Source organism: Carcharhinus amblyrhynchos, chromosome 15 (assembly GCF_965287045.1).
Source record: "Carcharhinus amblyrhynchos chromosome 15, sCarAmb.v2.hapA, whole genome shotgun sequence".
NCBI classification, from domain to species: domain Eukaryota; kingdom Metazoa; phylum Chordata; class Chondrichthyes; order Carcharhiniformes; family Carcharhinidae; genus Carcharhinus; species Carcharhinus amblyrhynchos.
In genome coordinates this window covers 21,666,997-21,811,175 of record NC_137338.1, presented here as the reverse complement: position 1 = coordinate 21,811,175, position 144,179 = coordinate 21,666,997, and the positions used below count along the sequence as shown (strand labels likewise).

General features: G+C 41.5%; 2 protein-coding genes across 4 annotated transcripts; both read right to left on the bottom strand.

The window, feature by feature from the left end:
* Positions 1 to 1,402: 1,402 nt before the first annotated feature.
* Positions 1,403 to 47,753, bottom strand: LOC145353143 (vesicle transport protein SFT2B-like). The gene is made up of 8 exons (XM_080203577.1): positions 47,646 to 47,753; positions 19,824 to 19,910; positions 16,408 to 16,493; positions 14,209 to 14,290; positions 7,753 to 7,788; positions 7,600 to 7,658; positions 6,175 to 6,204; positions 1,403 to 4,500 (listed from the first exon to the last, which is right to left on the bottom strand). Exons 1-8 carry the CDS (start codon positions 47,709 to 47,711, stop codon positions 4,461 to 4,463), a joined length of 486 nt encoding a protein of 161 aa, XP_080059703.1. The 5' UTR covers positions 47,712 to 47,753; the 3' UTR covers positions 1,403 to 4,460.
* Positions 47,754 to 53,713: 5,960 nt separating this feature from the next.
* Positions 53,714 to 127,045, bottom strand: LOC145353142 (transmembrane protein 45B-like). 3 transcript variants are annotated; one of them, XM_080203573.1, is made up of 6 exons: positions 126,496 to 127,045; positions 81,097 to 81,299; positions 77,346 to 77,558; positions 66,515 to 66,699; positions 57,586 to 57,731; positions 53,714 to 55,283 (listed from the first exon to the last, which is right to left on the bottom strand). In XM_080203573.1, the coding sequence occupies exons 2-6, from the start codon at positions 81,284 to 81,286 to the stop codon at positions 55,190 to 55,192; spliced, it is 828 nt and encodes a 275-aa protein (XP_080059699.1). In that variant the 5' UTR covers positions 81,287 to 81,299; positions 126,496 to 127,045; the 3' UTR covers positions 53,714 to 55,189. The 3 variants fall into 3 exon arrangements, with proteins under 3 accessions (XP_080059699.1, XP_080059701.1, XP_080059700.1); XM_080203575.1 differs by lacking the exon at positions 126,496 to 127,045 and adding an exon at positions 99,187 to 99,250; XM_080203574.1 differs by lacking the exon at positions 126,496 to 127,045 and adding an exon at positions 90,159 to 90,271.
* Between the last annotated feature and the right edge of the window lie 17,134 nt (positions 127,046 to 144,179).

The following is a 144,179-nucleotide window of genomic DNA, read 5'->3' as shown; positions in this document are numbered from 1 at the left end:
GTTGAAGGAGTCTGAGTTGTTGTGGTGCATCTGTAGTTGGTATACACTACAGTTAGTGTACCTATAGTGGGACGTCAATCAAGCTGATTATCTTGTCCTGGATGGTGAACATTTTGAGCAACGTTGGAATTGCATTCATCCAGGAACATGGAAAGTAGTCTATCACACTCAATTTACGCTTTAAAGATCATTGACTTTACGGAATTAGGTGGTGTTGCTTACGACAGAACTCCCAGCCTCTAACCTCGTATTCTCTGGCTGGTCCAGTTAGTTTCTCAGCAAACAAGGCCCTGGGGATCTTGTTGCAGGGGAATTTTGTTATGATAACACCGCTGAATGTGTCAAGGGAGACCATTAGATTTTCTTTGTTGGAGACGGTCATTGCTGTGCACAGGAGTGACACAATGTCACAAGCCCAAGCCTGAATGTTGTCTCGATCTTGCTACATGTAAGCACAGACTGCATCATTATCTGAGTAAAGTGAGTGGTAGTGAACACTGATCAATGAACATCCCCCTTTCTGACCTTCTAATGGAAGGAAAGTTAAGATGATTAGATTTAGGACACCACCCTCAGGAATTCCTGCAGTGCTATCCTGGGGCTGAAATGATTGCTATTCGCAGAAGAGTACCAGCCTTTGCATGTTGACGTGCTTCCTGATTTCATTTCTAAAAGGCTTAGATTATGGTGCAAATCATCAACTGCCCATTCAACAGAAGTAGTTTCTCCCAGTCAACCATTAAATACATTGAAAACTTCAATCAACTCTTCTCAACCTCCAAATTCCAGGGAATACTGCCCTAGTCTCTGTAATTTCTCCTGTAATATAATTCTTGGAGTTCAGATACCACATTGATTATTGGGCTGCAATCTCTCCAAGGCCAATATATCATTACTAAGTTGTGGTGCCCAGAATCTTCAAGTACTTGAGGCGCAATCCAACCAGTACTTTATATAGCTGAAACATGACTTCTTTCCAACATAATTGAATTCTCAAGATATACAATTGCATTCAAGTCATTTTTCATCCATTCATGACTTTTGATTTATGTACCTGAGCAAGTTTCCAATGTTTCCAGCTTTTCATCATTCGATAACAAAAAGGTTTGATGTTATTCAAAAATTCAATTTAAAAGCATTGTGTAAAGCCAAGCCCCTTGTAATATTCTAACAACAATCTAGGCTTCTTGGGTTTATGGAGAAAATGAAAACAATTCCTTGTACCAAAACTACTGGAATTGAGCTGACTAAAATTGATTTTCTATTCAGCAAAGTAAAATATATTCTGGTGCAATGAGATGAAGCCAAAAAAATTGTAATGATGCATAGTGTGCACTTATATAAACAGAACAATAACACCAGTGTACACAGGTTGTGCAAGTTTTTGAAAACAGAAAACTGGTACAATTCAAATTTTATTTTATTTACTATACACAAACTACTCACACACCAATATCCAGAAAAACTAAAATTGATTCCAAAATACAGGTTGTAATTATAGAATTAACACTTCTATAAATGTAACTTTGCCATTTACACAAAATATACTAGAACTTTCAACGCATTAATGCTAAACTGTTGCACACAAGTCCAAATCCCAGCTTGAAACCAGCTGGCACTTCATGCTAGTGCCAGTGTGTACTCAATGGAAATGGTGAGACAACTTTTCAAAAATCTGCAAACAGTATCCTTCTCTAACATCTCCATCATTTCATCAACATTGAAAATGAAAACAATTTAGAATATTAGTCTGCAATTTTTGTTGAAAACATACAAGTTAAAGGTTGAATTTAGCAATTAGAGTTCCCCAAAATCATTCTAAATTACCCAAAAGAGATTTGAAAAATAAAAATGATGCAAGGAGAAGAGACAGTATTTCATTCATAACCAGTGCAAATACTATTTTTTAAAATACAGGCAATAACTACAACAAACAATTAACAAAATAGGCAAAGTTAACAGCATCTTCATGTCAAAAGCATAAAGTATTTCACAAAGCTCAAAGGATATGCGAACTAAATTATGAAAAAATATTTACAAGCTCAAGAAAATGCTCACAATGGGTTCGCAAACATGCAACTTTTGTTTTGAAATATATCTACATTTATGTACCAATCATTGACACAGAACAAGGCAAGAATTCCAAATAGAACATGATAAAGCTGTACATTCCTTCTCCACATGCATTAGAAACATTTATTAAAGACAGTATGCCGACTTCCATGATTGGATGAGTGTCACAGGTTAGATTGATTCTTAAATTTGTTTCCCAGTCTGTACTGAGTGCAGTTGAAGCAGTGATGAGTACAACAATTGCTTTCAATGTCCTTGAAAATTACATCTAAAAGATGTACTGTCAATTTTTTAAACTTATGACCGAACTATCAAATACAATGTAATTTAGTGTTCAAATGCTCTCAAGGTGATTAAGTGACTGGTAAAGTTTCAATAGTCAGATATAGAGAATTTCAGAAATATTAAATCATTAAAGTAAATCAATTTAACAGTAGTTAAGACAATGCAATCAAGATTTAAGTTTGGTCCCAAAGTAGCTAAACAAATAAGCACATTGTAACAATCCCAAAATGCACATGTGCTCTAAGGCACTCATTTCTCAAATAAAGGCAGCATAGAGTACTTATTACAAAATTGACATACAAGAAAATCGATTACAGACAAATGCAGTAGAAAATTGAAAATATTTTACTATCCACACTACCAAATATACAATAGATCATACAAAAAGAGAGAGAAAGTTAAAATAAAGACAAATATGAAAGTGCACGCAATCTAACTCTGAAGCAACCTGGGCCATTTGTTATATTAAAGATGCTGATCTAAGTTGTTATAGATGTAGCAAACTGCTTACAAACTAAAAGTGTTACCTAGTCATCCTTGTTCTCAAAAAAAAGCCTCAAACTTTGATTATTTCCATAAACAATAGACATCACAACTCCATTGTCACTGGGATAATCTAGTAATTAGATTCCTATCAAATTTTATTAAAATTCGAAATGGAAAACTTATGTAAATTCTCTGGGAATCTTTTTTGCATTTACTTCAAACAGGAGCCTATAAAGTCATAACTTCATAACCAGAATGAAAAATCTTTAAATCAAAACCATGCACAAAGTTCTGCACAATGTTGTTGGAGATCACAATACTATTGACATTTGGCGGGAATAACTAAGCATCTAACGTACTCAAACATTAACAAGCAAGCACTGTTATTGATATTTTACTTGAGATGTAAATTGTATCAAATGATCACTGGATTTTTGGTAAATATATTCTTATGGGAAAGGGGAAGTGGTGGTAGGAAGGTGTTGCAGTAGTCAAGGAAGCAGTTTAGCAAAGTTACAGGTTTTAGAAGTAATTAGCATTTAAATAAAAGTACTTACCAAAATAGTAATATAATGTTGAATACATCTGTATTAAATTTTCCTCCAATGAGATTGTACAATAATGCACTACACAATTTTGTCAGCTTCAGTTATGCATTATAGATGGACATCATATTGATACAAAATGCATATTCATATCCTTCATACAAAACTGCCAATAGGTCATAAAAATACATTAAGTTATTTAGTAGATCTCATGATCTTCTAGAAAGCAATAAGCTGAAAATAGTCCAACTGTTGTGGACTGCAACCAAAAACCAGGTATTTATCTGCTTGAATTCCCCAAAATGAAGGCACTATTATTGGTATTTTACTTGGTCTATAAATTGTTTTTCATGATCATTGGATATTTGTTCCAGAAATTAAACAAGACACTTTTAGTTGTTACCAGGCTCAGTAGTAACACCTTAAGACAGTCATTATTTCCTAGGCATTTTCAAAAAAAAACACAAGTTTCATTAGAAAAACTATTTGCGTTAACTGCCTAGTTAAAGCAATGAGGTTACAACTTCAAAAATCACTCTTTGGCAAGTATCTAGGAAATAACATTTTAGCATAATTATCAACATTAAAGAATCTGCAGTGTTTTCAATTTTTCCATTTGAGATTTCACTAATTAGGACAACACCCCCAGGTGCATTTGTGAAAGTACAAGTTGTAGCAGCATTTCTGAAAGACTTAGAATCCATGGTTGACACATTTGAAATCACTTGTGTACTTCTTTTTTAAAATGACTGAGCAGTATATAAATAGTCATATAGTGATTAAAGAATGAATTAGTATTTGTCAAATTTTTAGTTTGAAAATATTATGCCACTCTTTAGGATAATAGGCAATTGAGAACTTTGAAACTAAATGCACTGATATTTGTAAATTTTCCAATTGTGAATATGAAGTCATGCTTTAAGGAAGAGATAGAATTAGTGGCAGCAGGCATAACAAAGGCACGCATTAAGACACTTAGAGAAACTTGTGATTTTGTGTAAACAGGTACAAAAAAACATTATAGCGGATGTTCCACTCATCACAATGCTCCACCTTCAGGGTACATAGTTCTTATGCCAAACATGTTGTAAAGCACTTTATCACTGCATCTCTGTAAAATAAAGAAATTCAAATATCACTTCATGCATTTCATCATTCAGGAAAAAAAGAGTCATTTTTGAACATAGAGATGGTTAAAATGCTTCCCAAACTATTTAAGCATGATTTACGTCATGTCCAGTTTTAAATTGTTACACGATACAACTTACACCAGGACTAAAGAACCTATCTCAGTAGATTTTCCTTTTTTTAAAAAAATCTAAAGTAGTTTGGTCAATACTTGGGAATATTATACATTTTTATAGGAAATACTAATAAGTTTACCAAAACTGTTCCATACAACCAAAAGGATCTTCTTTGACAATCGATATGGCCTAAAGTATTAGAGTGGGGTGATGAGATAGTTAAGAGGCTATGAAGAGCAGAGAAGGTACATGCACAATTAGCATGAAAGTGCATCAGCAGGTGATAACTACAGTCTGTCCTGTGATTGAGGGAGAATGGATGGATGAGTAGAAGCCTGACAAGAAGGCAGCAGCAACAAAAGATACCAGTTTGTTTGTGGACATTGATGTAAATATAGGTATTAAACATTGTACTAACATATCCATTTGACAAATAGCACCCTGGTACGTGCAGAACTTTTATACAAATGGTACTGCAGCCTTTGTTATAGTACAGTGTTTTTCACTCAGGAAAAGGTGGCAACCAAATTGCTCTCTGCAAGATACCAAGAACCGCAATTAATTGGAAGACCATCAAGTCTCAGTTCAAACATGGCATCTTTGACCATGTAGCATTCCTTCAGTACTACACTGATGTTTCAACTTGAAATTTGTGGTCTAGCCTTGGCCTGGGGTAGAACCCACAATTTTTAGATTCAGAGACAACAGTTGTACCACCTGAGCAAAGTTGACAAAATCTATTTCATATACATAATTTATTAGACAGGTCACATACAAGAGTTATTGCTCACACTCACTTCCACTAAAGCAAAAGAGTATCCTGAATTAAGGGGAGTTCAGCTTTCCTATTCAAAGTGTGGCATAGTTTCTCTTAAATACAACAGTGTATTTTCAGGAATGAGCTTTACAATATTTCTAAATATAATTGCAATTTATCAGGTGGACCTTTTCAACATATTTTCAAAGATTAAATTGGTGTCAATACTGTAGATGCTGGAAATCTGAAATAAAAACAGAAAATGCAAGAAATACGCAACAGGTCAGGCAACCTCCGTGAAAAGAAATACAGAGTTAACGTTCAGGTCACTGATCTTTCATCAGCAGCAATTTGGAAAGATTTACAATCCATATCTGACCAGCTAATTATATGCGCACTTTTCTTCAAGAATTCAGCAGTGCCTGAAAAGCCATATCACAGTCAAAGTAAGAATATTCAGAATTGGCTCTGGTGATGGTCATTGACTAGAGACTTTAAACGGATGACACTTGGTTGGACGCTTTTTGTCTTAGAGATAAAGTACAGAGATCCCAAACATCATCTGAATTGGAAAGGGAACAGGCTATTTTGTATACAAATTTTTAAATTCAGTTCTTACAAGGCTTGTTTATTTATCATCTTTGAATTTTCAGTTCTTTTGAAGGGGACACGCAAAACATCACCATGGGTTTTCTCTTTAAAAATGATAGACTTGAACATTTCTTGCATTTTCTATTTCTTTTCAGACGCACAATAATTAGTTTATTTTTATTGTAAAACTCACCTTGCAAATGGAATGTATGAAATACTATACCTGTTATAAAAAAGGGAAACAAAGTCACAAAAGTCCAGATAGTGCACTGAATTATTTATTCTTCGTGATTTCTTCGAAATAATCCTACTTTAGCTAAAAGTTAAAGGCAATCTCAGCCATGTATTTCTCCATGTCCTTTAACACACCTTAAGAACTGCCAAGCTGCTAGATTATATTCTTTTTCCCATCAAGATTGCAACTAGCTTATCTTTTATCCTCCTCCACTCAAGCCTGAATATTTTACTATTTGTGCTGCTCAGTAGGAAAAACTACTTACAATAATTCTAATCAATTCAGAGTGGAGTACGTGATTACTGTATTACTAATAACTTGTAAACAAATAAAACACTAAAAACATGTTTAGTTCCAGACTTTGAAAAACAACTAATCATTCTAGTCAAAAATTCTACATATCAAATGATACAACTGGATGCCTGGGACAGGCAACTCACTCAACAGAAGTAACTCTTCAGCAAAAGAGCAACTAGCAAATGCAGCCATGGATTAACATTATGATTAATATTAGACACAGTAACAAAAAGAATGCAAGTTAATAAATAGTTGACTCATGGTTCAAGCTGACATTTTAACCAGAGAAAACAAAGAACATCTTGTATTTTTATCAATGAGCTAGTGACAGAATATTGTGTAATCCTTTGACATTCATTTCATAAATTTTGTACAGCAAGTGACAAGAGGAAACAGCAAACAAAATATTTTGTTTGATATCAGAATGCATACATTACAAAACCCAAGAGTAAAACTTGCAAGTTTTCATTCTTTAAAGATACCCTACAATAAATATTTTGTTAAAATACTTCTGACAGAATCCTGGAAGTTTAAAAATGATGCCTTTACATTCAACCTGAAAAATCAGGTTGAGCTGAGTGTGTCCTAAAGGTTGTTGACCTAGTTCACTAACAACGCACCGACTGAAGCTGCAAATATGGGAACCTGTCTCTCCCAAATTGTTTGGTATAACTTTTTAAGTTTACAAGTTTTACACATAAATGATTATCCTACTTCTCCCAAACTGAAGATTAACGCAATGGTGACAATGCCATATTCTCTTTCAATCCAGCCCTCTGGCTAAGGATCTAAGTAAAAAGATTTTCAGACAGTGTCAAACCCACTTTTACTCAAAGGTCAGAGCATAGAGATATTCATTAGCTGCGCTGCTGCCTTCTATTTTTTACTCGGTAATGTAATGCATGCCATTTTGATCCAGTTTTCTTTACATTTTGCAATTAAGTTGAAAAATCATGCAGTCATTTAGTTTACAGTCAATGACTTAAGCAAAGCACCAAACAAGCATATTAGTTATACCATGCATGCAAATGGACAAAAAAACCCACATGAAATGAATTTAAATTCAGCATAAACATGTTTGCTTACCAGGCCATAGCAAAGAATTGCAGCACACAAAATATCAAAGCAAGTGCTGCCTTCTTCCACTGTAATAGAAAATAAAGACAGATGAGCTCATGACCTGAACCATCAGCCCCCCAAGCATTTTTAAAATATTTTTAGGAGATAAACAAAACATACCCAAAACGCAGAGCATAGAGTGCATACAAGGCAAACCTGCAAGAAAAGATTTCACTTGAAATAACAACTCAGAATACAAGAATTCAGTATTTCTGTACATATTTGCTAATTTGGTCTTCACAGGAGAACAATTGTTTGTTAATCATTGTTCAAATCAAAATTTGCAGTTGCAGAATAAAAGGCAGTTTGGATAACATTTTCTCTAAAAGGTAGTACTTTCACAACCCTGGAAATTTCAATTCCTGTTGGAATTGCAGTTCTGAATGTTAAGCCTGAACAATCTGTGCTTTCATCTTTGGCTCCTAATGATTTCTTTTACCAAAAAATGGACAGAAAAATGTAGTTGGTAGGAAATTTAGTGGCAAAATAATAGATTGATATCTTTTTAGGTCATAAACCAACACATACGAGGAGTGAGAAGTTTGAAAATAGAGCAGAAAGTTTACATAGTTATCAGCCATACTCTTCTAGAGATTTTTGTGAACAGCTTTAAAGTACACAGGGTAAAGTTGAGGGATTACAAACCAGCAAGATAACCTTCAATCAAGTTCATAACCGTAAGTATATTTCAGAGGGGAAGACCCATAACAAAAGGTCACCAGTGGAGATCTGTCACTTTGTAATGGTATTCATGCCTTTACGTTGTAATGGTGTTTGTGCCAAATAGATCTATTCTGATTTGCACATTGTAACTCTGTACTTGCAATGTTTAAAGATATATAATGGGCAGGATTCGCCACTCATTCACACCGCCAGGACATTCTGGTTCCACTGTAGTAAATGGAGATTTGGCTGAGCGCCAAATTGTCCAGCCTCATTTGCAGCAACACCAGGGTGTGATCGGCCAGTGAATTCCAGCCAACATATCTACAGCAACCACATGTATAGTTTTCAGACTCAAAACAGGCTTGAAAACATGAGTGATCTTGCCTGCATTGGATGCAAAATAGCTCAGCTTCAGTTACCTATATGAAGCTATAGAAGCAATTGCATAGCAGGCCCATTTTAAGGTTTTGATTAATGATAGAACGTTTCATATCTACAGCAGTCTAGATTTGAGAAGTTCTATTGTTACACATGTCTAAAAATGTGTTACTACAAAGGGGTAATATAGTTCTGTAATGAATCTACATAACGGCCAGAATTTTCCTATTGGCAGTGATGAAACAGCCTTCACTTTCCCCTCACTGTCAAGCATCCATGAGACTTGGGAGGGATCAATAATGCAGCGTTATCACCATCAGGCATCTGTTTCAGCATGGCATCATCTCGAGGGGATTCACTACATCTGTGACTAGGGAAAAATCAGCAAGGGCCTTTGGCCAATCAGACCAAAGAATCTTCACTGAGACTTGTGAAATCTCAGCCACAAGATAATAAAGCAGGAAACATAAATGAGATTTAATGACCATAGAGGAAGTGGAATAAAGATTGGGAAATATAGATGAAATTAAGGGAGGGATGAGAAACAACAAAAATAACCATTTAAATAAAAAAACTACAACATTTTTTTGTTGAGAGAAGGTTGCTCCACACCTCTAAGAATAATTTTTTTCAGAGCCAGTTTGTTCAGAAATGACTACTTTTGATGCCATTAAAACTCACTCTTAAATGCACCAGTCTGAACATTCCTAGTTATCTTTAATACAAATCCAGTAGGCAAGCACTCCAAATTCATACTATTACACTGATTTCAGTGCCAAGTCTATTAGCGAGGACCACAACAGCATATTCTATGGAGGAGCAAGGTATGTTTGACCAAAATTTCTCCATTAAAAACAAATATGCAGACATCAGATATTGCTTTCAGATTTACTATAATGGCAGTCACAGATAGTCTGTTATTACATCAAACTTGAGCTTGAGCTTCTAGACCAGCACGCAAAAAATGTTCCAAACATTTACACAAAGTAATTGTGGATTCCATTAAAACTTTCCCTATATCATCTTTTGGTATGCATGGATGAAAGTTTCTGTATGGCTATGGCATGCCGTAACTTAAAGGGGGTAAACTTATGCACAATCTACATGGGGATATTTGGAATGCTACCTGATATATGGTTGATCTATGATGACGTATTCCAACTAAGTCATAACTCTATACGTTTGTACTCTTACTGATTAAATTACTTAAGTAATTATTCAAATTAAATGTGCAAATTTAAAATGTTTCATCCTTGATTAAAATTTGAATGCAATTGCACTATGGATTCAGAGATAGCAATTGTACAGATTGGTTATTTTCACGGGGTCCGAGGATAATTTTCCTCCCTTTCGCTGAAAGGGAAGTACCCTTGGAGATACTTGGCTCTAGTCAACCTAGATTGTTTCATCTGCATTCAATTATTCAGAATAAACTGATTTTTGCTCGGATTTCTTCACAGGCCATATGGTATTACGCAAATGAACAGCAGAGAAATAAAAAGCAATCACTTCAGATTCAATTCAGTTGTTGAGTATTAACTAAAAACAAAGGTAAAACGAAGGTCATTTAGATTGAAGTATGATAGGTTACACAAACATAACTGCGTCCTCTTTATCCTCTAATATTAGTAATTGTAAAATAGTCATTTTTCAAACATCCACTGGTCCATTTCCCACCAAGCTACCATTCTAAAAAAATACAAATGTATCATCCAATTAAAATGCATACAGTTTTAAAGCGATGTACTTGGTTGTTTGGTATATTCCATTGTTACTTGTTCTGGGAATGTGTATCCTTTTCTTTAAAAGCGATGTATGCAACTGTAATAAATATTTTCAAAGCTTTCTTTGAAGATGTAGGAAAATTTAAAATAGCACAGTGCAGTTCAAAAAAATAATTTTTTCAGAAAATAAACATGACAATGAAAATGAATTGTTCTTGATCAGACCAGCACTGGGGAAGCGACGGCCTTGTGGTGTTATAACTAGACAATTAATCCAGAAACTCAGCTAATGTTCTGGTGGCTTGGGTTTGAATCCCACCACAGTAGATGTTGGAATTTGAATTCAAGAAGTATAAACCCAGAATTAAGAATCTATTGATGACAATGGTTTCATGGTCAAAGGTCGGTGGTGTTGTGGATAGTCTGGAAGGATGTCAAAAGTTGCAGCAGAACATAAATAGGATGCAGGACTGGGCAGAGAAGTGGCAGATGGACTTCAACGCGGATAAATGTGTAGTCGTCCATTTTGGCAGAACCAATGGGATGAACGAGTACACTATCAAGGGCAGGAGTCTTAGTAGTGTTGAAGAGCAGAAGGATTTTGGGGTTCAGGTCCACAGGACTCTTAAATCGGCCTCGCAGGTGGAGGATGTGGTCAAGAAGGCGTATGGTGTACTGGCCTTCATTAATCGAGGGATTGAGTTTAGGAATCGGGAGGTAATGCTGCAACTTTATAGGACTCTTGACAGGCCTCACTTGGAGTACTGTGCACAGTTCTGGTCGCCTCACTATAGGAAGGACGTAGAAGCTATTGAGAGGGTACAGAGGAGATTTACAAGGATGTTGCCTGGACTGGGAGGCATGCCTTATGAAGTTAGGTTGAGGGAGCTGGGACTCTTTTCCCTGGAGAGACGTAGGTTGAGAGGCGACCTGATACAAGTTTATAAAATGTTGAGAGGAATAGATAGGGTGGATTCTCAGAGGCTATTTCCCCGGGTTGAGATGGTCACTACGAGAGGACACAGATTTAAGGTGCGGGGAGGCAAGTACAGAAGTGATGTTAGGGGTAAGTTTTTCACTCAGAGGGTGGTGAGTGAATGGAATCGGCTGCCGTCAGTGGTGGTGGAGGCGAACTCGCTGAGGTCTTTTAAAAGACTTCTGGATGAGTATATGGGATTTAATGGGATTGGGGGTTATAGATAGGTCTATGGATTGGTAGGTGTTGATGTGATCGGCGCAACTCGTGGGCCGAAGGGCCTGTTTGTGCTGTAGTGTTCTATGTTCTATGTTGTTCTAATTATTGGAAAACCCCATTTGGTTCATTAATGTTCTTTAGGGAACAAAATCTGCCATCATGACCTGATCTGGCCTACACGTGACTCTAGATCCATAGAATTGTGGTCGACTCTCAGCTGCCGTCCAAGGGCAATTAGGGATGAGCAATAAATGAGCGACACCCATGTCCCACAAATTAATAAAAAAAGCAGTACAATTAGTATGTGCCAAAGAAATTAGCACTGTCAAAGACTAAAGGATTTCATAGGATAATATCTCAAATGCATGTTCTGAATTTGACATTAAACGGCATACAACCCTAAGTCATGCAAACAAGGACCCCTTGATCAGTCTCATTTCAGGAAGCATTTTATCAGTTGAAACAGGTTTTCAACCAGAAGCAAAAAAAACTCATGCTAACATTTCAGGTCAAGATGAACTTTCATCAAAATTAATGAAATGCAACATTCTGCTTTTGTAAAAAGAATCATACAAGTTGTTGTGTAACGGACAGTGGAAATATGATTTTACCAACTCATTCATTCAATATTTGCACAGCATCTTTAATGTAATAAAGTACTTCAAAGGAGTATTATAAAACAAAGTATGGTACCCGGCCAAATCAAAGAGCTAGTAGATCAGATGAATGTTTGGTCAAAGAGGTGAGTGTTAAGGAGCATCTTAAAGAAGGATAGCAATGAGGTTTAGGGAAGGATCTAGATAGGCTGGGCAAATGGGCCAGGAAATGGCAAATGGAATTTAATGTTGGCAAGTGCGAGGTGGTCCACTTTGGTAGGAAGGATTATTACTTACGTGGAGAAAAACTGCAGCAGGCGACGGTGCAGAGGGACCTCGGGGTCCTTGTGCATGAGTCGCAAAAACCCAGCTTGCAGGTGCAGCAGGCGGTCAGGAAGGCGAATGGGATGCTGGCCTTCATAGCGAGGGGGATTGAATATAAAAGTAGGGAGGTCTTGCTGCGGCTGTATAGGGCATTGGTGAGGCCGCAGCTGGAGTACTGTGTGCAGTTTTGGGCGCCGTACTTACGCAAGGATATTTTAGCCTTGGAGGGAGTGCAGAGGAGGTTTACTAGGCTGATGCCGGAGTTGAGGGGGTTAAGCTATGAGGAGAGGCTGAATAGATTAGGCTTGTACTCGTTAGAGTTTAGAAGAATGAGGGGAGATCTCATTGAGACGTATAAGATGATGAATGGGATGGATAGGATAGAGGTGGAGAGACTCTTCCCGCTCAGAAAGGATAGTAGGACTAGGGGGCACAGCCTCAAGATAAAGGGGGGGCGGTTTAGAACGGAGTTGAGGAGGAACTTCTTCACTCAAAGGGTGGTGAATCTCTGGAATTCTCTGCCCGTTGAAGTGGCGGAGGCTACCTCGCTAAATATTTTTAAGACGCGGGTTGATGGGTTTTTGATAAGAGAGGGGATTAAGGGTTATGGGGAGAGGGCAGGAATGTGGAACTGAGCCACGACAGATCAGCCATGATCTTATTGAATGGCGGGGCAGGCTCGAAGGGCTAGATGGCCTACTCCTGCTCCTATTTCTTATGTTCTTAATTAAAGAGCTTAGAACTAGGCAGCTGAGGACATGTCTACTGTTGGAGTGATTAAAATTAGGGATGTCAAGAATATGGAATTGGAGGAGCATAAATACTTTGGACGCATGTGGAGCTGAAAAAGATTACAGAGATTCAGGGCAGAAGGGGAGCCAAGCAATTTAGGGATTTGAAATCAGCTATGAGAATTTTAAAATTAAGTTATGGTTAAACGGTGTAAGTGAATGAAATCCACACAAATTAGGACATGGGCACTTTTGGATGATCCAAGGTTTATGGAGGATAGAATGTGGGAGATTGGCCAGGAATGTGTTAGAATAGTCAACTATCAGGTAACAAAGGCATGGACAATGTATCAACACCAGAAGAGCTGAGGCAGGGACGGACATAGAAGATATTACATAGTTGGAAAGAGGCTGTCATAGTGATGGTAAGAATATGGGACTGTAAGTTCATCTCTGGGTCAAGTATGACAATGAGGTTGTAAGCAGCTGGATCAACCTCAGACATTTGCCAGGGAGAAGGATGGAACTGGTGGTATGAGAGTGGAGTTTGTGAGGTGATCCGAAGACAACCACTTCAGTCTTCCCAATAGTTAGTTGGAGGAAATTTCTGCACATCTGGTGCTTGATGCCAGACAAGTAGTCTGACAATTTAGACAGTGCAGGGATCAAGAGAGGTGGTGGTGAGGTAAAAGTGAGTGTCATCAGCATATACATGGAAGCTTATGCTGCATTCCTATGACTAGGATGAAGAGCATTCTTCAGAGAAGTAGGCTCATTTCATTTTTTGATTCAAGCTCCTTTTTAAGCCAAGATAAATAAAACCACAAATAAGTCACATTCGGAGTAAATCAAAACTAGATTAGCTACATCATTACACACGTGGGCATTGCAGTTTTGGGTACGAAAGAGAAGTCACAATACCTCAAATTCTGTTTTCATTATTTCTTTGTGAAAGTACTTACAAGCATCACAATGGTAGCAGCCAGTCGAGTTGGTTCAAACATTTTTTTAATTTGTTTCACAGGTCCCATCAGGAACAGCGTACTGTGATGAAAAGCAAAATGGCATCATGCATCAAAAGACTAAGTTTAAAGTGAAACTAGGCAATTTCTGAGGGAAGAGCTCCGCAGGGCAACTTCAAGTTGGAATAAATCCCTGTGCTAAAGTAGAATATGAATTTGAAGCGTATATCCTGTTACCCTGTAAATCTTAAAACCATGTTCCTATTATATTATCAGTTTGAACATCATAATTTGGTTTCCATAACATTAGTATGTCTAACAACGGAGGTTGAGGGGTGACCTGATAGAAGTTACAAGATTATGAGGGGCATGGACAGAGTGGATAGTCAGAAGCTTTCTCCGGGTGGAAGAGTCAATTACTAGGGGACACAGATTTAAGGTGCAAGGGGCAAGGCAGTTTTTTTTTTTACACACAGAGGGTGGTGGGTGCCTGGAACTCATTAACAGGGCACGTAGTGCAAGCAAATACGAGAGTGAATTTTAACCAGCATCTGGACAAATACATGAATAGGATGGGAATAAAGGGATATGGTCCCTGGAAGGGTAGGGAGTTTTAGTTAAGTCAGGTAGCATAGTTGTGCAGGCGTGGATGGCTAAAGGGCCTGTTCCTGTACTGTAATTTTTATTGTCTTTATCTAACATCTAAATATAAATACAATATATTCAAAATGAAGCCTTGTGAAAGCTATTATTAATTGGCAACACTTGTTTGCGAGAAATGAACATCCTCTGCAATATTTTAAGTTAGAATCACAACGCAGACGAGCTTACAAATGCTTTTACTTTGTACAGGAAGCTACTCAGGCAAGTGCTTCCAATTCATTTGTATTTCATGTTTATTAAATAGTTTCAAAAAGTAAAATATCCCTTTGGGTCAGGTTAATAAAGCACCAAGTAACTGCAGGCAATTCAGAATGGTTATTACTTAGTTAGCTTATTTTAGCAGTTGCAGGGCAGCACAATTTTACAATTGTATCACCATCCCTGGGTGAGGCAGGAGCAAATCAATGGCAGTTCCCACTTCTAACCTTCACCTCCATGCCAGAAGTGCGTGCAAAGATGGAAAAGATCAAAATCCAGCTCAGCTGTGACACTCTTTGCAACTGAAGGGCTCGGCAGGAATTTCTGCTTTACAAAAGGTCTGGTGGGTCTGAAGGGCTTGTGGTGATCACCAGTCCCATGAGTTGAAAGCTTTTAAATTCCCGTTGGTGCTTCTATTTTGCATATGAGGCAATGCAAATCTGGTTCAATCACGAGGACCAAGAATTATTTGGTAGAGTCAGCTTCAATGGACCCATTTTAAATCCAGCCTAGAGTAAGAGGACGTAAAAATAGTCTGAACAAATCTAAATCAAATGAATTTGAATACTCGATTTCAGTTATTTCACCCAGAGGCCATAGTATGGCCAATATGGGGATTGAAAAAATAAATAACATTGATTGCACTGGAAAGCTCCCAAGCAACTAGGGTTAAGACACATGGTTGGGACATAGTAAAAGGGAGTTGGATTCTGTGTCTGACGAAACAACACTGCATGTTGTAGTACTCATTTGAGTGTGAGTAAAACAAAAAACTGGCATCACTTATTTTAAATATTCAATTTCCAGCAGCAAAAATACCCAAAAGCAGAAACAAATAAGGGGGGTAATTCTCTGGCCTCCCAGCTGCATGTTTCTTGGCCATGGGAGTTGGCGCACTATTAACTGGAGGCAGGGTCTTCTGGGCCCACCACTGTCAATGGGATTTCCCACTGATGTCACTCCATGCTGCCATGAAATCCATAGGCTGGAGAATCCCACCAACCTGAATGGCTGGAGAACTCCCCCCCCCCCCCCCCCACCCACCCCCCAAAGATTTCTTCCCAATGCTACAATGCACTAGGAATTTTTAAATTTGCTCGTCATAAATATCACAATCAAAAGGTGGAGAATGAAGTTAATGTACAGTGTTTAAAAGTTGACGCTAATGTACTTAAAACTTAGATCTTGGCTTATTTTAAGTCATTACAATCTTTACAGGTTAAGTTTGTTTGGAACCAGAAGCCTCAAGCACCCATTTTACAAACTTAAACGGTTTAAAGGCTGTAAGTCTGCTTTCGCTGCAACTGAATATGGATTTGTTATTTCATACTTACTCACCTACCAAGGGATGATATGTTTCCAATGCTATAAAAGACAGCAAAAAGTATTAGCCCTCTTCTTGGAATCCAGAGAAAACAGACACCCTGAGAAAGAATTACATTTATAAACATAACATTCATGAACTACTGCAACTATGTACACAATTTTACATGTAAATTTACAACATGACAAAGCAATTTTAGTTACTTTTTTCTAAATTTGAGGTGCAGAGTGGGATGGGGATTGCGTACAAGTCTCTATTGGTTTTGATGTCAAAGCTATCATTTCCAAGTGTTTGTATCATTTTACTGTTGCAAAAAAATTAGCTACATTCCTTACCCAACAACACTGTGGAATCACCTTCACCACACAGGCTGCAGCAATCCAATATGATATCATAGCACATCTTCGCAGTTGCAACAAGTGATGAGAAATAAATGCTGACCTTACCACACCCACCGTGAAATGCAATAAATCTAATCGTAGTTTATGGCCAAATCTCCACAATGTTCTTTGAAGCTGATGATAGTTTTCTTTTCCTCCAGAGAACTGGATGACAATGTCTATTTCTCATCAACCAGTCAGCAAACTAAATTGGTCATTTTATGTATAAAACCATATTCTGGTTTGTAGGGAGAAGACGTTTGCTTACTGGAATGATCTTTCATTCTGAGCATGAGAGAAATAGATAAGCCAAGTCTACAAACCGTAGGTCAACTTAGAGGTCAACAAAAGATGGGAGGTAGAATCTATGTACTGCTGAGAGTCATGACAAGAGTTTCTGTTTTGTAAAATTTGAACTAAAAAAATTTAATTCCAAGATCGTCAGCTATGTGGCTGGATGGCATAACCACAAGTCTGCAGTCAATTATAACATTAGAGTTAGAGTCAAGTGTCACTGGCATACATTGAAAGCTTTTGCTGAAGGATGAAATGAAAAAAATGACATCAAGGCCAAAAACATGGGAAAAAACAGATTTTATTGCAGGAGAAACCACTGGAGATGTACCTACAATGAAGAACAGCATAAAGTGCACAATGTCGCAGAGGAGACAGATACAAAGGAAAAGAACAGAACAGTGACCACTAATGGCTGCAAAAAGGACAAACAGTAACTGCTAGAACTCAGGATTTCAGACAAGATTTGCAGCTTTCCACCCCTTCAAATTAAGCTACTTATTTGTAGTTTCTGATAACTACTTTTAATTATAAAAAGAACTGCATGGTTGTATGAATGTTTAACGCATCCAAAATTATAACTGGAACAGTTTATTCTAAGAGATGCCATAGATGCCAATGCTGAAGATTTTGTTTTCATAAAGATTTTCATTTGGTGCAAGAGCAGATTTGATTCAGTAGTGTCCTCTGAAGAATCCAAAAGACATGGGAAATATTTTTGGTTCTACACCTTCAAATCCAACGTGCACATCGTTTCAAAAAAAATTGCAAAATTAACTTAATAAGCAGATCAAATCATTATATGTTTCAGACTTGAATGACATAACTGAATTGATGCTGACTTAAACCTTGCAAACCTTTCACAATTACAGTTTGTGATTTTTGGATGCATTCAAGAGCAAGCAGAAGCACCTTTAAAAGAATGGGTCAATAATTGAGTTGGAGATACTGCAAATGTGATAAAAATTCAGGACTATCTAGTAATGATTATAAACAAGATTTATTTTGTCATTTTCCAAATCTTTGCAACTCTCTTTCATTCGCTTTATCTTATACTGGACAGGGGAGAGATTATCCTTAATTTTAATCAAATTAATAACTTAGCTTCCAAATCTAGCTTTCCCTACAGAATTTACACTTTTCCAAAGGACTCTTAGCTATCACTTGCTCCGTCCCCAAGAACCAATGTTTCTGCTGCTATGTCAAAATGGTTCTCAGTTTAGGATAGAAGAGGTCTGTTGTCAGCCACACTTGGCATCCCTTGTTCTCCTAGCCTTCACCTCAGATTCAACCAGTTTCAAATTTTCCCACTCAACGTTTTTCTTCCACTCTGTCCCTCCTCTTCCAGAACTGAACAATAACATATGCTCAAAAAGACAACGTTATGTACTGGATATTTCATTACACTTCACATGATTTCACCCAGAGAATAAAAACATCTCAGTTCTGCAAATTTCAAGTTAGCGTACAATCTAAATTATAATATAGTTTGACTGAACAACCCAATGACATTTCTATGTTTTCAGCTGACACTGTGACCTAATTGATTGGCATCACATCTGCAAACATCCACTCCCTCTACCACCAACACTCAGTAGCAGCAGTGTGTAATACCTGCAAGATGCACTGCAGCAAAAGATCCTTAGACAGCGACTCCCTGGGTCACTGTCTGTGTGGAGTCTGCATGTTCTCCTCGAGTCTGCTTGGGTTTTCTCAGTGCTCTGGTTTCCTTCCACAGTCCAAAGATGTGCTGATTAGGTTGACTGGCCATGCTAAGTTGCCCCGTAATGTCAGGGAGACTAGGAGGGTAAATATGTGGGGTTACAGGGATAGGGTCTGGGTGGGATTGCTATAGGTGCAGGCTTGATGGACCAAATGGCTTCCTTCTGCACTGTAGATTCTATGATTCCAGACCCATGGCCACTTCCATCTAGGAGGTCAAGGGCAGCAGATCCATGAGAACACTACTACCTGCAAGCCCCACTCCAAGCCACTCACCATCCTGACTTGGAAATATATCGCCATTCCTTCGCGGTCACTGGGTCAAAATTCTGGAATTACCTCCTTAACGGCATTGCAGGTCAACCCACAACACATGGACTGCAGCGATTCAAGACAGCTCACCATCACCTTCTCAAGGACAACAAGGATGGGCAATAAATGGTGGCCAGCCAGCGATGCCCATGTCCCATGAAGGAATAAAATAAAAGTTGAATTCCTCAACCAGTTACTTAAAAAAATTCAGACTGGTTACTCTTTTAAAAATTGGCATTAAGTTTTTCCATATACCATGTTTCGCATGGAGAAACAGTGAGTCTTATCAGCAACAAAAGTACAGAACTAAGCAGAAACCAGAATAAAAAAAGATCAGTGCACAAGACAGCCACAAATCATCTGCAAGTTTACATTTCTGCCATTAAGCAGCATCCAGGATACGACTGGGATAAACTTGAACACAGGCCGGTTTCTTTAGTGACCTAGACTCTCATAGGACACTCTCTCCACTTCCCTCAAAAGAAAACATCAAGTTGATTTATTTCAAAGGACATACAATACTCAGTACATTTGTTCCCATTTGCTGCAAATATAATTATGGATAATCAGTATTGAGAAATTAGAATGAAAATAATTTCTTGCAAAACAAATTTCACGACTCATCATACACCTGGCAATACTTTTAGGATAGAGAGGTCAGTGAAATTTTGTGCGTACTATTTACCTTTTCCAAACTACACAGTATTTTCAAATCTGCTTACCAATATGGAGCAAATAATTCCTGCAACAAAGCAAGCAAGAAAGCCTTTCACTCTGGTTCCCCATCCAAGGGAGGTTCCCTCAATTACCTGCAAGAGAAAAAGAACAGCTTGTGAAAATTGAGTAAGGAAGATTTTACAACAATTTCTGACCATCCTGGATATTGCTGTATCTATTACAAACATTCTAGGAAAAAAGAAAGCTAATAATCATTTGATAATCCAGAAATTGAGTGTTGCTAAGAGAGACACGTTGAAGCTTTTCGTCTTGCACTCATCAGGACATACGGTAGCACAGTGGTTAGCACTTCTGCCTCTCAGCACCACGGACCTGGGTTCAATTCCGGCCTTGGTTGACTGTGTGGAGTTTACACGTTCTCCCTGTGTCTGTGAGTTTCCTCCAGATGTTCTATGTTCTAGATGCTCTGGTTTCCTCCCATGCTGCATGAGTTATGTTGATTGGCTATGCTAAATTGCCCCTTAGTGGCAGGGTCATACCGAGGGGGATTGAATATAAAAGTAGGGAGGTCTAGCTGCGGCTGTATAGGGCACTGGTGAGGCTGCAGCTGGAGTACTGTGTGCAGTTTTGGTCGCCGCACTTACGCAAGGATATTTTGGCCTTGGAGGGAGCGCAGAGGAGGTTTACTAGGCTGATACCGGAGTTGAGGGGGTTGAGCTATGAGAGGCTGAATAAACTAGGCTTGTACTCGTTAGAGTTTAGAAGAATGAGGGGAGATCTCATTGAGACATATAAGATGATGAATGGGATGGATAGGATAGAGGTGGAGAGACTCTTCCCGCTCAGAAAGGATAGTAGGACTAGGGGGCACAGCCTCAAGATAAAGGGGGGGACGGTTTAGAACGGAGTTGAGGAGGAACTTCTTCACTCAAAGGGTGGTGAATCTCTGGAATTCTCTGCCCGTTGAAGTGGTGGATGCTGCCTCGCTCAATATTTTTAAGACACGGGTTGATGGGTTTTTGATAAGCAAGGGGATTAAGGGTTATGGGGAGAGGGCGGGAAAGTGGAACTGAGCCACGACAGATCAGCCATGATCTTACTGAATGGCGGGGCAGGCTTGAAGGGCTAGATGGCCTACTCCTGCTCCTATTTCTTATGTTCTTATGTAAATACGTGGGGTCACAGGGATAGGGCCTGGATGGGATTGTTGATGGTGCAGGATCGATGGCCGATTGACCTCCTTCTGTACTGCAGGGATCTATGCGTACTGTAGTGTATGAGAAGGTGGTGCTGACTGATAGGCAAGTGGACTTTGATCAGCAGAGGCATTGCCAAGAAGAATGCCCCCATTGATGGTGACTGCCAGTTAACTGCCAAGCATTGCTAACCCTTAGGAATGAGTCAATGAATAGCTTTCACATATTTTGTTAAGCTGAAATAGGTGCAATTTGTGTATATATTCTTTGTCTACAAAGAACAAGTCCCAGTGTATTAATACACCCAGCTTCCAGTACACACGAATGCAAATTCAACTATCTTAAATTTGTTGTTGGCATAATTATTAGCATACTAAGGATTACTTTGTGAATGTTGTCCAATCACAACATCACATCTAATGCTAGACACCCGTTTTTTGTTTTGCAAGCAAGGACTGTGTGTATGGTCTATACCTTACACATTGTGAACTGCAGCAGGGCCATGCTATTTGATAATGATCTGCGTCTTTGGAAACTACAGCCTATATACTTAGTGTTACAGTGGCACTGAAATTCATATACCACATTGGCGTGAACATCTTTTAGCTGGACAGCAGCACCTTGTTAGTGGCAAATACCACTCATTTGCTACTGCAAATTTGAGACACCATGTCCATCTGGACACATTTTAACCTGAAATTGATGGTCTCAGGCCCATCCATGAGTTTGTAAGATACACTGCACAAAACAACCTATTTTGGCTAACAAAATGAGTGATAGCCATTCACTGCCCTGATCATAGTCAAGCTGCCTGGTTTAAGTTTCAACCAATGCTTGGCAGTTAACTTTCAGTCACCATCAAAAGCTGCACTCTTCATGGCAATGCCTCTATCAGAGTACACTTGCCAACCAGTGCTCTCTTCCACCTACATTGGTATCCTTGCAAAGTATCCAAGTGAGTGCAAGCAAAATTTCAACACATCTTTTTTCAGCAATAAAAAGAAAGCTACATTATAAAGCAGTACAACTTGAGGTTAAATGGGCTACACAATAGCTTTAATCTGATACGTCAAACACTTAATATAATCCCATCTGTCTAATTGAATATTTTTTAAAAATATATAACTTTCTCCAGATATGGGCATCACTGGAAAACTGGCATTTCTCATTCACAGTTACCCTGAGGGTGGCAGAGGTGGGTCCTCTCTTTGAAGCTTTAGTTTTACAAGTAAATGTACAAGCCTCTCGAGTAGCTAAGCAAGGAGTCTCACAACACCAGGTTAAAGTCCAACAGGTTTATTTGATAGTAAATGCCACAGCTTTCAGAATGCTGTTCCTTCATCAGATCGCGATCTTCTTGGAGATCCTCTCCACTCGCGACCTGATGAAGAAACAGTGTTCTGAAAGCTTGTGGCATTTACTATCAAATAAACCTGTTGGACTTTAACCTGGTGTTGAGCGATTTCTTACTGTATGTACCCTAGTCCAACGCCGGCATCACCACATCATAGCTAAGTAAGCCAGAGTCCATCATGGAATAGGATTCTTCTAGGATTAATGGCCGAGGTTGACACTGTGCCAACATTCTAACAATAAAACTGCACAGGTGCATGAAGGAAAAAGCAATGTTGAGAAAGGGAATAAATGGGTCAATGTGATTTGACTATTTGCTCACATCAGTGGCAAGTCTCGATACAGATTAAATAGATCTTTTGGCTGGATCAATGTAAAAGTAGAATTTGTATTTCCTTAATTTCCACACAACACTTGTTTGGAAAAGTATAGCTAAAGGTTCTTCTACCTCCTCCAAGACATCCCTCAGCATTCTATCATGTATACCATTTGGGCTTCTTGAGGCTATTACCTTCTAGCCCCTGTCCTTTCATAGCTAAATCATACTAACTGTTAACTGTTATTTTAAAAGATGTGCCAAAAGTATTGTTTTTTTCTGCTGTCACTGATATCATCTCCTGGCTTCAGTATAACGATAGCACTATTTGTATCAGTCAAAATCTCTACTAGCTGCCATCACTTTCAGGGGTTGGGAAATTGTTGCAAGTCACTCATCGCCTGGCTGTCCAAAGTCAGGGGTTTGTTTGAAAACTTTTCACTTGCCTGGATGAATACAGCTCCAACAACCCTCAAGAAACTTGGCAATATCCAAGACAAAACAGCTGTTTGACCATCACCCTATTGCCACCTTATGGATTCACTCACTACAGCACCAGCCCATACCATTTCTAAGATACTCAACAAGGCTCCTCTCTCAGCATCATTCAAACCTTCAACCTAGAAGGACATGGGTAGCAGGCACAAGGGAACATCATCTCATGCAAGTTCTCCATCAAGTCTCGCACCGTACTGACTTGGAACAATATCACTGTTCCTTCACTATCGTTTGGTTTTATCCTGGAACTCCCTCCCAACATCACGACGAATGTACCTACATGACATGGACTGCCATGGTTCAAGTTGGCAACTCATCTCCACCAGCGCGAGGGCAATTAGTGATAGGCAATAAATGCTGGCCTAGCTACAACACGCAGATCCAAGAAATGAGTAAAACATTGGTCAAAGCCGCCTCTACTAGTTTAGTGACAAGTTTTATTGCTTTTACATATTTTCAGCAATGAACTATAACCAGTGCTTGCTGAGATCACTAACCCTTCACAACCGCTTGAAAAGACACATAAGTGACCAAGACATGTTGACACTAAGACTCAGTCTGATACTACAACTCTAACTTGTCATCCTCCTGCACAACCTGTGTTCCAACCTTGCTCCACTCATTTTTTTTTAAATCTTCTGCCTCCATTGCTTGGTCCCTTATTTGCCACATTTATCATAATGCTTTGGAACATTATGTTGAAAAGACTAGATAGCCGTTTCAATTTCAAAGCAGCATCCCTGCACTTCTCAAAACTCACTGTTCAGAATTAAATGCTAAGATACTGTTATTTCTTTCAACCATGAAGATACTACGAAGGTAGCAAGTTGCAAAAGCAGTTATGGAACGAAAGGTACGGAACCAGAAAAGGTGGGGGAAGATACTAAATGGGTTTTTTGCGTCCGTATTTACTGAGAAAACGGGCATGGAGTCTACGGAAATTAAGCAAACAGGTAGGGAGGTCATGGAACCTTTACAGATTAAAGAGAAGATGGTGCTGGCTGTCTTGAGGCAAATCAGAGTGGATAAATCCCCAGGACCAGACAGGGTATTCCCATGGACCTGGAGGGAGGCTAGTGTTGAACTTGCAGAGGCCCTGGCAGACATATTTAAAATATCAATATTCACAGGGGAGGTGCTGGATGATTGGAGGGTGGGTCACGTTGTTCCATTGTTTAAAAAAGGTTCCAAAAGAAACCCGGGAAATTACAGGCCAGTAAGTTTGACGTTGGTGGTTGGCAAGTTATTGGAAGGTGTGATAAGGGATAGGATCTACAAATATTTGGATAGACAGGGACTTGTTAGGGAGAGTCAACATGGCTTTGTGCATGGTAGGTCATGTTTGACCAATCTATTAGAGTTTTTCAGGCAAGTTACCAGAAAAGTGGATGAAGGGAAGGCAGTGGATGTTGTCTACCTGGATTTCAGCAAGGCCTTTGACAAGGTCCCTCCTGTGAGGTTAGTTAGGAAGCTTCAGTTGCTAGGTATAGATGGGGAGGTTGTAAATTGGATTAGACACTGGCTCAATGGAAGAAACCAGAGAATAGTTGTGGAGGATTGCTTCTGAGTGGAGTGGCGTGGCGTGTGACTAGTGGAGTGCTGCAGGGATCAGTGTTGGGTCCATTGTTGTTTGTCATCTATATCAGTGATCTGGATGATAATGTGGTAAATTGGATCAGCAAATTTGCTGATGATACGAAGACTGGAGGTGTAGTGGACAGTGAGGAAGGTTTTCAAAGCTTGCAGAGGGACTTGGACCAACTAGAAAAATGGCAAATGGAATTTAACGCAGACAAATGTGAGGTACTGCACTTTGGTAGGACAAACCAAAGTACAGCGTACAGGCTAAATGGTAGGATTCTGAAGAGGAGTGCAGTTGAACAGAGGGATCTGGGAATACAGGTACAGAATTCCCTCGAAGTGACATCACACATAGATAGGGTCGTAAAGAGTGCTTTTAGTACATTGGCCTTTATAAATGAGAGTATCAAGTATAAAAGTTGGAGTGTTATGGTAAGGTATACAAGGCATTGGTGAGACCGAATTTCGAGTATTGTGTACAGTTTTGGTCACCTAGTTACAGGAACAATGTAAATAAGGTTGAAAGAGTGCGGAGAAGGGTCACAAGGATGTTGCCGGGACTTGAGAAGCTGAGTTACAGAGAGAGATTGAATAGGTTAGGACTTTATTCCCTGGAGCGTAGAAGAACGAGGGGAGATTTGATAGAAGTATACAAGATTTTGATGGGTATAGATAGAGTAAATGCAAGCAGGCTTTTTCCACTGAGGCTAGGGGAGAAAAAAACCAGAGGGTTAGGGTTAAGGGTGAAAGCAGAAAAGTTTAAAGGGAATATTGGGGGAATATTCACGCAGAGAGTGGTGGGAGTGTGGAATGAGCTGCTGCATAAAGTGGTAAATGCGGGGTCACTTTTAACATTTAAGAAAAACTTGGACAGGTTCATGGATGAGAGTGGTGTGGAGGGATATGGTCCAAATGCAGGTCAGTGGGACTAGGCAAAGAATGGTTTGGCACAGGCAAAAAGGGCCAAAAGGCCTGTTTGAGCTGTAATTTTCTATGGTTCTATGGTTATTATGAAAGAATATATAGAAATCACTGAATCTATTGATTTAGGCGACCAGAGGCACTTAGTCTATCCTCACAAACACCGTTCACTGGTTTTCTTGCACAGCAGAACTAATTTCACTGAATCAATGATTAACCAGAGTATTCAATTACACTGTTTCCTGTTCCACAGCATGTACGTCAAAAGCATTAAATCAATTATCCACTATTATAAGTGTTATCAGTAGATATTTCCTTAATGGTGTGAAAGACCACCTGAAAATGAGCATCTGTTATTATTCTTTTCAGGACTGTCAAATTTCTGTAAAAGCACTTACCAATGCAATATCCTATTTAATGGCAGTGCTGAAATATTGTCCTCAAACTTACTCAGGCTAAGATAACTTTACAGCCCAGGAACTCAAAAACCAGCCAATTCACCAACACGAAAGCAATATAAATTGCAATATAAGAACATAAGAAATAGGAGCAGGAGTAGGCCAACTAGCCCTTCGAGCCTGCCTCGCCATTCAATAAGATCATGGCTGATCTGTCGTGGCTCAGTTCCACTTTCCCGCCCTCTCCCCATAACCCTTAATCCCCTCTCTTATCAAAAACCCATCAACCCGCGTCTTAAAAATATTTAGCGAGGTAGCCTCCGCCACTTCAACGGGCAGAGAATTCCAGAGATTCACCACCCTTTGAGTGAAGAAGTTCCTCCTCAACTCCGTTCTAAACCGCCCCCCCTTTATCTTGAGGCTGTGCCCCCTAGTCCTACTGTCCTTTCTGAGCGGGAAGAGTCTCTCCACCTCTATCCTATCCATCCCATTCATCATCTTATACGTCTCAATGAGATCTCCCCTCATTCTTCTAAACTCTAACGAGTACAAGCCTAATCTATTCAGCCTCTCCTCATAGCTTAACCCCCTCAACTCCGGCATCAGCCTAGTAAACCTCCTCTGCACTCCCTCCAAGGCTAAAATATCCTTGCGTAAGCACGGCGCCCAAAACTGCACACAGTACTCCAGCTGCGGCCTCACCAATGCCCTATACAGCCGCAGCAAGACCTCCCTACTTTTATATTCAATCCCCCTCGCGATGAAAGCCAGCATCCCATTCGCCTTCCTGACCATCTGCTGCACCTGCAAGCTGGGTTTTTGCGACTCATGCACAGGGACCCCGAGGTCCCTCTGCACCATCACCTGCTGCAGTTTTTCTCCACGTAAGTAATAATCCTTCCTACCATTATTCCTACCAAAGAGGACCACCTCGCACTTGCCAACATTAAATTCCATTTGCCATTTCCTGGCCCATTCGCCCAGCCTATCTAGATCCTTCTGTAGACTCTCCCCACCCTCCGCACAATTTGCCTTTCCACCAATTTTGGTGTCATCAGCAAATTTCGACACCCTACACTCGGTTCCCTCCTCCAGATCATCTATATAAATGGTAACTAGCTGAGGCCCCAACACCGACCCCTGGGGCACTCCACTAGTCACCATCCGCCAATCCGAATAGCACCCATTGACCCCCACTCTCTGCCTCCTATTTGACAACCAGTCCTCTATCCACGCTAACACCCTACCCCCAACTCCATGCCCCCGACCTTCTGTAATAACCTCTTGTGAGGTACCTTGTCAAACGCCTTCTGAAAATCCAGAAAGACCACATCCACCGGCTCTCCTCTATCCACCGCCCTAGACACATCCTCATAGAACTCCAGTAAATTTGTCAGACACGATTTCCCTTTAAGGAAACCGTGCTGCATCTGCTCTATCAAGCAGTTCCCCTCAAGATGCCTTGCTATTTCCTCCTTGATGACCGATTATAACACTTTACCTACAACAGACGTTAAACTAACAGGCCTATAATTCCCCGCCTTTTGCCTGGCACCCTTCTTAAACAACGGCGTAACATTAGCCGTTTTCCAATCTTCCGGCACTTCCCCGGAATCCAGCGACGTCTGGAAAATAACCACCAAGGCATCCACTATCACGTCCGCCATTTCTTTCAGGACCCTCGGATGCATTCCATCCGGTCCTGGGGACTTGTCCACAATCAGCCCCTCCAGTCTGTCGAGCACCACCTCTCTAGTAACAGTAATGTCATCGAGACCCTCCAGTCCTACCACCTTTCCATCTCTAACATCCGGCAAATTATTCACGTCCTCCTCCGTGAAGACCGAAACAAAAAAGTTATTCAAGACCTCCGCCATATCCCCATCCCCTACCACTAAGTCCCCCTTCTCATCCTCTAAGGGACCAACGTTCACCCTAGCCAGCCTCTTCCTTCTGGATACGGGGAAAGGATGGGGTTGTTGTCAGGCCACAATGGCTTTCTTCTGACTTAAGTGATCCTATTCTATGATAAATCTTCAGTTGGGCATTTGAATCTTGCAGCCTATTTAAATCTTTTTCACTGACAAGGCTCCACATAGCAAAAATGTAGTTTTGCCAATTTGTTTTTAAAGGTGGCATAAACATAAAATTTCATTTCGTCCATGGAGTACCAGCAACTCTATCCCATACATTCAACTACCTGAAACCTCTTTGCCATTTTTCTGTGCAGGATCAGAAGGAGCTGGGTACAAACATGCACATGTCATTGAAGGAGGCACGATAGGTGGACAAAATAGTTAATAACACATCCTACAGAAATTTTCATATATAGATTCTCAGCCTACTTCTACATCTACAGTCCCAGATACACTAAGACAAGATTTACCAGTGGTAGTGCACAGATCACAATACAACCACAAAGCTCCTGACACACCTTTGTATAGTTAAGGCATTACTTTTGTTGGATTTCTGGCCTGATGGGGGATTGAAGTTTAAAGGGGAGAAGTTTTACAGAGTGTCATTCTAATTACAGAGTGTTCTTATAAGCCTTTCTCCAATATAATTGCTTTACTGGCACCTGTTGAGTGTTCTGACCATGTGCAGGTTTTGGAAGTCTTTTTGTTATTTCTATGCAGCTAACATCAGATTCAGGCACACTTCTCACAGATGCACTGGGCTAGGTGAATGTCCTTCAACATGATGGTGACCCACTTGGCGTGAATGGCGCACAGGTTGGTGTCCTCGAAGAGCCGCACCAGGTAAGTTTCACTGGACTCCTGCAGGGCCATGACAGCTGAGTTCTGGAAGCGTAGGTCAGTTTTGAAATCCTCAGCAATCTCCCGCACCAGGCGCTGGAAAAGCAGTTTGCGAATCAACAGCCCAGTGGATTTCTGGTAGTGGTGGATCTTCAGCAGGACTACTGTGCCAGGGCAGTAGCGGTGAGGGTTCTTCACGCCTCCAGTCATCGGGGCGCTCGTGAGATGCGCTAGTAGCCAGCTGCTTGTGGGCGGCTTTGTCCCTGGTGGACTTGCAGGCTGTTTGTTTTGTCCTGGTCATTTCCCTTCACTCTGTCTTGCCACAATCTTTTCAGTCTGCAAGATAATGCTCTACAAGCAAGACCTGTTTTACTAGTTGCTCCTGTTTCTACAGTTATTACGGTACTGCTGAGTTACTGTTTTCGTTAATTTTATATAAAGAAATTCCTTCTTTTAAATAATACATTTAACTACCTTTATTATGGTCTCAAATTCCCACACTTGTGAAACTTCAGTGATGAAGATAGATTGGAAAAGACATTTGGTAATGGTAGATGGGGAGAAACTGTTCCTGTGCGTAAGATTGAGAACAAGAGGGCACAGCTTTAATGTAATTTGCAAAAGAAGCAATATAATGAGAGAAAAAACTATTTCACATAGTGAGCAGTTTGGATCTGGAATGTACAGCCTGGAAGTGTGATGAAGGCACAAAGTCACAAAGCTTATTTGGAAAGCTGGTCTTTACATGCTGGGCCAAATGGCCTCCTTCTGCCCCATAACAATTTTGTGATCCCAAAAAATAAATGATTAATACTCCACAGTCATACATTTACTTCCACTATTTAAACTTGGGTGTTCCACTGTTCCTGGAATCATAATACTCTACAATATGATTAACCATTTGCCTGCACATAGCCTAATAACCTTGACATTTTCAACCAACTCTCTTCAACTTTACAGTTTTGACTGCTTCTGCTGAGGATCTCCTGTGCTCACATGACAGCTTAAACATTTTGACAAGTGGAGGACTATATAATTGAATTGAAAAATGTTGTTAGCTAAACAGAATTATTTTCCAAACAATGCTGTGCAATGTGAAAAGTTTTGAAATGGTTAATAAAAAAATGCTCAAGTTAGGCACATTTTGAGTAAAATATTTTCCATACAGAATCAAAAAGAGAAAACTATACTGCCTTATGCAAAATGTTTCACTGTATCTGTAGTTTACAATTTGTCCTTTCATACATTGTTTAAATTATCCCTATATATCATTTTTATAAAAAGTTTTCCATTTTCAATATTACATATACTGACCCATTTTATAAGAGCGATTCAATTTGGTATTATTTTGTTCAATCTAATTTCAGCTAGAACCATAGAATGTTAATGCACATAAAGAAACTATCTGCCATTTGCACCTGTACCAGCTTGTGAACCATTTCCAGATTTTAAATCTGGATCCCCATTCTTTCATGATAGCACATTTTTTAATATCCACGTGACAACAAGTCTCAGCCAACCGTACAAGAGAACCTTTCTCCTCTTGTTTAAATATAGGGTTATGGCTCTCCATTGTTTAAAGCATTTCCTTAAAGTTACACTGATGATTCGACAAAATCACGTTGATACTTTTTCTAGCCAGCTTACAACTTATTCCAAATTCTTTTCACAAACCGGCATGAATTTTGCTCAATTCTTCTCTCACTTTACATTCCCGAATTCAAATTCTTCCTTTAAGTTTCTGAGTATCAACGTTAGTTACAGCCAAGTCATTTTGCTTCAAAGCACTGTCTTTGTTTTCGCAACAGTCACGGATACTGCTGCTTTGATCCGCTTTGACATCTGCTGCTTAAGATCTGCATGCAGGCTTAATTCAGACAGTGTAATAATTTCCAATAACCTGCAATTCTCGTCAGCCTGAGGTTCCAGTCAGTCTGAGCTTTTGACACAATTTTGATCAGAACTGTAATTTTAACAGCACAGATTCATGGATTTGTGTATGTTATTGGATGTATTTTCAACTTCTACCTTTTCACTAGATTTATCTGAAACCACTGGAGATGCAGAACTTTGTCTTCAGCGAGGAAATCAACGCCATTAATGAACAACTTTCACAATTCGCACAATTACAGCACCCGAAATTAACTTTATGCAATGGAACAGTTAAATAACCTCTATTAGCATTCTTAATCAATACATTCCTAAATAGCTTACTGACACTATCCGTGGTTCAATTAAATCTACATCTCTTAGAATATTTACTTGTTTGCCTGTTTCACTGGATAAAGATTTGGAGACCTCACGCTTGAATATAAAATCCTTATAACGCTTAATGTTTTGATTTTTACCAATAGTAAATTCATTTGAAGTTACTGGTTTGTCACGAGCGATTAATGCAATACTTTCTGCAGTCACACTTCACACGCTCTTTGGGTTTTAAATTCCAGTAATCTACCTTCATACATGATCCCCTGGAATCATGCCCATCTCTCATACCCTACTCTGAGGAGCTTCAATCTTTGCATTTCCACTATCCTCATAGTGGAGGATGAGGATCCTCCCCTATGCAAATAGTGTTCTGTTCATTATCACTTCTCAACTCTCCAACTCTGTGCAGGTTAGCAAGCAACAGTTTACTGGCACCTATCTGCTGAGGGATAGTTCATAACAAGCAGCCATAACAGAAGCTTCTCTTATTTGAGAAACATTATGGTCTTCTAGTTGGGGCCTTGTTCCAAAAAGGCTAAATTCTTCAAATGACAACACTTCTAAGGTTTTCAAAATATTGATCTTGCATCATACATCAAACATCATTTATATTTCTCAAGCATTGTTCACAAATATCTGATTCAATTCTTCTTCACATTTCTAAATTTTCACCTATAAATATCTGGAACTAAATTTGTACCCATTAAGCACATCATCCTTCACAAAATCATATTTAGACTGTACATCTGCAGCAACAAATAAATTTCTAACACTCTCCTTACCAAAAACACTCTAATAAAATTGACCAAATTTATTCAGGCCATAATAGCTTTTGTCAATTTATCAAAATGATACAAAATACATTAAAACTCCTTCCTCACTGACTTTAGGCACAGTGAATATTTCCTGCCTAATCGAACTCATCGTCAAGGTTCTCCGTTACTCCTTGTTTGCGGAATTGAAGACTTTCTCTGCCCTCTTCAAATTTTCTGGTTTCTCTCTCGCTGTACAATTCAAGGCTATTCTTTCCTCATGCACGTTGAAATTCTAATTCAACTCTTCCCCCTCATTCGACTTCCAAGTTTTCACCTTTCTCAAAATCAAATTTCTACTTTTCTCAAACTCTTTCCGATTCGTATTGCTTTATTTGCAGTTGAATCCTCTTTAAATGAGCCAGCATTTTATCTGGTTAATTTTCTCTTTCTCAAGGTTCAGACATTGAGTCAATGGTTCAACAATTTCTCCCTCTGGGCTGCTCACTTTTAAATCTATTTCCAAATTCTCTGCTATCACCTTCAAATTATTTTGCTACCTGTGGCATGGCACTTAAAAGCAGGTGGCAGCTTTTGAGCAGAGCTTCCATAATTGACATTTCAATGAATACAGCAAAGTCAGTGAAATTTTGTTCATTTGAACCCTGGAAAATCCTAATGCAATTATCCCAATTTGTCATGACCCTGTAGAAATGGATAACTTTAAGATATTAACTTTCCAGTGACTGATGAGAAGAGTCACATGACAAAATTTCAAGTTTTAAGACTTTTTCTGTAATAACCAAACTGAAAGCAACATTTTCAACACACTGACGAACAGTCATCCAGACTTGAAATGTTAGTTCTGTTCTCCCTCCACAGATGATGTCAGACTTCAGAATTGATTTATCACATGTATTGGTATACAGTGCACAAGAAACAATACTTTTCACTATCTTAGGGTACACAGGGGAGAGGGAAAGGAGAGGGTGCAGAATGTAGCGTTACAGTCATAGCTAGGGTGTAGAGAAAGATCAGCTTAATGTTAGGTAGCTCCATTCAAAAGTCGACGGTAGCAGATTACACGCTGTTCTTAAGTTGGTTGGTACATGATCTCAGGCTTTTCTATCTTTTTCCTGATGGAAGAGAGTCTGTCTGGCTTACGTGGAGTCTTGATTACACTGGCTGCTTTTCTGAGGCAGCAGCAAGTGTAGACGGAGTTAACGAATGGGAATTTGGTTTGCATGATGGACTGGGCTACGTTCACAAACCTTTGTAGTTTCTTGCAGTCTTGGTCACAGTAAGGGCATTCCAAGCTGTGATGTATCCAAAAAGGATGTTTTCTGTGGTGCATCTGTAAAAATTAGAGAGCCATAGCAGATGCAAATCTCCTTAGTCCTTTGAGACAGTAGTGGCATTGGCGTGCTTTCGTAACTATAGCATCGATGTGGAGGACCCAGACAGGTTGTTGGTAATCTGGACTCCTAGAGAGAGATTGGCCTCCTGAGATTTTCCAGCATTTTCTGTTTTTTTTTGTCTACAGACTATTCAGTTCAGAATATGTGCCCTAAACTATAGAAAGTATCTCCCATTTAACTTTTAAAATGGCTGAAAGCCTCCCTCTACTGTTGTATTATGTTCTGTCCCTTAAGTAGACATTTCATTTTCTCAGAACCAGTCCAAAGCATATCTCAGCTCCAATTTGCTTCCCTTTTCTGGATGGGCACTCTTCCCTGAAGCCAAAGCTGGGCAAATCTTCCATTAAATACTCATGAACCTGGGTCTCTTCAATCCACATGTGAATTCCACCTGTGTTCTGTGGTGAACAATACTGACTTGACGTGTCTCTCGCTCTGATTCTTCCCAACGTCCAGATTCACGCTATTTGAATAACGTGGGCATTGGATCCAGTCAGAAATTCTAATTAGCTATCCTTTAGACCACAAACACCATTTAGTCTCGAAATTAGATGGCTTAAAGTGCTAGTGTGCGCAAAACCTAACATCCTGAACATCACACTGTGCGACTTGAAGGACAGTCTACCCCAGTCTGCAGAGGTGCTTTCGCCATTGTCAACAGGTGTAAATATCTAGCACCTTCTTTCCAGTAAAACCAGCTGTGCCTCACTGTCTCCAGAGCAAAGCAGCTACCCATGCTTGTTGTCAAGCAGTATTTGGAAAAGGTCACATGAACCCCTTCGCTACTCCATTTTACTGCGAATTAAGTCAGCAATCCCAAAATATAAACACTTCATACCTGGAACACAATTAACCTTGTAATAGTCTATCATACATTTGAGCATGCCCAATTTTAAAAAAAACATTCGCTGGTGCCAATTTCTCTAGTTTCCTTTCAGCATCAATGCCTCTCTTCCACACCATACATCACATTTTCTGCAACATTTGATTTATTACTGTCACATGTATTAGTATACAGTGAAATATATTGTTTCTTGCACACTATACAGACAGAACATACCATACAGAGGGAAGGAGAAAGTGCAGAATGCAGTCATAGCTAGGGTGTAGAGAAAGATCAACTTGAAGGTAAGTCCATTCATAAGTCTGATGGCAGCAGGGAAGAAGCTGTTCTTGAGTCAGTTAGTACGCGCTCTGAGACTTGTGTATCTTTTTCCCTATGGAAGAATGTGGAAGAGAGAATGCCTGGGGTGTGTGGGGTCCTTAATTATACTGGCTGCTACCTATGAATGGGAGTTTGACATAAGTGTCTTTGTTATCTAGGTATTCCAGGGGTGGCACGGTAGCACAGTGGTTAGCACTGCTGCTTCACAGCTCCAGGGATCTGGGTTCGATTCCTGGCTTGGGACGCTGCCCATGTGGAGTTTGCAGATTCTCCTTGTGTCTGTGTGGGTTTCCTCTGGGTGCTCCAGTTTCCTCCCACAGTCCAAAGACGTGCGGGTTAGGTTGATTGGCCATGCTAAAATTGCCCTTAGTGTCTGAGATGCGTAGGTTAGAGGGATTAGTGGGTAAATATGTAGGGATGTGGGGGTAGGGCCTGGGTGGGATTGTGGTCAGTGCAGACTCGATGGGCCGAATGGCCTTTTCCTGTACTGTAGGGATGCTATGATTCTATGAGTGTAGGGTCAGAAAGATGGCAGCTGCAGTGCACCTGCTGAGGCAACAGGTGAACTCGAGTGGATCCAGGCACGTCTGGGAGGCAGGAATTGATTTGTACCATGACTAACCTTCGGAAGCACTTCATAATGATGGATGTCAGAGTCACCGGACAATAGTCATTAAGGCATGCTGCCTGACTTTTCTTTGGTACAGGGATGATGTCTCTCTGGCCTTGACATGCTTTTAAAGTGTGGTGAATATTTGAATGTATCATGGTGATCTTTGATGACATTTCGACAGACAGATTAGGGACAGTTCTGAATTACAAAGAAAATGCATCCATTGTAATGATCAACACTCTACATTTGAGTGCTGTCAAAAGAATATGGAGATGGCTCAGTATTCATCTGGGAACAGCATTCAGGAGGGTTCAAAACATCAGCAGTTTGAAATTCCCTAGGGTATTCCAACACAAGTGTTATGTAGCTAAAGATTTTCACGTGGCAGACACCCTTGGAATTGGCAATAGCTCAAACAGTCAAATTACTGACAGTAAAGGCTAAAAGCAAAATACTGCGGTTGCTGGAACCTGAAACAAAAACAAAAAAATGCTGGAGAATCTCAGCAGGTCTGACAGCATCTGTGGAGAGAGAATAGAGTGAACATTTTGAGTCTGGATGACCACTCGTCAGAGCTAAAATCAGAAAAGACGTACGAGGGTGGGGCGGGCTGGACAAGGAATGTAAATGATGATGAAGAAAGCTGAGAGGTGCTAAAAGTGTCCATTAAGTGATAAGAATGTATGAATGGCAGAACAGAGGTATAGATGGTTAAGGCAATTGTCCTGAAGGGGTGGTGGGGGTAAGGGTATAGTGTGGCGAGGAGGAGAGTGGGAATGCAGAAGTGGGAAAATAGAAATGAGAAAGAAGAATGATAAAAATCGATGAATGAGATGCAAAGAAGAAACAGAATTAAATAAAAGGAAATGGGATGAAGGTGAAGGGAAGAGTTCGTGCTCTGAAGTTGTTGAACTCAATGTTCAGTCCAGAAGGCTGTAAAGTGCCCAATCGGAAGATGAGGTGCTGTTCCTCTAGTTTGCATTGGGGTCCACTAGAACATTGCAAAAGGCCAAGGATAGGCATGTAGACAGGAGAGCAGGGTGGTGTGTTGAAATGGCAAGCATCAGGAAGCCTGGGTTCTGCTTGCAGATGGACCAAAGGTGTTGAGCAAAGTGGTCATGCAGTCTGCGTTTGATCTCTCCAATGTACAGCAGACTGCATTGGCAGCAGCGAATGCAATAGGCCAGACTGAAGCCGTGCATGCAAAGCGATGCTTCATTTGAAAGGGATGTTTGGGATCTGGGATTGTGAGCAGAGAGGAAGGAAGGAGCAGTGTTGCACCTCCTATGATTGTATGGGAAGGTGCTGTGGGTAGGGGGTGACATGTTGGGTATGATGGTTGAGTGGACCAGGGTGTCCCTGAGACAACGGTCCTTGCGGAATGTTGACAGGAGGAATGAGGGCAAGATGTGTTGAGTAGTGGCATCATGCTGTAATTGGCAGAAGGATGATCCTTTGAACATGGAGGCTGGTGAGGTGAAAAGTGAGGACCAGGAGGACCTTATCCTGGTTCTGGGAGGGAGGGAGGGGAGGTGGTGAAAGCTGTGGCCTGGCAGACGAGTTGGACACGGAGAAGAGCCCTCTCAAGCATAGTGGGTGGAAAACCAAGATTGAGGAAGGAAGAAAGCTTTTGGAAAGTGGCTTCATCAGAACATATGTGGCGGAGGTGAAGGAACTAAGAGATGGAGTGGGATGGAGCCCTTACAGGGTGTTGGGTGTGAAAAGCTGTACTCAAGGCTTTGTGGGAGTCAGCGGCTTGTAATGGATACTGGTGGACAGCTTATCAACAGAAATGGGGAAGAGAGGTCATGTTAAGGTGATAGAGGGGTGGAAATTGGAAGCAAAATTGATACATTTTTCCAGGTCCAGACGACAGCATGAAGAGCACCAAAATAGTTGTCAATGTACCAATAAAGGAGTTGTGGGAGAGGGCCGTAGTAGTACTGGAACTGGGCATGCTCCACATAACCCATAAAGTGACAGGCATAACTGGGACCATGCAGATGCCCATAGTCACACGTTCAATTTGGAGGAACTGAAATGAGTTGAAGGAAAAATTGTTGAGTGACAGAACCAGTTCAGCCAGATGGTGGTGGATGGGGATTGTTTAGACCGCAGTTCGAGGAAGAAACAAAGAGCTTTGAAGCCTTCCTGATGAGGAATGGAGGCATAGAGGGATTGGGCATCCATGGTGAGGATGAGGTGGTTTGGGCTGGGGAACTGGAAATTGTTGATATGGCATAGGGGATCGGAGGATTTGCAGATATAGGTGGGAAGGGACTGGACAAGAGGAGAGAGAATGGAGTCAAGATAGGAGGAAATGAGTTCAGTGAGGCAGGAACAGGCTGACACGATGAGCCTACCAGGGCAATTTTGTTTGTGAATTTTGGGAAGGAGATAGAAGTTGCTAATGGTGATAACTCTAAGCCAGTTGGAGATCTTTTATAATAATTCAATAAACTAGTTTTTAAAAGTTTTAAACTTTATTTATTAGTCACAAGTAAGGTTTATATTAACACTGCAATGAAGTTACTGTGGAATTCCCCTAGTCACCACACTCTGGTGCCTGTTCAGGTCAATGCACCTAACCAGCATGAATTTCATGGAGTGGGAGGAAACTAGTATATATATTACGAGGCAAGGTTGAGCTTGTTTGGGCTGGAGTTTAGAAGGATGAAAGGTAACCTTATTGAAACATAAAAGGGAGCTTGACAGAATAAACACTGAAAGGATATTTCCCCTCATGGGGGAATCTAGAGCTTGGTGGCACCGTTTTAAAAATAAGAATTGCCCACTTAAGGCGGAGATGATGAGGATTTTTCTTTGAGACTTGTTAGTCTTTGGAATTATCTCCTTTTATATATTCAAGGCTGTGTTAAACAGATTTTTCATCCACAGGGAATTAGAGGGTTGTGAAGAGAGGCAGGAAAGTGGAGTTAAGGCCACAATCAGCTATGGATTTACTGAATGGCAGAACAGGTTTGATGGGCTAAATGACCTACTCCTATTCCTTATCATCTTATTGTATGGAAGATTGGTGAGGTGCACCATCTAAAATTCCAAAAAAAACTGATGTCAAAGTGATTCCTTCACAAATGCCAAAATTTTTGCTCCAGCAAGGCTGCAGGCTAAGGTCAGACAAAGGCATTCAGGATCTCTAAACATTATTTTTGTCACAGGTGGCCTAACAGTTGCAAGGTCTTAAGCTGAGAAAATCAATAAATTGGATCCTGTGGGTCTACACTTTTAGATCACATGCTGCAGATGGACAAAGGCAGCTTTGGAAGAACAATGAGATTCCTTAAATGTACTTTGGAATACCAAAAACCAAAATCCTTCAGAGAAACGAAATCTCAACAGGGAAGATGGCAGAAGACAGCAGAGGTGCAAAAATCAGAACAAGCTAGGCCGAGATCAAGGCTCTGATGAAAGAACAAACAAATATTAACTCAAAATAAAGGCAAAAAGTGCTGGAAATGCTCAGCAGGTCAGGTGACACCTATAGATAAAACAGTTAATATTTCAGGTCAATAACCTTCCATCAGAACTGGCAAAAGTTAAAGTGAAGCACATGGAGAGACAGGGGAAGAACAGGTGGGGAGGGGAGCTGGGGGTGGTGGTGAACAATGGTATGTAGAGGAGAACAAAATGAAAGGTCTGTGATAAGGTGTAAGACAGAAGAGATCCAATGACATGGGAATGATTTTGCAAAGCAAAAAAAGATGGTCGTGAGAAGCATAAAGAAACAGAGGTGGGTCTAAAGAACATAAGAACATAAGAAATAGGAGCAGAAGTAGGCCATCTGGCCCTTCGAGCCTGCCCCGCCATTCAATAAGATCATGGCTGATCTGTCGTGGCTCAGTTCCACTTTCCCGCCCTCTCCCCATAACCCTTAATCCCTTCTCTTATCAAAAACCCATCAACCCGCTTCTTAAAAATATTTAGCGAGGCAGCCTCCACCACTTCAACGGGCAGAGAATTCCAGAGATTCACCACCCTTTGAGTGAAGAAGTTCCTCCTCAACTCCGTTCTGAACCGCCCCCCCTTTATCTTGAGGCTGTGCCCCCTAGTCCTACTGTCTTTTTTGAGCGGGAAGAGTCTTTCCACCTCTATCCTATCCATCCCATTCATCATCTTATACGTCTCAATGAGATCTCCCCTCATTCTTCTAAACTCTAACGAGTACAAGCCTAGTTTATTCAGCCTCTCCTCATAGCTCAACCCCCTCAACTCCGGTATCAGCCTAGTAAACCTCCTCTGCACTCCCTCCAAGGCCAAAATATCCTTGCGCAGGTGCGGCGCCCAAAACTGCACACAGTACTCCAGCTGCGGCCTCACCAATGCCCTATACAGCTGCAGCAAGACCTCCCTACTTTTATATTCAATCCCCCTCGCTATGAAGGCCAGCATCCCATTCGCCTTCCTGACCACCTGCTGCACCTGCACGCTGGGTTTTTGCGACTCATGCACAAGGACCCCGAGGTCCCTCTGCACCGTCGCCTGCTGCAGTTTTTCGCCACGTAAGTAATAGTCCTTCCTACCATTCTTCCTACCAAAGTGGACCACCTCACACTTGCCAACATTAAATTCCATTTGCCATTTCCTGGCCCATTCGCCCAGCCTATCTAGATCCTTCTGCAGACTCTCCACACCCTCCGCACAATTTGCCTTTCCCCCAATCTTGGTGTCATCAGCAAATTTCGACACCCTACACTCGGTTCCCTCCTCCAGATCATCTATATAAATGGTAAATAGCTGAGGCCCCAGCACCGACCCCTGGGGCACCCCACTAGTCACCAACCGCCAATATAGAGGGAGTTTGCAGGGAAACGGCAGAATCATTAGAAGTTGCCATTCAAAGAAATGGGGGAAGAGAGGAGTTGTTATGGGTGATAAGGAAATGGATCAGCATATTGTGAAAGGAATGGTCCCACTAGAATGTTGAAAGGGGAGGCAAGGGGAAGATGCATTTGGTGGCGACATAACACATAAGGTGGCAGAAATAGCAGAGGATGATCTGCTTAATGAGGAGGCTGGTGAAGTGGAGGCTGTGGGCATGGAAAACCCTAGCTTGGTTCCGGGACAGAGAGAAGGGATGAAAGCAAAAATGCATGAAATGGAATTGACATGCTTGAGTGTCTTGTCAACCATTGTGGAGAGATCGCAGGGAAACAGTGCACCAAAGAGGAAGAGAGTTTGACTGCAATTCTAAAATCGTATAAAACAAGACAAAATTAAGGCCGGACAAAGCCAAGTAGATATTTGACAGACACCTTCAGTTTGGGTAAGAAGTTTAAAGGTTAACTTTTTTTTTCAAGCATTAACCCTTAATGCTAAATATTCTTATTATGTAAAGCTTTCACATTCATGAACACAACATTCAAAACAAAACTACCACAGAGGCTAAGTAGGAGGCAGCACAGTGGCTAGCACTGCTGTCTCAGCGCCACGGACCCAGGTTCAATTCCTGGCTTAGGTCACCGTCTGTGTGGAGTCTGCGTGGGTTTCCTCTGAGTGCGCCGGTTTCCTCCCACAGTCTGAAAGATGTGGTTAGGTGTGTTGACCCGAACAGGCATCTGTGTGGGGCAACTAGGGGAATTTCACAGTAACTTCATTGCAGTGTTAATGTAAGCATTACTCATGACACTAATAAATAAATCTTTCAAAGAAGAACTATAATCAAAATAAAAGCAGACACGGGGAGGATGCTAGAATCTGAAACAAGAACAGAAAATGCTAGAAAATCTCAGAAGGTCTGACAGCATCTGTAAAGAGAGAATAGAGCAAATGTTTCAAGTCTGGATGATTCTTTATCAAAACTGTAACACTGGCCTAGATTTTAAAAACGATCCAGAGCAAACTGAGTGAACCACAAAGAAAACAGACTGACCAGTATAAAATTAGATCTTTTTCGAAATCAAGAAAGTAGCAGTGAAGACACTTACAACACAACCCTGATCTACAAATGTACCAGTGTAAACTCACATATTTCATCAGTTCCAGAATTATTTTTTGGTAAAAGTGCAGAAATTACATACATATCGGTAGCTGCTACATGTAGGCTATATTTCACAATGTACAGTTCAGTATGAATCACAAGCTCATCCATTTTTGCATAAAACTTTTGAAAAGCTCAAGAAAACCTCAAAAGAAATCTGAACAATACATAATGTTATGAAGGTAACTCAGATACAAAGGTAAAAGTATGACCAACAAAAAAAGATTCCCGTGATAGCTGCTCCATTATATGATTGGTCTGCAAATTGGCCCCACTTTAACTGTAAAGAGGTTTTGGAAACCAGACATAATATTGGAATAACCACACATGGACAGGAATTGCAATTACGACAAAGCTGTATGTGTCTACTTGTTAGTCATGCCAAAGATCTTGCTAACTTCATGAGGCCTTCTCCCAATGCATTTCAACTCAGGTTTACTACTGGTTGGCAGTTTCAATAAGCAGGTTGAGTCAATTAACTCAACTATGAACCTTTAGCCCTATATGTACATGTAGCACGGATCTGAAAACTAGCTCTACGGTACAGTACATGAGGCAGCACATAAGAACATAAGAAATAGGAGCAGGAGTAGGCCAACTAGCCCTTCGAGCCTGCCCCGCCATTCAATAAGATCATGGCTGATCTGTTGTGGCTCAGTTCCACATTCCCGCCCTCTCCCCATAACCCTTAATCCCCTCTCTTATCAAAAACCCATCAACCCGCGTCTTAAAAATATTTAGCGAGGTAGCCTCCGCCACTTCAACGGGCAGAGAATTCCAGAGATTCACCACCCTTTGAGTGAAGAAGTTCCTCCTCAACTCCGTTCTAAACTGCCCCCCCTTTATCTTGAGGCTGTGCCCCCTAGTTCTACTGTCCTTTCTGAGCAGGAAGAGTCTCTCCACCTCTATCCTATCCATCCCATTCATCATCTTATACGTCTCAATGAGATCTCCCCTCATTCTTCTAAACTCTAACGAGTACAAGCCTAATTTATTCAGCCTCTCCTCATAGCTCAACCCCCTCAACTCCGGCATCAGCCTAGTAAACCTCCTCTGCACTCCCTCCAAGGCCAAAATATCCTTGCGTAAGTACGGCGCCCAAAACTGCACACAGTACTCCAGCTGCAGCCTCACCAATGCCCTATACAGCCGCAGCAAGACCTCTCGCTATGAAGGCCAGCATCCCATTCGCCTTCCTGACCACCTGCTGCACCTGCAAGCTGGGTTTTTGCGACTCATGCACAAGGACCCCGAGGTCCCTCTGCACCGTCGCCTGCTGCAGTTTTTCTCCACGTAAGTAATAATCCTTAGTACCATTATTCCTACCAAAGTGGGCCACCTCGCACTTGCCAACATTAAATTCCATTTGCCATTTCCTGGCCCATTCGCCCAGCCTATCTAGATCCTTCTGTAGACTCTCCCCACCCTCCGCACAATTTGCCTTTCCACCAATTTTGGTGTCATCAGCAAATTTTGACACCCTGCACTCGGTTCCCTCCTCCAGATCATCTATATAAATGGTAAATAGCTGAGGCCCCAGCACTGACCCCTGGGGCACTCCACTAGTCACCATCCGCCAATCCGAATAGCACGCATTGACCCCCACTCTCTGCCTATTTGACAACCAGTCCTCTATCCACGCTAACACCCTACCCCCAACTCCATGCCCCCTGACCTTCTGCAATAACCTCTTGTGAGGTACCTTGTCAAACGCCTTCTGAAAATCAAGAAACACCACATCCACCGGCTCTCCTCTATCTGCCGCCCTAGACACATCCTCATAGGATTCCCATCGATCTCTTGACTTCTCCAAAAGATATGAAGCTGCCAAACACGTGTTCAGGGTAAACACATACATAACATAATACATAGCAGCTGTTAAGATACAGCACAAAGCAATGTACACCACAAAACAGAATTACAAAAAACAAAGAACAACACAGCACAGAAAACAGGCCCTTCGGCCCAACGAGCCCACGCCACCATTTTAACATTATGAGTGCCCTCCTCTACACCTACTGGGGAAGACTGAGGGAAAACTAATTTAGGGACAATTTGTGACACCAATCAGCCTAAGAACAAGTTTTTGGGATGTGGGAGGAAACCGGAGTACCCGGAGAAAACCCACGCAATCACAGGGAGAATGTGCAAACTCCCACAGACACCAACCCAAATCCACGTATCTGCACAGCAAACAGTGATAGGTACTGAGCTGTCATGTTGCCCGTCAGATGGTCAGAATTACTTCGTAGGAATTTAGATTAGCTTTCTGGAGCATATTTCTGGCAAACTCTTCCAGCAAAAGGGATTATCAGGCTAATGATACTTTTGAAATCAATCTCATTTGTATTTGAATCAAAATGAAACATCTGAAGGAAGTTGTTCCTTTGGCTTACCGCTAGCTCAATGTTCTCAACAGTTTCATTTTGAATTCACCCCCATTACTGCTACGTCACCCAAGGAGACATAAATCACATCCCACTGTCCCAATTATTGTCCATCTAGATGCTGACTCAATCCCCTCACCAGCCAGGGGCTTGAGGCTAAACCAAATTTTGCAAACTTATTGTTTTTTCAAACTAAGTTGACCTTCCAATCCCATATGCTTTCAGCAAAACAACCTACTTTCATTTGTGTCACATGTTGCCCATTTTGAGGCAGCACGGTGGCACAGTGGTTAGCACTGCTGCCTCTGTGCCAGGGATCCAGGTTCAATTCCAGCCTCAGTCACTGTCTATGCGGAGTTTGCACATCCTCCCCGTGTCTGCCTGGGTTTCTTCCTAGTGTGCTGGTTTCCTTCCACATTCCAAGAATGTGCAGGTTAGGTGGATTGGCCATACTAAACAATGCCCTTTAGTGTCAGAGGGATGTGAAGGGTAATTACATGAGGTTAAGGCCTGGATGGGATTGTCATTGATGCAGGCTTGATGGGCCGAATGGCCTCCTTCTGCACTGCAGGGATTCTATGTTCACTCTTAACTCAGCCCATCTGCAGCTGAAACATTCGTTTTCAACAAACTTCAATACTGTTCCATACCAACCCTTCATCTTCCACCCTCAAAATTCACCTCATCCAAAACTCAGCTGCCAATAACTTAAATCCTGTCCACCCATCATCAGTGTTCACTGACCTATACTGCCTCCTGATTCAGCAGTGTCTCAAACTTAAAATTCTCATCAAATCCCTCAATGGCACATAGGAGCAGGAGTAGGCCAATTGGCCCCTCAAACTTGCTTCACCATTTGATAAGGTCATGGGTAATCTAATTTTAACTTCCTGTCTATTCCTGATAACATAACAACCCTTTGTGGACAAGAATGTATCGACTTCTGCCTTTAAAATATTCAAAGTTTCTGTCCCAACCACCTTTCAAGAAAGAATTTCAAAATCTCACAACCCTCAAAGAAATTTATTTTCCTCTTCTCTTCTTAAATGGGTGTTTTAAAACAGTGGTAGATACAAACCTAGCTTGTCCAACCTTTCCTCCAACACAGTTAATCTTTCCTTAAAAAAGGAGACCAGTACTTTACACAGTATTCCAGGTGTGGTTTCACCAATGCTCTGTGTAAGTGAAGCATAACTTGCCTACTCTTGTATTCAATTCCTCTCACAATAAAGGATAACATTTTATTAGTTTTGCTAATTACTTGCTACACCTGCAAACTGTGATTGATGCACTTGGACACCCCAATCCATCATCAGGTCAGAGCTCTGTAATGTCTCACCATTTAGGTAATAAGCTTTTTATTCTTCCTGCCAAAATGGACAAACTCACATTTTCTGACATTATGCACGATTTTCCAAATCTTTGCTCATTCAAATAACTTACCTAAATCCTTTTATAGCCTCCTTATGACCTCTTCACAATTTGTTTTTCCATTTATCCTTGAGTCATCAGCAAACTTAGCAACCACGCTGTTGATCCCATCATCCAAATCATTTATCTAAATTGTAAGGAGTTGAGACCCCAGCACAGATCCCTGCAGCACTTATAAAATCCTGTCATCCAGTAAAAGACCCATTCGTGCCTACTAGCCAATCTTCTATCCACGCAAATATATTATACACACACACCCATCAAGAGCTTTTTTCTGCAATAAGCTTTGATGAGGCAATTTATCAAATGCGTTCTGAAATATCGCACTTCTACCGGGTTCCCTTTACCCACAGCATTTGCTACTATTGTTAAATTGGTTCAACATGATTTCTCTTTCACTAAATCATGTTGAATCTGCCTAATTGCCTTGAATTTTTCTAAGTGCTCTTCTAGACCTTCCTCTACTAATGTCTCTATGACAGGTATTAGCTTAACTGGCCTGTAGTTTCCAGCTTTCTATCTCCCTCCTTTTATAATGAAGTTACGTTTGCTATTTTCCAACCTAATGGAACCTTCCCTGAATTTTCTGGATTTTCGAAAATTAAAACCAATACAACTATCTCACTAGCCACTTCTTCTAAGATGCTAGGATAAAATCCATCAGGGTACTCACTGACCCGTGGTTCCAACAATTCATTAATACCAATTAGGGCAGCACAGTAGTAAGCACTGCTGCCTCACAGCGCCAGGGACCTGGATTCAATTCCCGGCTTGGGTCACTGTCTATATGGAGCTTGCATGTTCTCCCTGTGTCTGCATGGGTTTCTTCTGGTTTCCTCCCACAGTCCAAAGATGTGCAAGTTAGTTGAATTGGCCATGCTAAATTCTCCCCAAGTGTACCCGAACAGGTGCCAGAGTATGATGACTAGGGGACTTTCACAGTAACTTCATTACAATGTGAATGTAAGCCTACTTGAGGCTAATACATAAACTTTAAACTTTTCCTCAGTGATTGCAATTTCTGGAGTTCGATCCTCCCAATTCCTGATTTACAGCCATTTTTGGATTGTTGCTTTATCTTCTATCGTGAAGACCTGCAACATACCTGTTCAATTCATCTGCCATCTCATTTCCCACTATTAACTCCACAGACCCACTTTCTATTGGACCAATTATCACTTTGTTAATTCTTTTAAATAGCTATAGAAACTCTTACTATCATTGCCTTTATATTTCTAACCAGCTTTTCTTGCACTCTAATTTTTCCTTCCTTATTTTTGTTATTCTTTGCTGTTCATATTCTGTCCAATCTTCTGACCTGTCACCCAACTTTGCACAATTACATTTTTTTTAAGTTTGATGCTATCTTCTGCTATTTGATACTATTCCATGTATTCTGAATGTTTGTCAGTGCATCTCTCATGACTCATCCCTTAAGCTAAAGTTCCAGTTCACTTTCTCTACTTTCATGCTCTCATAATTGCCCTCAAGTTTAAAACACTAGTCTTAGATCCACATTTCTCTTCCTGAAACGGAATGTAAAATTCAATCATATTATGATCACTGCAACCAAGGGGCACCTTCACCAAGAGGTTGCTAATTAATCTTCTCACTGCACAATACCAGGTGCGGTATAGCTCCCTGTTGGCTCCAGAACATGCTGATCGAATAAATTGTCCTGAAAACGCTCTATGAATTTGTCATCTACACTACCATTGCTCATTGATCATTCCAGTCAACATCTAGATTCAAATCCTTCACATTCGCCATATCTTTCTGCCAAGCTTCCATTACTACTTCTTCAATACCCTGCACTATCGTGTGTACTATTATGTAATTGTTAGGCAGCCTGTATGCCACTCGCACAAGTGACTTCAGCCTTTGTCATTCCTCATCTCTACTCAAACTCCTTCTATAACCTGGTTCCCAGCACATTAGCAAGGAATGACCCAACATCTTTAAATAACTAAACCACTCCTCCACTTTTCCCTAACTTCCTATCTTTCCTAAAAGCCATATAACTTCAATATTCAGGTTCCAATGCAATCCTATAGCCATGTTTCTGTAATGTCCTTTAGATTGTACTTATTCTGTATTTGCATTATCACTTCATATGTTTCGTTTCAAAGGCTACAGGCATTCAGATACAGAGTTTCAAGTTTTGTCTTTTTGATATTCTTGTAACCTCTAGCCTTATCAGTTGACTTACTCAACTTGCACTTTCTGTCCCTTCTGTAAGTCTGTTTATAGTTCTTCATATTAATATCTTTCTTGCACACTTTGACTCTGCTCTTTGTTATACCCAAACAACATTTTCCAAACCTCTAATCCTAACTAGCAGTACATTTCCAATTTCCATCACATTAGTTGCCTGCGCTCTAGAATTCCAACAGTAAACACCTTAGTCTGTCTGCCTCCTTTAAAAGCTTGTCCTAGTCACCTGTCCTCATGTCCCAATGTGGCTCAGCGTCACATTTTGGCTGATAATGCCCCTGTGAAATACGATGGGATGTTTCAATAAAGCTGCCGTACAAATGGAAGTTGTTGCACAATTACACTCAACTTTTCGCCCGACCCTTGGTTGTTCCTTTATTCTTGGTTCATAAACACTGAGCCTGATATTTCACTGTTACACTGAAACGTCCTTGTTACAGCTCAGAGGCAGCCAATAGGGCAGTGTGTGTAGCGCCCAAATTCCAGCACCAACTCTCCACAATTGCCCTCCTTGTCTTTGCCCAAAGGGCTTTGAGCAACTTTGTCTCAGTGACTCTCCCCAGGTATCCTCCCTCCTTCCCGGGCCTACAGCTGCTGCCTGTCTGAAACCCCGGGGTATCACTCACTGCGGAGGGAGGGAGGATATCCCCCCCGGCCTTACCTCACTCAGGGGGCTCTCATTTTCGGCGGAGTCGTTGCCGTTCAACACTTTCTTCAGCTTGTCCATTACTCTCCCCCTCTGCCTGCCACCTCTCCCTCGACAACCCGGCCACACCGCGCAGGCGCAACACTACAGCCGCATGCGCACAACGCTTCATGTACACCGCCCTCTGGAGGACAGCCGAAATGTTGACACCGACTCACCTGTCCCCCTGTATCCTCACCTGTCCTGCTCTCTCCTGTCCCCCTGTATCCTCACCTGTCCTGCTCTCTCCTGTCCCCCTGTATCCTCACCTGTCCTGCTCTCTCCTGTCCCCCTGTATCCTCACCTGTCCTGCTCTCTCCTGTCCCCCTGTATCCTCACCTGTCCTGCTCTCTCCTGTCCCCCTGTATCCTCACCTGTCCTGCTCTCTCCTGTCCCCCTGTATCCTCACCTGTCCTGCTCTCTCCATTCCCCCTATATCCTCACTGTCCTACTTTCTCCAGCGCCCTGTATCCTCACCTGTATTGCCCTCTCCAGTCCTCCTGTATCGTCACCTGTCCTGGTCTCTCCATTCCTATACTGCACCCTCACCTGTCCTGTTCTCTCCATTTCTATACTGTACCTTCACCTCTCCATTCTCTCCATTCCTATACTGAACCCTTGTGTATCCTGGTCTCCATTCCTATCCTGCACCCTCACCTGTCCTGCTCTCTCCATTCCACTTGTACTACACCCTCACCTGTCCTACTCCCTCCAATCCCCCTGTACTGCACCCTCACCTGTCCTGCTCCCTCCAATCCTCCTGTACTGCACCCTCAGCTGTGCTGCTGTCTCCATTCCTATACTGCACTCTTATCTGACTTGGTCCCTCCATTCCTATACTGCACCTTCAACTATCTTGGTCTTTCCATTCCTATTCTGCACCCTCACATATCCTGATCTCTTCATACCATCTGTACTGCACCCGCATCTGTGTTGGTCTTTTCATTCCTATACTGCACCTTCACCTGTCCTGGTCTCTCCACTCCACCTGTACTGCACCCTCACCTGTCTTGGTCTCTCCATTCCATCTGTTCTGCACCCTCACATGTCCTGCTCTCTCCATTCCATATGAACTGCACCCTCAACTGTTTTGCATTCTATACTCCCCCTTTACAGGAACCTCACCTCTCCTAGTCTCTCCATTCCAATATTTTACCCTCACCTGCCCTGTTCTTTCCACTGCACCTGTGCACTCTCACCTGTTCTGGTTTCCTCATTCCACTTGTAGTGTACATTCACCTGTACTGCTCTCTACACTCCACCTGTACTGCACCCTCACCCATGGATCCCATAACCATGATATGAGTTTCGTTTACAATGTTGGGTGGCTAATATCTGTCCTGTATTGGAAGCTGAGACACCACCAGATGTTATTCACAGAAGGGTCCACAATTGCTGTTATGGAGTTGGCCAGCATTCCTCGCTGGCAAGGATGGGCTTCAAACTCCCAGTGATGTCCTGTGCCACACTGGAATCAGACTCCGCCATGTTCCTTGTCAGTGACAAAAGGCTGTATGGTATGCACCAAGCATCTCAATGTGCATGTTCATCAGTTTTCTCCAGTTAGCACCTCATCAAGTCCCCTGAATACAGGCATGACCACATCCTTCAGCGACCTGGTACACAAACAATTAGTTCAGCTTCTACACGGCATGGTAGCACAATGGTGAGCACTGCTGCTTCACAGCACCAGGGACCCAGGTTCAATTCCTGGCTTGGGTCACTATCTGCGTAGACTCTGCATGTTCTCCCCCGTGTCTATTTGGGTTCCTCCGGGTGCTGCGGGTTCCTCCCACATTCTGAAAGATGGGCTGGTTAGGTGCATTGGCACCAGACTGTGGTGACTAGGAGAATTTCACAGTAATTTCATTGTAGTGTTAATGTATGCTTACTTGTGAGTAATAAACTTTACTTGCAGCCAGTTGCACTAATCAGATGCAGCTCTCTTCCAATAAGTGCAGCTCTCCTTCAAGAGGCGCAAATAAGCCGAAAGATAAACTTGCTACACACTTTGCTGGGCCCTACATTGAGTAATCAGGCAGCCAGCACCCGTGGCTTGCATTCGAATCAACACTGCCATCATGCAAATGAGATCACCAACTACAACATATGAAAATGGGAGGAAACCAATTTTTACCCTCAGACTTTTAATGCATCGGTCAGACCACACTTACTGCATTTACTGCTACTTTCAAATTTGGTCATCATGTTTCAAGAAAATGTGCCCATGTTGGAGATAACACTGAGAAGAACACAAAGCTCCCAAACGTAAATAGTGAGAGTTTAGTGGAAATAACAAAGAACTTGTTTCCTACGACAGAGTTAGGGAGACAAAATCAAGAGGGAAAAGTGATCCAGATCATTTGAATCTGGAAAAAAAAATCAAGGTAAGTTGAACCCAGAATATTTTCATGATAAATTAGATCAACAGGACCAGAGGACACACAGTGAAATTGATGAGAAATGAATTTAAACTAGCTATGTTGGAAAGAAGCCATGAACTGTTTGGGATTATTTGCAAAACAAAGCAGCATAATTGAGGAATTTCAAATAAAATTTAAAGGTTATTTATTAGTGTCACAAGTAGGCTTACATGAATTTACTGTGAAAATCCCCTAGTCACCACACTCCTGCACCTGTTCAGGTACACTGAGGGAGAATTTAGCATGGCCAATGCACCTAACCAACAAGTCTTTCAGACTTTTGGATGCTGGGAAGGGTACTACAGATCTAAGTGTTGAAGCGCTGAATTTTTTTCTCATCTCTGATTGTCCTCCCCCCACCCCTCACCCCCCACATAATGGGCAGGATTTTAGAGCCTCGCTCGTCCCAAAACTGTAAAGTGCCACCCGTGGTCATCAGATGTTTCTATAGTCCGCCCCTCACCCGCTCCGATTCCCAGGGCCAGCAGGACAGTAAAATTCTGGCCACTGAGTCTCTCAGTCACTCTTAATTGAACACAATGTATGGAACAAAGTGCATTTAAGAACAGTGATTTTAATAATCTTTTTCACAAGATAGAAACGTCTCATTCACAGACATAAGTATATTACAGTAACTTTGGAAATTAGCAGTAATTCAAGCATTCTTCAAAACTGAACAAAAATCTTTTGACAATTCCTCATTGCTTAAAGTTGAAAAAGTAAATCTTTTTTTTGTAAGCCTTCCCAAAAGTATGACTGCGGTCTGATAACACATTGATATATTCATATAGCTACCTAAGAACAGTACGATTTGCCAATTTTCAACATGAATACTTCTTCCTGACAACAAATATTAAATATATCAAAAGCCTGTGAAATTTAGTATAACTCAACGTCGTAGAATTAAATAGAAAACACATTGACTCATTACCAATATTTAACATTTATTTTAAAAGCAAAGCTTTTTGGAAATTTTCTTTTGGTCCCTCCTGAACAATATTGCATTATAAACAGGCTGACTGACAAACTGAATCACACATCGCACTAGACAACATTTAAATTAAGTTAAGAACTGAATCGCCTCTAAAGGTTGTACTTGTTTTACAAAGTAAGAAACTAAATAATATATTTTTTCTCAGTCATAGAAAATAAATACTAATTTTGAGGTACATAATGCTCATTTAACTATAATATATAATCTATTATAAAAGAGGGAAAGCCAAATGTATCCAAATTCTATTTGTCTATAAAATGTAAATTCTACAAAAAAATTGCAATGGTTAATTTGTTTTTATGTTTTCAAGCTTTTTGTGTTCTATCCTTTATATGCTACGCATCAAATACGGTTCTTAAAATATCTATCAATTATTTTGTAAATTATTTATGAATATGATTTTCTGCAAACGTTTAACATTTGAAAATTGAATACATAAACATGTTAGGGTTGAAAGTATTCCGGAGGATGCATAGAAATGTTAAGATGGACTTGAGAGCAAACTGTATCTGAGGAAAAAAAATCTCTTTTGAATTTTTTGAACTGTGCAACTAGTCACACATTAAATGCCAAGAAAGTGACCATCAGTTGTGTTCTGCCTGTGTTTCAGTCATTAAACCCCTAAGTAATCAGGGTATTCTGGCTGAACTAACAATAATATTGGTCAATTCAAATTACATTTCACACAATCTTTTAATCACAAAGACTTTGAAATATTATGGTCAATCTAAGGTTGAGGACAGAACTCTAATATAATTTCTTGCATCAAATGATTATGTACCACTTCTCAGATTTTCATCATTGCCTTCTGTTCTTCCGTAGAGGGTCTACTTAAGATTATGGTGTTTGCACTGTAAGTTTTTGTCCTATTCTGGGGACCCTGAAACTGATCAACTGATCATCATCAATGATGATGATGGTAGCGTGGTGGAGAGATAGTGGTGAGAGGGAGGGCATGTTTGCAGGGGCAGGGATTGCTCCGATGTATACTTTTCTAACTTCATGGCCAACATTCAATGGAGACTGAGCACGTTCCTTGACAGTCGAGCTGTTTTCCACTTTCCAGATAGGTGATAATAGTTGTAGCTGTTAATTCAATTCCTTTCAGAATTTAGATCTAAACTCTCACTTGACTACCGGCTCCTTATCTTTCTTTCTTCCCATTTCCTCTTCTAGGTCTCTTGTTCTATTGCCTGCCAGCTAGCTATGAATTGATTGTACATAAGTGGTTCCACTCACTGGCTGCTGGGGATTTCTGCCAAGCTGTTGGTGGCTTATTGTGATTTTAGGCATCGGTGGAATGAGTGGCTCCGGTAACTCATTACTAGTTTTGAATGGATTGCTTCTGGTTTTAGCAATTGAGGATAGGGAACTCCTGGTGCTGGCTGTTAGCTGATTTTCAGTGATGGTGGTAGCTAGTTATAAGCATTTGGGTTTTCTAGCATTCCTAACCTGTAAAGCTTAGCTACAAGTTGGATATGATCACTGATGCATCAAAGGAACATTACAAGTGGACAGTAACATGTAATGCAACTTCTCAATTTTTCTGGGACATGATTTATTTGCTTTGATTGTGTAACTTTTTTTTACACCACAAAGTCATGTACATACCCTAAAGTGCAGACTTGTGTGTAAAAGACCCCTGATAAATGGCAGGTCTTGCTTAAGGAGAATAGATGGACTTGAATGTTAGGCCAGACAGCATTTCAGAATTAACACTTGGAGTTTGGAGTGCAATGCCTTAATGGCAAGGAGGAGAGGGGACAGAGGACGAGAGGGGACAAAAAACATTAGCTATTATTTAATGACAGATGCATTAAAATGAAGCACAAATCATCATTTGCATCATAACTGATAAAGGAGTTTGCAGCACATTTCCTAGTCCTTCCAAAAAACTGAACTAAAATAATTTCAAACAAATATACTTTAAAAGTACAGCAAAATGTTAGTATCATTAAGGTACACCATTGAATTGAAAAGCACCTATTGTACTACTATGTTTTGGTAATGACTTACATTTCCAATCTTTAAGGGATTTCATTTCACACAATGACCTCTGTGACTTAATTGAATCCTCAATGAGACAGTAGCAAAAAAATGTATTATTTACAATAAAATGTCCTATTTCTCCTATCACACTGTCATTGTGGAAACTGCATATTGCTACCAGAAGCATTTTACAAAATACTCTTACTTCTGACATTAATCGCTACTTTCCAGTCAGTTATGGATCTCATGAGTTTTATTTTCTAACAAGACTTAGAATAATTTTCTCATTCCAAAATAGGTGTCAAAGAAATTTAAGATCGGTCTTGCTGTATGGAATCTTTTCTCTTTGAAAGTTATTGAATAGTAGACACAATGATGTTTAACCTTTGGAACATGTAATAGGAGAAATGAAATAATCCAAAAAAAAAGTGTTAACATGAAATAGTGCATGATCCAGTAATTAAGTTCCTATTAAATAGTCCCAGCTGGGAATTCTCCCAGAATTCCTCAATCTGTCAGCGTAACTTCCACCCAAATCCCTTCTGCATGATGCATCTGGGCACTCCACGGAACTTACGACGGCTGAACAAGAGAACCCCTGGGAAATTCTGGACACCCATATTTCGCAAGTGGAAATGAAAAATTGTTAGTTTTATGCTTGTTTGTTTTTTTTTGTTTGCTAATTGTAACAAAAGTATAATCTCATATATGAAAATATATTTGTGATTGTGTGCAGTCTTTCCCCATGACGTTTTTCAGAATAAAGCTCTGTAACAAACTTTGCAATGATGCTATTGCAGTCACTTTAAGCATGTGTTGGGGTGAAGCTTTGTATTTTACAACAGTGTGAAATGGACTCGTGGCGACTCCACGGTCCATTTCACATTTCACTTGATTTATTTTTCCACTGGATGTAATAATACAGAATCAATGCTAGTTCACTGGTTCTGCATTAATGGTTAACCCCAATCTCATCCCTGTGATCTTTGTTTAAAAATTCCTATTAAGTTATAACTTATTAAATTTGATGTGCAATAATCAGAAAGATAATATTAATGAGACATATCCTATAAGGAACAATCCCATCTCAAGGTACTATGATACTTAGTCTTCCTCACAGGTTAGTACCAGTGGATAACAGTGGAATGAGCCTAGCTAATATAGAGCATACTGCAGGTACTCAGAAAGGATAGACTTTCAAGTTCCTTCACAATGTCAAACATCTTCATACATATTTGTCTCCAAGAGGCATATTTTCAAAACTGTAAAGTTTACTTCATCTGGGGCACATATAAGAAAAACATTAAAATTATTATAAATGAGAATTGTCATCCCATAGATACACAAACTGAATTTTATATCACCTCAAATTATTGGTATGGATTTAAGGATTAGAACCTGAATTGAAATAACATTTGAGCTGCTATCTGTAAATGTTCTCTGCATATTTTAATTTGCACTATGTGTCGGTAGAGGTTTTAGAATCACCATTCTAACTGTTTATAACTGTTGGTCTCTAACCCCTAAATCTTTCTTTGACTTATTGTTCAGGGATTATTGTTGACCTGCCAGCCCATTTTTACACAGCATTCAATTTTTTTTTTCAATGGATGTACAATGTGATGCAGGTTTACTGTGAGTTCTTTCTGCAATTGTGATCTTTAGTTAAAAATTTAAACATGTAACTTACACCTTTTAAGTTCTCTCGAAGCACTGTCATCGGGAAAATCATAATTTTGTTTTCACTCATTGCTCATTGTAAGTCATGAGCTGTAAAACATAGGAAAAAAAATTTAGACTGCCAGTAGAAAAGGATGTATTTCCCCTTTCACCAGTTTTTGGAGGTTTTGGAGAGCAGTATTAAATATTGATTAACATAAAGTTGCAAATATCACCCTTTCCCCAGTTGACTTCTCAGGAATTAAAGACAGCAGTGCAGAAATGTATACAAGGTAAATTAGACCATTTCCACGCATAGGCACATGGCAGTTCATTTGTAGGCACAGGTTTACATGAAAAGGGGTCAACGTCAAAACTATTAAAGATTCTGAAATTACTCTTGCAATAAAGAATAAATAAAGGCACAAAGGTGGCAAACTACAATATTAATCGGGCTACATTTCTTCCTCAATCTCTTGATCTTTTTCAGATGATTTCAGCAGTCCCATCTCCAGAGGCTCAATATGCTTTAACTTTGTATGAATCACCCTACAAACACAGAAAATATGTTGGCAAAATTAATAATGGTGTGAATGATATTGCAATCATTACAAATGATCTTTTAAAGATGTAAGGCGTAAATCACATTGCAAATCAGCCTTTGGGCTGCAAATGTGTTGCTTGAATAAAATATCACTATTAAAAAATATGGCTCAAATTTGAAGTTTAAAAAAATACATTATCTGATTATTCATTATAGTATAGAGCTTTTATTAATCCAGATTTGTTAGTTGTCCCAAACAGTGCTTTTACTGTTTGCAGGACGCACCACTACTCGCAATTTTTCTTCTATGTCACATATCGTTCTGACTTGGAAATGTATCACCCTTTCTTCACTGCCACTGGGTTAAAAAAAACTTTAGATTCGCTCCCTTTTTGATTTGATTTGATTTATTATTGTCACATATATTCATATAGAGTGAACAGTAATGTTTCTTGTGCACTATACAGACACAGCATACTGTTCATAGAGAAGGAAATGAGAGAGTGCAGAATGTAGTGTTACAGTCATAGCTAGGGTGTAGAGAAAGATCAGGTTAGGTCCATTCAAAAGTCTGACGACAGCAGGAAAGAAGCTGTTCTTGAGTCGGTTGTTATGTGACCTCAGACTTGCGTATCTTTTTCCCGACAGAAGAAGGTGGAAGAGAGAATGTCCGGGATACATGTGGTCCTACTGCATCTAAACCAGATGGACTGCAGCAGTTCAAGAAAGATGACTCACTACTGCCTCCTCAAGGCTAATCAGGGATGGCCAACAAATATTGGCCTTGCCAACAATGCTCATAGCCTATGAAAGAATTTTTTAAAAAGACTGAGCTTTTAATTGATTTATCCTCCCCTCATGGAAAACCCTGTCTTGTCTGAAAACAGTGAAATAATTTTATGTTAAGATTCTAGCATCCATCTACTGAAGTCTGCTGGGAAAAAAACCCTCCAACTCTCAATCTTAACAACTTAAGTGACTGAATTATAGTGTTTACCACAAGAATAATACTGTTTATGTGAACATACACATTTTGACTCTAGGGGGCAGAATCGTTACAGTACTTTGAACTATAATTGGCATATATTGGCATTTCAAATTTAACCAATTTTCATTTCACCTAATTCATGTTTTTGTTGGCAGCTTTAGTCTTGTTTTTAGTCTGTGTGTAACTTTGTTGCACTGAGTAAAAGTTGTCAAATGTTGCACTTCAATAATTGTTTTTAAAACGTGTTGAGGTAGTGAATCATAGAATCCTACAGTGCAGAAAGAGGCCCTTTGGCCCATTGAGTCACACCAAACATGATCCCACCCAGGCCCTACCTCCACATATTATACCCACTAATTTACACATCCCTGGACACTAAGGGGCAATTTCTTAGCATAGCCAATCAACCTAACCTATACATCTTTGGACTGTGGGAGGAAACCAGAATACCCAGAGGAAACACACACAGATACAAGGAGAATGTACAAACTCCACACAGACAGTGACCCAAGCCAGGAATCGAACCCAGGACCCTAGAGCTGTGAAGCAGCAATGCTAACCACTGTGCTACCATGCCACCCCTTTGTACAGGAAGTGATTTTGGGAGCTGCTCAGTTGTCTTGAACATCGGGTGCTGTTATTATCATAGAATTCTGCCCAGGGAAGTTTTAATGTAAGGAGGGTGAACTAAAACTGACAGAATGGGTGGGATTTTACAGACTCGGTCAGGCGAGATCATAAAATCCTGCCCGAAACCAATGGAGATTTCTTTTTTGGGAATTTCGCCCATCTCAGTGGTAGAGTTTTGGCCAATGTTTGCAGTTTTCAAATAATGCTTAATTTGGTAAAAAAAAGCTTCATGGAATCTCCACTTTTCCACAGGAGTTAATTAAAATTAATTTTGAAATACAATTTTATGACTTTAGGACTTAAATTTAGTTTTTAAAATATCACTGAAATCAATAAAACTCTCCAGGACAATTATATTTTCTGCTTAAGCTTGGTGAAGAAATATTGTTATGGTTTTCAAAGTGTTGCAAAAGTTGAATAACAGTACAGATCATTTTTGTCCTTCTTCAGTGAAACATTAGTCTTTAACTGAAATAAGTTAATTTGGGGATTTAATTTTATCTGACAGTGTACTGATTAATAATTTCTGAAAAAGTTTCTTTGTACAATTGTTATAGTGTTTAAATGAATGAGTGTGTTAGAATAGTGCAACTGAGACATTTTATGTAATGCATCAAGCAGCATGTTCCATAGGAATTTAAGTCTCTTAGTGTTCAAATATCTGAGTGGAGAAAAAAATATTTACTCACCAACTGACAACTGCATAGCTAACAGCCACAATGAGGAGTGAGAAAGCATAATGCCAGCAGTAGCACATGGTAATAAACATCATATTGTCATGGCTGGTTTGATCCCATTCTGGACTTCCATTCGGAGGATACAGAATAAATCCAATCTGTAAACAGAAATGAAACAATGAAGGAGATGAGAAATATTTGTGGTCATTTTTAAATTCTACTAATGTGGCTCTAAATTAAGTTTATTTCTAATGAAACAATTGTGATGTTTAAAGTTAAAAATTAAGGTCTAGCAATAATGGTTGTCACACAAAGTCCAAAAGTTCATTGTGTCAAGAAAGCCATATGGCTTTATTGGAGCAATACTTCTCAGTAACAACAACTGATCAATAATGTATAAACTTTGAATTAAAAGCACCTCGACAGTCATGTTTTCCAGCACCTGGAATATTGAGAAGGCTAATACAACACAAAGATTGTATTCTTGGAGCTAGAAAAGGCTTATGCCTTGGGTGGAAGTCTGGAGATGTGCTAGAAGAAGATCAAAAATTCAACTGATGGATCTTCAGTTTGAGCAGAAGCAAGAGGATCACAGTGAAGGTACAAAGATTGTTTCAAGTAGCTGGAGTCATCAGTGGCGGAAGATGGAAGTACGGAAATGGAAATTAAACTACAGATTGGCTCTGATTGGAGTAATTGTAAGAAGTGCAGCAGAGTGTTATGTGATTGAAAAGTGCCATTGAAACTGAAAGAAAGATTCTACACAGGAAGGAGTTCTGAGACTGGTCTTGCCATTTAGTGCAGAAACATGGGTAACATCAGGAAGATAGGAATAATGACTGGATAATAAGAAAATGTGGATGCTCAGATTGATGTGTGGAATAACAAGGGCAAAATCAGGAACCAGCAACAAAAAAGGGTCAATGAGGTTGAGGTTGTGGGAGCAATAAAGAAAAAGTAGAGGTTAATGCAGTATGATCATCTATTGTGGAGAGAGGGGAAATGTGCTTAAGTGAGTGATGGAGGTGGGTCTGCGAGGAAGAAGAGGGAGAAGGCCTAAGAACAGATGGAAAGCCATGCTATGAGATACATAAAAGCAGTGGGATTGGATGACAGGAAGAGATGGAGAAGATCAATCAGCATTGTGGCAATCCCAAGTAAAATGGGAGAAGCCAGAAGAAGATTCATTTTTACCTGGACATTGTTTCAGGATATTTTTGGGCTGATTTTATATTGTAGGGAGGACTTTTCAGTCCTACTGGGTGCGATGAAGGCAGGATGGTTTGGACTGGCGGCAGGAACAGAAATTCCTACCAGAGTCCCAAAACACATTTTACTCTGGGGGAAATTTCCCGCTGCAATTGCCCAGACCTTCCTAACAATGACACCATCTGAGATCATTACCTGCAGCTATCAGCCTTTACACCTGATCATTCCTCCCCGCTCATTAAAATTGCCCATTCATGGATGAGGTGAATCACAACAGGTCTCCCATGACATGAATCTGCTGGGCAGAACCTGTTGGAAGTGCACCCACCAGGAGGGAAAGGGGGATGTTCCATGTTAGAACCATAGAAACCTACAGTGCAGAAACAGGTCCTTCGGCCCATCAAGACTGCACCGACCACAGTCCCACCTAGGCCCTACCCCCAAATCCCTACATATTTTACCCGCTAATCCCTCGAACCTAAACATTCTAATACACTAAGGAGCAATTTTTTAACATGGCCAATCAACCTAACCCGCACATCTTTGGACTGTGGGAGAAAACCAGAGCACCCGGAGGAAACCCACACAGACACGAGGAGAATGTGCAAACTCCACACAGGCAGTGACCCGAGCCGGGAATCGAACCCAGGTCCCTGGAGCTGTGAAGCAGCAGTGCTAACCACTGTGCTACCGTGCCGCCCGAGATTGGGAGATTGCAAGGGTATGCCGGAGTTCCACGGAGGGCGGGTTCCAAAGGGGTGGGGAAATGGAGTCCTTGGCGGGTTGGGGTATTCTATTTTTAATTCTCTGTATTGGGCCACCTTTTAAAAACTGCGTCCCAGTCTTTCAACAACCTAAGTTGCTGGCGGGGTAGGCTCCAATATGTTGTTGTGAGACCATAAGACACAGGAGCAGAATTAGGCATCTCGACCCATCGAGTCTGCTTCGCCATTAAATCATAGCTGATATTTTTCTCATCCCATTCTCCTGCCTTTTCCTCATAATCCCCGATCCCCTTATTAATCAAGAACCTATCTATCCCTCTCCTTCATTTTTTCTCTAAAAGCCTAGAAGTACAGTGGTGGCTTCCACCTTGTTTTCCCACTGCTATGCCACTCCACCAGAAAATGAGAACGCTCCACCCTAATTCTTTAGAATATTTTTCAAACACATAAGCAGCATGCAAATAAACATTAAATTTGGACCAGGAATTACCAGTATAATTGCAGATTGTGAAACCAAATGCACAAATATAATTAAATATTTAAACAAATATAATACTGATTCAATGATCTTCACAAACGTTTCATTAAGGAGCTTTTGGAATGGCACAGGAATAATTCCTGTGTATGTGATATTATCTATTTGCCATCTGGTATTGCTGTAAACATGGCAGTGAGCCCATCAACACAAAGTAAAGGAAAACAGAGAGACTGCAAGGGAAAGGCAAGTTTCGAGATCCAACTGTTGACCTGGATTGCCACTATTTTTAAGAACACTGATGTCTGCAACATCAGTTATTTCTTAACATAATTTAAATAAAAAAGCATGGACTTGTGTTCATCATTAATACTCACTTAAAACATGGATGAGTTCTACTGTCGAGTGACAACAATACTGTCTTCTTTGCTTCTTCAGTGGAACATTCAGCAGATGCTAATTATGTTGCTACTCATAGAATCACAGAATTCCGACAGTGCAGGAGGCCATTCAGCCCATCAAGTCTGCACCAATTCTCCGACAGAGTATTTTACACAGACCCGCCCCCTCCCCCCCAAAGTCCGATCCCCATAACGCCAAGCATTTACCGTGGCTAATCCGTCCAACCTACACATCTTGCAACAGTAAGAGGCAGTTTGCCATAGCCAATCCACCTAGCGTACACATCTTTGGGGTGTGGGAGGAAACCAGAGCACCCAGAGGAAACCCACACAGATACGGAAAGAATGTGTCAAGTCCACACAAAATGTCACCCAAGACTGGAATTGAACCCAGTACCTTGTGCTGTGAGGCGGCAATGCTAACCACTGTGCCACCATGCCACCCCTTCATTGAATTTTCTTCATTGAATTTTTGAAAAAAGGGAAAATTACAAATATGCAAAATGTCCAATGTAAGTAAACAAACAAAACCCTACAGAGTAAAAAATCCAGATGAGTTATGTTCAAATTCATATCCAATCCTTAAACTACTGGTTTCAACATTGTATGATGATTGTACATAAGAACATAAGAAATAGGAGCAGGAGTAGGCCATCTAGCCCCTCGAGCCTGCCCCGCCATTCAATAAGATTATGGCTGATCTGTCGTGGCTCAGTTCCACATTCCCACCCTCTCCCCATAACCCTTAATCCCCTTGCCTACCAAAAACCTATCAACCCACGTCTTAAAAATATTGAGCGAGGCAGCCTCCACCACTTCAACGGGCAGAGAATTCCAGAGATTCACCACCCTTTGAGTGAAGAAGTTCCTCCTCAACTCCGTTCTAAACCGCCCCCCCTTTATCCTGAGGCTGTGCCTTCTAGTCCTACTGTCCTTTCTGAGCGGGAAGAGCCTCTCCACCTCTATCCTATCCATCCCATTCAACATCTTATACTTCTCAATGAGATCTCCCCTCATTCTTCTAAACTCTAACGAGTATAAGCCTAGTTTATTCAACCTCTCCTCACAGCTCAATCCCGTCAACTCCGGAATCAGCCTAGTAAACCTCCTCTGCACTCCCTCCAAGGCCAAAATATCCTTGCGTAAGTGCGGCAACCAAAACTGCACACAGTACTCCAGCTGCGGCCTCACCAGTGCCCTATACAGCTGCAGCAAGACCTCCCTACTTTTATATTCAATCCCCCTCGCTATGAAGGCCAGCATCCCATTTGCCTTCCTGACCACCTGCTGCACCTGCAGGCTGGGTTTTTGCGACTCATGCACAAGGACCCCGAGGTCCCTCTGCACCGTCGCCTGCTGCAGTTTTTCACCACGTAAGTAATAGTCCTTCCTACCATTATTCCTACCAAAGTGGACAACCTCACATTTGCCAACATTAAATTCCATTTGCCATTTCCTGGCCCATTTGCCCAGCCTATCTGGATCCTTCTGCAGACTCTCCACACACTCCGCACAATTTGCCGTTCCACCAATCTTGGTGTCATCAGCAAATTTCGACACCATACACTCGGTTCCCTCCTCCAGATCATCTATATAAATGGTGAATAGCTGAGGCCCCAGCACCGACCCCTGGGGCACTCCACTAGTCACCAACCGCCAATCCGAATAGCACCCATTGACCCCCACTCTCTGCCTCCTATTTGACAGCCAATCCTCTATCCACGCTAACACCCTACCCCCAACTCCATGCCCCCTGACCTTCTGCAATAACCTGTTGTGAGGCACCTTGTCAAACGCCTTCTGAAAATCAAGAAAGACCACATCCACCGGCTCTCCTCTATCCACCGCCCTAGACACATCCTCACAGAACTCCAATAAGTTTGTCAGACACGACTTCCCCTTAACGAAACCGTTCTGCGTCTGCTCTACCAAACAATTCTCCTCAAGATGCCTCGCTATTTTCTCCTTGATCGCAGATTCTAACATTTTTCCTACAACAGACGTTAAACTAACCAGCCTATAATTCCCCGCCTTTTGCCTGCCACCCTTCTTAAACAACAGCGTAACATTAGCCGTTTTCCAATCTTCCGGCACTTCCCCGGAATCCAGCGACGTTTGGAAAATAACCACCAAGGCATCCCCTATCACCTCCGCCATTTCCTTCAGAACCCTTGGATGCATTCCATCTGGTCCTGGGGACTTGTCCACAATCAGTCCCTCCAGTCTGTCGAGCACCGCCTCTCTAGTAACAATAATGTCATTCAGGCCCTCCACTCCTACCATCTTTCCATCGCTAACACCCGGCAAATTACTCACGTCCTCCTCCATGAAGACCGAAACAAAGAAGTTATTCAGGGCCTCAGCCATTTCCACATCCCCTACCACTAAGTCCCCCCTCTCATCCTCTAAGGGTTCAACGTTCACCCTAGCCAGCCTCTTCCTTTTTATGTACTTATAAATATGATGTGATTGATATGATATGATGAGATAAATATTATGTGATTTTAGATATTCATCAACTTGACAACAGGAACCTATGTAAACAATTTTCTGGATTCTAGAGGGCAAAAAAACTCCTTCTTAAAACAGGGAAATGAAAATCTGAAAGTTAACAAAATTGGGCAAACATTTTACATCAAACGTTTTCAAGATATTTTAACTCACTTATAAACTAGTAAAAATCAATCAATTAAAGTTCGACAAAATATTATGAAACACTTCTCATCAGAGAAATATACTGTGCTTTAAAACTCGCCATCAGTGTTTGCTATTTCTTTGAGGGGGTGGCATGGTGGCAGAATGATTAGCATTGCTGCCTCACAGTGCCAGGGACCTGAGTTCGATTCCCGGCTTGGGTCACTGTCTGTGTGGAGTCTGTACGTTCTCCCTGTCTGTGTGTGGGTTTCCTCCCACAATCCAAAAGGATTGCTGGTTAGGTGCATTGGCCAGGCTAAATTCTCCCTCAGTGTATCCGAACAGGCGCTAGAGTGTGGCGACTAGGGGATTTTCACAGTAACTTCATTGCAGTGTGAATGTAAGCCTGCTTGTGACACTAATAAATAAGCGTTAAACTTTATTTAGATCATCGAATGGGGATCATTTGACAAAGAATGTATTTACCAGATTCCAAAACTGTTACTCTTGTTCTGCTTTTATTACTTTTGGACAAAAGAACCTTGGAGAAATTTGTTGTGTCTGGGAAGCATAGAAAGAACAGCCCAGACAAACGTAAGAAAGATTTGGAAACTGGGCTGGAATTTGAAGCGTAATTACCATGTTTCACATCTAATTACTGTAGAACTAACAGTATTGAACACTCAAATGTCTCAAATCCACAAGGTTCAAAACACAGCACACACAGTTAGTACCACGTGTGCAAAGATACTAAAAGCCATTATTTTCTGAATAAGTATAATGATCAAGTTCAGGATAATAATGCTGGAGAATGAATTATTATGTTTGTTAAAAGTTGCAGCCATACTCCTAAATCAAAAGACACTGTGAAACAGTGGGGGCGATTTCCTGTTCCCGTTTTCATTGGGCGGGAACATTGGAAAGACATCACAATAAATTTGCATCTGATTATCAGCCTCTGCGTCTGATTATTTCTCACACACACACACACGCAAACAAACACACACAAACACAAGTTCTCAATCCTTCAGACTCCTAAGAGCCTTCAAGGTGACCGAGATGAGGTCTTAAGCAGAAATACCCGTATAGCCCACATACGCTGCCCCACAGAAATGGTGTTTGATCAGCACTCGAGTACTAAACATGCAGGTTTCAGGTTTACAACCTCCAGGCAAATTCAAATTATGGTAATCAGCAATTAGGACTGAAGTTGTTTCAAACATGCTCACGAAACAGGTGAATTTTGCCCTTTGTGAGTTTCACCCTTTGGCTTAAATAAACACCATCTTCGGTTTTTGACGAGATTCTGCACTCAGCCTGTCAATCATTGCAAAGCAGCAATAAGAAAAAAACATTACAGCTAGGTAGTTAAAACAGCAGAGAGGATGTGATTAAGAAGTGACCTTGCCAACTAGAAAAGATAAGTTGAGAAAACAAACTTCAAAATAAACCATGGCAGCCACACATGGAGACACATGAAGCCTGATGTCAGGAGATTCTTTATTACACAAAGAGTAATCAGGTAGACCTAACTCTAACAATGTAGCGCAAACCTTGAATAATCTCAGACATACTTAGATACTATGTGCCAGATTTTCACTACCAAGATAGGTAATTCAAATCAGAAAAATTCCTGAATTGGCAGAACTTCCTTGATGTAAACAGCCCAGTCATATGCAATTTTGGCTGCCAGGGTGGAGTGTGTGAAGAGGTGGGGCAAGGGCTTGATCAAGTTTGGGATTGCCACTTCTGGACATAGTTTGGAGGTGATCACAGAGGTAGCAAGTGCTTAGGTGGGCTGGTTAGAAGGCCTGCCTTAGCTTTCCAAGACTTTGGTCCAGGTTTACAAAAGACTGTTAATCCTTTTAGCTTTCATTTTCAGCCCCCCTCCATACCACCCAAATGCTACCTCATGCCAGCCAAACCACCTCCATTCCATCTCATACCCTCTATACCACTTCTAAGCCACTCACCCAGTATTCACTATGGGCAGACCTCAGAAGCCAAATGAAAATGAAAATACATTTATTTTCTAAAAATCGAGCAGAGCTCCCACTCATGCACGCTCATACACCGACATTCATGAAATCCATTCAAAGATTTAAAATCCCCTCGAGTTGTCAGTTTTAAAAACAAACTTTTATTCAGTAATCAGTATTAATAGCCAGCTAAAACTGTCAATCAAAATATGAACTCAGTCTTTCTGCTGAGGTAAATGCTTTTAGACTTTTTGAAACTCAACCAAGCAGTTGTAATGGGCTCAGTTCTCAAAACAGAACATGACCTGTCAATCAATGGACTCTCAGCAGCACTTGTGTTTTTTCACTCTACTTGACAGCTACAGTTTAATTTATTTCATTTTTAAAAGACTGGGGTTTTAAATAATTTGGATAATGAGACTTTACGCAGACACTATCCACCTTTCAAAAACATTATCATCTCTTTTGTGAACCTGTGACACCCATACTGTGGGTATGGTCCTTGGAACAGTGAAAACAAAGTATTTTTGAACTCAGCACCAAGTTCAAATAGCCCTGTTGAATTTGGGCTTCCTGCCTGTGAGACTCACCAACTGCCTTCTATTCCATAGCAGAGCGAATATGGGATCTTCCTGAAAGGGATAGCATGGTGGCACACTGGCTTGCTTTCTTACCAGGTCTGCGTGGGTTTCCTCCCACAGTCCAAAAATATCCAGGTTAGGTGGATTGGCCATGCTAAATTGTCCCTTAGTGTCCAACAATTTGTAGATTAGGTAGATCAGCCATGGTAAATGCATAGGCTTTGGGAATGGCGGGGGGGAACTGAACCTGGGTAAGATGCTCTTTCAGAAAGTCAGTGCTGACTCAAATGTGCTGAATGGCCTCCTTCGGCACTGTAGGGATTCTATGGTTCTGCATTTAGGTCCTGTCCACCATTTTTAAAGAGATTCAGAGCTGGCCCGGTTCCATGAAAATCAGGCCTAATGATGGAGTTTTGATAATGAACCAAATGGGCTGACTGGCCTTTTTTTTGGCATGTTTTTTGTATTTTAACCATGTTTGTGTTATTGCAGCACTCATTAACTTTTTTATTTTTATTCATTTTTATGGGACAGGTGCATTATTGGCTGGGCCAGTGGTTAATGCTTGTCCCTAACTAACCTCCATTTCAGAGAGCTTTTTGAGAGGCAACCATTTTGCTGTGAGTCTGGAGTCACACATCGGCCTGACCAGGTAAGGATGGCAGACTTCCTTCCCTAAAGGATATTAGTGAACCAGCCACATGTTCAAGGTTTTTATCTGCATAAATCAGTATCATTTTGGCTCTTATTATCACAAATCTAATTTTGCTCCTTTACCCTTATTCTTGTCCCCCTCACTAAGTTTTCATTTTCTATCACCGGGTCAATAGTTTTATGCCTAATGATACACACCGGAATTAGTGGATTTAGATAAACAATTACATGAATAGATTATAACAGGGCTAAAGGGGAGATTCAAATGGAAAGAATCCCTTACCTGCCAGAACCAGCTGCCTTGCAGTATACAAAGGCTTGTCCTCAGAAGCTCCAGTACTATATTCCCCCGGAGGAAGACTTCGAGAAAGATGCTAATGGAACCGCCAAATATTGCCACCAACAGCAGGATGTGCACATGAATGTCAAGCATCGCACGCCCATGGACGTGGTAGTAAAACAAAAAACCTGTAGAGTAAATAACAGGATTATGGAGACTGAATGAGGTGCAACGGGACGGGTGGGGGGGGTGGACTGGAGGACAGTGATTACATTCTTTATGATTTTCTTACATTCTAGCTATTATTGAGTGAATTACTGAAAGTTTGAAGTCAAACATAAATAAAGATTTGGTGCTTTTTGTTTGGTGGTGAATATTTGTGGGCTTCTTTTAATTGCCTGCTGTAACTTTTGAACTTTTGTCAGAGGCTCGGCTGAAATGAAAATGCACAATCTGAAAGATTTCCAGAGATTCAACCCGTTTTGTTTTTGCATTGAACAGAAACATACACAGCTTAAATATAAGCAAGAACAAATGATCCAACCATCTACCCATACTTGTTTCACAATGGCTTCAATCTCCCACATATATATAAAGAAAACCCCACCACATACACACTGGAGGAGTTAAAATAATAAACGTTTTTCATTAAAGTTAATAATGAACTTCATTGTCCATTCATAAAGTATGCAAACTGCTTTTCAGAGAGCCCTGGGGAATTTATAATTAACTTACCACCTCAATAGGATGCAAATAAAAATTCTACAGCATCTATATTTTGAAGTACAAAAGTACAACCTTCTCATAGGGTCCCATCAAGCTCAATTCCATATACAGCAGACTATCGCATGTCAAAATGAGTGTTTCCCGACACGATCTTAGTTCCCTGGTTTTCTGATGATGTCAAGTAAAAACATTGTGAAGAGACACGTTGAAGGTTAAAACTAAACAAGATTATTTATGGCTGTACTCCAATTCATTCAAATTCACTTTAATTACTTATCAGAAAGACCAAAACGCATCTGGAGTTACTTATAATGAGAAAAATAATTATTTTAATCTGCTTGAAAACTTTGAGTATATTCTTTGAGGTGGTCTGAAAATCTGACTTTTATTATGATTATTTTGATGGATTATGACATTGTTGCCTTTAAATTACATATATACAGATTTAGAAGACAATCTTAATCCTATGGTTCTTAACATTTTAGTGCAACATTTACACTAGATTGTCCTTTGCAGCATGTCAAAACCAATGTAAAGCTACAATTCTCTTCATCACCCTCCCTTCAAATGCAATGGTGCACAAGGATCATGGGATAGCTGAATTTACTCTTATTAAAACTGGTGATGGCAATTAGAGACAAATAATTGCAATGCCATTATTCTCCTCTGCATGCAACTTTAAAGGCCTGACAGGAAAATTAAAAAATTAAATGCAATTCCTCTACACACTGATAATGTAGAACATCACAGTGGCACAGATTAGAGAAACACAACATCCTCTTCCCAGTTTAATGGCTTGTAGGAAGAGTGAACTGATTGGCTTATCTCTGGATTATCCTCCCTTAATGAAAGAAGACATATATTTCTCTCACATAAGAACATAAGAAATAGGAGCAGGAGTAGGCCATCTGGCCCTTCGAGCCTGCCCCGCCATTCAATAAGATCATGGCTGATCTGTCGTGGCTCAGTTCCACATTCCCGCCCTCTCCCCATAACCCTTAATCCCCTCTCTTATCAGAAACCCATCAACCCGCGTCTTAAAAATATTTAGCGAGGTAGCCTCCACCACTGGAAAATAACCATCAAGGCATCCACTATCACCTCCGCCATTTCTTTCAGAACCCTCGGATGCATTCCATCCGGTCCTGGAGACCTGTCCACAATCAGCCCCTCCAGTCTGTCGAGCACTGCCTCTCTAGTAACAGTAATGTCATCGAGACCCTCCAGTCCTACCACCTTTCCATCTCTAACACCCGGCAAATTACTCATGTCCTCCTCCGTGAAGACCGAAACAAAAAAGTTATTCAAGACCTCAGCCATTTCCCCATCCCCTACCACTAAGTCCCCCTTCTCATCCTCTAAGGGTCCAACGTTCACCCGAGCCAGCCTCTTCCTTTTTATATACTTATAAAAACTCTTGCTATCCTTTTTTATATTAAGCGCTAGCCCAGCTTCATAGTTTCTCCTACCCTTCTTTATCAATTTCTTTGTCAAACTTTGTTGACATTTAAACCTCTCCCAATCCTCTTCTCGCCCACTACTCTTAGCTACTCTAAACGCTTTTAATTTAACACTTTCCTTCACCTCCTTCATTATCCACGGCTTATTACCTCTCTTCCTACGGTCCTTTTTGACCATCGGAATAAATTTCTGTTGAGCACCAAGAAAGATCTCCTTAAAGATCCTCCACTGCTCCTCAGCAGACCTACCTTCCAACGTGCTCCCCCAGTCCACATTCGCCAATTCCTCTCTCATCCTACCGTACTCCCCTCTGTTCAAACAAAGGACACGTGTCCGGGAACCCACTTTGTCCTCCTCCATCTGCACCAGAAACTCCACCATACAATGATCACTCTCCCCAAGAGGATCCTTCACCACAAGGTCCCTGATTCTACCCGCCTCATTTCATAGCACCAGATCCAAGATAGCTCGCTCCCTCGTCGGCTCCAACACACACTGTTCAAGGGAACTATCCCGGCAGCATTCCAAGAACTCCTCCTCGAGCCCGCCGCGTCCAACATGGGTCGACCAATCAATATGCAGATTGAAATCCCCCATAACTACAGCCGTCCCATTCCTGCACGCCGCACTTATTTGCGCGTTAACAGCCCGCCCCACCTCCAGATCATTATTCGGGGGCCTATAGACGACACCCACCAGCGTCTTCCTCCCTTTGCTGTTCCTAATCTCTACCCACAACGATTCCACTTTCTGCTCTTTGGCTCCAATATCATCCCTTGCTACCACCCTGATGCTATCCTTAATCAGCAGAGCTACGCCCCCCTCTTTTCCCTCCCGCCTATCCTTCCTAAACACTTGATACCCCTGGACATTCAGCTCCCAGTCCCTGTCACCTTGCAGCCACGTCTCTGTAATGGCCACCATATCATATCCGTTTGTGCTGATCTGCGCCACCAGCTCATCCACTTTATTCCGAATGCTTCGCGCATTCAGATAAAGTGCCTTCATCCCAGCCTTCACCTGGACCCTATTTGCCGGAACGCCACCAACCATACTCACGCCCCCTACTCCCTTTATTATTGGGACATCCTCAGCCTCTACCCTTACCTGTACCCTCTCCTCAACTTTAGGCCTCTTAATGTCACCTACCCTCGCACCCTCCCCCCCCCAATTAGTTTAAAGCCCTGTCTACAGTCCTCTTTACACGATTCGCCAGGACTCTGGTCCCAGCACGGTTCAGACCAACCCCATCCCACCCGAACAGGTCCCACCTACCCCAATACTGATGCCAATGCCCCATAAATTCAAACCCATTCCTCCCACACCAATCCCTGAGCCACCCATTCACTTCCTTAATCCTGTCAACCCTACGCCCACCTGCACTCGGTTCAAGCAGTAGCCCAGAGATAACCACCTTGTCGGTTCTACTTTTTAATTCCATTCCCAGCTCTCCATACTCCCTCCCCAGATCCTCAGTTCGCATTTTGCCTACGTCGTTGGTTTAGTGTTTTGCAGCCAAGGGAATGGTGTAGAGTTCTCCTATGGCCCGCCGGTGGGAGTGGGTGGAAAGGGGGCCGAATTTGACAGAAGTGCAAAAATTCCGTTTCACACCAGTGTGAATTTCCTGTGGCATTTTCCACTGGTGCCTGCCATGTCGGATCGGGAAAGCTGCTGGAGGCTGGCAGGAGACTTATTTGCACTTGCTAATGGAATGTAGATGAAGGCCTGAGCAGAATCCTCCACTCACACCTGGTTCTCCGTGACACCAGCGGGGAAACACTTCAGTGCAGAGCATGTCTGGAACAATATGTCATGCAGAGGTTAGGATTCACCTGAACAATACGTGGGGCTGCCACCAGAGTTCAGAATGTTGACCGCCAGCAACCCTGAAACATTGCAGTAATGGGTGGTCAGAGCATCTACAGGTGGATATTCCAGATTCAGTGCCATTGAGGAGGTCCATCTTCCAGCCTTAGATCTCCAGGAACACTCTACCTTCACTTTCAGGAGATCCATCTGCTTTCTTCAATAACAGGTTAGCAATGTCGAGCTCCTTTTCAATATGGCATCCAGATGAGATGACAGATTCTGCACCATCAGCTGTTCCCTTCACAGAATACAGCGGCAAATATCTGATTGCATACTTAATGAGGTTGGGGCCATATGACATGGATAGTTTCCTGGCAGCCTCTGCAGCAGGAAACATTCTCTATTCCCACCTCCTCCACGGGACTTGGTTCGCAATGAGAGAATTCCACCCATATATTTTGCCGACTTGTTACAGTGCAGAGGAAGGCCATTCTGCCCATCATATCTGCTTTGGATCTCTGGATGGGCATCTCACCGATTTCAGTGAGATCAGTGAGATGCCCATCTCACCGATTTTTCTGTCTTCTTCCCGTTACACTGCACATTATTTGAAAAGAAACAATCAGCCAATTCCCTCGTGAATACCTTGATTGAACCTGCCTCCATCCAACTCACATGTAGTGTATTCCAGACCTTAACCATTCACCAGATGATTTTTTTTTTCTCATATTATTTCTGCCTTGCTTTGTTCACCAATTTACCATAAATCTCGATCCTTCCGCTGATGGTTCCCCATATCTTCCCTGTCCAGGCCCCTAATGACTTTTGAATACTTTTCTCAAATCACCTCTCACCCTTCTTTTCTCCAAGGGAAAGGACCCCAATTTCTCCAATCTATCTTCATATGTTAAAGTCACTGCTCCTCTAGCATTCAGTACAGCATGAACAGAAATTTTCCTCAGCCATATTAGAAAAACTGAACTCATTATCACTGGTCCTCACCACAAGCTCCAACCCCTCCCTAAAACCTCACAAGAGGTTATTGCAGAAGGTCGAGGGACATGGAGTTGGGGGTAGGGTGCTAGCGTGGATAGAGGATTGGTTGTCAAATAGGAGGCAGAGAGTGGGGGTCAACGGGTGCTATTCGGATTGGCGGATGGTGACTAGTGGAGTGCCCCAGGGGTCGGTGCTGGGGCCTCAGCTTTTTGCCATTTACATAGATGATCTGGAGGAGGGAACCGAGTGTAGGGTGTCAAAATTTGCTGATGACACCAAGATTGGGGGAATGGCAAATTGTGCGGAGTGTGCGGAGAGTCTGCAGAAGGATCTAGATAGGCTGGGCGAATGGCCAGGAAATGGCAAATGGAATTTAATGTTGGCAAGTGTGAGGTGGTCCACTTTGGTAGGAATAATGGTAGGAAGGACTATTACCTACGTGGCGAAAAACTGCAGCAGGCGACGGTGCAGAGGGACCTCGGGGTCCTTGTGCATGAGTCGCAAAAACCCAGCCTGCAGGTGCAGCAGGTGGTCAGGAAGGCGAATGGGATGCTGGCCTCCATAGCGAAGGGGATTGAATATAAAAGTAGGGAGGTCTTGCTGCAGCTGTATAGGGCATTGGTGAGGCCGCAGCTGGAGTAGTGTGTGCAGTTTTGGGCGCCGCACCTGCGCAAAGATATTTTGGCCTTGGAGGGAGTGCAGAGGAGGTTTACTAGGCTGATACCGGAGTTGAGGGGGTTGAGCTATGAGGAGAGGCTGAATAAACTAGGCTTGTACTCGTTAGAGTTTAGAAGAATGAGGGGAGATCTCATTGAGACATATAAGATGATGAATGGGATGGATAGGATAGAGGTGGAGAGACTCTTCCCGCTCAGAAAGGACAGTAGTACTAGTTCTTGGATGAGAATTTCAGCAGCAGATAAGCTGAACTGAGACAGAGTGGGGTAATGTTTGGAGGTGCTCTAATGTTGGGTTGGATGGGGTAATGTTTGGAGGTGCTCTAATGATGGGTCAGAGCTCATATTCTGGTTAAATATGACACCAAAGTTGTGGACAGTCAGATTCAACCTGAGACTATTGTCCGGGATAGAACATAAGAACATAAGAACATAAGAAATAGGAGCAGGAGTAGGCCATCTAGCCCTTCGAGCCTGCCCCGCCATTCAATAAGATCATGGCTGATCTGTCGTGGCTCAGTTCCACATTCCCGCCCTCTCCCCATAACCCTTAATCCCCTCTCTTATCAAAAACCTATCAACCGCGTCTTAAAAATATTTAGCGAGACAGCCTCCACCACTTCAACGGGCAGAGAATTCCAGAGATTCACCACCCTTTGAGTGAAGAAGTTCCTCCTCAACTCCGTTCTAAACCGCCCCCCCTTTATCTGAGGCTGTGCCCCTTAGTCCTACTGTCCTTTCTGAGCAGAAAGAGCCTCTCCACCTCTATCCTATCCATCCCATTCATCATCTTATACGTCTCAAATAGATCTCCCCTCATTCTTCTGAACTCTAACGAGTACAAGCCTAGTTTATTCAGCCTCTCCTCATAGCTCAACCCCCTCAACTCCGGTATCAGCCTAGTAAACCTCCTCTGCACTCCCTCCAAGGCCAAAATATCCTTGCGTAACTGCGGCGACCAAAACTGCACACAGTACTCCAGCTGCAGCCTCACCAATGCCCTATACAGCTGCAGCAAGACCTCCCTACTTTTATATTCAATCCCCCTCGCTATGAAGGCCAGCATCCCATTCGCCTTCCTGAACACCTGCTGCACCTGCAGGCTGGGTTTTTGCGACTCATGCACAAGGACCCCGAGGTCCCTCTGCACCGTCGCCTGCTGCAGTTTTTCGCCACGTAAGAAATAATCCTTCCTACCATTATTCCTACCAAAGTGGACCACCTCGCACTTGCCAACATTAAATTCCATTTGCCATTTCCTGGCCCATTCGCCCAGCCTATCTCGATCCTTCTGCAGACTCGCCACACCCTCCGCGCAATTTGCCTTTCCCCCAATCTTGGTCTCATCAGCAAATTTCGACACCATACACTCGGTGTTATGTAAATGCATTTTTTTCTAATTGCTCTTTTAATTCTTTTAGCATTGATCTTATATTGATGCCCTCATGCTACTGTGTCTGCTGTGTAAACAACCAACCAATAATTATCTTACTGTAACGCAGCAACTCTCAATGGTTTCTTTAACAACACTTCCTTACCCTATGACCTCTACCATGGAAAAACACAACAGCACCAACTTCACCTGCAATCTCCCCTTCTATTCACACCACTCTGATTTGGATATATATGTGATAGCCTCTAGGGACCTACATGGGGAAGCCCTGATTGACCTCCCGGTGGGGATTCATAGAATACAAGTTCCCATGGTGATAAGTAATTACCTAATCAAGTGGAACTCATATCCTGAATCTTTATAAAGCAGGCCCCTGAGTGGGTCCATTTTTCTATCATCCCAAATGAGTCTTATGGATATGCACCACAGGTTTGTGGTTTACCTTTTGGTCTGTGAAACAAAACACCATTCCTTTCCAGTTGGCTTCCTGAGTTATTACAATAACCCTGTATCTTCTTCATTGGAGTGTCAATATCCTGAAATTGGATGCCATCACAGTCAGACAAGGATCAGTTTAAGGAGAAAACCCATATCCACCTCCTCAGGTCAACTTGCAATGAGAAATACATTTAGGCTTACTAGCATTCGAAGAATAAAATTAAATAAAATGTTCCAATAGGTTGAAAGGCTTTAGATAACAGGAGAGACACGAACAATATGAAGATGTTTTCAAGAAGAGCAAAGTAGGTTCAGAAGAAATCTATGCATCTAAGACTATGGCATGTTTAGAAAATGGGACAAATTAGTGCACAACTAATGAGTCAGTAACAACTGGAGAGGTAAAGAGCTCTTTTGTAGAGATCAGGTACCTCAATGTGACTGTTAAGAATAGATATAAAAGTGCATAAAAAGTGGATAAAGTCCATGGAACTGTCAAGCTGTAAAGTCATTTAAATTCCCTGCCTACTGTGACACTCTGCTGCAAAAAATCCATACTTTCAATTTCAAAAGATAAATGTTTTCATAAAACCCCAAGGCTATCATGATAAGAAATGACACAGTGAGGGGCTTGCAAGTTCACAGTTTGACTGACAGCTCCAAATAGTTATAAACATATTAGTTGTCTTTGCTGTGAGGTAATGTAAACAACTATTTCTTTCTTTACTCTTTCATAGAATGTGGGTGTCAGTGAGAAGACCAGCACTTGATGCTCATCCCTAACTACCCTTTCAGAGTGCAGTTAAGAGCCAACCACATTTCTGTGGATCTGAAGCCACATGTAGGCCAGACCAGGTGGCATTCTCTAAAGGAGATTAGTGAACCAGATTAGTTTTTACAACAATCAATGATTGTTTCATGGTTTCCTTCACTGAGACTTGCTTTATATTCCAGATGTATTAACTAAATTTATGTTCTACCAAATGCCGTGGTGTGATTTCAATGCTTGTCCCCAGTGCATTAGGCTCAATCTTTAGACTTGAGTCCAGTAATTACACCTGCACCAACATGTCCCAATAATGTTTGTTTTATGAGGGATTACATACTTGAAAGGATTTAAAAGTACAGAGTGGGTTTTTATCAATGAGAGTGTTTTTATATATAGTAAAGTCCAGTAGATACTTAAATCTTTATTTTACCTCATCTCAGTGCAGCTCTTGTAATCTGCCCAGTGCAAATTCTAGATGAGTTGGCATAGAGGATGTAAGGGAAAAGGGTGATGGCTGGAGAGCATAGGTTTGCATCAAGTTGGCATAGGAGCAATAAAAGGCCATGGGAATGAATGAGGGGGTCATTGGTTGGGATGAATGGCATTATGGTGGCATGAAGGGTATAAGGAGGCCATGGGATGGATGGAGAAATACAGATTAATATAGAAGGTATGGGGACAACGGAGTGGGTAGAGGGACATGAGGTGGCCCAGTGAGTATGAGGTGTCGTGGAGGGCGGGTGGGATTACGAGGTAATGTGATGGGGGGGATGAGCATGGGAAGTGTGTGGTGGGGTGAGTGGGTGTGAAGGAGACCTTACTGTTTTTATTACATTTGGGACAAAGTCCCAGAGCACTAAGGTGGTCCTTTTAACAGCCCACCTCAGTACCTGTGACTGCCACTCAACGTTTTCTGTGGGCAGCATGGCTAACTCTAATTAGAACCCAACTCCACCTCTTCCTGCACCAAAACTCTGACATTTGGGGCAGTTTCCGCTGAATTGGATATGCGGAGGAATTTTTCCAACTCTGCTGTACTAGAGGCAGAAGCAAAAATTCAGCCCTAACTTTCTGGAGCATTTGGTTAAGAGACAGGCTAAGGCAATGGGCATATAAACTTAAAGTTTATTTATAAGTCACAAGTAGGCTTACATTAACACTACAATGAACTTACTGTGAAAATTCCCTGGTCGCCACACTCTGATGCCACACTCGGGTACACAGAGAGAATTTAGCATGGCCAACACACCTAACCAGCATGTCTTTCAGACTGTGGAAGGAAAGCAGAACATCCAGAAGAAACCCACACAGGCATGCAGAAAACGTGCAGACTCCACACAGGTAATAACGCAAGCCGGGAATCAAACCTGGGTCCCTGGCACTATGAGGCATCAGTATAGGTACAATAATCACAAACAATGTCAATGAGTGTTACTCACTAGAGTGAAATGAGCAAGTGGGACTACTTGAAATTAATCCACACCTTAGGGAATGAATGCAGAGAGCCATGCAGTCCTCTTTGGATTGATTAACAAGATCAGAATCTACCAGAATGTCATTATTAACACACAAAGAAATGTTCTGTGTTCGCTTCGGTCAGTTAGAAACATTTATACTTCTGAGTTGGGAGGTTTAGGGCTCAAGCCCCATACGCTGACTTCAGTGCACAACCTGGGTCAAATGTGCATTTTTATAGGAGTGTCAACAGAGTTTGCATTCAGGCAAGATATTGAATTAAGGCCTTGTCTTCTAGTGGCTCAGATAAATATTGAAGATTCCAGGTTATAGTTTGAAGAGCAGGAATTCTCATGATGTCAAAAGATATATAAGAGATTTAGGACAACAAAGCAACCAAAACTTTATGTTTTTAGACAGCGCGGTGTGGTTCTGGGGTTCACTGTTGGAGTTAATGATTGATGTGGACACCATGTCAACATTAAGAATAGATGAGATAATTTATCAAAAGATAGGCTAATGAAGGGCTTTAAGACGAAAGTGGACATATGAGATTAGGACAACTGCTCAGTTGGGTGATAATACCAATACAGTCATGTTCATTTCTGTATTGCAACTCTTACAACCACCAGACAAAAGTTACAGATATTATTGTTTGTGACACACTGCTGTGTGAAAAAAATAGCTCCCATGTTTGTCTAATAATAATGACAGTACTCTCAAAGCAATTCATTATATCTGAAAAGTCCTTCGGGATGTTTCCAAGATACAAGATCTTCCGTAAGTGTAATTTCTTTTTTTAAAATGTACAACCACAAGAATCGAGAAGCTAAACAATGTGATAACAATCACCTGACAAGTCTATTTGTGTCACACAAATTTTCAACTATTTCCTTTCAAAATTTAATTTTCTTAATGAGCATACATGTGACTATAGGTATCAAATAAAGTTTTCCAATTATATTAGTAGTCCAAATCATTTTAGTAGTCAATATCATTAAAACAGATTGATGTTTAACAGTTTCATGACTGATTGATGGCCAAATCTCAATTAGAAACAACATATAGTTATGCCAGAATTTTTCGTTAGTTAAGAAAGAATAAGCAAACCTTCAATGAAGACTGCAATGGCAAGCATGAGCCTGTCCAGGGCTAACGGCACTGCAGGTGTTATATGGACTATAATGTCCACAATCCCGGAGATACCATAGAAGAGATACATTGTTGCATGCTGCCAATTCATCAGGTGGTCCCAATGCTTTTCCTCATGGTTATACAGCTTAAGATGGGGCCCATCAGGAACAAACTGCTCAGCCATCATCCCTGCAACAACAACACAAAATTAAAGGCATAAAAGCAAATTACTGCAGATGCTGGAATCTGAAACCAAAAGAGAAAATGCTGGAAAATCTCAGCAGGACTGGCAGCATCTGTAAAGAGAGAAAAGAGCTGACATTTCGAGTCCAGACAACCCTTTGTCAAAGCTTAAAATTAAAATGACATTCCAGTCTCATAGTTAATTAATATTACTTCTCCTAATGCTGAACACTTCAAAGTCCTTTCAGGCTTATTGGTTGTAGAGCACCTTGATACCTTAAACTGAACAAACTGACATAATCAAATGCTTATTGACCCATTTCTTTGCTTTGCTTTCCCTGGGTCTTCTTCATAATGACCAGACTGATGAATCCTCAATAGTTTTGTTGAAATTCAACCTCTGAAAGCGCACAATATTGTCTCAATGCACTGAGTCCATTAGGTCATATAAATACAGGCAAGCACCTAAAGGCAACCAATCCATTGCATCCAGAGTGCATCAGACTTTTGCAGAATAGCCAGACAACATTAACGAAAATGTATTTATAGTGAGTTAAATTCTATCTTCTATTCTCCAACACAAACAGTTTTGTAAGTTGTGAGGTTATACAGAATTTGCTCCAAGGAAGCAACCATTATAGAATCAAAAAATCCCTTGAGTGGAGAAGGAGACTATTCAGCCCACCGAGGCTGCACCAACAACAACCTCACCCAGACCCTATTCCTGTAACCCCACATATTTGCCTTGCTAATCGCCCTGACACTAAGGGGCAATTTAGTACGGGCAATCCACCTAACCCACATATTTTTGGAATATGGGAGGAAACTGGAACACCCGGAAAAAACCCCCACAGACATAAGAAGAACTCCGCAGAGGCAGTGATCTGAGGCCGGAATTGAACCTAGGTCCTTGGTGCTGTGAGGCAGCAGTGCTAACCACTGTTCCACCATGCCGTCCTAAAGGACACCCAAAACACAGTAACTGAAGTGAATTTCTTCCTTAATTTCCATGCACCAATGGACCAACATTTTATGTGTCCCATCAATGTTCCTTAAAATTTTTCTTTGTAGTATATAATCCCTTTAAGGTTGTTTGCACTTTTTAAAGGGAATATTAGATGTGCGTGGCCTGTTTACTTCTGCTGCGGCCTCACAGATCAGAGTGAACATTGGTTCCTCCAGTGCTGTTACTTTGCAGAATTTGGCAATTGTTTAATTGCACTGTTGAAAAAAAAAGCAAGTATGGGTATGATCAGTTACATTGATGGAATGGAAAGTTAACAAAGCACATTATTGCTGATCTTGCAAAATAATAATCACGTATTATCTTGTAGTAACTTATCAGAGAGGTCACTATGGACTCAATAAAATAAAGAGAATATTTTAATACAGAGATGAAGTTTGTAAGATTATGTTTTGACATGGTGCATTTAGGATAAATGGAGGAGTGAAGGGGGTCATGTGACCTGCTCTTAATTCTGCTGACAAAAAACATAGATGGTTTCGTCCTTAATAGTTAAAGGGGAAAGACGGTTCAAGATATTCATGCATGTATAGAGAAACCAGAGCAGCTGTTTGGCTGCAATTTTCACTATTGAGGCAAGGGCAACATGGTAGCACAGTGGTTATCGCTGTTGTTTCACAGTGCCAGAGACCCGGGTTCAATTCCTGGCTTGGGTCACTGTCTGTGTGGAGTCTGCACATTCTCCCCATGTCTGTGTGGGTTTCCTCCGGGTGCTCTGGTTTCCTCCCACAGGTGCGCTGACCCAAACAGGCACTGGACTGTGGCGATGAGGGGAATTTCACAGTAACTTCACTGCAGTGTTAATGCAAGTCTTACTTGCGACTAATAAATAAACTTAACTTTAGCTCGATTTGAATTGCCAGACCCGCATTGGAGTAAAAGATTCCCAAACGTTGTGATTTTCACTCTGGTAAAGGACAGGTTTGCAATGGGGATATACCTACTGACAGACTGGAAGCACAGCATATGTGGCCAGCAAGTTTTACTGGAAGAGTTCTTACACTAGTCTTTACTATTCTAGCTTGGTATAAAAGGATTATCTTTGATGAAGGTTCTGTTCTGACGACTAAAGAAAACTGTTGACTTTACTTGATTGCCAACTTTTTTAATGGTTAGAATAAGAAATTCAATTTTATGATTTGTTTTATCAATGTTTATTTGATCAAGATTAAGAGATATGCGGCAGGAGGGAGGTGTTGCACTGCTTGAGCAGTACAGCGGGCCAGGGGACATCAGCGGAGGCCATTTCCCAGGCTTCCCACAGCCTCTGTGCATCACCCAGCCAAAGATTTCCAGCATCATCTGTTCCATGCTGGAGATCAGCATGGAGCTGATTACAATATTGAAATCTTAATTTCCACATCAATAGTGGGCCCAGGACTGAAGTGGTGGTGGTGCTATTTGGTGCAGGGGAGGGTTGCAAGCCCCATCGCTGGCCTTGCAACCCTCCCCTGCACCAAATAGCACCACCACCACTTCAGTCCTGGGCCCACTATTGATATGGAAATTAAGATTTCAATATTGTAATCAGCTCCATGCTGGTATAGGCCTCACCCCCCACCATGCTGTGCACTTCTAGCCTTTTCTTCTATTTCAGGTCTCCAACTGCTTGCCTTTCCATCTCCCTGATTATTCCCTTCATCTTACCTTAAATTACTTTACAGTCATATTATCAACTGCACTGCTCTGAATTGAAGAAAGAACATGCTGCATCCAATCTATGTCATCAGCAGCAAATGACAACTTCAATTGCTATAATCAAGAGACTATGCCAACCAAGTGAGCATCAGAAGCTCAGCAAGATGAGCTTCCTGTGACTACATAGATAGCTATGTTAAAAATAGATCTCACCTCTAATTTCAGTGAACAAATTACGCAAAATGGGAGCACGGAGTTTTTCAAAGATATCAAAACAAGAAATGTTGGGAAGACACAGTGGCCAAGAAACTTGTGATATCTCTTGAAAAAAGGCAAAGGGATTGCATTATGCTATTAATTCAATTCCATTGCTTCCAATGCAACTAAAATAACACACCAACTTTATGCTGCCTATTCATTGCAGTGATTGTAAAGTCCAGTCAGCCATAACATTCAGTGGTTGCTAGCCTCAACAGATGATGAAGGTGATGAAAGTCTAGCACCAATTAAAGCCAGCCTGCAGCACTTACAAGCTAGCCTACATTTCTTAAAATGGGGCTCAGCTTTGGCTGGTATAGGTATTGAAAATCAGTTTAGGACATTGTGGTCTGGGAAACACACGAATAGAACACCACAGGAAAGACTGTCCTATAATGCAGCAGAGGCCTTGGTCGACCAGGTGCAGAGAAGGAAAGGTTCAACATGAGGCTATCCAGACATACTTTTCATCAGCTGTGAGAACTAATGATACATCTCTACCCATGAGGAATGTGTTACTTACATTAATTTTCAAAACAGAAGAAAAAAATCCCACGATAAGTATAGGGTTTAGATAGAAATGGACAAGTATGAAGCAAGCATAAGTGAATATTTTTGACTCACCTATCAGTGCAAAGCTAGCTTTCACAATTCCCTCAATGATGTCTAATCTCCGATGCCCTGAGATTGATACCAAGTAACAAACACTCTTATTCTTTCTGCAGAGGTACCGCATAGGATACTTCACTGACCACCACAGGCCAAATAGGAGGAAGAAGCTTCCAGGCAGTGCATGTCCTTTGAAATTACCCATGGTTTTTCAGTTGCTGTAAAAAAAAATGAGGAAACGCTATCAATTAAAAATGCTGAAAGAGTAGAATCCATTCCCATATAAGTGTGACTGCCCTTATATATTGCACATAGGTCAATTGCATCCAATCCCTTACATCCATCATTAATTTCCTCCTTTGCTTCCATCTCCTACATTTTCCATTGATTTTTCCTTCCAATAATTGTTCTAGTTTGCCAACTGTTCCAATTATGTGATCAGTTGAATTTCCAGGAAGGCAACACTCACTACCCCTCATCCTGAAAGTTGGTGGGGGTGCTCCGACAGGTCTGCTCCCATTTCAATTTCAATTGAGATCTGATTGGCAGTGGAGAGACTTCTGTCTGCACTTGGACCGAAGTCCCGCCTTGCAAAGCTGTTGGTCAATCTTAGTTTCGCGGTGGGGAAGTAGGAGAACAGAGCTACCTATCTTGCACAAAGGCCTGTTCACCCATCATTTTGTTTTTTGTCAAGTTCCATTGACTCCCTAATCCTCAGCACTTCTTGGTCAAAATTCTTGTGCTTATCTACAAATCCTTTCATGACCCTCCTCCAGGTCTCCCTCTAACACACACTTTCAACTGTGGTCTACCTTCCATTTGACCACTGATGATGAAGCCTTTATCAATGTTTGCCTCCTGGTATGGTATACACTCTTTTCCTAAACTGAAAAGCCTTCTAAAACACACCAATTTGACAAAGACCATGGTGACCTCTAATTTTCTTCTATATCTACAAAGGTCTGAAGTACCCAGCTTTGCAGCATGTGGGGACATTTTGTGGGGCGAGGAATGTCACTGCGTCTAAGTTGCTTTATGTCTACAGAGTGACTTGGTGCTGGTTACCAACTATCAGCCAACTTCCCAATTTCAGTCACTGAGGACTGGTGTTGAGTGAAGGCTACACATCCCCTATTGGAGAAGGAAATAAGCTGAAAGGGTGTTTCACGCAAAAGGACTTGTACTTGTTGTAGCCACAAAGTTGCGTTGGTCTTGGAAGCTAGAGCTAGTGCTTGACCATGAGATAATGAGAAATATAAAGCTTTAAAAAAGGAAACAAAATATAAATACAAAATGGAACACCTTTATTTATTTTAGTAACAAGAAGCAATTCAGAGATTACACAATGGCCCCAGTCCTTCTAATGTATATTTGCCACCTTTTTTCATATATTTCATTATAGTTTTCCTTATAAGCAGAACATAGCAATAAACAAAAAACATGGAATTGAAGGAACTGTGTATTTTGACCCAAGTCATATTTTTTACTCCTCTATAGGATTTTCTGGTGTTGCCTCTAACCATCACATGCTTTTTTGGCTTGGGCTGCAGATGCCCTTTTCCAACAATACAGAGGGGATGGAGGAGGATTTTATGGAGCTGCAGCATGGCCAGCCAATGGTGGGTTTCACCAAAGAAAGCTTTCCCTGTCACTGAACCACATATGATTCCCATGGACACTGCCAGCATTTAAAGTTTTAATTGTAATTGTGCAGGAAATGGCAAAAACAGAGTGTGGAACTGATCTACACTCCCAATTACGCCATTGAGAACTGCATACTGTTGACAAAATCCATTTCCAGCCATTGGGTTTATATTCACAAAATGGTGAATCTTTCTCCCAGTTTTGTTTTGCTCCGGCCCCCTTCACTCCTTTTGTCGATTTCTGTCCCTAGCTAATTGTTGCCCTTTCCTCCATCTTGGCTCGGCAATGAACAACTGGTGCTTTCTTGCATGTGTCCTACACTGGAAGCATTTACGTAGAATTAGTTTGCAAAGGCCATGACTATCTTTTAAAAATATGACACATAAGGACATCATTGTGAATCGTACTGACGTGTAAAAGCAGCAGAGCAAAGGCTTGTTGATTAGGAGGGTAAGGACCTGTAGACACGGAAGCACTGGAACTGTTCAATTAAAATAAAACATCAAATGTGTGCCTTGGAGGAATACGAAGACCAGACAGTCAGAATTAGAATTTCCAATGCCCTAAGTCTAAAACACATCAATTAAATAAACAAGGTACTGCATGTTATCTGAGATAATTAGCTTCTTGTTCTGAACATTGACAGCTGGACACTCATGCACCCCTATATATTTTTCAGTCTAATTAGTTAGCCGACGAGCAGCATTTGAGAAAACCGACAACCTGATTGCAGCAGACAAGCTCCTGAGATTTTGAACAGCACATCCACTGCATTACTCACCTGCTCCTAATGATTAAAGCCCTCTTGTATTTGATCATATTTAATAGGCAGAAGGGCAATCTGAAACAACGAGCATCCTTAAGTGTTTATAGATTGTTGCACAACAACCAGATGCCACTCAGTGTACCTATGTAATCTCTGACTACCAAAGACTGTTGATTTCCAAATGTATGCAAGTTTCAATTTTTAAAACTAACAAATGTTGATCCATATTTTGCTCTGAAAATAATGGTGAGGCTAGCAATGCTCACCATCCTTTGCAAGCAAAACAGACAACAACTTTCACTCAACTGCCAACCTGCTGCCATCAGACTACTGAATTAATCTATCATATATTAAGCTGATCTTTCTCTGCACACTAGCTATGACTGTAACATTATATTCTGTACCCACTCTTTTCCTTCTCCCCTTGCGCTCAATGAATGGTATGTTTTTGTCTGTATAGTGCAGAAGAAACAATACTTTACTCTGTATCCCAATACATGTGACAATAAAGTTTTAAAGTTAAAGTTTATTTATTTGTCACAAGTAAGGCTTACATTAATACTGCAATGAAGTTAGTGTGAAATTCCCCTAGTCGCCACAGTCCAGTGCCTGTTTGGGTCAATGCACCTAACCAGCACATCTTTCAGAATGAGAGAGGAAACTGGAGCACCCAGAGGTAACCCATGCAGACACGGGGAGAATGTGTAAACTCTACAAAGACAGTCATCCAAGCCGGGAATTGAACCTGGGTCCCTGGCACTATGGAGCAGCAGTGCTAAACACTGTGCTGCCATGCTGCCCATTTGATTTAGTAAATCAAATCGAAATATAAACATGTAGCTAAATAAGAAAATTCAGAAATTACTGTTTGAGATGCATCACCCCCACATTGGTTGCGTGAGAATTGCACCTCACCATCTAACTTCCCATTCAAATTGTATTGAGCAATAAGAAGTTCCTATAAAAGTGTCAGATATTGACTAAACATGGCACAGAAAGGGATTCTACATAGGAATTCTTATGTACTACTCTCTACTACAAAGAAATAACTCTCACAAGTAGAAAGTCTCATTCCTTCTGATGTAAATATTGTTCAAGGACTTATTAATAAAATATAACATATTTCTTTTACTTTTTACATTCTACCTCTATATTTCTCTTTCTTAATCAATATTTTCCCTTCCATTTCAACAAACTAATGGAATTCTGGGCTCTCAGGCAAGCTTGTATGATAAGGCTTGGTTGAGAACCCAGGCTTCCATTAGTTTAGTTAAATAGGTCCAGAGAAGGGAAAACGTTACTTGAGGGACAGCTAAAAAAATACTTCTTCAATATATATTGTGAATAGCTCAATGCCTACTTATAAAAATTGATGTTTCACAAACTTGTAATTTCTGCCATCGATACTTTATAAAAATCTCACTCACTGACACTGTATAGGGTTGTAACAAAGGCAGTTTTTTTTTAAAGAAAGTAATGTGTGTTTTTTTTAAGCACTTCCATACATGTCATTGTTACTTTATTGATCATTGCTTCTGCACAGAGTGTATATTGGATGAACAGGTATGCAAGCGTTAGGAGTTGCAATGGAAGTTATGGGGAGCCATGGGAGGATGTGGAGCATTTGTTGGCATGGAGACATGGGTAAAACCCTTTGAAGTTATCATTTGAAAAGTTTTCACATCCAGACAACTCTTCTGAGGGGCCATGAACCTTGAGAAGCTGACCTGACAACACAAAATTTGCAATAATCTAGAAGATACGAACATAGGGTCATGGGCATTAAGAGCAGGACTAAGCTATTCAGCCCTTTGAGCCTGTTGCACCATTCAATAAAATCATGATTGGTATGTTTTGGCCTCAACATCATTTTGCCTTCATAACCTTTGACTCTCTTGTTTAAGCAAAACCTGTCTAACTCTGCCTTGGATAAATTCAATGACCCACCTTCACCGCTTTCTGGGGATAGTAATTCTACAAACTAACAACCTATTTAGAGAAAATAATATAATCTCTGTCTTAAACCTAATAATATAATAACACACCATTAACATGATGTACCGACATACTAACATTTTGTGATTCAGGTACCAGGACACCCATGTGCCTCTGTACTACCAAATTCTACAATCTCTCCCCATTTATAACATACTGTTTTACTACACTTTCTTCCATGTGGATATTTTCATATTTTCCCACACCACACTTCATCTGCCAAATTTTTGCCCATTCATTTAACCTGTCTATATCCCTTGGCAAACTCTCTGCCTCCTCTTGACAAATTACTTCCCTAACAATTTGGTGTCATTGGCAAATTTTGATTCCATAATTTGAACCTCTCATTCAAATCATTGATGGAATTGAGGTCCCAGCACTGATCCCTCTGGCATTCCACTTGCTATAGTTTGCCCACCAAGAAAATGCTCAGTTATTCCTGTTCTTTGTTTCCTCTTAGCTAACCAATCCTTTATCCATCCTAACGTGTTAATCTCCAAACCATGTAATCTTATTTTGTGTAGTAAGTTTGATGTGACACCCAATCAAATGCCTTCTGGAAATCTAAGTACTCTACAACTACAGGTTCCCCTTTATCCACCTTGCTTGTTAATTCCTCAAAAAAGCACAATTTCCCTTGATGCCTACTCCTGCGATGGAGCCAGCCAGAACCCATATCTTTCTCCTGCAGCAATGGAAATTGTGTGCACCGGAATATAGTGGGAATCCTGGAATAGGATCACATCTTCATTTTTAAGATCCACAGCATCACCCCCACTCAGTGAAAATCCATCCCTAGAATTTGGATGTGCCAAAAAAATTGCAAAGCCAAAACACTTGCTCTAAAGTCTCCTGAAAACAGGAAAGAAACAAAAACAATGGTCCAGGAAAGGTTTCAACATTCTCCTATTAATCTTAAAACTGGGGTCTTTCAGTTCCATACACAGGGCATCTCTAGCAGCCCTGAACACCTATTTTATACATATTATAGATGATTGAGCATTATACCAAACCAAATGCCAAGAAATTTTACTTGAATGATCTCATGGGGTTAATTTTAAGATGACAACCTACAAACATCTGCTATAAACCAACTACAAAATTGACCAGAGTGCTGAATATGCTTTAATTCACCATAGTCGGTTCTCTTTATTTTACCCACTCATTGCCCCTCATTTTACTCGTAATTACTGGGTGTAACTGGAAAATCTACTCAAGGCCACACGTCAAACATCTTAATTTTGTTATGCCTCTTCTCTAATTTACAAAATAAATTCTCTGTATTCTTCCCCTTTTCTGCTGCTCCAGATACAAAAAATATTTAATTACCTGGTGCTGAATTGGTTTAGATACATTATAGTCTTTCTAAATAATTGTTGGTTCAACCAGTTTTTTGTTTTATAGTTTTTAAGATAAAACTCACTTTTGTCTTACATTCATCATTTTGTATAATTGCAGGTGTCTAAACTTATTTGCTTTTTTTCACTTTGATGTGTCTCAGTGATCTACAAAGCAATTTTACTGTCTTAATTATCTTGGCATTCAATCTTAATTTCAATTTCTCTCCTTCTTTACTACTAGTGTATATATATGTGCCCTATTCCTGTGTAATGAGTGTTCCTACCATAATTCTACCACTATTTATTTATTTATAGCCAATTTTCTTCAGCTTGTGCCTTTATCAAGAAGATGAAGCAAAATGACTATATTTAATTCACCCTGAACCACTCTGGCATGCTTCCATTTTAAAGCCCTGTCAACTTTTTGTGAATATACTCTATGTGAGGCTGTGTACCTGCATTAGTAGTGAAGGGGGTTACTGTTTTTGTTACAATCCAGATGGAAACAGTGCAGAGTTTGTCTAGTCCCAATGCTCCACAGGTTTCACCATTAATTTAAAAGTTTAATTCACTCAGCAAAATGGCCAATTATTTTCCTTTGCTACTGTTCGACCTGAATAAAGAAAGACTTCAACCAGGCTCCTTTCAGTAAATTCAGGATAATTAATTCATGATATGTGCACACACACAGTCATATGTATGCATGCACGCACAGATGCACACAGGGATTCTGCAGAGATGAGCTTCAAAGGATAAGATTGGTAAAATAAAGGATAACGTTCACAGGGTCCTGGTGCTAGAGCAAAATGTTCAAAACTTAAAGCTCTTCGTGTCAGGTGGTTTCCAGTAGATCACCAGCCTTTGCCTTTAAACCAGTTTCCTTCCATCATGTAAAATAATTGCAGGTCAAACGAAGAGCTCTTCTGTCCCAAGTACATTGCTGATCATGTGTCTGAAACCACATGATTTCCGAATAAAGGTATGCTTACTGACAGTCCAAGGTGAGCTTATGACCTTCCTTAAAAAAATCCAAGTCTCCAAATAAATTTGTATTCTTCCATATTTTAAAAGAAAAATATAGTTTGTAAAGATATGGTTTTCCCAACAATATAGCGGAGTACACATCCAACACTCACTGAAAGGTAACAAGTATGGATGCATTTTTAGCTTCATCAAGTATAAGATTGACAGATGTTGCTTAGCATAAAGCTGTACAACACCAGACAATATCATTTGGTATATAACTAAATCCCACAAAAGTATTACTGATTTCATTACATATGTCAACTGAATATGTTTGGCGTGATTTTCTCACCCCACTACGCTGGTTGAGTAGTGGGAAACATCAGCAGGAGGCTAATGACAGGAATCACACCCAGTGTCCGGCAGAGGTGATCTTCCAAGACAGCTTTTACTGATGTGATCATCCTTGCGCTGGAGATCAATTTTTAGTGAGCTCTGGACAATATTCTCTGGGCTCACTAGGATTTCCAACCTCACTAGTGGAGGTCCACACCAGCAGGGATCACAGATGATCCCAGAAATGTGTATCTGATGTGATGGCCTCGTTGGTAGGATCAGAACTCATTGACGCCCTCTGGGAGGTCTGGGATAGGGATGGGAGTACTCCTTGGGCAATGCCAGCCTGGCACCCTGGCACTGCCAACCTGGTACACTGGCAGTGCCCACCAGGCAGTGCCAAGTAGGTGAGGCCTGAGGGAGCAGGGCATCATGAGGGAAGGAGGGAATCTTTGCATCAGTGGATGCGGACTTATGTGGGGCCAACAATCAGGGATGGGGGCTGACTATCAGAGGTCACAGTCTGCCATCGGAGGTGGGGGCGATCAGTGAGAACGAGGGATATCTACCAATCTCCCAATGACACTGGGATATTGGTGCATGCCTTTTGGTCCCCTGAACACTACTACCAGCTTCCTTCCCCCTCCTTCCTTCACCACCCTCCCCCTCAATTGTTTGTACAATTGTTTACTCTGAATTGCCTTCACGGGGAACTCAGATTCCCATCAATGCAGGCGACCTGCTTGTCTGATGCCAGTAGTGGATGGGCAAGGACTCCGCTCCATAAAACAGATATTTATGGAAAAAAAATTAAGTCTCTTCAATGCCAAACCACAGGCTTTAAAATTCAGTAACATTTGGATACCTAATCAAATCTGATTTCAAAATCGCATGTGGCAATATGTTTCCATTTTGGATAGCTAAAGAAAACAAATTAAAACACGAAAGCATGAACATTGAACTTACAATAGTTAAGAAAATCTGATAAAGCACAACAACTGTTAAATATTTATGAACCATAATAACAGCTTCACACAAAAACAGAAGTTTAGAATGGTACTGCATATGATCAGAATTGGTTCATCCTGCTCACAGTGTTACTTTGCAAAGTTAGCTGGCCCACTTGTTAATTGTAATATCCGGCTGATCTTCTCAAATACTCACATACTACCACCCCAGCCTTCGTAACTAATATTGACAGAAATGTCTCAGGTTTAGAGTTTCTCTGAATTTTAAGTTTAAGTATTTATGTTACAAGTAGGCCACAGCAATGAAGTTACTGTGAAAATCCCCTTGTCTCTGCACTCCAGTGTCTATTCAGGTACACTGAGGGAAAATTTAGCATAGCCAATGCACCTAACCAGCATGTCTTTCAGACTTTGGGAGGAAATCAGAGCACGCGGAAGAAACCCACACAAACACGGGGAGAACATGCAGACTCCGCACAGACAGTGACCCGAGTCAGGAATCGAAGCCGAGTCCCTGCTGCTGCAAGGGAGCAGTACTAACCACTGTGCCACCTTTGGTTATCAGAGGGAAGAAAGAGTGAGGCAGCATAGAAAAAAAATTAAAACTGCTCACTAATATACTTCTGCCACCTTTTCTAGTGGAAGGACAGCCTTGTCATTAGTATTGTTGGGTGCTCCACCTTTTAACACCGCTGAACACTGACAATATTTATCCAAATGTGACTGATGGATTAATGAGAGGTGAATCTAGAATATGAACTCTCAACCTGAAAAATCACAATTTAGTGCACCTTAAAAGCTACACTCAACCACAGGCACAAAGTTGCTGCACAAATTTCTCATTATCCAGACAGCTGCAAGGACTGTGTTTCAAGTAAAGACCACATAACATTTTTTCAACTCATATCCTACTTTAAACATTTAGGAGGCCACTTATTTACCAGCTTTTGATATACACTACTTCACTGTATTGCATGCAGTATACAGAGCAAGCCACTCTGAGATCAACCAACTGACCCTATATTTAGCTTTTCTTGATAGATGAGAATCTAAGAAATGTCTTACCTTTAGTATTTGCTTTGCACCTTCAGCTTCCGTAACATTAGCAAAATTTAATTGAAAGTTGAAAGGTGGTTTCGGCAAGCAAGCTATATTTCCTTTCTGAGCGGCTATGCAAACAAATGATTTGGCAGCTAATGAGAACTTCTTACCTGGCTACTCTATGAGCACTACGGTAGTTTATTAATCATCTACTACAGCGGCATGCAAATCTTGCCAAAGACTACAGCTAGTATGGCACCTATAAAAATAATTAAACTTAATACATCTGTAAAAAGAATGATATCTATCTATTGCCATCAATAAGAGAACACAGAATTATAAGTACATTGTTGAAATAACTGGCATTCTTTAATACATTCACCTTTAAAATCTGCACATAAAACTCTTTCCATCTGGGAGGAGGGAAACAAAAACCATTCAGCTTTAAAGTTTGAAATATTACCATACAAAATTAAATGCATTTACTCCAAGAATAGTCATAAATAATTCTTCTTTTGTTTATAACCTTATTTTTGAGATACAAATATGGCACTTTAGAATTGATTTGTTTAAAATTTGGGGAACAAAACAGCAAAAAGGTCTAGAACTCATTAATCCTACATGATCTATCTATAATGTGTAACTGAACACTTAAAAACTTACTGTATGGTCCCTCAGCTTCCTTGATTCCTGAAAGGCGCAGGTGCTGTTAATATTTAGGTCCACAGATGACAATAGCCCTCCAGTATGTCATTAAAGTCTTCACATTTAAATATATACATCAAGCATCTGTGCAGTATTTAATCAGAGGAGGGAAAGTGACAGTTACACAAATAACATATATCATTTGCTAAAAAAATTATGAAGTATTCGTTAAAAGTTAATTTTAAACAAAATGTCTTAAAAAAAATCACCCCCAAAAAATTAATGTTAACGTTAACAGCAATAATTATAACTGGGCCTTGCTTATAGCAACACCTGTAGAAACAATGCAAGGAAGTACTGTACTGCATGATTAGGTGACAGTGAGGGAGACGTGACACTGTACCTGTTGTCAATGGCTTACAAGCGACCTTTGCTTCTGTTTGAGTAACTTACTGACTTTGTACCATATCACCCAGAAACAACATCATTAAAATAGACATGTAAGGCCCATTATGCATCTGGTAATGTAAAAAAACCACTCAGGAGGCATCCTAGCTACCCAGGATGAAAATACAATACCAGAATAATTTTTACTATGGGCAGTTTGAAGCTGCAATTACAACAATTGCATAAATTGGTATAAATGGATATCACTTGTGATAGCTTAGAGATTCAAACATTTTTCATCCAGATGTGACCCCCTCTCAACCCATGCCCTCATGTTTTACAAAATAGAGCACAGAGATTCCAGAAAATTGGGAAGAAATGCCATACATTTTCAATACATCTGAAATGTGTGCGAGTCCCAAAGCTGCCAGCATACTAGTAAAGTAAGGAAATGGAGGCTTCGCCCATCTTAATGTCTGGGTCTCATCTAAATAAAAGGTACTCAAAATCTTGCTCAACATAGGGCCAGAATCAGAACGTCACCAATGGGTGGGAATAGGAACATGGTGACAGGAGAATGGAGCCAGTGATCCATGGTCATTTCCTTTAAAGTCTGTGGGAGGAGGAATTGGGAGACACTCCAAAGCTATTTGGGATATGGGGGAATGGAGTATGCTGGTGTGGCCTAGCACTGTAGGCAAATAGTTCTGCTCCACCTGGTTTCAAAGGAATTCCAACAGAAATATTTTTTAAAATATTTCCCTGACCCCTTGAGGCCAGTTGACACCACCCACTGTGGTTCTGCTGCTGAGCCACAAATAGCACAGGGTTCTCCTTGGCTTCATGAATATCAATGACATTATTGGACTGCAAGTTCTTCAGGATAGAAAACTCCTCAACCTCAGTCGCCTCCATACAAAAGCTAACCTGGCCACCATAGTTGTTTATTGTATATATATGCCTGAAGTGCCGTTACTAACTTTGTGTACAAGAAACTCAGCCTATCCCTGAACGTTGCCAAAGCAAAACTCAATCAACCTACGTTAGGTCAACAGTCCGCCTCACAAATATGTTTTTGATTTGATTTGATTTGATACATTATTGTCACATGTATTGGCATACAGTGAAATGTATTCTTTCTTGCACATTATACAGACAGAGCACACTTTTCATAGAGAAGAAAAGGAGAGAGTGCAGAATGTACTGTTACAGTCATAGCTGGGGTGTAGAGAAAGATCAACATAATGCAAGGAGGGCCATTCAAAAGTCTGACAGCAGCAAAGAAGAAACTGATCAAGGAGATTGAAGGAGAGGCCCCAGAATATGCTGAGCATTCCCATATCTTGGCATCCATCACTCTCAATAAGGTCACAATTGATAAGGAGGTCCAACATTGGATCAATCACACTCACTCAACACTCCACAAAGAAATGCAGTGAATGTTTTTCCATAAGAGGCCATCACAAGTCAAGCAAAGTCCAAGTGTACAGAGCAGCTGTTGTCACCAGAATCTTGTACTGCAGTGAGACCTGAACTCAGTGACCTGGAGTTTTTCTCCTCAGGAGGGTGCACACAGAAGGGGGTCTATTGTCTTACCACACCCACCACCTTCCCAGTTATTTTATTAAATATTAGGTCCTCTAAGCCTTATCCTCACCCATTCACTCTCCAGGCATTCCCTATGCTCATACATGCCAACAGATGACCCACCACCTACCTCCATGATCTCATAAAGCCCTATGCCAACTCATGCCTGGCAAGTGCGAGGTGGTCCACTTTGGTAGGAATAATGGTAGGAAGGGTTATTACTTACGTGGCAAAAAACTGCAGCAGGCGACGGTGCAGAGGGACCTCGGGGTCCTTGTGCATGAGTCGCAAAAACCCAGCTTGCAGGTGCAGCAGGTGGTCAGGAAGGCGAATGGGATGCTGGCCTTCATAGCGAGGGGGATTGAATATAAAAGTAGGGAGGTCTTGCTGCGGCTGTATAGGGCATTGGTGAGGCCGCAGCTGGAGTACTGTGCGCAGTTTTGGGCGCCGTACTTACGCAAGGATATTTTAGCCTTGGAGGGAGTGCAGAGGAGGTTTACTAGGCTGATGCCGGAGTTGAGGGGGTTGAGCTATGAGGAGAGGCTGAATAAATTAGGCTTGTACTCGTTAGAGTTTAGAAGAATGAGGGGAGATCTCATTGAGACGTATAAGATGATGAATGGGATGGATAGGATAGAAATGGAGAGACTCTTCCCGCTCAGAAAGGATAGTAGGACTAGGGGGCACAGCCTCAAGATAAAGGGGGGGCGGTTTAGAACGGAGTTGAGGAGGAACTTCTTCACTCAAAGGGTGGTGAATCTCTGGAATTCTCTGCCCATTGAAGTGGTGGAGGCTACCTCGCTAAATATTTTTAAGACGTGGGTTGATGGGTTTTTGATAAGAGAGGGGATTAAGGGTTATGGGGAGAGGACGGGAATGTGGAACTGAGCCACGACAGATCAGCCATGATCTTATTGAATGGCGGGGCAGGCTCGAAGGGCTAGATGGCCTACTCCTGCTCCTTTTTCTTATGTTCTTATGTTCTTATGCCCCCCATACACCCTCCATGCCAATTAAGCCAGTATCCACTGTGGGCAGAGGTCGGGTGCCATGCTGAGATAGCAACATAAAACCCTAAATATTTATTACAGATTTCATCATACATAAAAACAATCTCATTTATGAAAGCACATTCAATTTAATTCCTCTTAAGTACCTAATCCCTTAGAAGAAGAAAAATATTTGTATACATAAACCCACATCATTAACAGTTAATCACTTAAAAACTTATTGCAGTTATCAATCAAATAATGAAATTACAGGCTCCCACTGTGATAATGATAGGATGTGGAAAGCAGTCAAGCAGTAGAAATTATATAATGATAGCACTTAAACTTATGTCAACAAAAAGCTACTGGAACTACAAGCACATATTTTTTCCAACTCTCAGTCATAAGTAGGCTATTTTTTTCTCAATTTTTTAAAGGCCAGACTATGTAAATAACTTGGCTGTTTCACAAACCCTTTCAGCCCTTTTGGACCATTTACTTGTAATCTAAGAGAATTCATAACACAGATACTGTGGGATAAGGCACTTGCTTTAGCAAAGACAGGGCTTTTTTGAATTCAACATTGAATTCAAATGATCCTGCTGAATTTGAGTTTCTTTCATGTGTGACTCACTTCTTCCCCATTACCGCCCCCCCCACCCCCCACAACCACAGTAAAAATAAGATCTGTCAGAAATGGGGCAGGGCTTCTAGATTCAGGTTTTCAGCACCATTTTAGATAAGCCACAGAGTCTCCACTTCATGAAAATCTAGGCCAAAGTATTAGTGACATACAAGAGCTCCAAAGAAATTCCATAAGCAATGCTTCTGCTACATCCTGCAGATTCAACATGAGCGCTGTCGAACAAATGCTAGTGTCCTTCTTAAAGGCAACTCCACAAGCAGTCAACCAAAACCCTTGTAAAATCAGTCTTGATATGCTGCACACTATCTGAATGGCCAAAAGCAGTCTCCCCAGCCAGGTCCTACTTTCTCAACTCTCAAGTGGCTAATGTTCCAGGGGAAGGCAAAGAAAATGTCTCAAAGACGTGTTGAAGCTCTCTGTGAAGCTTGGCGCTGCAATCATTAGCAACCAGGCAGAGCTTGTTATAAGTCATTCCCCAGGATGCTTCTGTTTCCTCTCACAGTCTGAAAGACATGCTGATGAGGTGCATTGGCCATGCTAGATTCTCCCTTAGTGTACCCATGTGGCAACCAGGAAATTTTCACAGTAACTTCACTGCAGTGTTAATGTAAGCCTACTTGTGACACTACCAAATAAACTTTAAAAACTTGAAAATCTTTAAACTTCAAACTGGTGACAACTTGTCCAATGAGCAGAGGGGCAGCAGAGAAAAAAGGAAGCAAATTCTGCACGATGGATACCACTCCCTGATTGGACAGTCCGTCCCATGTGCGTAAAGACCTGTGGGTCGAGAATCAGCCAGTTAAGTCATATGATGACCCATAGCAGAAACTCATGGCCCTGATTAGACATCATTCTCAAACTGAGGGAGAGACAAAGGTGACACTTCAAATGTACTTTATTGTTTATAAAGTATTTTGGGATGCTTTTAGAAGGAGCGCACAGTGGCACAGTGGTTAGCACTGCTACCTCACATCACCAGGGACCCTGGGTTTGATTCCCAGCTTGGGTCACTGTCTGCGTGGAGTCTTCACGTTTTCCCTGTGTCTGTGTGTGTTTCCTTTGGGTGCTCCGGTTTCCTCCCACAGTCTGAAAGGCATGCTGCTTCGGTGCACTGGCCATGCTAAATTATCCCTCAGTGCACCCAAACAGGCACCGGAGTGTGGCGACTATGGGGTTTTCATAGTAACTTCATTGCGGTGTTAACGTAAGCCTTCTTGTGACACTAATAGATAAAACTTAAATAAACATTATCTTTAAATGTGAGTCATTCTTTCATTAGCATTATAAACCATATGCCCCTCTTCAAGTGCTGTCCAATTTAGTTCCCCCCGCACCTCTGTGGTAACAGTTAAGCCAGGAGTTCACATCCATCACAGGTTCTTTCAGACAATGAACCCAAGAGACAATGAGCCAGTTGTTCTCCTTTTATTGGCTTAAGTTCCATTTTGTGCTAAACTACAAGTAAAGACAACATCCTGCCTGCCATCTCTTATAGGAATCGAGATTAGCTCATAATTTTTTTCGAAGCAGTTCACAGTCTTACACTGTGTAGTTTCTACAGCAGCTGGCTTCAGTCGAAAAGAACTCCAGATGTAAAAGCTTACGTGTGCTCACACACGCACTCAAACACTAAAGCATGCTTCCTGACCATTTAGCTGGGAGCAATGCCTTCTTCAGTGGCTCGTGACAGTCAGAGTAAGTCATCAATCACAAAACCATTTTCCTGGCCTCTCTCGAATATGCAGGAACAATTCTGACTCAAAAGTATTTTTTTTGTACTTTAAAGGCCATCTAAAGTAGTTACTGCTGTATTGCTCCGTCCTAGAGAACGAAAGGACAGGGGTTCACAATCATACCCTAATAAGTTCAGAATGTCGAGTGCTCATCAGGATGAAGTGTAGACAGCAGTTGGAAAAAACTTAAATTATACAAAATAAAACCAGAAGATGAAGTTGCCTGAGGATAATTTGGCACAAACCTTAGCAGTTGTTAAGGCTACAGGACATAATTCTTAGAAACATGAAACTCGTTGTTTCACTGCTATTTGATTAAAAAGCAATTTTTTTTTAAACTTTTGGAAAAACACACTGGCAAAGGCATCACCTATTGTCCATCCCAAAATGCCCTTGAGCAGGCAGAGGTGGGCCACCTATAACTGAATGCCTCACTGGGCGAGTTCAAAGGACAGTTAAGAATGAACCATATTGCTGTGGATCAGGGGTCACATGTAGGCCAGACCAAGTAAGGGCAGCAGATTTCTTCCCATAAGGAACCAACCAATCAATCCAGTCAATTCATGATCAGACTAGCATTTTATTTCAGATTCATTAATTAACTGCATTTAAATATCCCCAGCTGCCGTAGTGGGAGTTAAATTTGTATCTCAAGAGCATTTGTGCAGGTTTCTGGCTTACTAGTCCAGTAACATTACCACTAGACTACCAGCCTCAGTATATTTTATAGCTAGTGACCACTCACTGGGAAGCGTACTTGAAACACGGAAGCAGATGTGGTTCTGACCTTTTCCACAGTTGAGTAGACTGGGAAACACTAACTGCTAAGATTTACATATCAAGAATATCTATTTGGGAAGGAACTAAAGAACTATTAACTCAAACAGACCATAAAGCTTGATCTGAAGCCATCTCATTTATCCCTATGGAAACCACTTAATGAGCACATTGAACTAAGAAAGTGAAATGTTCTGGCGTATCACCAGTTGCTGGAACTGCTCACTTCTTTATAATTATATTTGCATTACTAAACGTTAATTAAGCAAAATGGACATTTTCTTTTGCCCTCAGTACCATCTTACAAATATCAACAACATATTTTCCCTACTCAATATACAAGATGCGATTTTCCTGGCACAGCAGATTGGGAAATGTCAGCGGTTGTCGCGACCGGTGTCCATCTGATTGTCACTTTCCCAGGCCATTTTTTATAACTTAAATCAGCCTTGCACCGGAAATCAGCACGAGGCTGATTACAATATGGAATTTCAAATGCGATGTCATTAGTGAGCCTGGGATGGTATTGTCCAGGCCCGCTAGTATCTCCCACAACCACCCCCCACCCCCCCACCCTGCCAGGAGAGGTTCCCACCAGCGGCCGTTAAAGCCATCAACGAGGACCAGGCGTGACCATGCCATTGGCGCAAAGAGGCCATTGAGGCCCCTCCCAAGAGGTCGGGGATGAGGGGCACTTGGGCGGTGGGTGCCCCCTGGGCAGTGCCAGCCTGGCACCCTGGCCCTGCCCACCAGACACTGCCAAAGGTGCAGGTGGGGCTGGTCGGTGATGGTTGTGGTGGGGACCCGCTGCCACTCTGCATTTGTTGGGAGGGAGGAGGGCGATCAGGGCTGGACATTGGTGGGGAGTTGGGGGGGGGGGGGGGTGGGGGGGGAGGTGGTGGTGGGGGAAGGGCAGGGAAGCAATTGGGAAGCTAACAATGGAGATGCCAGCGATGGGGAGTCCAGTGCGCATGTGCCAATCTCCCCACTGACAGTTCGATGTACGCGCAGTGGCCTGCTCAGTGCTATGCTGCTGGCGGAATGACGCCTTGCCCCCATAAGAGGCATGAATCCCTCGGTGGACTGTGTGGAGCACAAAGTGGGAAAATCTCCCTTTCTCCCACCTGTTGGGCACTTAGATTTTTTTGGGACAATCATCCCCACAAGAATGTGTTATAGTCCTAGATGAAGGACACAACCTTTGGTTTTTCCCATTTCAGCGCAAGCAATGTGTATTTAGTTTCATAAAAGCATCAAAGTAGCTAATAATATGTAAATTATTAATAAGTTCCTGACTTTTTAAATAGCTGCATATAATAAAAGCCCTGATTTTAATTCCTGGTTGTGGGTGGAGGCTAAGGTAGAACACAGACCAACCAGCTCTGTGCAGCATGAGGCCGAGAAGATTTTAATTCCACCTGACACCAGTGGCTTCACGCCACACAAGTGCCAGAGGCAATGGCCATCTCCAACAAAAGAGAATCAAACTGTCATCCCTTGATATTCAATGGCATTATCATCACCAAATCCCCTTTTATCAACATCCTGGGAGTTACCATTGACCAGAAACAGAACTAGACTAGCCAAATGAATACTGTGGCTACAGAAGCAAAGGCTAGGAATCCTGCAGTGAGTAACTCACCTCCTGACATCCCAAAGCCTGTCCACCATCTGCACGGCACGTCAGGAGTGTGATGGAATACTCTCCACTTGCCTGGATGAATGTAGATCCAACAACACTCAAGAAGTTTGACATTCAGGACAAAACAGCCCACTTGAATGGCACTCCATCCATTAACATTCACTCCCTCCACCATCAACACACCCAGTACCATCTATAAGATGCACTGCAGGAACTCATCAAGGCACCTTCAACTGCACCTTCCAAACCCACGATCTCTACCACCTAGGAGGACAAGGGCAGCAGATGCTTGGAAACACCAGCATCTGCAAGTTCCCCTCCATGCTACACACCATCGTGGAAATATGTCGCAGTTCCTTCATTGTCGCTGGATCAAAATCTTGGAATTTCCTCCTAAACAGCACTGCAGGTGTACCCACACCATATGGACTTTAGCAGTTCCAGAAGCAATTAGGCTGGGTTATAAATGCTGGCCAAGCCAGCGGGTGGGACCTACATGCCATGAATGAATCAACAAAAAGCTGTGTGTCAGGCAGGAGTAAGATTCCAGACAGCAAGAAGTCACATGGGATGTGAAGGAACAGTCAGCTGCATTCAATTAAGTGGTTGAGTAACAGGGAGGATATTGGAGGCCTAAGGTTACCTTGAAGGGCCCAGAGGAGTATTCCTGCTCCAGCAAACGCATAAGGAAATTCTTCTTCTCTTCTGCAGGATAGCATCACCAATTATTGGTTTACGCTGTAATTTTACTATGAGACGGAATGAGGAAGCAAGTCCAACGCTACCTCAGCTGAACAGTGAACAAACCCTGCAGTGTTGGTTTCATTCTGAACTACACACTATCCATACAACAACTGAGCTGAGCAACCTCTCCCAGAAGGAAATTAGAAAATAAATGACTGAGCTTGTGCTCCTTTTCTAGGTCCCGCTCCTCTTGCCACAGCGTTGGATGGTATTTAATGAAGGCGACAGAGTTCTTAACCACCAGTTGGAGAGCTGAAAGCAAGCACCATTGAACCTCCTTTGGGGAAGGCCAGCCAATCAAGCACTTAAGTGGCATGTGACTCAGGATCAAAGATTCCAGGGAGTGAAACTCCCCTGCCATGAGCTGCCATATGCTCAGAGGCCAGCAGATGGCAGAATGGTGGTAACTGGCAGTAATGCACCCGCAAGTGAACCAGGGTCAGCAAAGGATTCCAGACCACAGGTTGGAGGATGGGATGAGGATTGCTTGATGTGGGTTTCAGGATAGGGAAGGTTGATCAGCAAAGGCAGGAGCTGACTCTCAGCTCTGACCTACCTGCACCCCTCCCCCCCCCACACCCCCTTCCCTTTCCGATGCCAGGTCCTGCAGTCTGCTCTAAATGAGGGACCTCTTTTTTGAGCCCACAAGAAAACCCAACTGCTTTGCCCGCTGCTCAGGTGACTTCCATCAACAGTACGATGTGGCCCTCAAGTGGGCATTTCAATTGACAGCAGCATGGCAGGGCCATCCTCAAGTCTACCCCCTCCCCACTCCGGACTTCATCAGGGCAGAGGCAGGAAGGTGGCAAGGTCCCTACCACTTCCAAACACACTTCTTGGAAGGGCATAAAATTACATCCATTGTGCAGATTTCTGATTAAAATTGCTGTAGGGCCTCACTAGCATAACCAGAAGCCAAGCTGCATATTTCCAGCAAGATCCTGCTGCTTTTCAGCAGATGTCCCCCTAGTCTGTTCAGAAGAATTGGTTGACATCAGAACCGAAGAGAAGGCAGCGGGATTCATGTGGGTGGGTTACAAATCCATTCTAACTGCCTTCCACCTGGCAGATTGATATACAATTGCCCCTCCAGAGTTATATCAATGCTCACTAAAAAAAAACTCTATACCAATTTCCTTTCTAATTTAGTTATACAACCAACAGAAATTTCAGAAAACCTCTTCCTTTCTTTGAAGCATAGCTGTTGAGAAGAATACAGCAGCACAGTTCCAATCCCTAGCTGAACTCTTTCCAGTCTACTGTCCTGGTCTTACGAAACTTGAGGCTGTCCGTTGAACTTTGCATTTGCTTAATGCACAGAAACATTGATCTTTTCATGTTGGTTTTATTGGCCTTGGTTGTAGCAGTTTTTGTCTTTTAGTCATGCCATGAATGAGGTTGCACAATAGCTATTTTATAAGGATAGAAGACAACTTTGGTAGGGTTGAAGAATTGTCTGATTCAGTCAAAAGCCTGCCTTAAAAAGCGGGGCAAATATATGTCTACCTAATCAGTTTATATTTTTTTAAATCATTCATGGATTGTGGACATCGCTGGCAGGCCAGCATTCATTGTCCATCCCTAGCTGCCCTTGTGCAGAGTCAACCACGCTGCTGTGGCTCTGGAGTCACATGTAGGCCAAACCGGGTAAAGATGGCAAATTTCCTTCTGTAAAGGACATTAGTGAACCAGACGGGTTTTTCCGACAATCGATAATGGTTTCACGATCATTAGTGGATTCTTAATTCCAGATTTTTTAAAATTGAATTCAAATTCCACCACTTGCTGTGCTGGGATTCGAACCCGCATCCCCAGAACATTAGCTGAGTTTCTGGATTAATAGTCTAATGATACTACCACTAATGACTGCCGCCCCATAACAGAGACCGCAGAATTCCAAGTCTTGCAGACAACCATCATAAAACACAATGAGGCACGAATCTTGTCCGCCCGAGCCAGCCAGGCTGCTGACCCTCTCCCAAATTCCAAGAATAGCAAAGTTAAATACTGGTTAGTGGAACGAACATGCACATTCCAGCAATAAGTTACACTGAGGGGTCTAGAATGGACGACAAGCCTATTGTGCTGCACATAGTCACCTAGTAAAACAAAGCCTTCATACATCAACTGTCAACCAGGGGTCAAAAGTGAAACCAGGAAGAAAAGAGCCTAAAACCTGTCAGATTGTGAGGTAAATATTGCTTTTGTTAAAATTAGGCACAGCAAAATACGATAATGGACCTGGGTGGGAAGGTATTTATCAATGCAACAGTTAGGACCATTTGGAAGGAAATGGCAACTTTATAACCCACAGAACAATAAGGCCCTGATAAGTTCAGGATGAGGTTCATTTACTTCCCACAGTCAGCAAAGGCATGTATGAAGGCTTTAAATCACGACTGATGTACATTCTTTACTATTTAAGAGTAGAAAAATATTTGGAAATGCAAACACAAATCAATGGCTATCATCATCTTGATACAAACATATAAGTGACTTCATTTAAATTGACGCATCATCTTGCAGTGCATGGGTGTCCATTGGAACTTCCCAAATCAGTGATGTGATAAACATCTAGTTTTATTGGGCAGCACGGTGACATGGTGGTTAGCACTGCTGCCCCACAGCCCCAGGGACCCAGGTTCGATTCCAGCCTCAGGTGATTGCCTGTGTGGAGTTTGCACATTCTCCCAGAGTCTGCTTGGTTTCTTCAGGGTGCAGTGGTTTCCTCGCACAGTCCAAAAATCTGCAGGTTTGATGGATTAGCCACGCCAAATGTGAGGGGTTATGCAAATAGGGCAGGGGTTCAGCTTGAGTAAGATACTTGTTCAGAGAGAGCTGTTGCAGATGAGATGGGCTCAATGACCTCCTTCTGCACCATAAGGATTTTATGGTCGAGTAATAATGGGCGGGGATCACTCATTTTCACTGTGCTTCCATGCTGTGAAAACAGGAGTGACTCATGTTCACGCTGGCAATGCTGAAAAAATACCATTCAAACTATTCAAATTGGCCAGGCCAGCCCCATGTGAATTACATGATTCTTAGTCTCCATCCACATCTGATCCACTGGAGTTGGGAATCACCAACTGGCTCTGATAAGCACGAACAGTATACACACACTTTCTGCAATCCTCAGCGTCACTTCCTCAACTAATATGGCAATCCTGATTTGTTTTCACAAGACTCTTCCGTCCTTGATACAAAAGCAAACACCAACCACTGTCCACTTCAAAAGTTCTTTATTCTTACATATGCAAGCTGGCAAGCCTTTTCTATGTAACTTCCGCCCAGTGCTGGGAGTCAGGTAGCAAAGGTACACTGAATAATGGGACAGTCCCCCTTTATGTAGCTTTTACAATCCTTATGATCATATGCGGTCTGGTACAATATAGCTAATCACAAGACATCTTTTGTTCTAGTCAGGTTAATCATATCTAGTGATAATATTGTTACGTTGAAAGAAAGAGAACTGTTAACAGATAAATTTGTTAATCACAGATGTCCTAACCTTGTCATTTTGAAATCAACTCAAAAGATCTTAGTTGCATATGATGTTAACCCCTTAATATCTCAGTACAAGCCAGCCATCCTTCCAACTATTCTAGGGCAGCACAGTAACACCGTGGTTAGCACTGCTGCTTCACAACTCCAGGGATCTAGGTTTGATTCCCAGCTTGAGTCACTGTCCATGTGGAGTTTGCACATTCTCCTCATGCCTGCGTGGGTTTCCTCCAGGTGCTCCGGTTTCCTCCCACAGTGTGGGTTAGGTTGATTGCCGTGCTAAAATTGCTGTTTAGTGTTCTGAGATGCATAGGTTAGAGGGATTAACGGGTAAATATGTAAGGATATGGGGGATAGGATCTGGGTGGGATTGTGGTCGGTGCAGACGCGATGGGCCAAATAGCCTCTTCCTGCACTGTAGGGTTTCTATACGGCTCAGAAACCTGGAGCCTGAGAAAGGGACACCAGTGATCCAGGGACTTGGATTTCCAAGGACCAAACCCATTTTCCAGGAATATGCGCCATGTGTGCAGTTGAAGATGCGGCTTTGGGATCAGGCTCATCAGCCACACAAGGACCCATAGAACCCATGACCGATGACATGGAGTTCCTTAGGTGGACAATCATACTTATTAGCAAATGATCATTCTCAAAGAAGACTCCTATCACGGATAAGAACTCGCAAAAGCCTGTGGTACCCACATCACTCTGCTCCAGTGTACATATACTCCATCACGTCTTTCAGAATTATCTCAATCAAGATACTTAACATACAAGAATCATTTCTGAAGTGCTATAACTGTTGCTTCGTAAGTGGAAACAAAGAATTTCAATCACAACAATGAGTAAGGGCAGATTGAGCAAAATATATAAGATAATTATCATTATCCAGTGGGAAGGAAGAATGGGTGCAGGTTAGGGTGAGAATGGCAAGGTTTCAGCTGCAGTTCCACCCACTGGTGATTAGCAAAGAGAAAATGCCACAGTTGCTTAGAGCATTACTTATATTTTCCCAAATATGGGAAAATGTAATTTGGAAGTATCACATCAACTCCTTGCTTGGATTGTTTAAGGCTGTCTGCATTTGCTGAAAAAATATTTTCTAAAATATTAAGACAAAAACAAAACAGGAAAAATAAGGGGAGGCTATACGTATATATATAAAAAGAAATCAATATTGTTTCCACATACTAGCTGGAAATTCAAAAGGGAGCAAATAAAGAGACCAAACAATGTAATATAGACCTGAAAAAATTGGAAGCTGTAATTTTGTCATAGAACAATCATCTCAGTAAATAACCTCAGTTCAACAGTAGGTATTCCTCCCAACTGTTTTCAGTAAATGAAGCTTGTTTATTAACAAAGCAAAAGCAAAGGTTCATATGTTAAAGCTGACATTGTGTGGAAAGGGGGAAGAGAATGGGAGTGGTTCAACTAATCATCATTTGCAAAAGAAGGCAGACAGTCACTGTAAGTGAGGGTCACTGTATTTATGCATCAGCTGGAACCATCCAAAACATTAGACAAATGAATGCTTACTCAAATGGCAAACTTCATCCTGTTCCCAAACAGCACATTTTCTAAAAATTGTTCAGTTTACACCACATGACTATGGGAGTTGACACCACAAGGTTCTCAAAGCAGTACAAAAGTAAATATCAAGACTAATTCTTGAATTAGGGTGAACAGAGGTTGTAAGTTAAGACTCTCAAGGAGACAGCTCAGAATAAACAGTAAAAATGCATGCAAGATGCTTTACTAAGCTAGAAAATGTAACTCGGAACGATACTTCCTGTTTAGCAAAACAGAAGGACAACAGTACTCAGATTCAGGACTGCGAATACTAAGTTTAGTACTGACATCAGAAAATATTTAATTATGAAGGGTGTTCAATGGGTGATGGGAAGTGTGGTTGAGACCAGAAGATTGGCTTACATTTTAGATAATACGATGGGAAGAGAGTAAAGTTATTATTAGAATTATAGACAGATACTACCCAAAAAGAGGCAATTCAGCTGGTTTGAGTCTGTGCTGGCTCTCTCTAGAGGAGCTGTGCAATTAATCCTACCACTTTGTATCTAAGTGAGCAATCCCCGGAAGACACCACAGCACAATTCCCTCCAGGCTAGAAAACAACCACTCACGAATGGGATTCTTATTTAGCCAATTTCATAGTCACAAAGTCACTGACCCTGTAATTCAATGGGCTTCAATTTTGCTAACAAGACTATATGCCCTTTGGAAAGTCCATTTACACATGAACCACACTGCCTTCATCATTCCTCTCCATTATTTCAAAGAACTCAAACAAGTTAGTCAAACATGATTTGCTTTCACACATCTGTGCTGGCTTTCATTTATTAACATATTATTTTCCAAGCGCCAATTAATTTTATCCCAGGTTAATGGTGCTCTAAACGATCCACAACACTGAAATTAGGCTGACTGACCTGTACACGTTAGGTTTTTTATTGTCCCACTTTTAGGTGGGATTCTGACTTAGAGGCGATCAAGGAGCACAGGAATGGAAGCCCCGCCTGCCAAGACTGCTGGCTAATCAGAGGGTTTGTGCCACTATGGTAGTGGTGGGTGTTGCCAGTATGACATCCACCAGAGGCCTAGCATCATTGCTGGATCTCAGGCTACAGATGAGAGATGGCAAGAGAGGGGGGATGTTGTGTACTCTGCTACTAGGATGTATCCCAAGACCTGACTCCACTGACAGACGTCAGAGAACACAGCTGTTTATTGGCTCACTTGCTCCACACTTCCAGGGTGGTCCTTGGCAGATCTCCAGACACCCAAGGTCACATGACCCATTCCCTTAAAGGGGCTACGCCACCAACCGATATAAATGGGAGGGAGGGCACAGGGTAAATGTTGCTGGGGAAGGGAGGGAGAGGGGTCCAGCATTAATGGCAAGGAGAGGCTCAACAATCTTTCCACCCCTCCCTGGTGTCAGGTGCTGGATCTCTCAATCAGGCACTGAGTACCTTTAAATGAGGGATCTCCATGAACTTGACAAGCAAACCCACATTGGTTTGCTTGTTATGCTCCCCAGTGGCAAGCCCCCACCCACCCACTGTCACTAACACCAATAAAAAGTCTGACAACACCAGGTTTAAGTCCAACCGATTTATTTGATAGTAAGCTCACTAGCTTTCGAGGTGAAGAAGAGGGAAACCTCGAAAGCTAGTGAGTTTACTATCAAATAAATCGGTTGGACTTAAACCTGGTGTTGTCAGACTTTTTACTGTGTTTACCCCAGTCCAACGCCGGCATATCCACATCATGGCTAACACCATTAACAGAAGGGTGAGACTCTTGCATAGCTATTGATTGACCAGTTAAGGGCCTCAATTGGCAATGGGGCAAGAAGGCAATTCACAGGCCTTACCACCAAAGACTTAAATCTGGATGGAGAGATAGGTCCTCACCCGCCAGCTTCCTGCCGGATTAAATTTCCCCCCCACCACCCGAACAACCAACCAACCTGCCAGGGAAAAGAGCATTAAATTTCCACCTGATCTTTTGTTCCAATTCATCAGTAAAATTAGCCTTCCTACGGTTCAGGATTTTTCTTTTCCCATAACTATGCTAAACAGACTGCTATTTGCCAGATGTTCTCCCACTGAAATATGAATTCCCGAAAATTAAATTTAGCAGTGCTTACTTTCCACCTTCAAAGTTAAAAATAATAAAGCAAAGTTTATGACAAGTATGTTTTGGACGATAATGAATGATGCACGATGTACATTGCTATAATGATCCACACATGTAAAGTATGATGCTAAATGAAACTAAACCTTCCAGTGAATTTGTTGCTGTGTGGACATTGACAGAAACTACTGCAAATCAAGTAGTCAACTTTTAAAAAACAGTTTACATAGAGTTTGTCAGCAAAAATGACACTGGTTATAAATCTGCTTCCACATACAGATGAGTTTACTTTTCGGAGCGATGTACATCAAACAAAGTCTAACTGTCTCTAATAAACGTTACTTGATGAATCTGTAGATTGTGCAAATATTGTCAGATGGAAAGGCAGAACTTGAATTGCATCCAAATACAATACAACTGTGGCATTAATGATGAGTGTTCCATAATGTATTGCACAGAAAGATATTGAAGTTACGAGACAGAAATAGGACATTCAGCCCAACTAATCCAACAAAGATGTTTATTTTCCACACAATCATTCATCTGTATCATCCATTAAAACACGAGGTACTTGATCCTCAATAGGTAGTCCCACATTATATACATTGGCACTTTGAAAGAAGCTGAATGCTTCATTCACCACTATTTTTCTGCCAATTTTCTCATCTCTCTGTTAATACATCAATTTGCATCCCCTTTCTTTAGGATACTGGACTGAAATTACTGAATGACATTTACGTGTTATAAAAATATGTTTTGCAACAATCCCCATTCAGCACATCTGTGCAGTGACATTTAACATTTAAAAGCAACATTCATGGTTAACTTCGCAAGAATCAACAATTGGTTCCGTACCAGGAATCTAGTACATCAACAGGGCACGGAAGAGGTTAAATTTTGCAGCTCTTTTCCGAAAATATTTTTTAAAATGGGCTTCTGCTTAAATCCCACCTCATAACTAGGAATCAATCAAATGGAACATGTGCTGGCGTACATCAGATCAGGAAGCTCTTGTATTTTGCTGTTTGCTGCCCAACAAAACATAACTGAAACATCAAATGTGCATATTTCTTATCAAGCCAATTGTACGGATTAATTTATTCTCATGCCTTCTCAAATACAACTGTTTTTAAAGCTTTTAAGCAGCCACATTTTTTTTAACTATATTAGAATGGACTGAGAAACAGATTAACGCTCGTGCATTATGTTTTGGAGTTGGTACTGATGATAAAAATAAGTAGATATTACTACAAATATAAACTATCTGCTTACAAGTCCTACGCAGAGACTACATAGTTTTCTATGTACTGCTGGAGAGATCAAATATCTTCAGTCAGTCGATAACCAGGAGCCAAATTACACAATGGTGTTAAACTGGAGACATGTTCCAGGTCCCAGGAACAAAACTCTTTGTGACAGTCACAAAGAACTCATCCTCTTGGGAGGCAAATAAACAAAGTTACTTGTTAATCGAGTTACTCCTGCCTTTGTTACATGCTAATTAATTATGGATGACTCGTCAATGTGGCTGAATTCCATCCAGTTTCTGAAACTGCCACCAACCAGCATGTTCTACATGGGCAAATAAGACGGCTTTAAAATAGTTCAAAATAGGCAGCCTTGTGTTTTCCAGGTCTTGAGTAACTGATTAGCCTTCAACTTTATCAAATAAAAAGAAATTACAATTAAAACAAGCCTTTAATTTAAACTTTTCCTCCCTGCTGCAATGTATTATTAGCATACACCTTACAGGAATTTGACTTTAAAGTTTTGATGCAAATAATATTCTGATTCGAATGCTTTGCCTTCAATGAGATACACTCAAATAAACAGTTCAGTTCCAGAATCAAGTGGAGAACCACCACAACACCCAAAATATCACTGTTACCACAACAGACCAGCAACTTGTTCCCAAAATTACTAGCTATGGAGTCAGATGATCATCTGCCTTAGTGCTCCACTGAGTGAGGGAAGAGAATTGGAAGAGAAATCATCACCACAATGTCCTTTCTACCATAATGAGTTTGACATTCTAGCCAGTAAGTAAATTTAAGGACATTCGATGTTCATCATCTTTTAAGTTGGATTCTAGGAGCCAGTTCTTGATATTTTATCCAGATTCACAAATCTGCTGCCAACTATGGCAACCAGATTTTACAACATAAATGCAGGGAGTAGACTTGAAGATGTGATGTTCCTGAAATCCAACCTCAAAATACAGTACAACCATAGCTACGAAGTGCATGTCAAGGTATGCAGTCTCCTCCAGTAACTCAATGTGTTACTGATATGGCCACACACACAACATATAGAATCATAGAATCGCTACAGTGCAGCAGAAAGCCATTCGGCCCAGCAAGTTTGCACCAACTCTTACCCAGGCTTACCCTGTAACCCCACCTATTTACCCAACTAAACCCCCTAACCTATATATCTTGGGACACTGAAGAGCAATTATGTACGGTCAATCCACCTAACCTGCACTTCTTTAGAGCGTGGGAGGAAACCAGAGCATGCAGAGGAAACTCACACAGGCAGAACATACAAACTCCACAGCGTGTGATACTGCAAAGAATCTTAGAGAAAAGCAAGACATCTAATGATGTGGAGAGAGTAATAACGCCAACACAAAAGAAGCAACATATTCACTTCACAACTGCCAGGTAGGTGTACCACCTGCGTAGCTGATCCAATCCTCTCTCAGAGGTTCGGGTTCGATTTGAAATTACCGATCAGGAGAAAAAACGTTTCCATTTATAAGCCATCCTGTTGCCAAAGCAGTCCGTGCATATGATATTTTCTTACATTACACGGTGACGCTTGTGTTGAATATCAAAACAAGTACACACAGCTAGAATTCTAGTCAGACTACCTACATGAGTTGAAACCAGATCCTTTGCCTCCAGCGAGAAATCAAGGAATAGCTCGAGCATAAATAAATGCAATGTTAGTAAAATGCATCAGTTGCGGTTGTCATGTAGACAGAGTGCCAGAGACTCACTGGCCTGGGAATATGCGTCAGATAGCATCCTAGATCACAAGTCTCCATTGGTAACATCAGCTAAGAGGCCACTTCAAAATGTATGAGAACAGAGAGATTTGTGAAATACTCGAATAGGTGCTTGTGATTTATTATTTGAGATTGGAAAATTCACCCTTGTGTATTGAGATCTCTTTTTTGCTTTCGAAATAGGGTTTTTTTCTTCTCTCAAAGCTTCATCAGTAAAAATGATTCTCTGGAGCAAAGCACTCCAGTAGTGGTCTAGATTTTTACAGAGTCGTGAAGACTCCACAGACCTATAAAAATGGCAAGTGGGACTTGAATGGGGAAGCTTCACCCCATCCCCCCCACACCCCTCCCTGCATTTGGAACAGATACAATTTTGCTGGTGGGGAAAGGGGATGGGAGTGCTTCACAGGGGAGGAAATCTAAAGTCAGCAGGGCCATCTGAACTCAGTCCAGTGATGAGTGCCAACAGACTCCATTTTGACTATTGCAATGCCTTAATCTATAGCATGGGGAGGCACTAGTTGATGGAGTAGACGTAAACGCTACGGGAAGGGTAGATAAGATCTGCATAACTTTCATGATCTGAAGTTTTTTTTAAATGCCTTAACCTTACAAAACAGACTACAGTTGTCAGTATAGTTAAAAAACAATTCATCTGCTGAACTGCCTTAATTGGCAGATGTAGGTTAGAAAAAATAATTAGCAGCTGATCATACAGTTCCAATTGAGCTCTTTGGTGACATTTCTCAAGGTCTATCATTATGTCATTCTGAATGTTTGGTTGAATTTCAAAAAGCTAAAATTCTCTCAGCCGGGGCTTCTGAGTTCACAGTTTGATTGACAAAGAAAAATAGTTTATTAAAGGAGTAGCTACCTTTGTTGTGATGCCTGAATAAAGGTTTACTTGTTTTTGCACAAGATTGAGGAGATTTTATAGCTTAATAAATGACAGTTTCTTTCACTTTCAAGTTTGAAGGAGTAAGAGCTGTATTACATTGTGAGAAGTTTTTTTTTCATCTTCATATGGCTCCTGAGGTCTTCCCATGGTGGATACTGGATGAGTGGCTATGGAGTTGTCAAGGGATGTATGAGGAACCAAGTGGGTTGTTGGGGGGGCAGTGGGGGCATGAGCTGGTATTGGATTAGCATGGAGAGTATGAAGGGTCATGAGAGGAGTCGACAGAAAGGGGAGAGCGAGAGGATCAAATAATTTCTAAATAAGTAGAATGAAGTCCCAGAGAACCAGAGGTGCTCTCCTAATGAGTCTGCCTTGGCAATCACTCACCTCCATAGTCATCTATACTCTGCTTTCGAGGTCAGTAAGCCACACTCCATTTCACACCAACCACCCCATCTCTACCATCACCCCACCCCTCCACAGTGCAAATATTGTGTGGTTTGGTGTATTTTTGTGTTCTCTACCAAGGTGGGTTTTAGTGAGGCAAGAAATTTCCTGACTCAAGCTACCCACTGTGGTAGCCAAAATCTAGCCAGTATTATAGCATGGTGCTGTAGATATAGTTCTCCAAGCAACTTCTGATTCTTTTTTCCTCAGCAGACAATACTGTTGAAAAAGGAACACTAGAGCAAAGAGTCACGCCTCGGCCACTCCTGATGCATCCCCATCAAAACTGGCAGTGTCTTTTAAAACAAGCCACACACTTGCCCTCTTGGCTGCAGAGTAATGAGGGCACAAAGGCAACAAAAGTGGGTTAAATTACAAGAGAAAAGTAATTTTCTTCAATTTCCAATGTTAAATAACATTGTATTTGGTAACTGTAGAAAGCATATTTCAATAAACTACACGGATTTTTAAAAATCAGTTATTATTTCTAGTAGAGGGATACTATTGGAGGAATTCCTTGGTGGAAGCAGGATTTTCTTTAGTTGCCAAAGTGACACCATTCTGATATGAACTATTATTAATCAATCCATCATTTTGATCCAACTCAATTTTACACTGAGCACTGATAGGATTTCTCTGATGCTAGAACAGAAATTGAAGGTCGTATATTTGAAGGTTGCCCCTTCTGACTTCCAGCAGCAAACTGAACTCCCTGCCTTGGCACCACAGTGAAATAATTTGCTTGGTTGTTTCATGTTGCGAAGCTTACTACCACAGTTCCCATCAACCTGCTGTGAGCATCCTTCCCAATTATTTAGAGTAAATTTTTCTGCACAAACGTATCACGGTGAACCTCTCCCAATAAGCTTCTCTATGGACTAATATGAAAATGCTGTCTTTGTCAAAGAAATTGGAGGTGATTCTCCCCCAATCACCGGCCTCCATATCGCCAGCCTCCCGAATGCCGACCTCTGTGACCCCCCCAATCGCTGACTGCTGTGACCCCCTCCACCCCCATATTCAGCCCAACCCTCACTCCTTCCCATGTTTAGCCCGATCCCCCTTTCCCCATTTCCAACCCAAACCCTGCTCCCCTTGACCAGACCCGATTGTCCCCTCCCTCCCAGACTCACTATTCCCCAATGCACAGTGTGCAGCATGTCTGCCCCCACCACCACAATTGATTGGCCCTAACCCCCATTAGGTCCTGCCCCTGCACACCCTGCCTCTTTGACATTGCCTGGTGGATAGTGCTAGGGTGCCAGGCTAGCACTTCCCAAACGGCAGGCCCCTGCCCCTATTTATGAGGACCAGACGTGATCCCCACTGGTGGGAATCTCTCCTGATGGAGTGGGAAACAATAACAAGCCTGGACAATACTGTCCCACACTCGCTAATGTAATCAGACTAGCTGTAATCAGTCTCACACTGATTTCCGGTGCGAGGCTGAATACACTTAAAAAGAGAGGCCTGGGAAAGTTGCAATCAATCGGATGCCGATGCAACAAATCCTGCTACAGGCACCTGCTGATATTTCCCGGCTTGCTGCACTACTTGAGCAGAGTGGCAGGCTGGGAGAATCGCGACCAACGTGTTTTGCGTTAACGTTTCGGAGAATGTGATGGAGCTTTCAGGATGCACTTCCATCCTGTCTGTGGAAGATCCTGACTGAATTCCAGAATAAATAATAATGAACACGTGGAAAAAGTACACAGAAATATACCCAAGAATTTTTTGCAAGGGCTTTGTTAATTTAACAAAGCATATATGTTTTCTGGAATGCAACTGTGTGAGCTCGTGAATGGTCCTTTTGGGTTATCCATAACAGTTGACCCCAATTAAGTTGCAAGCATGACAATCCATTTTGATGAGGAATGTTATGAACTTTTGATACTTGGCACAGATTTCTATCCAACAGAAGTGCAGGTGCAATGCTGCATTAATAACAATCCTTCCATTAAAAAGTGCTTCTGTAAGAAGAATCTCCTGGCTTAGTAATTTTAGTCACAACACTGGCATTAGAAATGTTATGATGTGGAGATGCCGGCATTGGACTGGGGTAAGCACAGTAAAAAGAACATTAGAAATGTTCACATGAAAATTTCTCCAGCTGTTCTACCAGTTAAAACGGGTAACTTTCTACTGTCCTAAGGAAAGTTATAGGAGGGACATATCATACACACAAATAAGTACTTACATACATACAAAAGCAAAATGCTGCGGATCTGAAATAAACACTAAACATGCTGCACAAACAAAAAGTGAGAAGCAGAGTTAACATTCCTCCCGGAATTCTACTGCCTTGCCCGCCCAAGGCTAACGGAGAATGCCACTCTGCGAGAATCAGGGCAGGCATGCCAGTAAAATTCCTGCCAGGACAGGTTGTTTGTGATCTGGACACCTAAAAACTTGAAGCTCTCAACCCTTTCTACTGTGTCCCCATTGATGTAGATAGGGGCATGTTCTCTTTTACGCTTCCTGAAGTCGATGACAGTCTCCTTCATTTTGTTGCCATTGGTGGAGATTATTGTTGCCGCAACAGTTCACCAGATTCTCTATCTCATTCCTGTACTCTGTCTCGTCATTGTTTGAGATCCGGCCCACTATGGTGGAGCCATCAGCAAACTTGAAAGTTGAAGGTATGTGACCTACAGGGGATTTGTGGTATTGGTGTTTCCACAGATTGCAACTGTTGTCCTTGTTTTTAAGCATTGTGGTGCTGGTAGAAATGACTGAATTAACTGTGCAAGTTTGCCTCATCTGTTATGTAGCTAAAACATATTACATCGAGTACATATTGTAGCTACAGTACAGTCCTGATGGAGGAAGTGGATATTCAATCCAGTAACAGAGGTACTAATCAAGCAAACTGGATTGCGTCAAGATCTTCTGTCTAGTGAACGGTGATAACTCTGCACATTTATGACTCCAGTCTTGTTGATTATTGAGATGCTTTGGGAAGCCAGGAGGTGAAGCATATCTAGCCTTTTCTCTGTACTGTTAGCCGTGCTGCTAATGTGGCCAGTCCTGTAAAGCTTTTGGTCAAAGATGGCTCAAAGGATGTTCAAGCATTCTATGCCTGTTTTGAGTAAGAGGCGAGCAAGAGCATGCCATTCACCCTGGAAGCTTCGGATGAACCTGTATCTGAGGTCACCATTGCAGACGTCAGAACAGCCTTCTCAAAGATCAATCCACAGAAAGTGATTGGCCTGGATGGGTACCCGGAAAAGCACTCAAGTGCTGCGTGGACCAGCTGGCGGGATATTCACAGACATCTTAACTGCTCTCTACAATAATCTGAGGTCCCTATCTGCTTCAAGAAGATGACCATCATTCCAGTACCAAAGAACGGCCAGGCAGCATGCCTTAATGACTATCTTCCAGTGGCTCTAACATCCATCAATATGAAGTGCTTTGCAACGTTAGTCATGGCACCAATCAATTCCGATTTCCCAGGTTGCCTGGATCCATTAAAGTTCGACTATCTCCATAGCAGGTCCACAGCCAATGCCATCCCCCTTTATCTGCCCTCAACCCATCAGCTAGATAATAAAGACACACATGTCAGACTCCTATTTATCGACTATAGTTCATCCTTTAACATCATTATTCCTATGGAACTCATCTCCAAACTCCGTAGCCTGGGGTTTGGCTCCTCCCTCTGTGACAGGATCTTGAACTTCCTAACCCATAAACTGCAAACAGTACAGATAGGCAACAACACCCCCTCCATGATCATCCTCAACACCAGTGCCTCATAAGGTTGTGTCCTCAGCCCCTTATTATACTCCTTATATGCTTATAACTGTGTGGCCAAATTCCCTTCCAACTCGATTTTCAAGTTTGCTAGTGACAGCACCATAGTGGGTCAGATCTCAAACAATGATATGGAGTACAGGTAAGAGATAGAGAATCTCGTTAACTGGGAGCTCATATTAAGTTGATCTTTCTCTATATCCTAGCTATGACAGTAACACTACATTCTGCACTGTCTCATCTCCTTCTCTAAGAATGGTATGCTCTATCTGTATAGCAAACAATGAACAATACTTTTTCACTGTAAGCTAACACATGTAACAATAATAAATCAAACCAAATGGTGCGATGACAACAATCACTCCCTCAATGTCAACAAAACGAAGGAGATGGTTATCGACTTCAGGAAGTATAGTACAGGAAATGCCCCTGTCTACATCAATGCGGACTAAGTAGAAATGGTCAAGAACTTCAAGTTTCTAAGTGTCCAGATCACCAACAACTTGTCCTGGTCCCTCCAGGCCAACACTGTAGTTAAGGAAGCCCGCTAACACCTCCATTTTCTCAGAAGATTAAGGAAATATCGTGTGTCCGCTATGACTCTCGCCAAATTTTACAGATGCACCACAGAAAGCATTTTTTATGGTTGTATCACAGCTTGGTATAGTTCCTGTTCTGCCCAAAACCCCAAAAAACTACAAAGGGTCATGAATGAAGCCCAGTCTATCACTCAAACAGCCTCCCACCCACTGACTCTGTCTACACTTCCTACTGCCTCGGAAAAGCAGTCAGCGTAATTAAGGATCCCACGCACCCCGGACATACTTTCTTCCGCCGCCTTCTATTGGGAAAAAGAGAAAAAAGTCTGAGGTCATGTACCAACTGACTCAAGAACAGCTTTTTCCCTGCTGCCATCAGATTTTTGAATTTGTGTGATGGAGTGGGCTACATTTACAACATTTTGTAGTTCTTTGTAGTCTTGGGAAGAGCAGAAGCCATACCAAGCTGTGATACAACCAGAAATAATGTTTTCTACCTTGTGTTAAGTTGATCTTTCTCTACACCCTAACTATGACTATAATACTACATTTTGCACTCTCTCCTTTCCTTCTCTATGTACAGCATACTTTGTCAATATAGTGCGCAAGAAACAATACTTTTTACTTTATGTTAATACATGTGACAATAATAAATCAAATCAAATCAGGATGAGGTTATTTGGAGTTTTATCGTTAATTGTTAACATCTGGCATTTTATGCATCATGATTGTCACCTGTGTCATATCTGCCCTAGCCTAGGTGTGATGCTTTTTGGGATAGGAAAGGTTGTTATGTCATGAGAGAAGCTGTGAATGAGGCTGAATACTATCAGCAAACAGCTCTAATTCCGACTTTGTGATCAAGGGACTGCTATTAGTGAACACACCTGCGCTTCTGTTGGTGTCACTGGATAGACATCTGTGCCAAGTGTCAAAAGGTCATTACATTCCTCATCAAAATGGATTGTCATGCCTGCATTCTAATTGAGATCAACTGTTATAGATATCTCAACAGGGCCATTATACTGTTCATGAGCTTGCACTATTGCATTCCAGAAAACATGTGCTTTGTCAACAAAACTATTACAAAAGATTCTGGGGGCTTTTCTGGATACTTCTTCCAAATGGTTATTGCTTTTTTATCTGGGTTTCAAACAAGATCTTCAATAAATAGAAAGTAGTTGCATTAGCAAAGCTCTATTACGTTCTCAGGAGCAGTCCAAATATTAATTGGAAAATAGTCGCTGCTCAGTGGAGAAACACATTTTTAGAAGACATGAAAGTCTCACTACAGTAATGAGATAATCATTAGTAAGTCTACATTATTGGAGCTGGTGAGTGAAATACTGGAGGCAATTTTCCAATCCCACTCACTCAGTTGTGGATTGCATTGGGGCTACACAGGATCAGGAAATTGTAGGGGAGGGGGCCTATCACAGTCAGCATCAGTGGGAAGCCCCTTTGGGAATCTCCTGCCGCACCCGGACGTAATCCGGTTCACACCCAGCAAGGGCGGGAACCAGATTAGCATACTTAAATCTTCCTTAAAATATGCATAGTCAGTTCCAAATCACATTCTCCCTGCTCCCGGATTTTCCGACCCATGGGCATAGCAGGAACCCGGCACGAATCACTACTGGTTTCCACAAACAGAGACCAGGTGTGATGGCCATGCCAGGCTGTGCAAAAGACATTGAAGACCCAGGTTGATCAGGGATATTGCTGGGCAGTGCCAACATGGGGTAGGGAGGGTTCAATTTCACTTTGAGATTGAGGTGCCATTCAGAAACAATGCTGGATCTCCATGAAACTGGGTTTTCCAGCATGTTTCTGCTCCACCTCCTCCGATTCAGCGCAAAACACCTCCTCCCACAGAAATTGCTAAGCAGCGGACAATTGCAATCTGATTTGCGCCGGCAATTGCACTGGTTTTCTCACCCAAGATGACATTTCTGGGGGCAATCTTACCATTGCACCTCACCGGCCAATGGTCAGGGTAGGCTGGTAAGATTGCAAGTCAAGAAATCAGGTTCGAGCCTGATTTTTCATCTTTCACAATATTACTGGCACTGGATATCTGGCGCATTCAGTCTTGTGCCCATTTTTGGCACGAGGTCGAATAAATTCTTTCTTCATCCGTGCTCACTTGCCTGTGTGGCCTCGCCGGGGGAGGTTTTCTCTGGCAATGATCACATATGGTCCCCCATCAATGGGGACCGGACATGATGCCCTCACTGATAGAATCAGACGCCATTGAGCACCCCCATCCCCTTGGGATAAAACCAGCTGTCATTTTTCAGTACAAAGGAACAATGACTACAGTTCAAATAACTTTACTGACAATAACACAAGGTACCCTGAAGGTGTCAAAGACACTCAATAAACACCTTTCTACCTTCATTTTGAGATTAATTGCTTCTGGTTACATCCAGAAGTCATTGAGAGATTGTTCTCCATCGAGGGAGTTTTTGTGACACTGATAGCTTTTCTTTCTTCTATTTAAGAATTAACTTTAATTTAAAAATGTTACATTAGAACTTATGATGACATATATTTGATCCATACATAAATTGCCAATGACACTGCTCAGACAACAGAATCAGAACCATACTCTGTTTTAGAACAGCCAGGTGTTGTGCTACTTAATGCATAATTATTCTGCTCCTAAATGGAATTGTGTCTAAGATGGCCTGTACTATTTAAGGCCAGAATATCTAATTGGTTAGGTGCATTGACCCGAACAGATGCTGGACTGCGGCAACTAGGGGAATCTCACAGTAACTTAATTGGTGTTAATGTAAACCTTACTTGTGATTAGTAAACTTTACTTTGCTTTTAACTCCTTCAGTCCCAACTTCCACTGACGATCTGTAAAATTTTGAAATCCAAACCTTCCACTAATTACTCCTTGCAGGTTGATTCTGCACGTAGGTTTTTCAATAACACAAAAATAGCATCAGATCTACATAGTGTGTTACATAAGTCAGCTAAAAACGATGTCAATAAATGAAAGCACTGCATCAGCAGATGTTTCCATTCAATTAACCGAAAGGACATGGAGGAGAGTTATGACTACAATTATTAATTTAATGGATTTAGCACTGATATTCTATCTTTTCCAGATGGCAGCACAGTGGCAGAGTGGTTAGCACTGGCGCCAGGGACCTGGGTTTGATTCCAGCATAGGCCACTGTCTGTGCGGTGTCTGCACGTGCTCCCAGTGTCTGCGTGGGTTTCCTCTGGGTGATCTGGTTCCCTCCCACATTCCGAAAGACATGCTGGTTAGGTGCACTGGTTATGCTAAATTCTCCCTCGGTGAACCCAAACAGGTGCCGGAGCGTAGAGACTGGGGGATTTCCACGGTAAATTAATTAGTGTTAATGTAAGCTTACTTGTGACACTAATAACTAAACTTTAAAGTTTACAGGGAGTTCTTTTGGTATCATTGCTCCAACTAACACCAATAATAATAGATTAGCGAGTCATTTATCTGATATGCCCTTCATGTGACCTTGTTAGGCATTAACTGATTGCTGCACCTTTCTACTCAATGACAATGACTAGTGCATCAAATAATAATGTGAATGTTTGGAGGGGCTTCAGTTTTTGATTGCTGTAACGTGGAACTTATTGCTGGATACCTGAATTTAGACATTGGATGAGCACAGGACTGATCCTAATCATGATGCCTTCCACAGGCCAACAGGCTATGGACAGGTTCTAGATTGGTTCAGTGATAGCATTCTCACCTCTTCTATCAGAGATGTATAATCAATACCAGCTCCAGCCTGGCACTCCACTGTAGTATAAAGGGGCATCTGCATTGTTTGGGATGCCATCTCTTTGGTATGGTCTAACTATTTATTCAGGTGGATATAAAAGATACTATGGTATTATTCAAAGGAGAGCAATAGACTTCTCATAATTATCTGGCCAACATTTGTCACTCGGACAATTAACTTGTAACAAAGAAAGAAAAAAACATTCATTAAACATGGAACATTTGACTGTAATATAATATTCCTTCACTCCCACTTATCTTTACAAATGTACACAGATTTCAAGGATAACATCCCACTCTGAAATCCAGTGACAGATGCTGCTCAAGTGATCTTCTATGTATTTCTCCTCAAATTCCCCCAGATGATTGTCACCTGAGTGTTTCCAAACTCAAAAGACACGCGTTAAAATCTTCTTTCAAACTATGCTTATTCTCAGCAATTTTCTTCAAGGATGCACCTCCAGGTCTGCCAACTATGTTTCTAAACAAAGCTTCCTCTCCACTGTTTTGAGAAAGATCTGCTTCCAGGTTTTTTAATGCTCCTTTCAGGATTCCTTTGTTTTGAATGCTTTTATACAGATCCAGCCACCGATTTCCAAATTTTTTTTCCAATCACTGCTTCACGGGCTGTAATAGGATATCACAAACCTTAGAATCATGACATATATCTGCTTGGCTTCTTGCTAGCCAACTCCTTCTCAGCTCTGCCTGTGGTTTCAATGAACGGTACTCTGTTCTAGTTCAAGTTTCCTCTGATCTTTTGACATCAGAATTTTTGGAAACTTCTCTTCATTTCTCTAGTTTCCTTAACTAGCTGGACTTTAAGTTTCTGGCACTTGGTTTCTTGATCCTTACTCCATTGCATGGCTTTTATTTTAGTAAACCTGTTAGAGATGTTCCTTCTCTCTCCGACGCTCCTCCTCCTCTGGCTTCCAGTTAAAACTACACTCAAAAAGGTCCTCTCACTAAAAGACTTCTAGTTGCAAAGAAACATCTCAATCCTCCTCTAAGCTTTTGTCTACTTATCCCATCATAAACTCTCTCAGCACAATTGAACTGAAACGAAAGCCCCCATATGTGCAAACACCTTTGTTTAACATGAATCTAAGTTGAACTCCTTCCTGCACAAAACCACTGAATTAAACCCACTTAAATCTATACCTTATTCTTATTTGACAATCTCTGTTTTCCTGACATCAAGGTGCACCTGTGAAGAAATAACATGCAAATTGCAGTTACACCGGAGTGTTCAAATGCTGAAGGTGTGCCTCAACAAGCTATTCAAAAGTCATTTTTGCTAGGTGAGTGATAGGAAACCTAGGCTAGTCAGTGGGCCATTTTAGTAGCTGCCCATCATCTCAGTGGGCCATGAGATTGAAATCAGATTGAAATCAGGCTTGTTCACGAACCATGACCCTACAAATAAGTTTGAATACGTTTAATACATGCTGAATATTTCATAAGCTGTAGAAAATGCTTAATCATTCATGTCTTAAGAGAACTGTCATCAACTTCAAATGGTAAAAACAAAAGAAATATTTATGCTTTCATTGGACACGGTGTCAATATTGTACAGAATCAGCATGCACCTCACTTAAATTGTCCTTGCTTTATGAGCGCATCGTGTCAGTCATAACAGTAAGAAAAAAACTAAGCAGATGAACAAGCAGAACCTGACAACCCTGCTTGTGGGCAATGGTCAACAAAATGTCTTGTGGACTGCACTCAGAACCCAGGATGCCACATATGGCCCCCTAATCTGATCCAGATTGAGAATTTTATCACAGTGCCATTTCCAAAGTGATTCAGAATGAGTTTGATGGACTATTCATGTCAGATGTCACTGGAAATGAATTTGTCATTTTGATTTTAAGTTTTGATTGTTGTTAAGGGTATCCCTGTAGAATTAATTAACTAATTCAATAAAGTCTGTCAAATTTAAATTACCAGTGTTATACTTCTTTCACATTTCAAAAGGATGATGAGCTGCACCAACACCGGCTGTTTTACACCTGATGTACAAGTTGACCCCCTTTTTTGACCTTTTTTGGAAACACTTTGATGCTTCAAAGGTCAACTGACATACACGCTGTGATCTATGATAACTGGTTATTTGTCTGATTGCTGTTTGTAAAACAATTAACTCCCATATTTCCCACATTATAGTCAAAACACTTTGAAATAAATTAACTGACTGCATTTTGGGCAGTGAGGGTGTGAAAGGTGCTTTATAAATACTTCTTTTTCTGCACTTGATTGATGGTCACTTGGCAAAGTACTGAATGGTTGTCACTGTCCATGAAACCAACTTTCAGTGACTTAAGCAAAGGAGGGATAAAACATGTAGAAAACTGGAAACAATAGAAATAAATATTTGATTACTTGGTTTAGGTTACTAACCAGAAGAAAGGAGGAAGATGTTGCTGTTTGAGAACCTACAGACTGAGAAAGGATTTTTCTATTTTAGTAGTGAACAAGATGTTATGCTTTGTCTTTAAAACCAGCATTTTTTAAGATGTTTCTCATTGCTGTTATGCCTGTGAAGAACTGGAGTAATTAGTGATGGTAAGGATATGATTATCCATGTGTTAATTCGGATTCCAGTGAGAATGAATAAGGTTGTGTCAAAAACAGATCAGGTCAGCCAACTCGAATTGCAACCTCCAAGTATAATTTAGAATGCAGTTTATTACAAACAAACATGCTTCGTAGGACAGGGATCAATGGCCAACATATCACACGCATTAAGCTCCCACTCTCAACTTGGTCTTTAAGTCAGGTAGTAAACTGAGGTATAGTATTTCATTTGCAAATGGGGTGCTGAGAAGGAAGAAATAAAATAAAGCACATTGCTGGTTCATCCTTTGATCCCATGGATAAAGTTTGGCCCTATGTTATACCTACCAGAAGGTCCCTGGTTTGATATCCAAAGCTGGGACAACAGTTGTTGAACTACCAACTGTCCTGAACTTACTACTTTAAAGAGTCTGTTAGGAAGTTGGAATGAAAAGTAAGGAATTGGATAAAAAAGAAACCGATAGAAATTTAGCTGCACTGAGGACTTGTAAGATGCAGATTAGCCAAGTGGCATGGTGAAACAGTTAGTTTGTTAAGCAAAGTGGAGAGTACCAGTCTCAGGACCTAGATCTTAGCCACATCCTATTGCAAAGCAGAGCTCCCTTACAGAATCAAGCTGTTGGGCAGAGAAGGAGGCAGAAGAAATTCTGTCTTTGTGAGGCCCCAAAGGTTCTATACTAAATTAAAAACGTCCCTAAAAAAAGCTATAGGTCATGTTTAGTAATTATTTGCTGGATTTGGTTAATAGTTTTAAAACCTATGGGATGTCGTTTTGGGGAAGGAATATTCTTGTGTTTTAGAAAAATAAAGGTTGGATTGGGGTTAATTTAAGCATACAGTCTGGGTAACCATTATTGAAGTTAATTGCAAATGTTATTCTTTGCTGTTGTCTTTCTTGCATATATTAAAGTTTAATAAAGATCTTCTAATCTGAATATTTATGACTAGGCGGACCCCTTTCCTCACCAGGTTTCATCTCTTCTCTCATACTTTTTTCCAAAGTGCAAAATTAAATAGCTAAGAACCAATGTTCTAAACTTCCCTTCTGGGCTTTGGGATGCCCTCGCATTGAACCTGAACAGGATTCTTAAGAAGTGCAAAACAATATTTGCCAGGGTTCCTGCTCCTGACTGTTACTCAGTGGCCTCTGTTGGAAACTCTCTGTGTGGACATTGAGTAAGCACAGATCAAGATTAATATTGATCCAATTTTCTCATAGGCAAAATGCCAAATGATACTCACTGTCAAACCGTACACATGAATAGTTCAAGCAAGCTACCAGAGGACAGCCAATACCTGCAGAACCATATACCATCGAGAAGCAACATTTTTGGAAATTAAAGTGGGTGAAGATAGCTTAGCGGGAAGCATTTTTAAAGAGAAAAAATGAGATTGATTTTTATGCAATAAATTGACAGACTAAGATTATAAACAATAAAACCTGTTTAAAACCTATCCAGCAGCATTAGGTAAACTGTGGAGCCTCACTTGATAATAAGTTTGATTTATTACTGTCACATGTATTAACAGTGAAAAATATTGTTTCCTGCACGCTATACAGACAAAGCATACCGTTCATAGAGAAGGAAATGAGAGAGCGCAGAACGTAGGTTACAGTCATAGCTAGGGTGTAAAGAAAGATCAACTTAATGCAAGGTAGGTCCATTCAAAAGTCTGGCAGCAGCAGGGAAGAAGCTCTCCTTGAGTTGGTTGGTCGGTGACCTCAGACTTCGTATCTTTTTCCCGATGGAAGAAGGTGGATGAGAGAATGTCCGGGATGCATGGGGTCTTTAATTATGCTGGCTGCTTTGCCGAGGCAGTGGGAAGTGTAGACAGAGTCAATGGATGGGAGGCTGGTTTGCATGATGGATTGGGCTACATTCACGACTTTTTGTAGTTCCTTGCGGTCTTGGGCAGAGCAGGAGCCATACCAAGCTGTGATACAACCAGAAAGAATGCTTTCTATGGTGCATCTGTAAAAGGTGTTGAGTTATAGCTGATGTGCCAAATTTCTTTAGTCTTCTGAAAATATAGAGGCATTGGTGGGCTTTCTTAGTGGTCTAACTATAACTACAGCATGGTGGGGGGGAAACCAGGACAGGTTGTTGGTAATCTGGGCACCTGAAAACTTGAAGCCCTTGACCCTTTCTACTTTGTTCCCATTGATGTAAACAGGGACATGTTCTCCTTTACGCTTCCTGAAGTCGATAACAATCTCCTTTGTTTTGTTGACATTGAGGTAGAGATTATTGTTGCCACACCAGTTCACTAGATTCTCTATCTCATTCCTGCAGTCTGTCTCATCGTTGTTTGAGATCCGATCCACTATGGTGGTGTCGGGAGATGGTGACTACTGTGGGACTTGTTGCGGCAGTAGGCAAAACTGTAGTGGATCCAGATAGTCCGGCTTAATATCAGAATTTCATCAATGATTTGCTTAGACAATGTTTGCAAGTACAAAAGATGTAATCTACATAAGTTTAAAACTGTCAATTTATCATATTCTTGGATGTGTTTAGTTAGAAACTATATAGTCAAAAAGCTTCACAAAAATCGTAACAATTATTAAGTAAAAAAGTCCATTTCCTCAAACAACCATCACTATAGGCTTAATTCATCAATCTCATGACCTCATATTTGATGATGAGAAAATCAGCACTCTCGTATCTTCGCCTTTTCCATGTTCCCAACTGGCATGGATTGGCAAATTTACACTCATATCACAACCTGAACATTCAAACATATGCAGGAGTAGGCCACTCAGTCTGTTGAGCCCAGTCTGCCATTCAATAAGAACGTGACTGATCTGACTGTAATCTCAACTCCACGTACTTCATGACAATATGAAATATCCAATACCTCTGTTCAACAATAAAACCTGGGACTTTCACAACCTGCACTTCAGGAATATCTACCTATGAGCCATCAAACTAACCAGTCAACTTTAGGCATCCAAGACCATCGGTAAAATTACAGTGTATACGATCACCCTGATTTTGTCTAACATACATATCTTGCCAATTATTTTCTCTTCCTGCCCTTTGAAATTTGTGCAGTTCCTTGCATATCAAACAGCAGCCGGTACCTTGTTCAAGGAGTCAGTTCACATGTGAATCCTGACATGCATGTCAGCAGAGTATTCAATTATGGGCACCTCACTGGTTGGTTTGAACAAGTTCTCACCCGCTGTCCATGCATTTCCGACAAGATCAGGAACCCTAATTGACTTTCGGTTCCTTGACCTAGGGATATTTAAGTCAATTGTAATAGTCACAACTGAGAAAAGCTAGCATACAGCAAGTCAAAGCAAAACCTGGAAAATATACTGGGTTACATGCTCACAATTTACAGTGCCAATATATCATAGTGTCATAAATGTATTTATTTTAAATGGAAAATTATTTAGAATTTGCACAAGATTAGGAGAGTGGTCAGATAGAATTATAGAATGGTTACAGAATGAAAGGAGCTACTTGGCCAGTTGAGTCAATGACAGCTCTCTGAAAAAGCAGGTTAGCTATTTCCACTCCCAATGCCACACCTTCCTCATAGCCCTATAAATGTTTTCCCTTCAAATGCTTCTCTAATTCTTCTCTGAAAGCCACAGTTGAATCTGCTTCTACCACCCTCTCTAGCCGTGTATTCTCAAATATATTTTAATTAAAAAATAAGTTCTCACAAGCAGTTTTGTAGCTAAATACTTTTTTGAAACTGATAAAAACAAATTTTCTAAACTCAGATTTCTTGTCCAGAAATCATAACTGGTTTCTTTTGAAAGCATTGTTGACAAAGAACTACAGAATCTCTACAGTGCAGAAGGAGGCCATTTGACCCATTGAGTCTGTACCAAAGGTCCAACAGAGCCTCTCACCCAGCCCCTCACCCTGCCCTAAGCGGACACATTTATCCCATTGAGCCCCCTAACCTACACATCTTTGGAGAGCAAAGGGCAATTTAGCATGGTCAATTCACCTAACCTGTGCATCTTTGGATTGTGGGAGGCAACCCACGCAGACATGGGGAGAACATGCAAACTCCACACAGACAGTCATCCAAGGTTGGAATTGAACCTGGGTCCCTGGCGCTGTGAGGCAGTAGTGCAAACCACTGTGCCACCCTAAATGTAGTACAACGTGCCACTGATGGGTATGAATGCTGCATAACATAGGCTCGAAACAAGGAGCTAATAATGCTTGATTCTACATAAAAATGACTCAATTACTTTTAAAAAATGGAACAATTCCAACCAAACTAATGAAAGTCTGCTTATACCTTTAAAATCCTCATTCAGACCTAAATCTGCATCAATCAAGATTGCTCAAGTAAACATTCCACTAGAAATAACAACCATTTTTTAACACAATACTTCAATTTAAAAATATGAAATCCAGTTCTTCAACCTTTACAATAAACAAATGTCACCAATCCAACCCTGCATATAAGCACACCTTTGTCGAGTACTATGTACTGCAGAACTGCAAAACGGCAGAGGACGTTATTCAGGGTCACCCAAGTGTTTGAATAAATAAAACAGATAGAAGTAAACTAAATAAAAATTGTAGGAGGAAATTATTAAAATCCAATTGAAAATGCCCTTCTCACTTTAAGAAGTCTCACAACACTGGAGGAGTAGTAAGTTTAGAGCTTGAAAGCTCGTGCTATCAAATAAACCTGTTGAATTTTAACTTGGGTGTTGTGAGACTACGTACTGTGCCTGCCCCAGTCCAACGCTGGCATCTCCACGTCACGAACACCGGAAGAGCCTGGTGAAGGAGCAGTGCTCCGAAAGCTCGTGACTCCAAATAAACCTGTTGGACTTTAACCTGGTGTTGTGAGACTTCTTACTGTGCCCACCCCCAGTCCAACGCAGGCATCTCCACATCATGCCTCCTCACTTTAGCAATCCACTCTGCTGCATCTGGACAGATGAACTAAGATTGAACCCTTCTGAAAACTCACGGAACTGTTCCACTGAGACAAACATACTCTGGATCGACGAGTGGCAGAGGGGGGGGGGGAGGGAAAAAAACACCGACCTGCAATGTGAACTCTTCTTGTCTGTCTCCCTCTCTTCCCAGATGATGCCAGAGCTGCTGTGTATTTTCTGCTTCGCTGACGGCTGGAGTGCTCTGGTCCAGCAACAATGCCTTCAGCCCAGACAACTAACTGTTTCCATATGTTAAGACAAGGGGGTGGCCGGGTGTATTTTTTGATGGGGGAAGCATTTAGCAATTAATCACAAATCTTACACCCGGCATCTAATCTGAGTCACCAATATTCAGACAATCAATCAAACAAGGGTGTCGCTTCAGGGGGGTTAAAGCCTTTAAATTGTTGCTAAGGACCAGAACACAAAAGAAAGTCGAGGTACAATTCAACAAACATCTAATTTTCAGCTCTTTGAGAGTTTTGATCATTGATTGACTTGCCCCAAAAAGTGGCTTTAAAGAAGCTCCAGGCAGCCTCTCCTCTTTCAAGGTGAAGAGATCCTTCCTCCAGAAGTTTTACATGTCATACTTTCCTCGCCTCTCCTGTTTTGTGAGTGTAGAAGCCGCGGACGTTTCGTTTCATAAAAAGTTGTCCAAACTCTTTAACGCGGCAGCAGCCGTGAGGAACTCAGCCCCACCCCCTGCGCCTACCGGCCCCTCCCCCCGCCAGTGCCCATTGGTCGCCACGTCCCAACCGCGACCTCCCTATGGTCAGTTCAGCTGTCAATCTTCCTACCCGGCCGCCGGCGCCACCTTCCGGGCGGAGTGTGTCACTGTGCAGCTGGGTTTTTTTTCTCCCCGTGTGTAGGGTCGATGTGGCAAGCGAAAAAAGTTTGTCCGAAAGTTTCCCAAAGTTTTGTCGGCTCGGCAAAGCTGCGCAAAGTTGGCCATCCCGAGATAATAAGAAGTCTCACAACACCAGGTTAAAGTCCAAGGGGGAGAAAGATTTAAAATGTCAGTTAGTTAACAAACTCGTTCAAGTTTTATGGATATTTTGTGTTTATTTAAGAAAGCCCATCAACGCCCCCACTTTCTCAGAAATTTGGCATGTCTGCTATGACTCTCACCAATTTTGACAGATTCACCATAGAAAGTGTTCTTTCTGGTTGTATCTCAGCTTGATATGGCTTCTGCTCTGCCCAAGACCGCAAGCAACTATAAAAGGTTGTGAATGTAGCCCAATCCGTCACACAAACCAGTCTCCCATCCACTGACTCTGTCAACACTTGCCGGTGCCTCGGCAAAGCAGCCAGTGTAATTCAGGATCCCACACACCCCGGACATTCTCTCTTCCATCCTCTTCCGTCAGGAAAAAGATATAAAAGTCTGAGGTCACGTACCTACTGACTCAAGAACAGCTTCTTCCCTGCTGCCATCAGACTTTTGAATGGACCTACTCGCATTAAGTCGATCTTTCTCTACAGCCTAGCTATGACTGTAATATTACATTCTGCATTCTCTCCTTTCCTTCTCTCTGAACTGTTTGCTGTGTCTGTATAGCAAGCAAGAAACAATACTTTTCCCTGTATGCTAATACATGTGACAATAATAAATCAAAAAGTAGGCTCATATTAATATCGCAATGAAAATCCCTTAGTTGCCACACTCTGGCACCTGTTTGGGTACACAGTGAGAGAATTTAGCACAGCCAAAGCACCTAACCAGCACGTCTTTCGGACTGAAGTCCAAAAGACATGCTGGTTAGGTTCATTGTGAGGCAGCAAGTGCTAACCATTGTGCCACCCTACTTTTAAAATTCTCTGCCAGGATTAGACAGAGTAGATTCAGAAAGAATGTTCCCAACTTTAGGGCAGTCCAGAACCAAGGATCATAATTTGAGAATAAAGGGTAAGCCATTAAGGATTGAGATGAGGAGAAATTTCTCCACCCAGAGGGTGGTGAATCTGTGGAATTTAGTACCATAGAAAGTAGTTGACACTAAAAGATTATGTGATTTTAGGAAGAAATTAGATATTACTCTTTGGGCTAAGGGAACCAAAGTACATGGGGAGAAGGCAGGATCAAGATATTGAAATTGAGCATTAGCCATGATCAAAATGAATGGCGGAGCCAAATGGCCTACTCCTGCTTCTATTTTCTGTGTTTCTATGAATTGGTTTGATTTAACCAGAAATACATACATTTCAATTGTACCATCCATGATGAATGTAACTTCCAAGCATCTGGATTTTTTGTTTTGCTATGAAGAGTAGGCTAATCCTGCAGTGATAAAACATTGATTTCTCGGACAGTACAATTTTCCTTGAAAAAATGTATGCCGATTTCAACTCCCGTGCTCAAAAAAATTAATTAATTTCCTAAAAAAAAGGTAAAATACTGTGGATGCTGGAATCTGAAACAAATAAAATGCTGCAGAAACTTAGCAGATCTGACAGTATTTGTGGAGTGAGAATAGAGCCAACGTTTTGAGTCTGGATGATCCTTTGGCAAATTCAACAATCTCCTCATTGTCCACATACTGATCAGTTTATGCCATTCAGGGGCAGCCTGGTGGTTTGTAGTGCTCTTTCTGCAAAGCTAGGTATTTTTGCCCATTGGCAGTTGTTTGCTTTGAGTTAACTGGTCAGCATTTTATTGTGCGATGCTACTAGAGCACTGACAATTGTTTCCCTGAACAACAATGATGGCTTTTCTTAAATTGACCTATGTTGAAGTGCTCTGTGGTGCTTCTATGGGATAAAACATACCAAGTGTCATTGATGTTAAAAGGAGTTCTTGTGGAGCAGTGGGTGACATTTCTCTGGGTTCAAGCCAAACTCCTGGACTCTATGGCCAAGGAAGGTGCATTCATGACACTGTCAATTTTCCAACATATGCCAATGGCAGGCAGTTAAAGCAGGAGAGACTCCTCATCAACCACATAATGGAAAGAAAATTAGAGCCTCTACCATCACTATTAATAGCTCAGAATATGTAGATGTATGTATTGCCACAGTAATTGGGACTGCTTTGGGGCCCATTGACTCATTTGGCTGGGTGGCTGCCGTGGACCAGACTAGTGCCAACAGCACAGAGTTCAATTCTGATTGAAGTGAATTTGGGACCTGCCTCCTTGCCCTACCTATGGTGGAGATCGCTGTGCTGTGGGTAGAGAACTGAAAAAAAGAAATATAATTGTTTTTTTTACTCATAATCCAGTAACCTCACTGATTGACACATAAGCTTGTCTTCTACAAGAGCATTGTTCCCAGAAGTAATGATTTGACATTAGAAGTCGATCCTTTTATATCTACTAATTGGCCTGGCTTGAGACAATTCACACCTCTTTAACCTGTAGTTATTCCTCTCTCCACTCACACAATCTGTATCTGTAAAGACATGATTACTTGTAAAGACTCCACATTCCAATGATCATCTTGCAGTTGTGTCTTTACTATATACGCTGTGTTTATAAATCCACCTCTCCACTCATCTGATGAAGAAGTAGCGCTCTGAAAGCTCGTGATTCCAAATAAAACTGTTGGACTTTAATCTGGTGTTGTGAGACTTTTTACTAAACCCACCCCAATCCAATGCCTGCATCTTACAATCATGGAAATATATTCCCTTTCCTTTGCAGTTGTTGGGTCAAAATCTTGGAATTCTGTCCCTAATGGCATTGTGGGTCAACCCACAGTACGTGGACTGCAGCGTTTCAAGGAGGCAGTTCACCACCACCTTCTCAAGGGCAATAAGGGATGGGCAATATACACTGGCCAGCCAGTGACGCCCATGTCCCACGAATGAATAGAATAGATATCATCTTCAAGTCAAAAAAATCTAACAACAGTAGGTTTATTTATTAGTGTCACAAGTAGGCTTACATTAACACTGCAATGAAGTCACTGTGAAAATCCCCAAGTCACCACACCCTGGCACCTGTTCAGGTACACTGAGGGAGAATTTAGCATGGCCAATGCACCTAACCTGCACATCTTTAGGGCTATGGGAGAAAACCAGAAAACCTGGAGGAAACCCACACAGACATGGAGAGAACACGCAAACTCCACACAGACAGTGACCCAAGCCAGGAATTGAACCTGGGTCCCTGGCGCTGTGGGGCAGCAGTGCTAACCACTGTGCCACTTATTGTGTTGGTCATGTCAATAAAATAGCAAAGGTAACCACTATATTATTTTAGCAGGCAATTATGCCTTAACCAGGCCATGGTAAAATTTTAAAAATAATTATACAATTAAGTATTTATAACAACATGACAAATTTCATATTTGTGTGCCTGGTTATTTCTTCTTGTGTATATTTATTCTTTCAATGCAGTATGAGTTTGCTAAAGAATGTGGCTTTATTAGTGATCAGCCAAATACTGAAACACACATAATAAAATGCAAGACATTGAACTAAAGCAGCAGCTTGTTTTACTTATCCACACATTGTTATTCTTTGAACTATTTTATTACCTAATGTACAGTTATTGGATCTGCTGCTCATTGGAACACGTTCCAGTGGAAGCAATGACTCTATAACTCCCATCCAAGTCACCATGCTGGGTGACATTGTAAGAACATAAGAAGAACATAAGAAACAGGAGCAGGAGTAGGCCATCTAGCCCTTTGAGCCTGCCCCGCCATTCAATAAGATCATGGCTGATCTGAAGTGGATCAGTTCCACTTTCCCGCTTTCTCCCCATAACCCTTAATTCCGTTGTCTTTCAGAAACCTATCTACCCGTGACTTAAATATATTTAGCAAGGTAGCCTCCACCACTTCAATAGGCAGAGAATTCCAGAGATTCACCACCCTTTGAGTGAAGAAGTTCCTCCTCAACTCCGATCTAAACTGCACCCCCCCCCCCCCCCCCCCCCGCCACTTGAGGCTGTGCCCTCTAGTCCTGCTATCCTTTCTAAGCGGGAAGAATCTCTCTACCTCTACCCTATCTATTCCCTTCATTATCTTATATATCTCTATAAAATCCCCCCTCAGCCTTCTAAACTCCAAGGAGTACAGACCCAGTCTATTCAGTCTCTCTTCATAGGCTAACCCCCTCATCTCCAGTATCAGCCTACTGAGCCTTCTCTGCACTCCCTCCAAGGCCAATACATCCTTCTGCAAGTGCGGCAACCAAAACTGCACACAATAATTTTAAATAATAATAATAATAATTAAACAAACATTGTAAATGATTCCTTTCCCTCAGTGGCTGTCAGCTTTACTTTCATTCTCATCACACACACACACACACACACACACACACACACACACACACACACACACACACACACACACACACACACACACACACACACACACACACACACCCGTCCTGCCCATCCCTCTGATCTTTCAAACTGCGTTTCTAGCCCCATTTTTAACTCAGCAAGGCCAGCACCAACAGGCTTTCTTTTTTGATTTGATTTGATTTGATTTATTATTGTCACACGTATTAGTGTGCAGTGAAAAATATTGTTTCTGTGTATTATGTAGACAGAGCATACCGTTCATAGAGAAAGAAACAAGAGAGTGCAGAACATAGTGTGACAGTCATAGCTAGGTTGTAGAGAAAGATCAACTTAATGCAAGGTAAGTCCATTCAAAAGTCTGACAGCAGCAGGGAAGAAGCTGTACTTCAGTCTGTTAGTATGTGACCTCAGACTTTTGTAACTTTTTCCTGACAGAAGAAGGTGGAAGAGAGAACGTCTGGGATGTATGGGATCTTTAATTATGCTGGCTGCTTTCCCAAGGCAGCGGGAAGTGTAGATAGAGCCAGTGGATGGGAGGCTGGTTTGCATGGTGGATTGGCAAGAAAGCTGGGCAAGAAGTTAAGATATAGGGCTTTGTGGTATATTCCCAATGCATTCCCGGCAGATGCCTTCTTAACTTGGCAGCAGCCAATTTCACGTTCGAAAGATGCTGCAACAGGGTGTTGAATTGGAAAAATTGACAGACTCACTGAGTCATCAATGAGAGCATGTGGGAGGCAACAAAGTGACTGGAATAGTCCAAAATGTGTGTTTCTCCTTTACAAAAAAAAATTGTGCCTTCTCATCCAAATGAAAGACAGCTATCCCCTGGTTCATTCCCCATGGCAATACCTACAATCAGAGTAAATAAGCCCACAAAAATCAGAGCTGCTCAAGATTGCCCCAGAAGCTCACCAGCAGTTTCCTACACAGCAATTAGGAGCAGGAGTAGGCCATTTGGCACCAGGAGCCTGATAATTGATCCCTCAGCTAGGGAAACAGGCCTTTCCTTTCTACTCTATCCAGTCCCCTCTAAAAGTTGGAGATTCCAGGCTTTTTATTTTCTAGCAACTTTGGTTTATCGTAAATACTTCACTTATTCTGTTGATATAAAATATGTACCATTAAGCTCAACTTGGAAATGAATGCACATATATTTAAAAATATAGTCTGTTGAGAAATGAGGGTGTCACCCTTAAATTAACAATGAGTGAAAGGCGTGCACAGTACTTTAGTCAGTGTTAGGGGGGTTTTAATTAAGATATAGTTAAGTGAGTACGTTGTCATGTTTTTCAAATAGTTTATTCAGGGGAATTTACTCAGAGACAGGCTTCACAACACTTAAACAGTCATTTTCTAGTCAGCTCGACAGCTGTGAACCATTCACATACACTGATTAAATAACTGATATACAACTGTGCAATATTCCTCAGATAAGATACACTGCACTGAGAATGTTCTGGAAATTAGCTACAAATTATTTCTCAATAAATCTGCAGGAATAATATCAGAATTATGATTTCTCTTTTGTGAATGTCATTTCATATCCGTAGCTGAAATTTATATTGTCATCTGTGAGCAACATAGATTTAAAACAACATGGTTGAGTAACTGGATCATGCTTGAATCTGGATCTTCTCCTGGAGCAGCACATTCCTAAATGAAGCTGGCAACAAGACTGTGATAAATTAGTCTGCCAATCACCTTGGGTATGCTGGTCCACTATTTGATAGAGATGTTCAAAATCACAAGGGGGCTGGACAGTGTAGAAAGGGAGAAACTGTTCCTGCTTGTAAAATGATCAAGAACGAGAGGGCACAGATTTAAAGTGATTTGCAAAAGCAGAAAACATGATGTGATCTGGAATGAACTGCCTGTAAGTGTGGTGCAGGCAAGTTCAGCCGAGGCTTTCAAGAGGGCACTGCATGATTTCTTGAACAGAAACAACATGTAGGGGTGCAGGGAAAGGTAGGGGAATGGCACTAAGCCAAAATGCTTGTTTGGAAAACTGGTGCAGACGTCATGGGCCAAATGGCATCCTTTTGCACTGTTACAATTATTCTGTGATGAGGCTCCTACAGACTCAACAATAAGTTAAACAAAGAACAAGAAGTTTATTTTTTCAATGGCAATCTCCAGTAGTCAAATTTATTGGCTTGACTACTGAGCACCTGAAAAAACTGCATACTGTAATCATTCACAGTGAACTGTAGGAAACGGGTCTTAACCAGATGTTAGATCCTGGATTTATACATGCAATGGGCCCAACACTAGTTTCAGTCACACAACCTAGACAAGCCAATGAGTAATCCTAACTAATGGTGGGCAATGCACGTTTGGTCTGGAATTAGCTCACAATCACTCACTGTCACGTTGGAATCTTATGTTGCACATGTAAAATAGGTGCACTGCAATCCAGTTCCCAGGTTAATAATTCCTGCAGGTATGAATGAGCCAGTAGTACAGCACACCTTTCCAATGTCTCAGCGGGTCAATGTACAGCATTGCCTATCACGGTGAAAGTTGAATAGGATCCTAAGATTTGTGCTGAGAATCCCTAACTAGCTTGTGAGTTGTAAATGGGTCAGGGCTGAGTTTGGATGTGGGTGCTGTGCACACAGTTGGGCACCACCAGTCTCTGTGCCAGTTTTATAACAGCCACAGGGCCACAACTCATATTCAACACCTATGCTCTTTTTAAAATAACCATAAACTCACCAAACTTTCTTCCTTACAGCCTACATGCACAGATCAATAGCTCCCACCCAGTGGGCTGTCCAATCTCTGAGCACCAGAAAGCCCATTTCTGATTGGATAGCAAGATTGTTCCTTGGCACTAATTGACTTGGTCCTTTAAAATTCCCAGGAGGCATGTCATCATGCAGAGTTGGGAACTGAACCAGCAGCTGGCTTCCCGATTCAGAATTGAAAATCCCAGCCCTAGGTAATGGCCCCATTGGAGAGTTAATGTTGACCTTTTACCTCAAAAGTTTGCAAAACAAACAGGAAGAAGTTATGCTCCACATATACACAGCTTTTGTAAAATCCCACATGGAGTATTGCATTCATTTCTGGGCTTTGCATCAGGAAAGACACTGTCTTAGAGGAGGCAAAATGCTATTTTAACAAAATGATGCAGGGTTTATGAGGGCAGCTCACATAAACTTGGATTTCATTTCCTTGAGTTTAGGAACAATCTAACTGAGGTGTTTCAGTTGACCACAAGACTTTAAGGAGATGGCGCAGAGAAGCTATTTCCTCTGATGGAAAAATCCAGAACAAGGGAGCACATGATTAAATTTGAAGCTGCACATCACCCAAAGGGTGGCAGAAATGTTGAATTCACTCTCGCACACGGCTAAAAATGTTGTTTCAAGTTTTAAAACCTGCAAACTGACACTTATTAAAATGACATAATAATAATACCAAGGGATATAGGTCAAAGTTGGGTGAATGGAGCTGAAATACAGGTCAGCCATGATCTAATTAAGAAGTAAGCCGGCCCTTGGGGTTGAGTGAGCCACTCCCGTTGCTATAGTAAAACTGTGCGTAAGCCAATTCCATCAAGACAGGAGAGGGGGGAATTGTACAAGAACCGTAACAGGTAACAACATAGGATTCATTAAAGACTTAGTTGGATTGCAGGGGACTATTACAAATCACTTGAACTTCAAATTTCAAAACAAGCATAGCTTGTTATAAGTTAGAGAAATCACCCTTAATAATAAATTAATATTCGGATAAAATGTTTTGGCATTGCATTGCCTTAGTAAAAACAACATGACACCTGGCTTTTAAAAATGGTGCAGTGAAACATAAAAGAACCATCAGGAATCCAAGCTGTTTGGTCTATCGAAACCTGATGCTGTTACTGGCTGCATAAATGGAAAAAGTTCCAGTGCACAGTGCCTATCCATCTTTAAAGAGTGCACAGGCACCAAAACAAGAGAAAAGTTACATAAATTTGTTTTAAAAGGGTTTCATTATCGTGAAGGAATGTTGATAATTTCTTCTAACGTTTGCTTCACGGACATTCAGTAGAACTATACATCTCTCACCAAAATGCACCCTATGTCATTTTTCTGCCTTTGAATTGAGGAACCTTGCTGACAAGCCAAGATGCACAATACAGGACAGGGGTGAAAAGGATAGGAGTGAAGTCAGATCAATAAAATACTGGTTAAATGGTGTCAAGTATGAGGAGCCCAAGACTGAGAACAGTAAGATGGATTTCAGCTTTTATGTTCACAGAATCATAGAATCCCTACAGTGTAGAAGGAGGCCATTTGGCCTATTGAGCCTGCACCAAAACCAATTCCACCCAGGCCCCATCCCTGTAATGCCAAGTATTTACCCTACTAGTCCTCCTAGCACTAAGGGGCAATTTAGCATGGCCAATCAACCTAACTTGCACATTACTGGGGTGTGGGAGGCAACTGGAGCACCTGGAGGAAACCCATGCAGACATGGAAAGAACATGCAAACTCCACACAGGCAGTCACGCAAGTTTGGAATTGAACCTGCCTACCTGGCACAGTGAGGCAGCAGTGCTAACAACTGTACCACTGTGTCACCCATAAATTAAAGTTTTAAAATGTATTTAATAATGTCACAAGTAGGCTTACATTAACACTGCAGATGACACTACTGTGAAAATCCCCTAGTCGCCACACTTTGGCGCCTGTTCAGGTACACTGAGGGAGAATTTAACATGGCCAATGCACCTAACCAGCATGTCCTTGGACTGTGGGAGGAAACCAGAGCACCTGGAGGAAACCCACGCAGACACGGGGAGAATATGCAGACTCCACACAGTGATCTGGGAATTGGATCCAGGTTCCTGGTGCTGTGAGGGAGCAGTACGAACTGCTGTGCCACCGTGCTGTCCAGGTTGTGGAGAAAGAGAGATAGAAATGAAAGGGTTTAAAGTGAACCTCAGCAGCCAGACAGAAAAATACAATGGATTTGAGTGAAATGCTGGGGGAGGGATTTTCTGGCTGCACTCACTCCAAGACCAAAGAATCCCACCCAAGGTCAACGAACCTTTGCATCGTCCATGTCCTGCCTGCTGCGACTCACATGACATGCGGGATGGGAAAATTCTGCCCCAGATTTCCATGCCACCCAATATTAATTTCTATTTCCTTCAATGGCGAGTAAAATCAGGCCGCATATTGAACAAACAATGAATCTGTTCTTCTCAGTTTCTGAATTAAGTTAAAACTGCTGGCTTCCGCTGATATACTTGACACATTATTCTATCTGAAAGTGAAGAATTTCATGGAATTATATTAAAGTAGAGTGACTTGTGTGAGGAAGTGCCATTTTTCATTCAGCCAGATGTAGGGAGGCTGTGATGTGGTACTAATGTAACTTGACTAGTAATCCAGAATCCCAGGCTTTGGAGACATGGTTTGGATCGACATAACAACTGGTGGAATTTAAATCCAGTTCATAAATCTGGAATCTAAAAGAAAATCTACTCTCAATAATAGTGATCGTAAATTGATTGTTGTAAAAATTCATCTGGTTCACTTATGTCCTTTAGGGAATGAAAGCTGCCATCTTCCCTGATCTGGCTGATGTGCGACTTCAGACCCACAGCAATGTGATTGACTCTTAAATGTCCTCTGAAATGGGCCAGCAAGCAACTCAGTTGTATTAAAAACTGCTACGAAGTCTACAAAAAGGAAAAAAATTTAATGGCTACCAGGCATCGACCCAGGCACTGGAAATGACAACTGCAAAACCAGCCCTGTCAACTCTGCATGCTCTCCTTTTTAACATCTGGGGACTTGCCAAAATTAGGTGCACTGTCCCACAGACTAGTCAAGCAACAGCCTGACATAGTCACATTCACAGAAACATAAGCAGCAGACGATGTCTCAGACACCACCATCATCATTCCTGCTCTGTCCTATTGACAGGACAGGCCCACCAGATCTGGCAGTGCAGTGGGGTATTCAGGGGGGAGTTGCACTGGAAGGTCTTAACATCGACTCTGGACCCCATTTTGAACATCACTTTATGGAAGAACAGAGGGTGACACGTGGGCACAAATCATATTGAGAGTGGGTGACCTCAATGCCCATCACCAGTAAGCTTTTACGTACCAAGCTGGCTGAGTTCAAAAGGACATAACTGACAAATTGGGTATGCCTCAGGTGGTGAAGAGAAAAAAATGTACTTGACCTCGTCTTCACCAACCTACCTGTCTCAGAATGCAGCTGAGCATGACAGCGTGGCCAGGAGTCACAACTGCACAGAAAGTCCTTTCTTCACATTGAAGATACCCTCTGTCGTGTTGGGTGGCACTACCATCATTCTACATGGGATGCATTTCAAAAGCTTTAGCAACACAAGTCTGGGCATCCAGCCAGTGTTGTGGGCCATCAGCAGTAGCGGAACAATACAACTCCAATCTGTAACTTCATGGCCCAGCACTTACACCGTTCCACCATTATCATCAAACTGGGGGGCAATTTTTTCACACAGAGAGTGGTGAGTGTCTGGAACAAGCTGCCAAAGGTAGTAGTAGAGGCGGGTACAATCTTGTCTTTTAAAAAACATTTAGACAGTTTCATGGATAAGATGGCTATAGAGGGATATGAGCCAAACGCAGGCAATTGGGACTAGCTTAGGGGTTTAAAAAGGCCATCTTGGACAAGTTGGGCCGAAGGGCCTGTTTCCATGCTGTAACCTCTATGACTCTAAACCCTGTATTAATGAAGAATGCAAGAGGGCAGGCCAGGAGCAATGCCAGGCATATCTAAAAATGAGCTGTCAACCTGGTGAAGCTACAACATAGGCTTATTTGCATGCCAAACAACAAAAGTGCTTTGTGATACGCAGAGTTAAGCGATCCCACAACTAACAGATCAGATCTAAGCTTTGCTGCCGTGACACATTTCAGTTGTGAATGGTGGTGAACAGCTAAACAACTAATGGGAGGAGGACACACTACAATTACCCACATCCTCAATGATAGGGAAGTCCAGCACATCAGTGCTAAAGACAAGACTGAATCATTCACAATAACATTCAGCCAGAAGTGCTGAATGAATGATTCACGGCCTGCTCCTGAGGTCCCCAGCATCACTGATGCCAGTCTTCAGCTAATTCAATTCACTCCATTCAATATTAAGAACTACAGACACTGCAAAGCCCCCGAGAACATTCCAGCAATAGTACTGAAGGATTTAAGCTCCATTACCAGCTGCACCCTGAGCCAAGCTGCTCAAGCTATAACACTGCCATCTATCTGGCAATGTGGAATATTTCCCAGGTGTATGCTGTCCATGAAATGCAGGACAAATCCAATCCAGCCTATTGCTGACCAAGCAGTTTACTCTTGTTCATCAGCCAGGTGATGAAAGGTGTCATTGACAGTGTTATCAAGAGGCAATTATATTGATAGAATCCCTGCAGTGCAGAAGAAGACCATCTGGCCCATTGAGTTTGCACTGACAACAATCCCACCCAGGACCTATCCTTGCAACTCTACGTAATTGCCCTGACATGAAGAGGCAATCCTACCCAGACCTGTTCACCGTAAGCCCACACATTTACCATGGTTAATCCATCTAACCTACATATCTTGGGACACTAAGGGTCATTTTAGAATGGCCAATCCCCCACCTCACCCACATATCTTTGGATTGTGGAAGGAAACCAGAAGAAACCCACACCGACATGGGAAGAACTCCACACAGACAGTGACCCGAGGCCGGAATTGAACCCGGGTCCCTGGCACTGTGAGGCAGCAGAGCTAACTACTGTGCCACCGTGCCACCCGAAAAAATTACTCAGAAAAAAACAGCTCACGGATGCTCAGTTTGGATTTCGCCATGGCCACCAGCTCCTGATCTCAGTACAGCCTTAATTGAAACATGGACAAAAGAGCCGAACTCAAGGAGTGAAGCGGGAGTGACCACTCTCGACAGCAGGTTTGACTGAATCTGACATCAAGGAGCCTGGAAAAACTGGGATCATTGGAAATTGGGGGGAAATTCTCCATTCGTTAGAGTTATACCTTGCATGAAGGAGATCAATCATTTCAATTCCAGAACATCATTGCAGTAGTTCCTCGGGGTAGCATCTTAGGTCCAACCATCTTCACCTGTTTCATCAATGACCTTCCCTCGATCTTAAGGTCAGAAGTGGGGATTTTCGCTGATAATTACACAATGTTCAGCAACATTTGCGACTCCTCAGATACTGAAGCAATCTATGTCCATATGCAGTAAAACATAGCCAGCATTTAGGCTGGGGTGATAAGCATCAAGTAACATTCAAGCCACACAAGTGCCAGGCAACGATCATCTCCAACAAGAGAGGTCCAACCATCACTCCTCAATATTCAATGGCATTACCATCAATGACCTCACTATCAACATCCTGGGAGTTATCATTGACCAGAAATTGACTGGACTATCCATATAAACACTATGGCAGCAAGAGCAGGTCGGAGACTAGGAATTCTGCAGCAAGTAACTCACCTCCAGATTCCCTGAAGCTTGTCCATCATCTATAAGGTACAATTCAGGAGTGGATGCAATATTCTCCACATGCTTGGATGAGTGCAACTCCATCAACTCTCAAAACGGTCAGCAACATCCGGGACAAAGCAACCGCGTGATTGGCACCTCATCCACCATCTCCAAAATCCACTCCTTCCACTATCCATGCAACCATGGCAGCAGGGCACACCTTCTTAAAGATACATTGCAGCAACTCATGAGGACTCTTTTGACAGCGTCTTCCAAAACCACAACCTCTATCACCTTGAAGGACAAGGGCAGTAAACACATGGGAGCATCACCACCTGCAAGTTCTCCTCTCAACCACGCAACATCCTGAAACTAGTTGCTGATCTTGAGGATGTTGGCTATGAGGAGAGATTGAATCAAATAGGATTGTTTTCATTGGAAAGACAGAGGCTGAGTGGAGACCTGATTGGGGTCTGCAAAATTATGAGAGGCATAGACAGGGTGGATAGCCGGAGGCTTTTTCCAAAGGTGGAAGTTTCAATTACAAGGGGGCACGGGTTCAAGGTGAGAGGGGGAAAGTTTAAGGGAGATGTGTGAGACAAGTTTTTTACGCAGAGAGTGGTGGATGCCTGCCAAAGGAGGTGGTAGAAGCAGGCACATTAGCAACATTTAAGAGGCATCTGGAGGTGTACATGAAATGGGAGGGAATAGAGGAATATGGACCGAGTAAGGGCAGAAGGTTTTATTTAGTTTAGTCAGGGCACCATGATTGGTACAGACTTGAAGGGCCGAAGGGCCTGTTCCTGTGCTGTACTTTTCTTTGTTCTTCTTTGGACATAAAATCTCACCCGGGATATTTGGGGTAACATCCTTCGCATCATGGGAGGCCACGCAGGCCGTACCATTACTCGTTTCGAGCACAGACGGTGTAATTTTGTATCTTCTGTGCTTCTGCAGCATAGACACCAGTAACACAACATAACAATTCCTTCAAGCTGGAAGAAGTTAGACCATCTACCCATGCCATTCAATGGCATTATCATCGCTGAATCCTCCACTATCAACATCCTGGGAGTTGCCATTGGCCACAAACTAGATCAGCCATATAAATACAGTGACTACAAGAGCAGGTCAGGATCTGGGAATTCTGTAGAGAGGAGCTCACCTCCAAACTCTCCAAAGCCTGTCCATCATATCCAGGGCACAAATTAGGCACGTGTGAGAACGATCTCTACTTTCTGAGATGCATACAACTCCAACAACACTTAAGAAGCTAGACATTATCCAGGACAAAGCAACTCACTTGTTTGGCACTCCAAACACCACCTTCAACTTCTACCACCAGGAAGGACAAGAACAGCAGATGCATTGGAAGACTACCTCCATCAAGCTCACCTTCATGCCATTCACCATATTGACTTGGACGTATGTTACTGTTCCTTCACTATTGCTGTGTCAAATCCTGGGACTCCCTCAAAAACAGCACTGTTGATGTAACTACACCACATGCACTACAGTGGTTCAAGAAAGCAGACCACCACCTTCTGAAGGGCAATCAGCAATGAGCAATAAATGCCAGCTTCGCCATAGATGTCCACATCCCATGAATGAATAAAATTTGAAAATTAACTGTTCAGAACAGAGCCAGGGAAGATGTGATGCGGGAAGAAAGAATAAAAGGGGAGGTATATGATTACTTGTCACAGTTCCTCACTCCAAATTTTATAGCAATTTATTTCTCTCTTTAGTAAGAAGCTAATTAAAGAGATTAATTATTTACATTCAAGAATGATACTTGACTCGTGTAAGCACAGACCTCAGCCAACTCACATTATCACATACTTCGTTTAATGTTCATCTATTTTGCATGAGGAACGGACAGACCCAATTAATTAAGTTTGAATATCTTCAAAAAATGTAATCATTTAAGATATTCATTTCAATGAGTATTTTGAGATTAACTACTTGAAAGAACATGTGGGCAGGCAATTTAATTTTAAGCAACATGTTTTGATCATTTCAGGTCAATTTATTAAAATCAAAATAAACTGAAGAGCTGAAATTGGAAACAGAAGATTATCTCTTTTAATTTTTACACCAAGTCACCAATAATGTTTGTTTCCTTGTTATGTATATTATTTGGTATTAAAGAATGTCAAAAACAAATTACGATTGTAACAGCTCAGCTACTGCTGAAACCCTTCATTATGTCTACACTCAACTATTCCGACACACTCATGTCTGGTCTCTCACTTTCTACCTTCTGTCAACGTGAGGTCATCCAAAATTCTGCTGCCCCTCCCTAAACTTTCAGTAACTCCCTTTCCCATCTCCCCCATGATCACTAACTTACATTGGCTCCCAGACCAGTAATAATTTGATTTTAAAAATCTCATCCTCATTTTCAAATTCCTCCATGGCCCACCCTATCTCTAAAATTACCTCCAACTAACAACCCTCCAAGGCTCGCTGCACTCCTCTAATTCTGGCTTCTTGTGTATCACTCCACCATTTGGTGGCTATGCCTTCAGTTGTCAAAAACCCTGGCAGTCCATGTTACTGTCCCGACATCTCTTCATCTCTCCACCTAGCTTTCTCCTTTAGCCTACCACTTTCACTACACATTTGGTCATCTGATCTAATATCTTCTGTTGCTGAGTGTCATTTTTTTTATAATGCTCCTTTGATGATTCTCCAGACATTTAATTAAGTTAGAAGTGCTAAGCTATTTCTATTGTTGCCATTATCAGAATTACTATTGAGGACCTTGATATCATGGTGACAACAGTCTTAAAGAGAGTCTATGGCCTGGAAATTGGGTCACAAATCATCCTAAGACCCAAAAATGGTAGGCAAGAAGCATGTGTATATTTCAGTCCAGAACTCTGCTGTTCATCATGTAGAGTTGGAAAATAAAGACAAAAGCTCTAAGGCTCCCATTATAACATTGATTTCTTGTGAGGAAACAAGAAGTCCAGAACTGTCTGGACTCAAGGAAACCAACCCTGTAGATTGCCTGTAACACAATAAAATTCTTACCTGTAAAGTTTGATTGCTGCCTCTGACAACATCCACCAGCCCTGAGATCTCTGGCCTTCAAATTCCAGGCTCCCCAATTCTCAATAATTTCCACCCCCCCCAATTCCAATCCGTAGGCTCCCCACCTGCAGTCATATTGCCCCACTCCACTCCATCATTCCCCCACAGTCCCTGACTTCTAGGCTCCTGATCTTTGACCTCCTTCTCCTCCAGACAATGAACGTTCTGCCATGTGATCCCATGACCCTTCATTCTGAAGACACTGCGATGCTACTTCAGCCCAATCTTCATTCTGTCTTCCTGGAAGGCATAACACTGACCTCTTGCTAAAGAAGTCTGAGGTTCAGTATCATGGGATCCTCAGACCTTTCCTGCTGATATTGAGTCTGTATGGCGCTTCCAAATTTCTATATCGTTACCTCCTACAGCAGTGTCACTGATGTAGATAGAGTATGATTATTTATACAATATGTGAGCCAATAAAAGATTTCAGTATTCCAAAACAAGAAGCTTTCATAATTATGAGGTCAATGCAAGAAAATCACAATATTTATCAGGATGTGACAAATTGTTGCAATTTTTAATTGCCAAATTCCTAACCATTCAGCCACATTCTCCAACAAGAGTAAAACCTGGAAGACTCTCAATGTCTAAAACTATGTAAGTCAAAGAGAAAGCGGCTCACTGGAGAGTAGGACAAATAAGACAAAATCTATAAGGCCTAACACTTGCATCAGGCCCCCCATTATGACATTGGATTCCTGTGAGGAAACAAAAAGAACTGTCTGGACCCAAGGAAACCAACCCTACAGATTACCTGTAACAAAATAAAATTCTTACTTACCTATAAGCTTTGGTTGCTGCCTCTTTGACTCTATGTAAGTCAAATAAAAAACAACTCACCTAAAAATCAATTAAATGAGCACAGATCAGTGGTGAACACTTCTGATGCTCCTGGAGATAGCCTGGAACTTAATATGCCTTTGAATTGGTCACTGAGAGGCAGG

What these genes read in the sequence shown, in the direction of transcription:
- LOC145353143 (XM_080203577.1), bottom strand. Translation starts at nt 47,711, where the DNA reads ATGGACAAGCTGAAGAAAGTGTTGAACGGCAACGACTCCGCCGAAAAT. An exon ending in GAATTATTTGCTCCATATTG is followed by an intron (nt 16,494 to 19,823) that starts GTAAGCAGATTT and finishes ATTCTTTCTCAG; the next exon opens with GGTGTCTGTTTTCTCTGGAT. An exon ending in CTGCTACCATTGTGATGCTT is followed by an intron (nt 7,789 to 14,208) that starts GTAAGTACTTTC and finishes CTTTTCTTGCAG; the next exon opens with GTTTGCCTTGTATGCACTCT.
- LOC145353142 (XM_080203573.1), bottom strand. Translation starts at nt 81,286, where the DNA reads ATGGGTAATTTCAAAGGACATGCACTGCCTGGAAGCTTCTTCCTCCTA. An exon ending in AGCTAGCTTTGCACTGATAG is followed by an intron (nt 77,559 to 81,096) that starts GTGAGTCAAAAA and finishes TTGTTGTTGCAG; the next exon opens with GGATGATGGCTGAGCAGTTT. An exon ending in CATTGCAGTCTTCATTGAAG is followed by an intron (nt 66,700 to 77,345) that starts GTTTGCTTATTC and finishes TTTACTCTACAG; the next exon opens with GTTTTTTGTTTTACTACCAC.